General features: G+C 36.0%; 6 protein-coding genes, 2 long non-coding RNA genes and 1 pseudogene across 15 annotated transcripts; 4 read left to right on the top strand and 5 right to left on the bottom strand.

The window, feature by feature from the left end:
• Positions 1-7,246: 7,246 nt before the first annotated feature.
• On the top strand, positions 7,247-28,850 carry LOC110024489 (pentatricopeptide repeat-containing protein At5g02860; the record flags this gene model as incomplete). 5 transcript variants are annotated; one of them, XM_020724487.1, is given in 4 exon segments in its annotated part: positions 7,247-9,771; positions 10,233-10,367; positions 20,012-20,173; positions 27,206-28,850. In XM_020724487.1, a coding segment is annotated over 1 exon segment (2,430 nt), but the record flags the coding sequence as incomplete, so codon positions are not given.
• A 1,309-nt stretch (positions 28,851-30,159) lies between these two features.
• LOC110024548 lies at positions 30,160-30,767 on the bottom strand. Its single transcript, XR_002294015.1, has 2 exons — positions 30,727-30,767; positions 30,160-30,428 (listed from the first exon to the last, which is right to left on the bottom strand). It is a non-coding gene; the product is annotated as an uncharacterized LOC110024548 (long non-coding RNA).
• Positions 30,768-31,069: 302 nt separating this feature from the next.
• On the top strand, positions 31,070-31,726 carry LOC110024568 (protein SPT2 homolog). The gene has a single exon (XM_020724614.1). The coding sequence runs from the start codon at positions 31,070-31,072 to the stop codon at positions 31,724-31,726; it is 657 nt and encodes a 218-aa protein (XP_020580273.1).
• Positions 31,727-35,148: 3,422 nt separating this feature from the next.
• On the top strand, positions 35,149-49,163 carry LOC110024567 (upstream activation factor subunit UAF30-like). Its single transcript, XM_020724613.1, has 3 exons — positions 35,149-35,193; positions 35,782-36,087; positions 48,879-49,163. Exons 1-3 carry the CDS (start codon positions 35,149-35,151, stop codon positions 48,996-48,998), a joined length of 471 nt encoding a protein of 156 aa, XP_020580272.1. The 3' UTR covers positions 48,999-49,163.
• Positions 49,164-54,453: 5,290 nt separating this feature from the next.
• On the bottom strand, positions 54,454-74,748 carry LOC110024523 (aspartic proteinase nepenthesin-2-like). Its single transcript, XM_020724539.1, has 12 exons — positions 74,339-74,748; positions 74,122-74,242; positions 69,149-69,576; positions 68,887-69,043; positions 66,587-66,669; positions 66,402-66,489; positions 66,189-66,261; positions 65,407-65,622; positions 56,052-56,176; positions 55,877-55,978; positions 55,679-55,776; positions 54,454-54,897 (listed from the first exon to the last, which is right to left on the bottom strand). The coding sequence occupies exons 1-12, from the start codon at positions 74,596-74,598 to the stop codon at positions 54,723-54,725; spliced, it is 1,926 nt and encodes a 641-aa protein (XP_020580198.1). The 5' UTR covers positions 74,599-74,748; the 3' UTR covers positions 54,454-54,722.
• A 2,590-nt stretch (positions 74,749-77,338) lies between these two features.
• LOC110024495 (metal transporter Nramp3-like) lies at positions 77,339-97,192 on the bottom strand. 4 transcript variants are annotated; one of them, XR_002294008.1, is made up of 5 exons: positions 96,671-97,192; positions 91,009-91,145; positions 82,137-82,783; positions 77,718-78,239; positions 77,339-77,531 (listed from the first exon to the last, which is right to left on the bottom strand). XR_002294008.1 is itself a non-coding variant. In XM_020724498.1 (4 exons), exons 1-4 carry the CDS (start codon positions 97,144-97,146, stop codon positions 78,033-78,035), a joined length of 1,467 nt encoding a protein of 488 aa, XP_020580157.1. In that variant the 5' UTR covers positions 97,147-97,192; the 3' UTR covers positions 77,339-78,032. The 4 variants fall into 4 exon arrangements, 1 of the variants encoding a protein (XP_020580157.1); XR_002294009.1 differs by having other exon boundaries at positions 77,339-77,505; XR_002294010.1 differs by lacking the exon at positions 77,339-77,531 and adding an exon at positions 78,387-78,520 and having other exon boundaries at positions 78,158-78,239.
• Positions 97,193-101,352: 4,160 nt separating this feature from the next.
• Positions 101,353-103,258, bottom strand: LOC110024515 (AAA-ATPase At3g50940-like). The gene has a single exon (XM_020724532.1). The coding sequence runs from the start codon at positions 103,056-103,058 to the stop codon at positions 101,607-101,609; it is 1,452 nt and encodes a 483-aa protein (XP_020580191.1). The 5' UTR covers positions 103,059-103,258; the 3' UTR covers positions 101,353-101,606.
• Positions 103,259-117,203: 13,945 nt separating this feature from the next.
• LOC110024518 lies at positions 117,204-119,929 on the bottom strand (annotated as a pseudogene).
• A 247-nt stretch (positions 119,930-120,176) lies between these two features.
• On the top strand, positions 120,177-122,293 carry LOC110024480. Its single transcript, XR_002294003.1, has 3 exons — positions 120,177-120,293; positions 120,414-120,462; positions 121,927-122,293. It is a non-coding gene; the product is annotated as an uncharacterized LOC110024480 (long non-coding RNA).
• Positions 122,294-128,277: the final 5,984 nt, after the last annotated feature.

Genomic DNA, 128,277 nt, shown 5'->3' with positions numbered 1-128,277 from the left:
AGTAGAACTAAAACTGAATACATGGAATGTAATTTTAGTCGTAGCAGCTCTTGTGACAGAAATGTAACTATGGGTGATCGAATTATTCAAAGGTACGAATGCTTTGGATATCCCGGGTCTATTGTTCAAAGTAATGGTGATATTGATGGGGATGTTATTAGTAGAATTCAAGGTTGTTGGTTGAAGTGGAGGAATGCTTCGGTCCTTTTGTGTGATAGAAAATTACCGCTTAGACTGAAAGAAAAATTTTATAAGACGGTGGTGAGACTTGCAATGCTCTATGGAGTTGAATGTTGTCCTTTAAAAGAGAAGCATAATAATGAGCTAAGTGTTGCTGAGATAAGAATGATTAGGTGGATGAGTGACTTTACACTTAGAGACAAAATGCGAAATGAATATATCCGTGATAGGGTTGGTGTAGCTCCTGTGACGGACAAAATTAGAGAAAGTTGTCTTAGATGGTTTGAGCACCTTAAACATCGACCATCTTATGACCTGATCATGTCAGAAGATATTTTAGATTCAACTTGTGTTAAAAAAGGTAGAGGTAGACCTAGGAAGACTTGAGTTTTTTGTATAAAAAATGATCTTAGTTTAATAGAACTAAATGAAGATATGACACTAAATATGATGCAATGGAGAAAAAGGATTCATGTGCCCGACCCCACGTAGTGGGCTCAGGGCTTTGTTGTTGTTGTCGTTGTAAATAACACTTTAGCTTTTTATAGAATAAACTTATCTTAAAAATATAATTAAAATTTTAACTTGTGCACTTTCTCATTTGTTTATTAGACAAATATTCCGACATAAAATGAGTACTCTTAACTTTTCATTATTACATGTCACACATGATTCAGATCCAAAGAAGTTAAGCTTGAATTAAATACTACAAATATTTTTATGTGATGAGTGCTAGAAAATTTGTGACATTAAAGTAATGAATTGTCGTCTTAGGGTTACATGAGATTTCACCACATATTTTGGTAAAAGAAAATAACCAGTAATGACACATGAAAATTTTATGTGGAAAATCCGTAAAAAAAAAATCACAGGATTTGCCCAGTTGTAAGAATTTATTATAGGTTGATGATTATAAAAACCTCATGTCTCACGGACGGGAAAATATTATTAGGTTTTCTAAGTTATAATGTCAGTCGCGGCTTCCAGTCAGTGGTGGTCTACATTGATTGGCGGTGATTAACGGTGGTCAACGACAGTCAGTGGTGGTTGAAGACAATAGTAGTGCTCAATGGCGGTCAGATATTGTCGATAACTGTGGATAGTTGTCGATGTCGATCGACGGCGGTTGATAGTGATTGACGACGATCGTCAGTGGTCGGCGACGGTCGGTGGTAGTCGACGGCGATCGATGGCGATAGAGGTGGTGTTGGACTTCAACTACTCATCAAAGTTGTAAGTTCTCTCCAAGCCTCAAGCTCCCCTCTCATCAGAGGGGCGGGACTCTATTTATAATATTATGAATGCAATTAATGTAAGAATATGAATCATTTTGATTGGTCGGTCTAGAGAGCTTTCTTCAATTAGACAACGTTTAATGAACATTTGAATACCTTGACAATGTCATAATTAAGCAATCTTTGACTCGTTTGATTGGTTTTGTCGAGACACTCGATTCAAGCATAAGTTTGCTAGATTTGTCATTCGTTTAATTTTTTAAATATATATAGAAAACTTCTAAGAGTGGTTTAATGACTTTATCTAGGTTTTATTTGACTCTAATTGTACTAATTTTGGTAAAATTGAGTTCTTCTTGTTGAGCATGTCAATTTGACTGTAAGTTTGCTAAAATCAGAGTTTTGTACGAGTTTTTATCGATGTTGAATATTTTTGCTCAAAAAATCACCTCAAAGTCTATGTCATGCCTTGATATTTTTGCTGAGATGTATCACTATGTAATATTTTGGGCCATAAAATTGGTGAATTTATACGATTTAGTGATTAAATCAATGAGAATTTGATAAAAAAAAATATTCCAGTTATGCTTTTGTCATCAATTTTAACATTTGGATGAGAATTTAAAAAATAGAGTTATATAGAATAAAAATACATAGGAATTTTACGTTGTTCGGTCCATGGGACCTACATCCACGGGAGGGAAATCAACCATCAATCCACTAAGACAATAAAACGTGTTTCACCTGACTTCTCATTAAGAGATGAGCTCTTCTCTCATATTCTCTCTCTTGAACCAACTCGATACAAGATCCACAAATTGCTCTCCTCAATTTCTTGAAGCCCATCCCCTTCTTTCTCTAACCAACTTTTTTCTTTCTTCTCTTGAAACCCTCTCTACATATATCCTCATTATATAACTAATGGGTCATTCTCATGTGAAACGGTCCAACAATAAGAAACCTTCCTTCCTTTTTTAACAATAGGTGATAAAATTACAATTATGTCATCGCCTTAGTTTATAATTGTGAGTCATCGTGACAAGTGACAATTAAATTTAAAAATTATAGATTGAGTCATGAATGTGTTTCCAAATTGGGTCTCTAAGAAAGATTTACATGCATGCCACTTCCTATGCATTTACATATCTAACTTTGAAAGTTCAATCATTACTTAAAAATAATTTCACCCGTATACGAAAACATCTATCTTTTAGATTTGACTCGGATTGGAGCAATTTTGGTATCATTGAGTCTGTCTCGTTGAACTGGTCATTTTGACCATAAGTTTGATGAAATTATAGCTCTTGATGATTTTTAATCGTAGTTTTAATATTTCTTGCTCAAAAATATGCATCAAGATTCATGTCAATGCCTTAAGATTTGTCAAAGATGCTGGAAATTTATTGACTTATCACAAATCAACTACACTTTTTCATTTATTTTTCAAATTCTTGCACAAATATTAAAATTCATTATAAAACTCTAATCTATATTTATTTTTTTATTAAATTTTTAATGATTTGAAGCCAATATATTGGGTGGCTAAAAAAATCTATTTGGATGTTTAATTTGTAAATATCAATCTTTATGACGGGCTTTATGTAATTATTCTTTTTTTTTTCAGTTCTTTCAGCGCTTATTTTAAATTTAGAACCTAAAATGAAAAAAATGCAAAAATAAAAAAAAAAATAACAATGAAAAGCCGGCCAGCGTGCGCCATTGGAAAGAGGTGGTCAAATTGGGCGGTCGTGATTCGTTCATGACGTTAGCTTTTCTCTGTTAACGGGTACAGGTGGGCCCCATTTATTGTAATTTAATGATGGCTGTGCAGTCTTTGAGGTGGGAAAAGAAAAAATCTTTTTTAAATCTTTTATATGAAAATTGAATTAATTTGCGAATCTGCCCATCTTTTCAGGATTAGAGGTGTAAATGAGCTGAACATTAGTGAGCCCAGGCTTAGTTCTTATTCGACTCGTTTATATTTCGAGCTTAGAAAGAGAGTTCAAGAGTGTTCTTGTTCAGCTCATTTACTTAGCGAACCGAATACGAGTTGTTTATGAATAAAGTGTCATTTTGACAACTATGAACACGTAGTAATAAGATATTAAAGATTAATCCAAGATTTAAAATAACATGTGAATCTAATTTATTTTTTTTTCTTCATTAAAATTTTTAATTGATTATAAATCTCTGTAGTCTTGTAATCAATTAATTTTTTTTAAAATATCGAGCCGAACACGAATTAACAAATATTTGTTCGTGTTTTTCGTGTTCGGCTCGTTAACTTAGCGAACGAGCCGAACACGAGTTTCTTAACTAGTCGAACACGAGCTGTTCACGAACAACGAACCGTTTTGACAGCCCTATTCAGGATAGGATAAAAATAGCTTCATTAGAGGGAAGGAAAATGGGTTTTCATGAAAATTGAATTATTTTATGGATTTGTCCTTCGTTAGGATAAGTTTAAAATAGTTTCATTGAATTTTATAAAGATTTACATGCTTACCAATTAATTCTCCTACAAACCTTATACTTTAATTTTAATTTTCTTATATATACCATTTTATTTATGCATAAATATATATATATATATATATATATATATATATATATTTTTTTATATAATATTTTGATATAATAATAATATTATTTTTGATGGGATATAAAAAATTATGTGAGAGAGATATAAAAAGTAATTTTGAATTTAAAATATTAGTTAAGAAGCCATATAAATTTGAATAATAACAAATTAAAATTTGAGATGATCTAATTTGACAAAATGTGTCCAATGCAATCAAAATGATATGATTTTTCAAACACATGGGATGTTTGGCACGTGAGTTTGACTAGTCCAAAGCTCAAACCTTTTGGCCTGAGAGCCATTCAAGATCACTAATGAACTTGTTTATTCAAAAAATATTGAAATTTCCTTCAAAATAATGTTGAGACATATCAAATTTTGTGTGATTCAAAGAAAAACTTGATGAATTAAATCCATCAAAATTTCTATAATACTCGACTCTTTATGACTTTAGGCAAATATAAAGAAGAATAGTTAACTTGAATGAATCGAGGTATTGTTGAATTTTGATTTGTCTGTGGGCTCATACAATTAAATAAGACTTATACATGGAGTGGTATGAGGGAATGGAATACATGGTTGCTTTGTAAATATGGGGTAGAGAGCTTGAGAAAGTTTATGGTCTAGCTCCTTTTAAAGGCAAGAGATCATTTCCATTTATTGGGCTTGATATGATTTCTTTTTCTTGATATGTTACAAGAAAGGAATATTGAATGATTTTAGTATAGTATGATGTTTGTCTTCGTAGTAAGTTGGTTACAGGTTGATATGACATTAAGATGGACAGTTTATTTTCAGGCACAGTTGAATATGCACATCCTCTCTAGTCGTTGATAGTATTTGGGAGCGGACACACGATAGAAGCCATTTGACTAATCAACTCGACATATCAATATGACAAACCTACCCGACATTTGGTCATTGACTTTGCTAATCTGACAAGTCAATTTGGTAAGTGATGCTTGATGGATGTATTCTCAAAAGAAAGGGTGCATGATCGATGTCTAGTAGGGAGAGAACAAATGTCCCATACCCATTAGGCTTGCTAATGTCCTTTCTGGCCCATGATGATTATTTATTGAGATAAATTTAGTCTTCTTATTCTCGTATCTTTTAATACTATACATAAAAATAACAATAGAATGAGAATCTTAATCTCGTATTTAAGCGAAAAGACACATGTATAGACAAAAAAAATATATTAAGTCTCCTCTTTTTTCCCGAGGGACTCCAACCTTATTGGAGGAGGAACCTGTGTGACACTTTAGGCCTTTACGAAGATTTTATTATGATGAATGACAAGTTTTATGCTTGTACAGTGGTATTTTAAAATTTTATTTTTGATGGCCAAAGGGTTTATACTTGCTATACTTACAACTTATCCCAATATGAATAGGCTTACAACCATTTTCATGGGGTTTGGATTATCCTTCACGTTTGGCTTGTATCTATCATGTTGATAGTAGTCAACTGAACTTTGTATAGAGTTCAAACTATCATTTGCCTGAGGTTGTTGCTCTCCTACAAGAAGTAGTCACTTAAACTTCTTAGGTAGAGACCATATGATTTTCAATCCCTAAGTTAGTAGCTCCATTCTTCATTATGGGCAAGTTGTATGTCACAAGGGTGTTGTTCATCCCAAGCCTTCGACTATTTGGTTGGTTGAAGGAAAGACCTCAACAATTTTTTTTTTATTGTGCGAGTATGATGTGTATGTTATGAGGTATTCTAATGATGTGAATTGTTTCTAGAAAATTGCTATACTTATAGTAGATAAGTAATATATTGAAAGAATAAGGTTTAGACTTCCTTGCACTGATAGCCTTGATTAGCACCATTATTGTAATTTTTTTTTGGCATGAAATATCCACCATGTGATTTGAAATGAGACCCATGTGTGAGTATTAAGTGCATATCAAGGATGTCAATATTTTCTTAAGAGAAAGTTATATGAATTTTAAAAATAGTAATAACATGGTCGTTAATGACACATTAACTTCTTATCCTTATAAAAGGTGCTTCGTGAGTATAATAGGATTTGCTGGCATGATTGTTACCTTTAGAATACACATATTGTTGTTTATTCCTTGCTTGACCTACCTCTTCTCTACCTTCCATTTTTTTCCAATGGATAGTATCCCGTTCAAGAAGTTAAGAATCTTAGCAGAAGAACTAACTCTCTATCAAAAATGGAGAGAAGATTACTCAAAGGAGCCCAAGATCCAAAAAATAAAATACACTAAACAAAGATATTGAAAAAATACTAAACAAAATTATTATAAAATTACAATGCTATCATATAAAAAACTTATTTTTAGATTATTTATTTATGTTTTTTAATTGTGAGAGCCAAAGCTCCTCAAACAACCACCTCATGAGAGACAAATTTGTACTTCAATTATTGGGACTAGAATGAAGGAGCAACATATTATTATGTTAAGATTAGATATTCATGAAATAACTTAACTATAAAAAATAAATTAGTTAATTGCTTAACACATCGGTAGAAATCAAAAATGGAGATCACAATATGTTATTTCAAATGTTCATCCTGTTAATATTTATCCATCCATCTATCTATCTATTTATCTATCTGTCTATCTCTCTATCTTTATATATATATATTATATATATGTATTAATAATATAAAATAATATATACATATATTCTATCTCCTTTAAATATTTGACTCAATACAATAATGAATAAAAAAATTAAGCTATCATAAAAAATGGTTACATACATACCTCCCAATTCCTATTTATTTACATGTCTATCACCAACTTTGTTTTCTATATTTATAACACTAAACTTATGCATAAAAATGTGTACTTCATCTTTTAAATGTTAAAAAAAGAAATTTACATATCTAGCACACAAATTTAATGTATTTACATCTCACACCTAAACATTCATATTTACATAAATGACATTTTGATATTTTAAATCTATGTATAAAAATGTGTATGTCACTTTAAAAAAGTAATAATAATATTATTTTTTATATGATATTAATAATTTAACTACTTTGTATAAACTATATATATGCACAATGTCGTTTATGTATATGCCTCTCATGTATCTCATGCTTTTTGGGACTAGTCCGTTTTCTGAGCAAATCCATGGAGCTCATTTCGACAGTTGGAGGGAGATGCCCCGATTAGGTGTCCTCCCTCCCACCCACTTTCTACCCCATCCTTAAACCCCGGAGGCCAAGCCGAAACCCTTCACTTCGAGCTTCTGCCATGCCAAGCTCATCTCTTGCCTTCCACTGCCCCTCCGCCCCCCTTCCCCTCCTGCCCCCCGGCCATTCTCCCTCGATTCTCTAAAGCTCAACCCCATCTCTACCCTCTCCCCCTCCCCTGTTCTCGAAGACCTCCTCCGCCATTCATCCTCCTCTTCCCCGTCCGCTACTCAATCCCGCCGCTCTCCCCGCACTTCCCGCAAACCCCTCCTTGGCCGTCACCACGACCCCAACCGCGGCAAACCCTGGTCCGTCGACCCCCGCGTCTCCCTCCGCGGCCACCATATCCTCCGGTCACTCCTAAATCTCCCCTCCCCCGACCTCGACGCCATCCTTAGCCCGCTCCTCAACCCCGCTTGTAACGATCCAGACTCCCTTCTCACCGATCTTCTCGGCATCATTGAGGCCCTCGACTTCCACAAGCGCCCCACCACTGCACTCGCCGTTTTCGACAGCGCTCGGCGCGCCCACGGAGACGCATTATTCTCATCTTCCGCTATCATCCCTGTAGTGATCGGCATCATGGGCCGCCATGGAGAGCTCTCTGTCGCTGCTACCCTCCTCGATGATTTCCGCAGTCAGCATTGCCCGGTCGACGTTTACGCCTACACTTCCCTAATCACCGCCTACGCCCGAAACGAGCGTTATCTCGACGCTGTTTCCGTGTTCCGGCGAATGGTGGAGGAGGGTATTAAGCCAACGCTGGTAACCTATAACATTGTGCTGAACATCTATGGCAAGCTCTTCATGCCCTGGCACAAAATCGTCTCCCTTGTTCAAGTCATGAAGAGGGATGGGATAGCTCCTGATCGGTACACTTACAATACCCTCATCAGCTGCTGCCGCCGAGGATCTCTGCATGAAGAAGCCGTTGAGTTATTTAAGGAGATGAAATCATTGGGATTAGGACCTGATAAAGTCACTTACAATGTGCTTCTGGATGTGTATGGAAAGTCTAGGAAGCATGAAGAGGCTATGGAGGTGCTTGCAGAGATGGATGCGAATGGTTTTCCTCCTACAATAGTTACATACAACTCTTTGATCTCAGCCTATGCAAAAGATGGGATTTTGGAGAAAGCAATGGAGCTCAAGGTACAAATGGAAGCTAAGGGGATAGAGCCTGATGTCATTACTTACACTACTTTGATATCTGGTTTTGAGAAGGCTGGCAAGGACGAGCTTACCATGAAACTTTTTGAGGAGATGGAGAGTAAAGGATGCAGACCAAATCTTTGTACCTACAATGCTCTGATCAAGATGCATGGAAATCGGGGTAAGTTTGCAGACATGATGAGTGTTTTTGGAATGCTCAGATCAAACGGCTTTACACCAGATGTTGTCACTTGGAATTCTCTGTTAGCAATTTTTGGTCAGAATGGGATGGACACGGAAGTTTCTGGTGTTTTCAAAGAGATGAGGAAAGCTGGGTTTTTGCCGGGAAGGGAGACCTATAATACCTTGATTAGTGCTTATAGTCGATGTGGATTATTTAAACAGGCTATGGAGATCTACGAGAACATGCTTACTTCTGGAATTGGGCCAGATCTATCCACTTATAATGCTGTAATGGCTGCATTGGCTCGTGGAAAACTATGGCAACAAGCGGAGAAGATACTTGCTGAGATGAAAGCTCTCAACTGTAAGCCAAATGAACTGACTTTTTGCTCTTTGTTGCATGCATATTCCAACGCAAAGGAGCTTGATAGGATGAAATCCGTTGAAGGAGATATATATGGTAGGGTTATTGAACCACGAAACATTCTTTTCAAAACTCTTGTTTTGGTAAATAGCAAGAACAATCTTTTTCCAGAGACAGAGCGGGCTTTCTTGGAGTTGAGGAAGAGAGGGTGCTCACTTGATATAAATATTTTGAATGCAATGGTATCCATCTATGGTAGGAGGCAGATGGTTTCAAAGGTTAATGAGATCCTTAAATTTATGAAAGAGAGTGGTTTTACTCGCACTCTGACCACATACAATAGCTTGATTAATATGTATAGCAGGTTGGGAGATTTGGAGAGGGCTGATGGTACTCTTAGGGAGATCAAGGAAAAATGCGGGCGGCCTGATCTATATTCCTACAACACTGTCATTTATGCTTATGGAAAGCATGGCCGGATGAACGAAGCCTCCAGGATATTCTCTGATCTTCAGGCTTCAGGACTTAAGCCCGATATTGTTACTTATAATATTTTTGTTGCTTGTTATGTGGCCAATTCAATGTTTGTGGAAGCAATTGATGTGGTTGTCTACATGATAAAGCATGGATGCAGGCCGAATGAGAACACATATAACTCAATAGTAGATGGTTACTATAAGCAAGGGAGGAGAGATGAGGCTAGTGCTTTTGTTCAGAACCTTCAACAGATCAATCCAAGGATTTCAAAAGAGCAACTGAAGAGATTATCTGAACGGTTAGCTAGATCTTCCGTTTGATCCTCGTAAAGCTTTGGATGAGAATTTTGCAACAAGAAAGGGCAAAATATGAACTTGTGCATCTAAGGTCCCATTGTTTGTTGATCTTCATCCTGGTAATTCCTCTTGTATTCTATTGTTTAACATCCTTTAAAAAACAACATTTTTTTTAATTTTTCTTTGAATTCTTTAATTTAAAAACAATCCGACGCTTTAGATCTCTTTAGGATGGTGGGCTTAGTACATTTTAGGCAGCAGTTATAAAGGTTATTGTCAACCTATTTGGAGTATAAATCATTTTTGTTTTCTTAGATTTAAAATATTAGGTTATCTTCTTATTATTATTTTTACCTTATACATGCCATTCAAGCTGTCATACTGATTACAAATTACCATCTTTTTATTTTCTTATTTTTGTTGGAAATACTTCTCGGGTCTTATTTCTTACATTTTTGTGGTAAAGATATTTAATTCAATGCATCTAATGAGAATGATTTTCATATCTTTTGTAAAAAAAGATGACTTGCATTAATTCTGCTGATTCTATTTACATAATTCTTTTTTTCTTTGAGTGCAGCAGACATTCTATTTAGGTTGTATTGTGAAATCTGTGAAGTTTGGTTTCCAAGACTGGGTTTGGTGTTTGTATTTTTAGAACAAGATCCTGGCTGGGTTTATGGAAACGCTAGATGCATTTCCGGCAAAACAACAGGTAAGTGTCAAAATTCTAATTCTTCAATTTATTGAATAGCATCCATCTACAACTGACTAAAATATCCACATTGTATGAACCGTGATACAAATATTGATAATAAACCTGATACCCGCAGTCAAATTACTGTACTAGCAAAGGATATAGAAAGGAGAAAGAAGAGGTAAGCTGCTGTAGGATTTAGTAGTTCAATAATTGGTATATGAAAAGCAGCAACAATGTAATACATTAGACTCACTGAGAGTGATGAACGACAGAGATATAGGAAGGTTGTTAATGCCATAACAACTGTATACAAAGGATAGCAGGTTGTTGAGATTCATATGTATGGTGAGAATGGGGAGATATTCAGTTGTACATAAAACTGAGGATTCCTTGAGTTGAATCATGAGTTTGGTCCATAAATTTTAAAACCTGGAAGTTGATAAACAGTCAGTGAGAATATTTGCTGTTTCGTCCTAAATGGCAAGTTTGGAAATCATAAGATTTTTGAAGGCTATGTATTGCCCCGATAGAGTGAAAATTGATTTGAATGTGTTTAGTTTGAGCTCCGAAATATTGGATTGTTGGCAATAGCGATAACAGATGCATTGTCACAGACTAGTGGTGTTGGTCTATCCATGCTGATCTCAAAATCCAGAAGGAGACGTATCAGCCAAAGCAGTTCAATTGTAGTTGCAGCAATTGCTTGGTTTCACGTCTGTTGGCAATCTTGCCACCATTTTCTGTTTGTGAACTTTCCATAGAACTGGTGTGGGGCCAAGAAAAATACAGAATCCAATGGTAGATCTGCAGTTGGTGTGGTCAACAATTCAATCCAAGTTATAGTATGCCATGAGAGAGATCACCTTTACTGATAGGAAAACTATTGTGCAATGTTCCTTTATAATATCACAACGCCGTTTGATGAGCTTGATGTTCTGGTTGAGTGGTGTTTGCATATGTCGGTAGACTTGGTTGGCAACAAATGTAATGTCGTGCCTTGTGAACGTCAGGTATTGTAGGGGCCAACCAAGGGACGATAGAGGATAGGATCTGAAAATATTTGTTGAGAAGAAGTCTATGGGCTGCTTGGAAGAGATTGGTGTGTAAATAGGCTTGCATTTTAGCATGCCTGCTGTATTGAGCAGTTCAGTATCGTATTAGATTTGATGGTGGAAGTATCTCTTCTTGGTATCTTGAAAGGTAATGCTAAGGAAGGTGGAGATCGGCGAGGTTCTTCATGTTGAACCTGATATGAAGTTTTTAAATAAGGGAAGCAATGAAGCTGGATCATCTCCTTCCCGAGCATTACATACACTCAATATTCCAATGAACACTTTGGCATTAAATGCTGGGTCATCTACACTCCATATTCTCCACCATCTCCAAGCAAAAAAGTCCCTTAAAATTTCAGAATCCCGCATCTTTTGTAACTCATGTAGGGCTTCCAAAAGCCATAAACTATTTTTCTTTTTCTGTGTCCAGAGCTAAACAGAAGTTTTCCTTAGTTAATTTGGATATATGGGCTTCAAATTCTTCTCTTCATGGATTTAAATACTATGTTGTCTTCATAGTTTATTTTAGATTCGGTTGGCTTTTTCCAATGATTATTAAAGCTTAAGCGATTCATAAATTCATTTAGTTTCACAAAATGGTTCAAACCCAATTTCACACCATCATTGAAATCCTGTGCCTAGATGAAGTAGAATATATCTCCAACAATTTGAAAACTTATTTGCAATCTTATGGCATTCTACATCAACTCAGCTGCCCCTATACCCTAGAACAGAACGGACACTGGTGGCAAGTAGGACAGGTTGGTGCAATGCCATCAGACTATTGCCAAGTGACCTGTTCTTCAAAAATTTGACGAACAATTCATGGCTTCAAAAGGTTGGTAGTGTTGTTGTTGCTATTGGAAGACTGCCTGGGATGTGCAGACGGTTTGTTGCGGCCTGGGATGTGCAGACAGTTTATTGCGGCCACTGTAGGTAGAGGAGTGTTCTTTTTCTTCGTTGGAAACAATTGCTAATGGTGGGAAGAATTGCAATTAGCGGTTTAGCTTGAATATTGATCTCCTCACTGCATAGAAGAGAGTATAAATCATCAAGATGAATTGGCTCAAGTCTGGTTTGAGCTGCAGTCTTGAAAGACTGATAAGCGGGTGGAAGTCCATTTACATGTATAGAACTATATATTCCATATAAATTTTGCAGCCTGCAGTAGCTAATTGATCCACAATGACTATGATTTCATTAAGTTATTGGTTCATGGTATTATTTTTCATGGTAATGTGATGTAATTCTAGATTTCAGCATGAAATTCTAATGGGAGGACATGAGATAAAATGGATTGAGATATGGTGGAGTAGATGGCTATTGATAGGTTTTGATCTATAACTTTCCAAAGAGTGTAATTGGGATTAATAGATGTTTTATTGTTAGTGTCATGAATGTATTGCTTAGTACAAGGAAAGGTGTCATCTAGAAAGTTATCAAATCCATTAACTGTAAAGAGCTTATGGATTTGTGACCTCCAAATGTAATAGTTAACAGCTGTAAGGGCTTTATTTGCCAATGATTTGATGTTGACCATTAGAATTGAGAGGGAGGGATAGCTATTGCAACCATCCTGTGTAGAGTTTTGATGTTTTTAGGTTTTGATCTATAAGTTTCCATAGAGTGCAATTGCGATTAATAGATGTTTGATTGTTTACTGTCATTAATGTATTGCTGAGCACAGGAAAATGTGTCATCTAGAAGTTATCAAATCATTTGGATTTAAAGAGTTCATGGATTTGTTAACTCCAAATAGGATAGTTATCAGCTGTAAGGGCTGTATTTGCCAATGATTTGATGTTGGCAGTCAGAATTTCGAGCATCATTGACGTTGAGAAGAAAAGGATGGGGTAAGATTGCTGTTAAGCTGGTGCTCTGATACCATGATAACATGCTGTCTAATTACTGTACCAGCATATAATATAGAGAGGAAAAAGAAGAGGCAAGCTGCTGTAGGATTTAGTAGTGCATTAATTGGTATATGAAAAGCCGTAGCAATGTAATGAAGCAAGCCATAGAAGCTGATTAGGTACAATGAGTGTGATGAACGGCAAAGATTTAGGAAGTTTCTTTTGCCAAAACAGCAGTATAGTACGAAGGTTTCAGTAAGAATTTGTTGGTTGGATAGAACTAATTAGTTTTGGTACGATAAGCAAAGACAAAATAAAAAAGTTAGTCCTTATTATGTCATGCTAGCCTATTTGAATCATTCAAATTGAATCGCATCCCATAATATAACAATTACGGCCTCTTCTTCTATATTCCATTTGTTTGTTGGCCATTAATTTGATAATTTCTTCATTATTTGGGGTCCTCTTGCTATAGTTGTAGCTGTTTGTAAAATCAGTTGTGAATTTACTACTATTTTTCTTTTTTGGTTCTTTTTAGATCTCGGAGTCGCCAGCTTGCCTTTTTGTATGTTGCTGTATAATTTCCTTATTTGAGTAAGTCTCCCTCTCGAACCAAATGAATGACTCGAAGAGGAGAGGAATCGAATAGTGAACAACCGTACTAACAAATAGACACACAAATCAAAAAAAAAAGAAGAAAAGAGACGAAAGACTTATATAAGGATAATCCTCATGTGATGGGTCGAGAGTATACATCCAAATAGAATGGATTGAAGTACCTCGAAAAAAACAACATCCATGAGTGAAATCTTTATATAAACTACCCGTAACCAGAAAATCAAAAAGAACATTTTTGTTCTGGGGTCAAAAGTCTCCCAGAGGAACGTATTCTTACTGGTTAATTACATCTCGGGGGATACCCAAGAAGACTCCGATGGAAAGAGTTTCGCTTTATCATTATGAACATGGGGTATAGGTTATCAAAAGGTGATTATTTCATATGGAATAGTCTCGATGCTTTGAAGCTCACGCTGCACCATCGGGCGGAAAGTGAATCTCCCACGCCAAATGGGTAGCGGCTTCTCAACTCACGAAACCTACGAAATAACCATAAATCACTTCAACAGGGGTATCCCAATACGTCATAGCACATTCGGACCGTAAGGGCAGAAGACAAATCGTCGTATCCCAAACAAGCGACAGCTTATCGGCATCGGGCCGTTAAAGTGACACCAACGAAGTCAAAGGAGCAGAAATGGCTCAACAGGGGTAGTCAAAAGGCAAGGAAAAGTAATCCTAGGAGGTAGAGGTAGTCAGGTCGGGGTACCACGACCCGTAATCCCAAACCATTAGGACCCAATTCTACCTGGTCGTGAAGGTAGTCGACCCAACACAACCTGAGATCCCCGATCAGCAATCCGTGAATTGCATCATCCACGAGAACCTCGGTAGCCCTAAGGTCAAAGGAAGGAAACTCTATTTTATGACTATAAATTGGAGCTCCAAGAGGTGGGACTTATACTTGCCGAAATGACAAGGATGCCTCCGGAAAGAAGAGAAAGTGGAGGCTCAGCTACAAAGCTGTGAAAACTCCAACAAAAGAACTTACACCCCGTCTGGGTCGGGGAGCCTTCTAACACCCTAGGCGCACTAGACAACCACATATATGAAGGTATGCTGGGTCAGTCAGGTTGGAAAATTACGGGGACTTCTCCTCGGGACATGCAAACATGAATGCCTTTATCTAGAAAGTATTGTGGAGGTCCTATTAATATATGCAAGAAAGTAAATGTTGCAATTTTTAAATCCTGAATATTTTAATCCTAAATTTTAATTATCTTGAAGATTTTATTTAAGATTTTGTAGAAAATTAAAATTTTAGGGTCCTTAATGAGCCTGTGTTATATCACGAAATCTCAGATAAAACACAGAAAGAAAATAAGAAAAACACATGCAAGTGTAAACATGCAATATTAAAATGCAACATGATGCAAAAATAAAATAAAGCAAGTCAAACCAAAATAATAACAGGCCGGTGCCGCTGGGTCGGAAACATATCCCAGAAAAGAAAAAGGGCGGCCGGACTCCGCATATACATGTCCGGTCCTAATTCTATACATCAATATAAAATGCAGAATTGAGATACGGGGCACGAGCTTCTGCTCCTGGTCCCCTCCACGTGGTTCCTGTGCTAACGTCTCATAACCCGTGCCCGTATCTTATTTCTGCTACAGGACTCTCCTAGACTAAAAAAAATACATCAAGAAAAGAAAAAGACCCAATCCGGCATAAAAACAAATGTCAGCGAGAAAGCTCACATGCACATAACGTATCGTGAGTCATGTCTTAAAAGTGGGGGGAGCTAATAGCACTTGCAAGCAAAAGAGTCAGAAATCATTATTTGCTCCCCCCCATAACGGTGCCTGTGTGTGTGTATGAAAATAGACATGGCTCCCTGCAGAAGAACGCCCTAACACACTACCATACATATGCAACATGCTGTCACATCACAAACATAATGCAAAAGAAATATATCTGGTTAGGGCAACCAATCCAACAGTAAACAATAGCCAAACATCAAAAAGACTACCTAACACCCTAAATCCTAGCCTAGCACACCATCTAGCGAAAAGTGCATCAACCTAGTATCTAAATGTGGGGTCACTTTACTGGTCCCATCCTAAGGATCCAAAAAAATCTAAAGAGTGTCACAAAAGGGAATGACACTAGTTAGATTCATTGGATTCTTAGCACAATCATACTCATGTTAGTCCCGATGACTCAACTCGCATTGCTCATTGGGATTGACCCAGCGAGCAATGCTCGTTAAGGCATCGCGACCAACACAAGAGTCACTCTCCTAACGGGTCTGACTCGCTATCCATACAAACATGCAAATGCAAATGCTAATGCAGGCGAATCAAAACATATAAATAGTGATAAGGAGTATGTTATGAAGGCAGTGACTCGTAGAAGTGGACATACCGTAGCGGTAGTAGCCCCAAAAGAATGGGCATGCCGTGGTGGCAGCGGCCCTAGAAGGTATGCCAATAAGGCAATAAAACAAAGGTGGACATACCATGATGGTAGTAGCCCTAAGAAGATGGGCATGCCGTAGCGGCAGGGGCCCGAAAAGAGGGTATGGCGGTAAGGTAGTGACCCGAAGGTAGGCATGCCGTAGCGGCAAGGGCCCGAAAAGATGGTATAACGGCAAGGCAGTGACCCAGAAGAAGCTACAACATACAAAAATGCAAACACACATGCAAGACAATATGGTGGTGCAAATAATTGGTCGACTGGGTTGAGTAATCCAATCAAACCAAAGTGTTGTATCAACCGAATCAAGGGAGCCGATTGAAATGAAATGAAATGTTCACCGGGTCAGGGCGGCCGGACGAAGTGAAGTAGAATGCTCGTCGGGCCAGGGTGACAGGATGAGGTAAAGTGTAATGCTTGTCGGGCCGGGACGGCTGGATGAAGTGAAGTGAGATGCTCATCAGGCCGGGGCGGCTAGACAGAACGACGTGAAATGCTCGTCGGGCCAGGGCGGCTAAACGGAGCAAAGTGAGGCGCTCGCCGGGTCGGGGCGGCCGATCAGAGCGAAGTGAGGTGCTCGTCGAGCTGGGGCGACCGAACGAAGCAAAGTGAGGTGCTCGTCGGGCCAGGACGACCAAACGAAGCGAAGTGATCGGGACGACCGAACGAAGCGAAGTGAGGTGCTCGTTGGGCCAGGGCGACCGATCGGAGCAAAGTAAAATGCTCATTGGGTCGGGACGACCAAACGAAGCGAAGTGAGGTGCTCGTCGGGCCGGGGCGGCCGAACGAAGCGAAGTGAGGTGCTCGTCTGGCCAGGGCGGCAGATCGGAGCAAAGTAAAATGCTCGTCGGGTCGGGACGACCAAACGAAGCTAAGTGAGGTGCTCGTCGGGCCGGGGCGGCCAATCGGAGCGAAGTGAGGTGCTCGTCGGGCCGGGGCGGCCAATCGGAGCGAAGTGAAGTGACGTGACATGCAAAATGCAACATACAAACATAAACATGTGATAGGGAGTCATTCTCGTGCTAACGACCTTACCGAGGAACCTAGGGTCAATATATAAAAAAATGGTAATTGCTGCCTCTGCTTTGGTGAGACAAGTAGGGGAACTTCTCCCTGGATCTTCAAAGGGGAAAGTTTTCATTCTCATCATGAAACGGGCTAGTGATAATACTCTTCCCGATTTCACGACGCCTCCGAGCTTTGCAAAATGAGCTAATGACTCGCATTTTCTCATTTTGCAAAAATCTACTTTTCGATCTTTCTAAAAGATGGGGACTACCAAAGCAAAGGGGAGCGAAGGGGGCTCCAACTTCTAGGATTTTTGTGCTACGGTTAACAGTTAAATATGATTCGCTCGGCTATCGTAGGAAAATTAGTTGCACGAGGGGATCCTATCCTATAAGTCACCTCTAGGAACACAATTGATCCATCACATAGGCGTGCCGCCGAGCCGGCTTACACCAACGCACACACCCCGTGTGGGCGATCGAACCCACACCCCTATCACACCTACAACCTAAGGCCGGCTAGAAAATAAAATGTGAAGGGGAAGAAATGTTATACCTTCGCGTAGTTTGCACGAAGCTTTTATAAGTTCGGCGTGAACTTGCAGGTACAATGGGAGTCCTTCGTACCCTCCCGAAAGATGTTGAGGTTCGTTGTCCGGCGAGGTGATGGATGCTAATTTATCGACGGTGAGTGCGTTTTGATCCGGCGAAAAATACGACATCGGCAAGGCAGAAGCCGGCGAGATGAAGGAAGACCGTCGAGGTTGGCGGGGTTGGCCGAGAAAAAGAAAAAGAAGAAGAAGAAGAAGAAATAGAAGAAGAAGAAGAAATATGATAAGAAGAAATAGAAGAAGAAGATGATGAAATAAGATAAGAAGAAATAGAAGAAGAAGATGATGAAATAAGATAAGAAGAAATAGAAGAAGAAGATGATGAAATAAGATAAGAAGAAATAGAAGAAGAAGAAGAAGAAATAGGAGAAGAAGAAATGGAAGAAGAAGAAGAAGAAGAAATGGAAGAAGAAGAAGAAGAAAGAGGATCGATGACCGGCACTGGAGGAGAGGAGCGAGACCTTCTCTGCTGTGATTCGCAGCCGGGAGAGGGAGATCGGCGGCGAACGGCAAGGGATCAGAAGAGAGAGGGCCGAGCGGTCCTCTCTGTCGCGAATGGGGAGGGGCGAAAGAGGGAGTTCGCGAGGGAGGAGAAGGATCGGACCACTGTCGCGCGAATCCGGAGGAGTTAGCCGTTTTCGAACAAAAAAATCCCTTAGCCAAATGATGTCGCGAATGAGAGCTTTTGGAGAGGGAGAAAGACGCGATCCTTGGGGAAGACGCGTTGTTATCCTAAAAATATAAAAATATAGGATAAATATCTCATTTTTTTATAATTTTATATGTTTAAATATAAATATATATATATATATATATATTATTTCATTTTTTTAAAAAATAAAAAATAATAAAATAAAAAATATTATAATATATCTCTCCCGCATTTTAACCCGAATATGTCCTCACAGCAAAATGGGCATCGTTCTTGACTAAATTTGACGTTCCGGACGCATCGGCGCGGTCTATTTTTTCATCCGGGGTCATATTTTGTCATCCGGGGTCATTTGAACGAGCTCGCTGGTGATCGGGTCAATTTCAGCCAATTTCATGCACGGTGCGACGTATAAAATTTGTCGACACCCGTGAATTGATGCCAACAACTATAGGAATTTTCTTTTCTAAATTATGTCTGTAGTAGTTTTTGATGTTTGGAAAATCAAACTGGAAAGCTTTTTTGCTGCTGCCATTTGTGATCAAATGAACCAGATACCCTCATTTATATTGGAGCAAATGTAAATTAGCTTTTGTTTATCAATTAGAAGCTTGTGAATTTGTTAAATCAGATATATTTTTGCAAATTTTCATAATACAACCTCCCATGATGATGATGTCCAATATTTTTTTTGAACAAGCTGTTGAGAATATTGTTTGTCGAGAACATTATACATAAGCGATGTGATCTGACTAATTCAAGCCTTATTTTAGAGAGTTATAATCATATGCGGTCAACCGGAAAGGATACCACTCAAGTTTATCACTTATAATAAATAATTTTGATGCTTTGAATTTGTATTAAATGGTAGTAATTATCTTGCTTTTTGTTTAAGCAATATAACATAATTTTTCTTATCTCTTGAACCCATATAGTTTATCATTAGGCCTGGTATTTTTGTCATTATAAAATTGCAAATGGTTGTATGCACATGCATATTTTAGTTTAACCCAGTTTTATTTACAAAATTTGAGCTTGTTTGCATTTGATGATATTAACTTAGCGCTAGGCAATTTTAACAGTCCGCTTGGACTAAGTTGGACCAACATGTGCTTGGGTTAATGTTGTTGGACCCATTAGGTTGATGTTGCTTCTCCCTGTGCTACTGTCTTTTGTGAGCTGTAGTTTGAACCAGCTTTAACAGGATAAAAGCCTAAAATATTGTGTCAATGGATTAATTTCACTTGATATACTAGTCTTTAATTGATGTTTGTCAGTTCACTTAACAAGTCAGATGGGTTAAGTAGTCTATGAAAAGTTCTACTTATGTGACTGTTTTCGTTTTTAGCATGCTTCTATTGGTTGATGTGTCTATGCATATTGCTTGTACTTTTAAGTTTTATCACATTAAACTTATTTTATCTTACAATTTTTTTATTTTAATTCAGGGGCTGCCTCAATGACTTGAGGTTTGTGAATTAAAGGGTCTGATTTTTGCTCTTCATGACACCAGAAGGAGCAGGCAATGTCAAGGGATTTGTTTGTGGATGATACAACGAGAAGATCTATGGGACACATTATGGGGCGTGTGCTCATCAAAATTTTTCCAGGTGAAAGAAACATAGTAATGAGTCAGATTTGATTAGATAAGCAAGTGGAATCCACCTTTCATTTTTTAATAAAATCGTCTGATAAAATTAAGAAATATGGAAAACAAATATGACGCTCATTGAAACTTTAATTAAGTTTTGCTAACGTCCAACGTCCATTAGGCATCTGATTTTGATCTTCTCAATCAGTCAGCTTCCCCTATTTATTTGAAAATGATCAAGCCAATAACCTACTTTCATTTGATTTCCGACATTGTCAATTGGCCATATCCTATCACTCGCCAGTAATTAACATCTACATTTGTGAACCATTTGCCGTCGGACACTAGTTTTATCAATCATTTCGTTTTATTTATTTTTAAAAATTTGACTAAATTAAATGTCTTTTGTTGTTTAAGTTTCAATCACCATCAACTGTTGGTTGGCAGAAATTACTTAATGATAAGTTTGGCACCATAAGACTTTTACTGCCAACATAGGAGATATCTCCTATAAATTTATTAATTATGTGGAAGACACCCTTTTTTATCTTGAATTCATATTATTCAAGTCCTCATAATTTTTTCCTTGATGATCGTTCACATGTCCTTGCGATTTGCTAATCTCTACCATTGGTAATCTCTATCATGCCCTACACTATTTAAGTCTTCGGTTGGAGATTTGTTATTTGTCGCTTGCTCCCTGCGATATATGGTTTGATTTTCTGTTGTTCCTGGTTTTCGTGTCATATCCCTTGCGAGTTGCGACAATCTTGTGATTTCTTGCCCCGTGCGTCATGCTTGTGGTTTTTGGTTTTTATGTCGTAGCTTGGTTCGGCTCTCCCCTCTATTTATTTTTTGGCGCAATTACATACAGAGCAGAAGAAACATTGTTGTTTACAAATCATTTGCATATATTGATTTCATTTTTTTGGGGAGGGGGAGGAGGAACTCTCCCCTCTATTTCATGGTTTTGGCGCAATTACATAGATAGCACAAGAAACATTGTTGTTTACAAATTGATTCCCATTAGTGATTTTTTGAACTATGAAGTTGATGCATTTGATAAAAGATGGTGCTTTTTTTATAATTGCCGTGTTTTGGGGTTTTATCATGACCTCTAATATTTGATTGAGAATTTGAACGATAGATGAAAGAGGGTGCTTAATTTGTAATATCAATGTTTTGGGTGTCCTGAATGTAATCGTTCCTTAATTTTGTTGGTTCAATTGGAACAGCCTCGATACTCTACTCATTCGTTGGCCTTGTTGGTGATTTATCCTCTTTGTTGGAGGAAGAATGTTGGGGTTGATGTTGTTGGCGGAGTGTGTTGATAATGGGGTTGATGCTGTTGGTGGTGATGTTGGTGTTTGTGGTACTTCTGATGGTGTGTGTTGGTGTTGGGGTTGGTGTTGTTGGCGGTGTGTGTTGATGTTGTGGTTCCTCTAGAATGACTTTTAGAGAGGTGTTGGCAACAACTCTCTACGTTTTATCACATAATGAATCTATGAGACGAGTCATGGAGTAATTTCAACACTATCTAAAATAATCAGTATAGATTTTTCAATTCGGTTGAATGCTCGAGTTAGTTTCTCATCAGAAATTTTTAAACCAGATGACCCAATAGTCAAAAGGACTCTCATTGTATCAATGTTTTATGCAAATGATCTATATTTCAATCTCAATTTTATTTTTAGATCTCATGCATGTATTCTTTCCCACTTGGATGACTGATGAGGTAACTGTGGTTATAATATATAATCTAAATATTACATGTTTTATTTTTTTGATTTTGGAGGTCTATGATGAGATATTCGACTTTAAGGGTTCTTCCGGATGACTTATATGTTGCTATTGATTTTTATCTCATGTGAATTCTCAATGAATGCAACCAAATTCTTCTACTTTTTCCAGTACTATGGCTTCTTAGGCTCTTATGGATGACTATTTTTGGTGATATGGATACGTGATAGCTCAATATTACGTGGTTTCAAGGCAACAAATAACCTTTTTTTTATAACATCTGCTGTCTTCTTGTAGTGAAAAATTTGTTGGTTTATGGCTCCGTTTGGAGGCGCGATTGGAGGACTTCGCGGCACCCCGCCCTCAAAGTGTGTAGTTTGGGTGCGCAGCAGAGAAGCGTCGCGGCCACCGTAGGGGATTTTTTCGCAAAAAACGGGTTGCTGGATAGATTCTACGGCTCGCGTTCGAAGATTATGTTTTTACCCATTGCCCTTTCGATCGAAGGTCCGACCGTTCTGGTTGTTAAGCCAAAGAAAGCTCTTCTCCTTCCCCCTTCCTTCTTTCGTTCGTTTGACGCCTCTCCCCTGCCTTATGCTCAGTTTCTCCCTCCCGAACTATAACCTCAGTCGATTCCCTCCGTGCAAAAGCTGATCTCTTGTGTTTCATATCGAGCGAGGAGAGAGGTCTACAGACGCAAACAAACCCTCGAAGAGAGAAGAAATGATCTGTGCCATCGATGAGCTCGCTGTGCTCGGTGATGGCACTGTGACGACCGACTTATCTCTCTCCCGTACATGGAGCATGCTTTGGACGACGAAGAAGCAACTATTTATTATCAAGAATGATGCCTTTTGGTCAAGGATGGTAAGTTTCCTGAACTCTTGATTTCTCTTTGAATTTATCACCGTTTTGTTAATTGAGTGGATTTTATGAGTACTAATTACTCAAAATGAAGTTTTTTTTCACTTTTTGAATAAATTACAATTTTTATTACCTTATTTAATTTTGCTATAGGCATGTTAAGAACCTGAGATTCTGAAGAAACCTAATTAACTCTTGATTTCATTGTCTATTTGATGGAAACAAAAGCACAATATACGAATTAGCTGAAGAAAAGGGAGGGTTTGTGGTGGTATAATATAATGCATAAATGAAAAGATCAATGACTAGTAAATTATGAATTGTGAAATCATTTTTCTTGTTGTTGTTGTTGTTATTGTTGTATGCCACATTATGGTTTCAATTAATTGGAGGAAGAGGAGACTTAAAATTGGATTTATGTCAAAAATGAGGATCAATTTGAATTTTTTATAACCAACCAAATCTTTCATATCAGAGCACGAATAATTTTAGTTTTTGCTTTAAAAGTATTAAATTTATGACTATCACAGTTCTGTTACACACAACATCATAAAATATGGGCAGAATGGTTATTTTTACAGAAACAACTTTCTCACAGTTTTCACACAGCTGCCCTAAACATGCAGCTAGCTTCCTCGCAGCAGCTTCCTGGGGAGCTCTGCTTTCTGGTGCACCGCAGCTGCAGCTACGCCAAACATAGCTTATATTATGTTCTCTGAGATTTCGTTGTTTCTTAAAACTTGAATTGATTACTTTTATTATTCATTTTCACTAATGTTGCATCTAAGCTTTTGTGTTGTGTTGTTTTAAACATTAAAAAAAATATGAGCTTGAGGATTTTCGGTACCTTCAACACCTCTAGAGCATTGTACTGTTATTGTGGACTACAATGTTCCCTGCTTTGTGACAATCATATTGCTGCGAGAGACAGTTTTACAGGTGTCGTAGTAGAAGACAGAAAGCTGCGACTTCTTTATGTGATCGGGCGTGGCGAGTTTCCTTGGAGGACGGCTTATCTGGTCACAAAAAATCAAATCAATTTTAAAACAATACTATCATATTATTAATTGTTATTTTAATAAATTTTTTAAAATTTTGATTGTCGTGTTACTATTTTGTGATGTGTCTGTTTTTATTTTATAACATTCAAACTAGATATTTTATTTCGAGTATGGAATGTGCTGACATCAATAGTTTTGTTATAAACAACACTATAGTACAAGAGCATAAATGTCATTTGTTCAGAAACAGTTGTGTTGTGCTTCAGAACTGTAAAAAAACAAAAAATTAGTCAACTTCTGCGTGACAGCTGCTTGCCACAGCTACTGCGCAACAACATTTATTAAGCTGCAGCTGCCCCAAACAGACCCTAAATATGAAACCAAAATCAAATTGTCATTATGATAAAGCAAATTGTTATTTAATTTTCAGTGTATGAATTTAAACATACTCGTAATTTTTAAAATTCAATTATATTTATTTTATTCTTTTGTTTTAAATAAGGGATAATTATATACATAGCACCTGAAACATTGTTATTTGCCAAATCTGGCAACAATGTGATATTTTTTAACTATTAAATAGATGTATTTACGAATGTGACTATTAAACCATTATGAATTTGATAAAAGTGGAAAATATCGGTTGGGGTTTTATCACGAATTTTGATATTTGATTGATAATTTGAAAGATGGATAAAAGTGGGTGCTAGAATTGTAAATAGCAATGTTTGGGATGCTATGTGCATAATTGCCCCTTTAAATATTTATTGATGGATTTATATAGTTTAACTTTATTGTTGATTTAAATTAAGTGTAAAGTGTTACAATAGTCTCCAACTATTCAAGATAGTCTCCAACTATTCATGGGATTGTTTTAGTCCCTTATAAAAAGTATCAAAATAGTCCTGGACTCTGTAAATTGGGGTTAAAATAATCCCCTTGGAGGACTAGGAGAGCTCAATTTTAAAACTGTCAGAGACTATTTTGGTGCTCCTATAAACTATGGGATTAAAACAGCTCCATCAATAGTAGGGGACTATTTTGGCACTTTACTCTTTAAATTAATGATCGCTAAAATGTCTATATGGTTTAAATATACATCAACATGGTCTAAATATACATCAAAGAAAAGTTATGAACGCATCTATATGGTTTAAATATACATCAAAGAAGAGTTATGATTCATCTAAATTAATAGAATGGCTTATGCAATAGAATATAAGTTATAGAACTTGTCATTAATTATATTATATCGATGGTTCCCAGATTATTTCCCCTGCATCAGGCCTTGAGAGGGACAACCTCAGATTCCATCTCAAAGTTAGGATCATAAACTCAGATCACACCATTGAATTTCTTCATTGCCATTAAAAAGCATCTGTAAATGAGGTTATACCAGTTTTAATAATTTTTAATCATTCATTAATTTTGCAAAAATAATAATCACTACAAGACATTATTTGCTTAAAAATTTAAAATTATTCTTTTTATTTACCGCTAAAACGCCATCATCACCAACAACCAAAATACTACATATGTTGAAGAAAAAATATGATCGCTCGGCACCTCAAGAAAATCAATAACTGGACTGTCGAACATTTGAAGAAAATCAAGAACTGGACTGCCGAATAGGAAGAAACAACAAATGCCGAACACCTCCTTGATAGCCGAAGGAGAGTGAAACCGCAGCAGGCAAGAAAGCAAGAAAAAGAAACGAAAAAATACAGTAAAGATAATATGCAAACAAAAAACAAGAATACCCAAGAATTATGTGGTTTGGTCCATAGGACCTATATCCACGGGAGGGAAATCCACTAAGCAAATAAAGAAGAATTACAAAGCTTTTACATTGAGGAATGAACTTTCATCTTGTCATGATCTCTCTCTCGAATCTCTTCGATGCAAAATTTCTAAGAGCAAGCTCTCAGCTTGTCATGATCTCTCTCTCAAATCACCTCGATAAAAGATCTCCAAGATCCTCCCCCTCAATTCTTGAAGCCTCATATTCTTTCTCTAACCAATTGATTTGCTTTCCCTTTGTTCACCCTTCTCTACAAGCCTCCCTCATTTATTTATAACAAAATGAGGCCTCTCAAGTAGACTCGGTTCATCAATTTGAAGCTTCTATGAAATTATAAGCTTTTCATTGCCTTAGTTATCAAATTGCGAGTCATTGTAACAATTCTTCATCTTGACTCTCATTTACAAAATTTTGAATAGGGATTTCCTCCACCTAGCCCCGAGGGGCCCTGTCCCGGATGCCGTTTTTCTCTTTCTTGCCCATCTCAGTCGACAATGTTGCTGGCCCTTGCAAAGCTTCTGCGACACCTTCTGCACCAATAGAACTCTCATCTTGACTCTCTACAGGCTGAAATCATTCTTTCCGGTGAATTTTTTGAAGTCAAATTTGGCGGTTCCCATTATCGTGGCTAGGATTCCCACATACGACGCCAATTGTTGAAAAAAAAATAGGACCGCTACCTGAAGAAAATCAAGAACTAGACTACCGAACAACTGAAGTAAACCACGAAGTGGACTACCGAATTGGAAAAAAACAATAAATGTCGAACATCTCCTTGACAATTGAAGAAGAGTGAAACAACAGCAGGCAAGGAAATAGGGAAAAGAAACGAAAAACTGCAGCAAAGATAATATGCAAACAAGAAACAAGAACACCCAAGAATTAAATGGTTCGGTCCATAAGCCTACATCCACGGGAGGGAAATCAACCATCAAATCTTCTAAGGCAATAAAGAAGAATAATAAGGCTTTTATATTGAGGAATGAGCTTTCATCTTGCCATGATCTCTCTCTCGAATCTCCTCGATACAAGATCTCCAAGATCGATGAGCTCTCATCTTGTTATGATCTCTCTCTTGAATCGCCTCGACAGAAGATCTCCAAGATCCTCCCCCTCAATTCTTGAAGCTTCTCCTCTTCTTTCTCTAACCAATTGATTTGTTTTCCCTTTATCCACCCTTCTCTACAAGCCTCCCTCATTTATTTATAACAAAATGAGGCCTCCCAAGTAGACCCGGTTCACCAATTTGAAATTTCTATGAATCTTTAATAACTTGTATGAAATTACGAGTTTGTCATTGCCTTAGCCAATTGTGAGTCATTGTAACAATTTACTAATATTTATCTTGACTAACCATCTATTAAGAAAATTTTGATAGATATAGTTGTTGATACAATGACATAAAAAGTTACTTTAATCATATAATTTTAAGCTCATTAATTTAAACAATGAAGGGACTGAATTTCATTGAACTCTAATTTTTTTTTCTTTTAAGATGATTAGCCATGCTTACTATTGAAGGACTTACAGATTTGTTACATGATTTACCATTCTCAGCAAAGTATTACTTAATTCAAATAAAATATGTAAGATTTTAAATGATCCATTGTCTCAAGGGGTATATGAGTTGTACGTGTCTATGATATAGGTGTTAAAAATGGTTGCTTGTTTCACACCATGATGTCATATGAGGAGGACCACCTTGAAATTTGAAATAGAGGTTGCCACAAAGTCTTAACTGGAGCCTACAAAAATCCTCAATTATAGTTGATCATCAATGTTTCAAGATGAACTCTTCCCTATATTAACTCGACGTTCTCACCTAATTTCATAAATAATTCATTGAATTCTTACTTGCTGAAGCATGTGTGAGGGTCTCGAGAGAAGTTCTGATTGTTATTTCTCCTCTTTAAGTTTATAATGAGTTTGTTGCCACTTGTGGATGGAGGGAAATTGTCGAGCTGTATTAAACTCTTGTATTTTGTGTGTTTGCTATTTTATTTCTTGAATTTTGGAGGTTCACTCGCTTAGATTTTGTCATTGATGAAGACTTTGAATGAAATAACATATATCCATATTGGCATTACCTCAGGGATTAGCACATTAAAGTCTGAGAAAAACTATTAGTCTAGGAGCAATTCTAAAATGTGCAACGCCTCTTTTTTGTAAGGAAATTTACATACCACACAATTTTTATGAATGTTTATGTGTTAGTTATGTAAATACATATGAATTGTGTGGTATGTTAGTAAATGTCCCTTTATTTTTGGCACTTCATTCGAATTGTACATGTGGCTAGCTAGACCTGGCAGCTTAGCGCTAAAATCCATACGAAGTGGCTTCACGCCTGCAAGTCCGCATTGACATTTCCTGCTCTGCAGCTTTCTTTTTGCCCGTTCCTGTATTTTCTTTCCAACTGTTCCTTTTTTATTCTCTTCTCTTGAACTCCATATTGGCTTTCTTTCAATCGATTCACATAACACATAACACTAAATTGTTTATTATCGTGTTCTCCCTTGAGACTAATCAATTTATCAGACATTACTCGGTGCCTTTGAACTGTCAATATTTTGTTTACTTGTCATTCCGAGTTGCTTTGACATCTTATAGCCTAAAGGTTGCCATTACTACGTGCGACTTAAAAGACATTATGATCTGGCAACTGGCAGGTTTTGTCTACTTATTTGTCTGAGTTAACATAACCAGAGAATTGTCACTAGTGCCCATAGATATAAGTAGTTCCCATGTCTCATTTGTGCCATTTTAACGACTATCTCCAGTAGTCAATAAGAGAGTGTTCAATTTTGCATGTTAATATGTGTAGATATGGGCTTAGAAAGGGATCATGCCAATATTGATATTGAACTCATTAAAATTTCTATTTTCTTTCTTTGTACAGCATCACTTTTCGCTAGAGAAGAGGTAGACTTATCTTGTTTGATGTTTTTCTTTTTTTTTTTTTTTAGCTAAACCAATTAAAAATACAAATGTTTTTGTATGCTTGTCTAGGCTTCTATTTCCTCCTCCTCTTTCCTATACTTTCCATACTTAAAATTCAAGTTTTGGTTTGGAATTTCATTATATGCAATTTTTCACCCTACATCTACTATGGAGTAGATTCTACTATGAAAATAAAAGGACAATTACTTACATAGCACCCCGAAATATTGTTATTTATAAAATCTTAGCGCCCTACTAAATTGATGTATTTATGCGTGTCATGATCAAATTACGATCAAATCATTGAGAATTTGATAAAAATGAAAATTTAGGGTTGGTGTTTTATTGTGTATTTTGATATTTGAGTGAGAATTTGAAAAATGGATGAAAGCGGGTGTTAGATTTGTAAATAGCAATGGTTCAGGTGCTATGTTTGTAAACAACTCAAAAAGTCATATGATGTTCTCGAATCGCTGTCTCCCTCCTTTTCTTTATTGTTTCCTTTCTTATACTCCAAGCATTCAAGATGTATCTCAACCCTCCCTCCCTCCCTCCCTAGTGGCTTCTCCAATATTTAAGCACCTGATGCCTCTTTATTGGAGGACAAATGTTGTCTACTTACATCTTTGGTGCTCTTGTGAAGATGTTGGGCAACATATATGATGTCTTGCCTTGGTCAAATTTGTTTATATAATGTTCTTGAATCGTTGTCTCTTTCCTTTTGCTCATTGTTTCCTTTCTTTTAGTCCCAACATTCAAGATATATCTCTCACTATCTCTCAACCTCTCGTGCCTTCAATATTTAAGCACATATCGCCTCTTTATTGGAGCAGCAATGTTGTCTGTTTACATCTTTGATGCCCTTGTGAAGGTGTTGGGCTATTATTAGACTTTGGAGTGTCTTGTCTTAGTCAAATTTGTTCATATCCTCAAGTATCTCTCACTACCTCTCTTGCTACGTCTCTCTCAATAAGCCAACATCTATTGCCTCTTTTACTTGAACTTTGGGGAATGTTTTTATTCATCAACTTTGTCCATTAACTATTCAGATATCTCCATTATCTCTCCTCTGGCTATGTCTCAATAAGCTAAGGTATATATTGCCCAAAATAGAGCGAATTAGTGAACATTTTTGACAATACAATTTGCTACCCCCATACTGTAGAAGCCAAGGCTGCCATTTTCTTAGTCCCAAGGGAATAATATTATGAAAAATACCTACTTTCATGCAGCACTTAAAGCACAAACTAAAGTTGTCAAAAGCATTTCTTTCACATTATACCCCTCCCAAAGATTTGCATCAAACTTTACTTCTATCTCAAGGCTGCACTTTGATCGCACATTATTGATAAAGCACGTATCTTTGTAAAAATTTGTAAGGAAAATTTACATGCATACCACTCAATTTTTATGTATTTACATATCTAACGCCTAAATTTTAATTTATACATGTAACATCTTATTCAAGCTTGAACAATGTGTATTTCTTTTTTTTAGAACTTTGGTTTTTTTTTTTTTATGTGATGTGAAAGATCTTGGTGGTATAAATATAAAAAACTAAAATTTAAGTGTTAGATATGTAAATACATGAGAATTAATTGCTATGCATGTAAAGGCCCCAACTTTTTAATAAGAAAACAAAATAAATAAGAACAAATGATATTAAACAGAGGCCTGTGCGGGGCAAAGAATCCAAAGTGAAATAATGTGAGTTTACATCTAACAATCCGTACAAGAAATGAGCAGCACAATATTAAAATAATAATAGAAAAAAATTACAGCCGGGGAGAGGACTGAAATACAAAATAGTCGAATTTATATTTAATTTAATGGCATCTTCCGATCTAGCAGAACAAGGCAAAAAGGAGGGCCCATGTTGAGATAAATCCACCAACCATCTTCTTCACGGACATCACCCTCTCTGCACCGTTCTGCGTTTTCACAGATGAAAAAAATATAAGCAAAAAACTAAGGATGAAATAGGTTGATAGATTTGTAAATAGCAATATTTCATGTGTTATGCATATAATTTGCCCCCCAACTATACGCCATATCAACTAAACTTATTAATATTAAATACTAATCATCTAACGGCTCTATGAGGAGACGTGACCGTTGTCCCTACGGTCCGTCTGTTTGAATTGCAACGTTCGGATCTGAACGCATCTAGAGCACAGAGAAGTAGAAATCACAACTGAAGAAAAATAAAGAAGAAGACAGTGGATATACCGCTTCGTCGGAGGCGGCGGCGGCGGCGGCGCTGGGCCCAGTCTCCGGACCAATCGGCTGAGAAACAGGTGAATGCGCCAACGGAATTGAATTTTTACGACAATGATGTTTGTTAGCATATTAATATTTAATCATAGATTTAACTTACATTCAACTAAACATAAAAATAAATAAATAATAAATCCAAGGTTCTCTTAAATCAAAATTTGAATTTAGGTTTCTTTTGATAAGGTAATAAATTTTCTACTTTATTCGAGCCAACATCGACGATGCCTGAAAAAAATCTTCTATTTATATTTGATGAAACAGTGAGAACAGAATGTCTGGGGAGAGGGAAGGCGCAATGGTCTTCTTTGCTGAAGGAGTTGGAGCGGGTGAAGAGAAGGATTTGGATACTGCCGGAGGAAGAGCTGGGGTGTCGGCGGCCGGCGAGGGGGTCTGGACTGGCTTTGTTGGAGAGGCGGGTGCGGCGGCGGGTATTGGGGATGGTTTAGTCGGGGCGGCGGCCACTTTCTTCTTCTTATCCTTCTTTCCCTTCTTGCTCGGAGCAGGGGCCGGCACTTCAGCCGGCTGCGGCGGGGGTAGTGTCGGCTCCGGGCTTGGGCGGCGGCGGGAGGGGAGGATGAGGGGGCTTGGGCGGCGGCGGGAGGGGAGGATGAGGGGGCTTGGGCGGCGGCGGGAGGGGAGGATGAGGGGGCTTGGGCGGCGGCGGGAGGGGAGGATGAGGGGGCTTGGGCGGCGGCGGGAGGGGAGGATGAGGGGGCTTGGGCGGCGGCGGGAGGGGAGGATGAGGGGGCTTGGGCGGCGGCGGGAGGGGAGGATGAGGGGGCTTGGGCGGCGGCGGGAGGGGAGGATGAGGGGGCTTGGGCGGCGGCGGGAGGGGAGGATGAGGGGGCTTGGGCGGCGGCGGGAGGGGAGGATGAGGGGGCTTGGGCGGCGGCGATGGAGAGGAGTGAGAGGAAGAAGAGAGCCCGGAGATCCATTTGTGAGAGAAGAGTGATGGGGAGTGAGACTGTGAGAGGTTTAAAGTAAGAGATAAATAGAAAGGGAGAGTTGTGAGCGTGCGAGCGGACAAGAGCGTGCGGTGCTGGAGTAGAGCTGGCGGTGGGGCCCGGTTTCACATGGGCACATCTGGCTCGGGCTGGCGGTGAGAGCTGGGCTCGGGTCTGGCCCGCAAAGTGAGTGGATTGTGGGGCCACCCACCATTTTTTGGGGGAAATTTTTTAGTCCGAATATTTATCATAGTTTTCTTTTTTAAAACAATTAAAATAGGAATTGTAGATAAAACGATTATTTCCTTAGAGAAAAATCAGAGAATAAAAATAGAAACAAAAAGAAGCCTTACATCTTTCTATATATTATGCATGTTATGTTTGAGATTATTTAGGTGGGATTAAATTTAAAGCTACTTTAGTTCAATCATTGATTTAAAAGAGGGAAATTTGCATGCATGTAACATAATTCTTGTGTATTTACATGTCTTACACTTCTAAATTTGATATTTATGCTGATAAAATGTTGGTCTTATAAATTTATGATGAAAAAATATATATTTTACTTTTAAGAAATTAGTAATGACAATGTTTTTTATGTGGAGTTAAAGATTTGAGTGTTTCCTAAATAAATATGAAATTTTAGGTGTGGATTTGCAAAAACCTAAGATTTGTGTGGTCTTTATGTGATAACTTTAGATGTTTAGAAAGAAAATTCATTTTAATGTTAAACTGATGGTTTTTTTCAAGGCAGTTGCAATTTATTAAAAAATAGCTTCACAAATAATCTTATGTTTGAAAATTTGCATTAACTGTTATAATTTTTTTTTTTTTTTTTGAAAAATGCAAACCGCAACTATAAGACTGTCACCTCACCCTAAACTCTAAACCCTAAAACCCTAAAACTTGACTCCGTGTATGACTGAAATTTGTATGTTATCTTGTTGTTGTTCATTCTTCACAATGTAACTGAAGCTCTATGGCACGAATTCAGTTTATCCAAACAAACAAACAAACAAAACTGTGAAGCGGTGTCGCACCGCCTCCCCAAATGAGCTCTAAATGTATGATCTAGTTTTATGTAAAGAAATATTGAATAAAATTTAGAGTTTTAAATGAAAAGCTTTGAACATTATTTATAATATATAAAACAAAAGCAAAAATTCATATTTTATTGATTTTTACAAAGTTATTGGGGCTAAAATAAGTATCTTAAAAATAGCACCGGTGCTTAAAAAAAAGAACGTTTCACCAAAAGAAAAGAGAGGAATTAAGCAGTTTGGACCATTCTCTTATGAAATCGATCTTAACACTAACTACTATGAGAAATTAAAAAGAACCCACAATAAGACCAATTGTTCGACCAGCTTTAAATATGATTCCACGTCGTCCTTCAATGTCTTGCCGTTGATGGGGATAGGGTGGGGTGACAATCTAGGAGAAAGATGCGGGGCCCGCATATAAGCTGTAGGATTGTACGTCGCCTCTATGCGGAAAGCGAGAGGAAGGATGACAGAGATGCGTTGGTGTATCTTTCTCTGGACGGTGTGACCGTTCGTGTAGCGACAACTCCGTGTCGGCGATGGATCGCCGCAATCACGCCGGTGGGCGCGTTTGGTGCACAGAAGGCTACAGTGTTTTTGTGCCTGAAGGAAGTGGGGACCGCTGAGGATGAACGGCGGCGATTGTAGCTGCTGAAGTAACGGTCATAATTTGTGGTTTATTCGCGCGTCTCATGACCGTTGGAGCATTTTTCTTTTTTCTACTTTTGTTGACATTTATATATAGTTTTAAAAAATATATTATTTAAGAGCATTTATATTCATAAGACCCAATTTTTATATGTTTAGATATATGACACCTTAATTTTAAATTTATATTTATAAAACCAAAACTTTAATATTTAAAAAAAAATACTTAATCAATAATTTTTTATCATCCAAGATGGATCTTGAGAAGTGACATGAAATTGAGGATAATTCTTTTGAGCAATAAAATATACTGACTTCAATTAATAACCATATGAAATTTTAATTTCAGTAAACTTATAAGACTCAATAAGATAAATTGAATGAAATCAATATTTACTTAAGTCAAGCCAAATCAAGCATAGATTTAGTCGTTAGCCCATTTTTAGAAAATTTAATATCTAATTGGAATGTCAAACAGATTTTAAATTTGACAAGTTTATGCTCAAATTGAGCGTATCAATAAGATGAATACAACGAGCTCAAGATCATTCAAGAACATTATCAAATATGTATATATTAAGTGAAATACATTTCTTTTTGTATGGGTAAAATGTGTGCAAGTCTTCCTATTATTTATTATCATTCTATTTAATATGTATATAAAATATAAATAGGAAGCTAGTTTTAAGAGTTAATTCAAACTTGTTTATTTACTTATCTTATGAGGCTCTAACTTGAAACATATTAATAACATGAAGTAAAGTTTTTAATTTTTTAATTAAATTTCTTAATGTTATATGAAAGTTTTGTGGGCCTTCAAATGCCAATAATAATATAAACAAATTTATAAGTTTACTTGCTATATTTTAAATAAAAATTGTCACTATTCATTTTAAAGGTCTTAAGAATTAGTGATGAAAGTTTGAATAATTGAGCATTTAATTAAGCTTCTCGATCCTTCTCTTGGGCACAAATTATTTAAATTGTTTATCGATTGATATCAAAGAAACTATAATAATTTCTAATGGTTTTTCAATTTCCAATTTGCTACCGTTAAAAAAATCTATATGTTGGATTCTAATTCCTCTTTTGTGAATCACGCCCTGAGAGTTAGAGTCGAGTGAAAGAGAGAAAAAAATGATAATAGTATAAGTCTGAAATTTTTGTGGGTAGAATCGATGGGAGGTCCCTTCATTTGTATTGTTGCTTAGTATTTATAAAAGCATGTTTTGTACAATTACAGAAAAAAGAGAGCAGTTATGAAAATCATTTTTAATATCATTAAGACTCAAATTGATTGCATAGATTTTACATAGTATTTACGTTAAAATTTGAATTTAAACATTTGCGGTAATTGACTAGTCTGTTAGCTTGAAGTCAACCGACTGAGGCAACCGATCAAGTGACGTATGTGCCCTCTGAAGTACGGGTTGATCGGTCGAGCTATTTGTCTGCATGGAGATTTTGCTCGGTGTCTTTTGACATGGTCGACCAAAGTAGTTGGTTGTGAGGTGGTCGTTCGGTCCGGACGAAGGGCTGGTCGGTCAAACGTGATCAGTTTGTTTGTTTTTTTTTGTTGAGTGAATCGTGGCTCATTTTCTGTTTGACTTGAGTCTTACAGGACTTGTATCTCACATGCCTAGTTGGTTTGTCGTCTCGACCGAATCTCCTAATCTTGCAAGGTCTTAGACGGATCTTATCGCATCCAATGAGGGGTATCCGACGAGACTCATAACGAGATGATTTACGCCTTATTTTTGGTAGGTCTTACAGCTACCAAGCAGGTAATCAGCTCTAGAGCTTGAACCTATCCAACATTTAGAAACACAGCTCTATGCTCGGCATTGAATCATCGATTCATTATTTACCTTGAAAGAAGGTTCTTTCATCTTGATCGTTCATTCTCTTTTGAGTTTCATGCTTGTCTTTTTGTTGTATAGACTTGCTTTCATTTTAGCAAATAACTCGAATAATATCATTAACAATTCTACTCTCTCATACTCAGTACTCATTCTAAGATTACAAATGAGTGTATGTAAGTATGAAGTATAAACTATTAACTCATTTTGGGATACCAATAAAATTTGTAACCGAAAATAATAATTTAAAAAATTTCACCCAAAAAAAATTTGTTGGTCAGCCAGACCGCATTAGCTTCCTGAGCTCCTCGAAATCATGACCGCTCATCCGAGCCTCTCTCATCGGGACCGTAGATAGATCAAATCCCAGTTTTCTGAAAAGAAGCGGATATTGTAAAGTTCCACACATTTCACTTCTCACTTACGAAGATATCATAACCCTCATCCTCCCGCTGTCGTCGTCGGCGGCGAACCTCTGATCATGTCCGCGCTTATCTCTCTCGGAAGCTCTAGTTCCTTCATATATGGGGAGGCGGCGGTGGGTTCCCGTGCGGCTCGATTCGCCTCCGCGAGCCAGTTGCCGAGGTGGGAGCTGAATCAAACTATGGAACAAAGAAAGATACGCTTTCCTATCGCGCGTCGGCATCAACGAAGACCATTGTTATCTCCGAGGATACGGGGCCGAGGAGGCCGGCGAGGGGAATCACGAAGCCCAAGCCTGTGTCGCCGGCAATGCAGGCTTTCCTTGGAGTCAAGGAGATCCCGAGGACACAAGCCTTGAAGCAGATTTGGGCCTACATCAAGGAGAATAATCTTCAGGTTTTTAATCTGGTTATGGTTTTTGATGAGAGGCTCTGGGAGTTTTGATATGGTTTTGATGATGGGTTTTAGGGGATTTTATTGGTCGAGAGAACTTTAAACGTCTGCTTTAGGGTTTTCTTTGCATGTAGATGGCGTTGAATTTAGAACTTAAACGAACTATATTTGATAAAACAACATCATCGAACAAGCAATATTTATGTAAGTAGTATTTAGAAAGACAGTCCTTAAGGCGGTGGTTTTTGGAGAAACCAGACTTGAAATTAATAGTTGTTGATGTTTGGAGAAGGGGAAAGGGGAGGGAAGCGGAGGGAAACTACACATTGCAAGTACAAGGAAGGATTTTCATTGGATAACCAGAGGGAGACCTCCGCTTTAACAGAAAATTTTGGGTCAGTTTAGTTGAATCCTTGTGGAATACATTCAGCTCCCTCTTCAGAGTAGATTTTGAAGTGATAAATCTGCGTAACCACATGTTCTTTTTTTGCCCCCTACTGAACCTCATGTACTGTAAATCTTTCCTTCTTTTTTGTAAGACCTCTCGTTGCTTCAACGTTGATGAATGCATTGCTCGTGCATCGTCTTGTAACTTGAACGTGCACCATTATCTTCTATTTGTTTCATGCTAAGCCAAGCTACGAGGAGATTTTTAACCTTTTCTTGAACTTTATTGGCTCCATTTTCCTTTTTTACATTGCTCGTGATCAGGTTTGTACTAAGCCAAGGCATGAGTAGTTTTTCAACCTCTTCGTGAATTTGAATGGGTACCATTTTCCTCTACATGTTCTCTACTTCACTGGACTAGGCAGAGTGGGGTGGGATGGAGAGAGACAGAAGTTATTATTGACAAATATTGAATTATCTTTATAAATTATTAGGAAAATTAAATAATTGTTGCACAAATCATTATGAAAAGAAGAAAAATGCTAGAGTTAACAAAAACTAAGGCTTATCAGAGATGAGAATAGCTTATGTTCTTAGAGTAGAGAATGTTTCATTCGTGCAAGATTCATTGTCATTGTCACTCCTAAGGTAACGTATGGTGTATTTTCCTCTATTACACCATGGCATAGTTGGTTGAAATCTAAATGTAAACTAGCCTAGATCAATGAACACGGTAGTACAAAAAATACCAATGTTTTGGTATGAATGGGATGAATAAACTGAGGTTTAGGTAACCAAGAAGAATAATTTACTTAGTTCTCTTCAGTCGGCTTAGGCATAAAAGAAATTTTAACTTTTTCCTGTCTTCCATAATAGTGCTGTAATAGATGGATAAAGGAATATGCTAACCTTAAATCCCAAATATTCTTTTGACCATTTATTTTCCTTGCTCCTTTTTTATTACTTTATAAGATGTGCATCTGCTAACCATAAATTCCTTGTTATAAGGTTTGAAAAAACATTTTCATGTCTTCCATAATAGTGTTGTAATAGTTGGATAAAGGAATATGCTAACCATAAATCCCAAATAGGCTTTTGTCCATTTATTTTCCTTGTTCCTTTTTTATTGCTTCATAAGATGTGTGTTTGCTAACCATAAATCCCTAGTTATAAGATTTAAAAAACTAAAAAATGGTATTTAACTTTATTGGCTCCATTTTCCTTTTTTACATTGCTCGTGATTAGGTTTGTACTAAGCCAATGCATGAGTAGTTTTTCCACCCCTTCGTGAATCTGAATGGGTAAATATTCTCCTCTACATGTTCTCTACTTCACTGGACTAGGCAAAGTGGGGTGGGGTGGAGAGAGACAGAAGTCATTATTGACAAATATTGAATTATTTTTATAAATTATTAGAAAAATTAAATAAATTTTGCACAAATCATTGTGAAACGAAGAAAAATGCTATAGTTAACAAAAACTAAGGCTGATCAGAGATGAGAATAGCTTTTGTTCTTAGAGTAGAGAATGTTTCATTCGTGCAAGATTCATTGTCATTGTTACTCCTAAGGTAACTTATGATGTATTTTCCTCTATTACACCATGGAATAGTTGGTTGAAATCTAAATGTAAACTAACATAGATCAATGAACACAGTAGTACAAAAAATACCAATGTTTTGGTACGAAGGAGATGAATAAGCTGAGGCTTACGTAACCAAGAAGAATAATTTACTAAGTTCTCTCCAGTCGGCTTATGCATAAAAGAAACTTTGACATTTTCTTGTCTTCCACAATACTGCTGTATTAGTTGGATAAAGGAATATGCTAACCATAAATCCCAAGTAGACTTTGGACCATTTATTTTCTGGTTCCTTTTTTATTACTTTATAAGATGTGTGTTTGCTCACCATAAATCCCAAATAGGCTTTTCTACATCTATTTTCCTTGTTCCTTTTTATTACTTTATAAGATGTGCGTTTGCTAACCATAAATCCCTTTTTATAAGATTTTAAAAACTAAAAAAACGGTATTTAACTTTTAAAAAATAAAAAATTTAAATTAAGAAAAAATTCTATCAACAATATATATATATATATATATATATATTGATAATATGTGTGTGTGTGAGAATTAAATTCTTTTATTGATAATGGGAGTGCTTTTGGCTTAATTTTCTTAGATATCGCTTCTATAATCTTGATAGTTATGAAAGCTACTAAGTATAGCCCAAAGCCCTGTAACCTTTATCCTCGGTTACCCTGACTTGAATGAATTCCCAAAGTGTTCAAATGATGATGCTCAATGGTTAACCCTACAAAAATTAATATCTTGGACACATTAACATCTATGCTCAACCTAATTGCCACATCATATTGAATTTAGCTATTAGGTTGAGCTCAAAGGGTATTGTGCTATATGTTGTGTTCAAATGATTCAAAGGTGCTACTTCCATATGGTTTATGCTGTAACTTGAACCCTTCTAGTATTAACCTAACTACCTAACTGAGAGTAACATTGTTATTGTGGTTATGGGATTCTGGGCTAATTTAAGTTTAAGTGTTGGCATAGTTTGCATGTGTGTTTACAAATGTTTGATAAAATATTTGGTTCAAAAAATTTTATTCCATTATTAATCTTCAATTTTGTGAATCATTACTAAGCATATGCTCATGATATCCATCTACATATTTTGATGGCCACACATGCACAAACACACAAACTATTATTATTGTTTAAATTTTAATCACTAGTGAGAGATGCTATTTTCATTATTGTAATTTCAATTTTTAAAAAATAATAATAAAAAACGTCACAAGGTATTAACTTTGTTTTACATCTAATAACTCTTTCAATTACTTGACGTGCATGTACTAGGTTTGTAAGTTAATGTCAAAAGAAAAAAGGAAAAGGAAATTGAATGAGTCCAATTCCATTTGGAATTTATAGTTAGCATATTCCTTTTATGCGCAAATATTACTGGAGAAAGGTGATTGACAAGATTTTTGTATGTGGGGTGAGGAAAATTGAGCAAAATTTTCTTCTATGTTTTTCTGCTCCAGCCTTCTTCTTCCTATCCATTCCAAAATCCAGTTTTTTCCTCACCGTTACTTTTTCCTATGAGCGTGGGTTACACATCTATTCCAACTGACTGCTATGGTTCTAGAGAGAAGAGTTTTTGAGCCGAGACCTTGGGAGCAATAATGCCCATAAATGCTGTATCAAGGGAACATTCCCTACTCTAAACGTATAAATTATTTTTGCCTTTAGACCATGCTTTTTTTTTTTTCGTTATGATGTGGAGTATTGACTTTATTGATCAGTTGGTCACTGAAATCTCTCAGCTTCGTCAGTCAAGCTTGACGTGAATTTGCTCAGGGGGTATAGGGCAAAAAATAGAGTGCTTGATACCTCAACACTCGGAGGTCAACGCCAGGAGCGGCTGTTACAACACCCATCACCAGTAACTGCATTGGGGCAGTTTGAGGCTTAAAATTAAGTCTTCGTTGTAAGATCTGTGTGAGAAGAGGTGTTGGATTTCAAAGTTCTTCTGTGTGAGGAAGAAGAAAATGAGTGTTCTTGTGTTCCAAAGTGTAGAGAGGCTTAAGTTTGGTGTCATTTATATAATTCCCCTCATTTTTCATAATGGATTTTCCTGGTGTAATGTGGCTTCATGATTTTTTCTTTTTCTCGTGTTTTTCCACGTTAAATATTAATATTTTTTGTGTTTACTGTAATTTCTTATTTTGTACGCTTTTGTTCTAAGCTTTGCTTCGGATCTCTCTAATCGGTTATCTCTTCCCCCAACATTTTCTGTCTAAAATAAAATTTTGCCCAAATAATTTTTTTTTCTGTTTTTTTTTTTAATTTTTGGTCTATTACAGGTATTTCGCTTTTGAACAGCTAGAACTTCCTGTAGTAATATATTTTAGTGCTTTAGGCTATAATTCTTAGATGATTTGTTAAATTCAATGTCTTCAATACCTATCTTGTGGTAGGATTTGAAGTAATCTGGAACTGGCATAAACCCCTTTCCTCAATTTTTTTTTTTTTACGTGCACTTGTGTACGTGCACTTGTGTCATATGCAATAGATCTTAGAAGTAATTGTATGTTGATTTCATAGTGACGTTTTAGACATTCAGCGATCTATCTGTGTGAAGCAATGAGAACAAACAAGTGTACATTAATCTGATATTTTGTGACTAGATCATTTTAGTAGCTGGAATGGCTATTGGTAAAACTGATAAGACAGGAGACGTATTGACGTTTAAGTTCTTTGAGCATCTTTGACAATTGGATTAATGAAATAAGAAGCCATGGGCTGGCCTTGTCCTGTGAATAAAAAAATATGAGGGAGTTACCTTTATTCATGTTGCTAAACAATGTATAGTGTCGGTTTTCTGGGTAAAAAAAATGTCTCCCTCACTATGCTAAGGATGGAATCTGTATGCCTGTACGGTTATAAGAATGCAGGAAAGTGCAAATCATTTGATTCACAAGATGTTTGCTCTTAATATTTATTGAAGGAAAATTTATAATGAAATTTAATATTTGGGGAGAAAATGTGCAGTGTTTCTGGATTTATTTGTTCTTGTGGAGCCACACCTGCTGATTTGCTTTTTTTTTTATATTCTTTTTTTGGAGGTTTTCAGCATCTTCGGCGTGAAATTTTATTTAGGAAAAAGTGATCATAAAGTTATTATTTTTAAATTGATTCAACTTGAAGTTACAGAATGCCCCAGATCCAAAGTTGAAGGCATTCCAGTGTTGAAGTAGGAAGCCTTTTGGTTTCTAATGCAAATCTAAAATGATATGTAAGAAATTATGCAACAAGCAAACAAAACTCATAATCTCGTTCATCTATTTGTCACCTTCTCCGTAAAGTGAAAACAAACAAATTCATGAGAAAATCAAATTGTCTTCTGTTGAGATTTCGATTTAATGTAGGGCTCTATTTATAAATAGAAGTCTAGGGATTTTTTTGTAAATGTTGTAAAGCTCTATATATAAGCCCAAGTGTTGATAAAACGACTAAGTTTTCTACCTCAAAACAATTCTTTATGGTATTAGTGACGCCATAGTTTTGAGAATCTTTGTGATGCGGTGTGAGCGGACGAAGATAAAGAAGAAGCTCTGCGGTCCTTCTACATTGTGATTCCATCGCTGCTTCTCTCAGTAGTTGTGCTTCGTTGGTTGAAGTGAGCAGGGGGCGTCGACTCTGGTCATGCGAAGGAGCAGAAGGTTTCAATACGTGGAGTTTCAGAGGTCTCAAAATGGCACGTTCCCCTTGTTTCCTTCTTGATTGGATCTAATCACAACTTTACTTCGAGTGAGAAATGAAAGTGTGGGCTTCTGCGAATGGAGAAAGGATCGTAACTTGTAGGAGTCGAAGGCGTTGTGGTTTCTGGGGCACAAGGAGTTCGAAGAGACAATGCTGTAGGTTTTGTTCGGTTGGAAGAAGACTTCGGTGGAGGAGAAAGTACTCATGTCGTCGTGTTTGAATCACGCGAACATAGGGAAACAAAGGCCTGTGCGACAGAACGGGGGAATTCTGTAGTGCTTGCAACTAGACTGGACGGAATGGAGGCGGGCTTGGGGATTCATGTATTGGAGGCAGAACGAAGGAATCATTGTGTACAAAAATTTGAATCCTTGTGATTGAGGATATCTGTTGACAGAGATATTATGAGAGGTAAATGATTGAAACTTTTGGGGGAAATTAAATCCTAAATTTCTGAAGGTCTTGGTTGAGCTCATGCAGGGAGCTAGTGTCTCGATAGGAGCTACTACCTCAACACGTGTTCCAACGCAGGTGAAACTAGATCTCCCTCATGTGGATCTAATGCTTGATGAACCGACCACATTTGAGTTGGTCGCGTCGGATCAATGTTGCTTTAGTAGGGAAGAGACTAGAAAGATACTTGATAGGGGTCGAGCAAAAGAGTGACAGTGGTGTTTAGGTGAATAAGTGGAGGACCACACATGCGTTGATTTACACCTGACTACTCAATTCGATGGTTTCATTGATTGTGACTTCAGTGGATGACATTCGAAAAGTGAATGACATCTGCGTAAAGTTGAGTATAACCTATGCTGGGACTGAGAACCACATGAGGTCGATTCAGGAGTACTTCATAGAGCCGGAGCAGCTGTTGCAAGATCTTAATCACTTCTCACCTATATCAAGGTTGTAAGAAGGGGGAGACCTTTGCACAAATGAGGACTATTAAGTTTTTGGCGCATCTGAACCCGGTCTTTGATCAGAGGAGTTCGATCCTCCTAGCCCAGAGAACAATTATTCCTTCACTGGATGAGGCCATTGCCGATGTTGTTGGAAGAGAGTCGCATGAAGCTACACTCTTAGTCGAGGGGACTTCCAGGTACACGATTAGCTTTGACTGCATCGAGCTTAGGTATTACAGGTGCTTGGGAGGAGACCTGCAGGTGCTATAACTATGAAGTGGGACACACTTAAACAAGGCTTGTGTAAAGCCACTCAAGGAGAGAGAAATGGTTTGACTCGAACAGTCTAGAGGCTGTGGTCGTAATCGTTGGGGCCAAAAAGATGGAAGAGGGGGCCACCGAGCGAATCTGATAGTAGCAGAGAATGAGGGAGAAATATGGGTGGTCTTTAACGATGAGGATCACAAGCTCTTAGAGATGTTGAAGAGGAAGCTAAGAGCGTCATCCAATGGGAATACTTCTAATTATGCTCACTCAACCAAAGGTAATCGTGATACACATGTTCTTGCCTCCATTTCCACCACAAGATCACCAAAATGAATAGTAGATTCTGGTGCATCTCAACATGTGACAGGTGTTGCTTGTGAGTTCTCGTCATATATTAAATTAGCAATTTCAGAGAACATTCAGATTTTTGATGGTACAACATAACCTATGGTTGGTAATTGTACAGTGAAGTGTATAAATTATATGATCAGGCTCAATGTTTTGCAGTATGTGATGTGACTTAGGATGCATCCACCCAATCTTCATCCAATGGGAATACTTCTACTTATGCTCACTCAACTAAAAGTAATCTTGATACACGTTCTTGTCTCCATTTCCACCACAAGATCGCCAAAATAAATAGCAGATTCTGGTGCATCTCAACATGTGACAGGTGCTGCTAGTGAGTTTTCGTCATATATTAAATTAGCAATTTCAGAGAACATTCAGACTGTTGATGGTACAACACTAACTGTGGTTGGTAAGTGTACTGTGAAGTGTATAAATTATATGATCATGCTCAATGTTTTGCATGCTCATTTCTTTTCAGTGAACCTTTTATCTATTAGTGTCATTATAGTCCAACTAAAATTTGTTGTTTTATTTGATATTCCTGAGGTGATCTTTCAAGAAAAGAAGACTGACCAAAGACTTGGGTCTGACACATGACATAGTGAACTTCGATACTTGGATATAGAGGAGATGAACTCGGCCTTGACATCCATGGTGGAGAGTGTTGGAGTAGGAGGATCCGGGAGGAGTGTGGAGGATTTGTTACTGCTACATCACAAGTACATGAGACACTCTTCATTTAGTTTGTTGAATCATTTGTATCCGTTTTTGTATGAAAAGATAAATTAACAAAACTTGTTTGGAACATATGTGGAGGCAAGCTGTTTTGACAGCCGCTCAATTGATCAACAGAATGCTCTTAAGAGTGTTGAAGTGACGATCTCATTGTGAATTGTTAAAAGGAGATAATGTGGTATCCTCCCATTGAAGGTTATTCAGTTGTGCATGTTTCGTGAAGGATAATAAACCATCAATATGGAAGCTGGATCCCAGAGTTGTGAAGTGTATTTTTGTAAGTTATTCTGCCACTCAGAAGGGTTATGTTTGTTGGAGCTTAATAGAGAAGAGACTGTTTGTAAGTATGAATGTGACTTTTAGAGAGTTCGAACCATATTACACATTAGAGATGATCTCACCCTTTGGTGACTCATCTGATGTGGAGGTATGAGACGAGATGGGGAGAGTAGTGATGGTGAGAGATTGATACAAGTGGGAACGATGTCTCATCCTGTTTTTTGGGAAGGATCAACCGCGGAAGAACTGAAAAATGAGAAAAATGAGCTCGAAGGTGGTTGGACTCAAGCTCAAGGGGGAGTTGAGGGTGTATGCAAAGAGAAAAAAGACAAAATAAGAGAACAGTGTCTGTCGAACCACTCGTGCCAACAAGTCTATCCCAACTCCTGAGACACCTACACCATCCACCTCAAAATCTGATTACACTAGTGATACAATTCCTCTCTTTTCTCCTCCCACTCTTATAACTTCAAGGAGGATCTCTCACAACAATGCGGTTTGATCCTTCCAAGTTCCTCCTGATCTCTATTCTCCTAATTGTTTTGGTTTCTCACATGATATTATTCAGTTTGTCTCATACTTTAACGGATCACCTTTATGGAGCATTCATTGCATCTTTGGACACTGTCTCTATACACAAGTGTTGACAGGTTGCTAAGGAGGATTCAATGTTGGAGGAACTTGGTGTTCTCGATGAGAATAGAACATGGGAGCTCGCGTTGCTACCAATTGAGAAAAAAACAATCGGGTGCAAATGGGTTTTTACGGTGAATAAGACCTCAGAAGGAAAAAATTAATCGCTATAAAGCACGGTTAGTAGCGAAAGACTACGATGAGACATTTGCACTAGTGACAAAGATGAGCATAATCACGATACTTTTCTCTCTAGCTATGAATAGTGGATGGAGTTTATATCAACTGGATGTGAAGAATGCATTTATTCATGGGGACTACTAGAGGAGGTGTACATGGAGATACCCTAGGCTCGACATGAACCAAACAGTGGCCAAGCTATGTTGATTGGCCACTGAATGGAGTTTATATCAACTCAATGTGAAGAATGCATTTATTCATGGGGACTACTAGAGGAGTTGTACATGGAGATACCCTAGGCTTGCATGAACCAAACTGTGGCCAAGCTATGTTGATTGAGAAAATCATTATATGGTTTGAAACAGTCTCCTCGAGCTTGGTTTGACAGGTTCAAGAAAACAATGGTAGGGATTGGTTATCAACAATCAATGTTGACCACACAATATTCTTTCAATGATATGATGGTCACATTACTATTCTTGTTGTGTATGCAGACGATATGATTGTCACTGGGATGATGAGGGAGAGATTGTTCTGTTGAAATCAAATTTGGGCAAAGAGTTTGAGGCGAAGAGTTATCAACAAAGCAATATTGACCACACAATATTCTTTGGATGATCTGATGGTCACATTACTATTGTTGCTGTGTATGTGGACGTATGATTGTCACTGGGGATGATGAGGGTGAGATTGTTTTGTTGATGACAAGTTTGGGCATAGAGTTTAAGGTGAAGGACCTAGGACAACTTAGATACTTACTTAGAATTGAGGTGTCTCGCGGAGCAGAGGGGTTGTTCTGTCTCAGAGAAAATATGTGATAGCCCTGCTAAAAAAGACAGACATGTTGGGATGCAAGCCTGGAGAGTCAATTGATCACGAGAGGTAGTAGAGGTGGGTAGGCGTCTCATCTATTTGAGTCGCACTCGTCCCAACATATCATTTTCAATAAGTGTGGTGAGTTACTACATGCATGATTTGAGGAAGGGTCACGTGGATGCAGTATAGATGTACTTAAGGAAGGGGTTGATCTTCACGAACAATGGACATGTAAGCATTGAGGGCTATTGTGACTCTGACTGGGCAAGTTGTAAGGTTGATAGAAAGTTCACAGTTGGATACTACATGTTTCAAGGGGGCAACTTGGTCTCTTGGAAGAACATGAAACAATCAGTAATAGCGAGGTCAACAACAGAGGCAGATTATAGGGTCATAATCTTAGTAGTTGTTGAGATGATGTGATTGAGAGCCTTGTTGGTAGAGCTCAAGGTGGACCAAGGAGCTAAAATAAAGTTGTGGTGTGACAACAATCCAACGATCAACATCGCCAACCACCCGGTGCAATATGATAGAACTGTTTGGTTCTTCATCAAGGAAAAGCTGAATAACGGTCTACTGGTGCTAAGTCATGTAGCCACTAAAGAGCAAGTGATTGACTGTCTTACTAAAGTACTTAACTATGCAATGGTTTTAGAATGTTCATGCACATGTTAAAATTCAGATTGCATCGAATTTGATTAAAGTCAATCACTCTCAATCCAATAACAAAATATTGAAAATAAAAAACAAAAAATCTAGAAGGGAAAAAAATCACTAGAAGCAAACCTCTTACTTGTTCATGGAGATTGGGCTTTGCACGTTAATATCTAACTCTCTCACCTATTCGCACAAGTGAAAGTAATGATGTATGCAACTAGAAATTTTATTTAAATAACATATGCTCTATTCTCACTTTTATTCTTTATTCACTTTCATTCTCTGTTCCATCGGATCGGTATAACAACAAAACAATATATGATTAAGGAAAGATATTGAAAATTCATATTTGAAAGATAATTTTCTTTTCTATGTAGCAGAATGGAAAAGAATATCGATTTAGTTCTATGGAGTATCCGGTAACCAGAAGATGAAATGAAAAATAATATTTGGACTTGTGTGATCCAGTGGTATAAAAAATCAATTGAATCTATATCAAATTTAAATAGTGTAGCTTATATTGTAATGATTCCACGGGTTAGGTCAATTTACTTTTTTATTGATTTCCAACTTTTTAGTGGGTTTGACAGGAACGAAGAATGGCGAAGTGGAAATATTTTGGCCTAGTGATTCTTATAGAGGTTGGATTTGTATATTTTGTTCATGGAGATAGGGCTTTGCATGGTAATCTTTAAATCTCTCACTTGATTCACAAATAAAATAATGATGTATGCAGCCAGAAATCTTTATCTAAATAGCCCTGGACCATATTTATGATCACAGAGCTTTTTGGGAATTCCCCTTCCCATTGCTTACAACTGGTAAAAAAGAAGCGCATATGCTTGTTGCTTTTAAAAATAGAACTTTCTGAAAGATTGATCCCCAGATTTGTAAGTTTGATAGCAGAAAAAAAAATTATTGCCAGTCTGGTAACAAGGGAAAGATCATGATTGCCAAATAAAATAATTAGAAGATCGTTTAGTTAATAGTCGGGTGGCCACGGAACACTGTTGGAAAAGGATAACTTCTAAGAACCATAGAAATAGATAAACAAGTCAGAACTACAAGACTAGAAGCTGCAGATGTTTGTAGAACCTACTTAATAGAGAAAAGATTGCTAAAATCACTGAATATAGCAATGATTCCATCCATTAAATAGACTGATAGAAGAATTGCATAGAGCTGTAGGGATTAAGAATGTCAATACAAATTAAGCTATATCGTAGGCATGTGTTTAGAGATTCTTATTAAAATTAGAAGGACATTGTAAAATAAGTTATAAAAACAACTAACAGATCAAATTAAGACGTCAACTTTTAAATTGTTGTTTGTTTTAACTCATATTAAACTGTAATTAAAAGTTTTCTCAAGTAGCAACTCAGTGCTTGAATGCTGTATGCTTAGCTTGCCGCTTACTAGATAAATTTATTGCTCACTCTTATATTTTAACCATCCATAAATATCTGCTCAACTTGCATGTGTTTTAGGCTCTTTTATTAATTTGATTATGTTGGGTAGCATATGGCTAAACTTATTCAAATTTCTTTGGTCAGCTTGAACTTCCATACAATTGCTTAGGTAACTCTAGCTTTATGTAAGGGCCATTTACATGTATTTCACTCAATTCTTATATATATACATATCTAACAACTAAATTCTGATTTTTATATTTATACCTCCAAATCTTTCATATTTTATAAAAAATATCAAAATTTTAACTTAATAAAAAGCTGAATACATTTTTTCATGCACAGTTATGGTGGCATATATGCGCAAATATTAAAGTTTAGGTGTTAGATATGTAAACACATAAGAATTGGGTGGCATGCATGTAAATTTCTTTATGTTGATGTCAGCTAATATAGCTCACCAGTTAACATAAAATCCAGATATCTCCTGACTTCGATCAGATTGAGTTCCTTATGAGGTCCCGTTTAAACAATAAAAGATGTTCCAAGTTCCAACTTTCAAAAAAATTTTCTGCTTGTAATTGGTTTGGGAATTTATTTCTGAACTGCAGAGTAATGAACCATTGAACTGGTTTCCTGTTGACAGTTTGAAATATGTCATAACCTATGTTTTTAATTATTTCAGTAGCTGCATGCTTATTTTGTGCTTCTGTTTGGTTTTGCAATCCTTGTTAAACTTATTTTATTATAAAACATATTTTCATTGCCTCATGGAAAAATTATTTTGATTTCATTGAACGATATTCATCTCATAGTGAAACTCCCAACATGATTTTATATAACATCAAAATGGCACGCTGTTGACTTTGGCTTTTTTTTTTTCTAATAAATAATAGGATCCAGAGAACAAGAAAATCGTAGTATGTGATGAGAAGCTGAAAAGCATACTTGGAGGCAGAGATCGTGTTGGGTTTCTGGAAATCTCAGGGTTGCTTAATCCTCACTTTTTTAAGTAAATTTCTTCCATAGCTGTTGGGATTTTGTAAATGGATGTTCTAGGCTCTTTCAGTATACTTGTTGGCATAACCGTACTAAGATTGCTATCTATCTAGAGCTTGGCATTGCATGTCTCTGCAAAAGAATGCTTCAAGTTTTCTACCTAGAAATGGTAGCCTTGATCAGATCTTGTGTCTTTTGTTTTGGAAGATTTAAACACGGACCACTCCATTCCAATGTTTTTATCACCTATAGTTCAATTTCTTACATACATATCCCCCCTAGCTAAGGTGTGTTTCACTTTTTAAAAGTTAAAATGGTCGTATTTTTGGTATTTTTGATATTATATGAAAGATTTGGGTGGTAGAAATATAAAAAGCAAATTTTAGGTGTGTGTTGGATATGTAAATTCATGGGAATTGGGTGGTATGTATGCAAATGCCTCTTTTGTTTTTTATGTATAATGCAGAATCTGTTCATGTGCTCACAATTTATGTGGCTAAAACCTATGTTGATGGCAATGAGGTGTCAAACCCCCATTGGTGTGCATGCAGTGTGAAATGGAGCTCACCACATAGAGCATGAGGGTGCCACTGCTGGTATGAATATCATCTTCTTTATATCATTTGACAGCTTCCTATAGTAACTGTAAAGCTGCATGATTAGTTAACTTATTCTGATAGATTTGTTAGTGTTTTTACTTTTTAGAGTTCATGTTCTTTTGTTTTCCTTTCACTGGAGGTTGAACCAAGTTATCTAGCTTTTAATGCAAGTGTGTTTATTCTGTCAGCCTATCAACTAAACTTTGATTTTAACTTTGATTTTTACATTTCTAACATTTAAATCATTTTTATCACATAAAAAATACCTCTATACCTAACCTTTTAAAAGTTTAATACGCCTTTTCATGCATAAGTAAAGTTAATGTAAAAATCAAATTTTAGGTGTTGGATATGTAAATACATGGGAATTATGTGACATGTATGTAAATCATCCACTTTTCTATTGATTGAATCACTTGGATGAAAGAAAAGAGCCAAAGCCCTTCTATCAGATCATCTTTAAGTTTCCTTAAGAGTTGATTTAGGTTTCTTGAACTTGAAAGATCTGCTTCCATTTTTTTGTGACCTTATTAACGATTTTAACGGCACTATTTAATAATAGAATGAAATATCTTATGTGAATTTGATGATTTGTTTGGTAGCCATTACTCAAGATGAGGTACTTGGTTATAAACTATTTGAAAATAATGTGTTTCTTCTGAATCTAGTATTTATTATAAGCTTTTGCACTTGGTTTTATTAGATTTTATTGGTTGCTAATTTAATAATTGGGGCATTTACATACATCCTACAAAATTTTTTAGTATTTACATATCTAGCATCTGAACATTCATATTTACATGCACCACTCAAATCTTTAATATCGCATAAAACATACCATCTTCACTATTTTTTTAAAAGTGAAATACACTTTTTCATGCATAGGTTTATGACACCAAGGTATGATTATTGTAAATATTAAACTAGAGGTGTTAGATATCAAAATACACACAAATTGTGTGCTATGTATGTTAATTTTCCTTAATAAATTTGCTGTTGAATGCTGAAAGATCAAGCGATAGATTCTTTCATTTTTTTTTTTCAAGTATTATGAATTATTACAAAAAAATAGGGATTTAGAAGACTAGCTGATGATAAGACTTGTATTAATTTTCAGGAGGGTAAATTGAAGAAAGACTAGTACGTATGATATTATTTATGATATTATGAAACATTATATAGTAAATGCATAAAATTATAATAGATCGATCATATCTGTAGTGCTGGTTATGATTGATTGGCTATATATCTTAAAATAAATTTGATGATTATAAAACGACCTATAACTAAATTTGAATCATAATGTTCTGAGGATTTAGTGTAAATTTCTTGAAGTAGGACTGTAGGAATGCAACATGACATGTGGTTCCATTAGTTATCAATCTTGGTATTTGATAGATTTTGTTATATTGCATCTCTGTAAATTTGACTGCGAGTAAAGTGTCAAAATAGTTCTCCGGGTCCCAAAATCTATATTAGTGTCAAATTGCTTTATAAACTCTTTTAATATGAGCTAAAACAAACTCTAGGGAGACTATTTTATCCATATTAAAAAGGTCTGGTGACTAAATTGATATTTTTATAGATTCTAGGACTAAAATGACCAGGACTACAAAGAGTTAGGGGATCATTTTGATAGTTTTCTCTCTAACTACTGTGGTTGGAAACGTTTGTCTGAAACTAAAAATTGAACATGGCATTATTGGATATCAGCCAATAATGTTGCTTGCATTTTTTTATGTTGCTTGCATTTTTTTTTTCTTTTTAAAATAAGCTATATTCAATAGGTTTAAATTTCTGGCCATCTCTATCATTGCATTGTTTTAGCGAATAATTCTGTGATTGTTATTTGGCAGAATCTGACAATTTCCTTAGGAAAGAACTGCAACGATATTGTCAATTCAGGTTATAGGTGTATTATATAAAAAGATTGTCTGAAGCATTAAAAACAAGAAGACAAGATTTTTTTTTTTTTTAATAGCGTTGGGGCTTGCTATTGTTTTTTACTAACTGACAAAAGCAATTGCATTATATCAAAAGATGGTAGTTTAATTATTGCACTTCTATTTAATCCAAGCTGTTTTTTGTTTTTTTTTTTTTATTTTTTGGGAAATTTGCATACATGCCATATAATTCTCATGTATTTACATGTCTAATATCCAAAGTTTGATATTTACACTTATAATATTGTGGTTTCATAAATCTATGTATGAAGGTTGTGTTTTACTTTTAAAAAGATAATGATAGTGATATTTTTGATGTGATGTAAAAAGGTTGAGTGGTTTGCATGTAAATGTGAATGTTCAGGTGTTAGATATGTAAATACATAAGAATCGCGGGGTATATATGTAAATTGTCCTTTTTTTTGGGTTAGGTGACGGTTTTTGACAATTATATGTGTTTTTTGTTTCTTTTGTAGCCGCAATTAATTTTTTTTTAATATTCTTATGCATTTATATGTCTAGCATCTAAAGTTTGATATTTGTATTTATAACACGTGGTATTAGAAATTTATGCATGGAAATATACATTTTACTTTTAGAAAATAGTGATGGTGATATGAATGTTTAGGCTTAGATATATAAGAGAATTGTGGTATGTAAATACCCTTTTTTTTTTTTTTAACATTTTTGTGCTTTTATAATAATAATAAAAATAATTATTGCCTTAACTGGTTCCAGTGGGAAACTTCTGGTTTAGATATACTACCTGCGGCTCATCAAAAAGGTTAAGGGGCCGTTTGATATTATAAAAATAAAACTTAATATAAAAAGATTTGTAAAATATTATGATTATATTGTTTTTAAAAGAAACACAGGATTTTTTTTTTTTTTTTTTTTTTTTTTTTTTTTTTTGATTTGGTTTGAAGTAGGTTGAAAATAATATATTTATTTGTGCAAAGAGTGCCGCGTGGCAGTTGAGAATGAATTGCCGTGGACAACGAGGGTTGGCAGGGGGGAAGTGCAGTTGAGAATGAAAGGCGGGAGGTGATAGGTGCGGCGAGTGATGGGGGCAGCAGTAATGAGTGATAGAGGCAGGCGGAATTCTAAATGAATGAACTTAAGGTATCAACTTCAAATTCATTAAAATTTTACATTGTATTTGTAACTTTTCAGATTACACATAATTTTCTCGAATCTTGTAGAAGAATTAAAGTAGCTAATTCACTACGATCTTTGAACTTGATACTAAATTTACAGTACATGCTGAAAACCTAGAAACTGGACCACAATGGTTTAGTAGTTATTAGATCTACAATCTTTATGCATTGGATCAACTTTGTTCGTCGGTACTAAGTGAGAGAATGTAGATCTGATTAGTTAAACTAGAAATTGGAATTGTGTGTCTGAAAATAATGAGTGGGGGCCTCGCTCTAATTTTGCATCCAATCACTGCTTCAATTGTACTAACGAATAAAAGCATTGTTGACAACATCATATTAAAGTTGATAGATGCGATTTAAACGGCTATGAGTTTAATCTTTATGCTTCATGTCTTGCTCTGATTGTACGTTCTTACATTTTTATCTCAAAGAAATATAATTTACCTTGCTTTAAGAAAAAAACAAGTATAGCCATCGCATTTGCATGCATATTGAAATTTTACCATTGAAAAAAATTTATTTTGACAGTTATTGCTCCTAACCATATCAGATTGTAAAATACAACTTTACCAAGCCCTTAAAAATACAATGCAGCAGTCTCAAACACAATCTTCGTCAACACCGTCGGCTGACTTGGTGGTTCATTAATAAGTTTAAAAAGGTTGAGACTTTCTTAATGAGAAAATTGAAAAACATGTCTAATAAACTAAATTATTATCGTCATTTATTAGGTGGATGATAACTGTCTAGAGCTGTCAATTTTTTATTTATTATATTTTACTTTAAAATACCATTTTCCATCTTACATTAAGTAGAAAAAGACGTTCTTTTTCCATCACTTAAAACTACTACAATCTTTGTCCCATGTTAAAACTTCGTTTAGAACCACGAAAAAATGCTTCCTTCCTTTTTCCAAATCATAAACAACTCAATTTTTTGTGCAGACAATAACAATTTAAAAAAATGTCGTGAATGTGTAGCTTGGATTATAATAACAATCGCAAATAAAAATCTCATTGAAATGTACGGTGAAAATCGTCCTGTCGGTGAACGTAGGCATTCATTTGATCACTGAAAACGTGGGCTGTCCAGAGAGCCCATGTTCTGGGCTCGCTGCAGCACAGTGCACTTTATTAATTTAGCATAAAATAAATTAGCAATGAAAGGGTGAAATTTACAATATATATATATATATATATATATAACAATTATAATTTGATATTCACATTTCTAACACTTGGGGTTATAAATCTATGCATGAAAAAGATGTATTTCACTTTTAAAATATTCATATTTTCAATGTGATGTTAAATAAATTTAGTAATATGCTATGTATGGAAAAGATGCATTTCACTTCTAAATATTAGTGATATTTTCAAAGTGATGCTAAAGGATTTGTGGCATGCATGTAAAATTTCGAAGTTTAGCTGCTAAAAATGTAAATATAAGAATTGGTTGGTATACATGTAAATGACCCTCACAAAAAAAAAAAATTACACCAAATCATCACAAAATTACAACCAGCTGTACTTCTATTATTTGTTATTTTTCAATATTTTCATAGCCAAACACCAGTATGTAAAAGACCTTCATTTAATGTGATTGAAATACATCAGCCTGTCACAATTCTTTCTATAAACATCAGCTAATCATATGTAAATACTTTTTTTATTTTTTTTCATATTGGTATTTACGTAAAAGCATGCCTAGTGAGCCCTCGCTGACTTGCGATGATCTTTGCAGTCATAAATGTGGATTTTCGGATGAATATAATGACAAATTATCAAAATGGTAAACTTTAAAGGGGTTTACTTTAGTCTCAAAATTTATAAAAGCTATTAATTTAGTCCCCATATTTTCTTAATGAAAGTTAAAATAGTCTTCCCTGAGACTATTTTAACTCATATTAAAAAATCTAGAGACAAACCTGACACTTCTATAGACCGACTAAAATGACCCATCGGTTAAGTATTTCAGCAGATTATTTTGGCACTTTACTAATGATTATACCTGACAAGACAAAGCAAAGCGGCTTCAATTTACAATGGCTGCATTTCCTGTTCAGGAACAGCAGCATCCACAGGCCTGTATGCAGCTTGCAACGCAGCAGATTTATGCCTCCACAAATACCAAATTAAGAAGGTTGTGAAACTGAGCATCACAACAACTGAAATACCCAAACCCACCGCCCATAAATGTCGTTGCCGCCATGACCTGTTATTGATATGCCAAACTTCAATAGCTCTCACTTCATTCATTATGGTTCTCGCAATCAAATAAATAACTATAAAGAAAATGATGTATTATGCTCATCCACCAAAATTTGGGGCAGCTTATCCATTGCGGCGGCTTTTCAAAACGACGCCTCACTGTTTGGAAACTGCGTTTGAGCAGTTCATCTGAAAACGCAGTTGATTTTTTACACTAAACGCGAAATGAAAGCCAAACCTCGCGGTCCCCGTTTCCAGATAAGCGACTTATCTGGATAAGCACAAGCTGCCCCAAACATACCCATAGTCCACTTTGTTTGGTGGATAAGTGTTGAAATAAAGCTTAAACTCGCTAATGGAGATGATTGAGAGGAAGAGAAATATAAAGAAAAACATAGCCACCGTTAAGAAAAGACAAAAATGTTGCTTTCTATGACGGATGGGGCAACCGGATCCAAGGGGTAAAGTGCCTAAATAGTCCCTCACTATTTACATGTCATCATTTTAGTCTTAATCTATAGTGTCAAATTAGTCCCCATACTCTTTTAATATGAGTTGAAATAGACCTAAGGAAGGACTATTTTAGCCCTTATTAAAAGAGTTTGGAGACTAAATTGATATTTTTGTGAACTCTGAGACTAAAATGACCCCCTGCAAAAAAAACAGGCGACCATTTTGACACTTCTCTCCAAATCTAAGAACAGAGTTTCAAGATTCTTTCGGAAACTACTTTTTATCAAAGCCATAGATATGACTCAAACAATAATATTAAAAAGCTAAAATACCTTCTTGATGGAGGCTCAAAATTCCAATGAACTACTTCATAGCTTCCAAAAGTTTCAGGAAGACGAAACCGGTGTTCCGTTAAGCGAGCAATTATACCCTGGATACCATAAATTTGCTTTCAAGTTCTGAAAAAAAAAACTAGAAGGCAGAGAGATACAGATCCACAATGCACTTGAGTTGCTTGGGGATGAATGTACCATAGCAGTTGTATTAGAAATAAAATCTGAAGTGTCAGCCGGAAATATAGCCAATTTTATGAGAGTGCCATTCCCTTTGATTGTGAGCTTCATTAAATGAACCTGTAAGAATAAACATTGTAGCAGTACAAAAACATACAAGGAATTTAACATAATAACTCAGATAGGATTTTACCTGATATGACATAACATCTAGGTCATGAGCAATGAGCTCTTCAAGTTCCTTCCAATGAGGTTGTAGGGCCGAGTATGTCAGATTTAAGTACATATCGAAGGTTATGATTCCAATTTGGATTTGACCTGAGAGGGAACTATGAGAAGAGACACAAACACATAAAAGCAGAAAATAAAAAAATGTACTTCATTGGAACAAATTATTGGATCATAAATATATACTCTCAGAGCTTTGATTAAGTCTTTTCAAGCATTAGAGAACAATTCTATTTGCTTCCGGAATTAATTTCTTTCATAATACAATCTAGTAACGGAAAATCAACCAAGATGTTCATTGGGTCCATAGATTTACACCCCATTATATTCTCCTATAGTTTTCCAACATGTTTGTTTTATTCAAAATGAGCCAGACAACCCGTATGATGTGCATGTAGTTTATATTTGTCTTATAATACCGGGCAAACTTTCATACTCTTCAGCATCTAAAGGAAACTTTTACAGTTTCATAGTTATAAATAAATAATTCATAATTAAAATATGATTACATCAAAGATTGTATTAATTTCATATATATTTAATTAATTATTTATAAGTTTGCAAAATATATTAAAAATCAGATGCCTTTCTTTATGAAGATGCCAATTTTGAATGGTTCTAGATGTACTTTTCTAAGAATATTTTAACATTTGCTATTCTCACATTTCTTTCCTTTAACTTCCTATATCTACATCTCCCTAGTTAAGGTCTCTTTCTTTCTCTCTCTCAACTAATATCAGAGCAAACTGAAAAGTGTAAGAACCATTTTCTTTAAAGACAACATCAGAAAGCACCACGCGTGATTGTGTGGAGCAAGAAACTATTCTCAAGGTATAAAGTGCAATGCATAGTTGTCTTATGTTTTTGGTAAGCTACGCCACCGACACTTCTTTCTGCTAAATGGGACCATTTCTACATTTCAAATAATTGAACAACCCTTACCATCCACGTGCTTGTTGGTTTATTAGGCTGAATTGAAATAAGAAAACAGAATTGCGAGCCATCGTCAACCTCAACGATAATGTGAGAGAGAGACCACATGAATTTGTTCTCCGATTCTTGCTAAGATAAGGAGGATTTGTCTAATATCAGCTACTATAAAAAAGCACTTGTTTATGCAAAAAAATAAAACATTAGGATCGTATTTGATTAACTCAGTAAGTAAATAACAAGGAAAGTACACCAAATAATTAATATTTGTGTAGTTCAGTATACCAATAGAAAGAGGAATTCATCCACTATTAAGAATTCAAGCTATAAATAAATAAGAAATAAGAAAACTCTCTTTTCAAACTCAAGTATTCCCAATCTCACCGGGTACAATTTTACGGTGTTTTCAAACACATTTTTTAGGATACTTTCGGTTATATTTTGAGGATACCTTCAAGTATGACAACACCCTGTTATGACTTTTAAAAAGATTAAAAATGATAATTACTTAAAGTGAAATGGGAATAGATAAATTTAAAGTTTTAAGAAAAAGGAATGCTTTTTTTTTTGTCATTCATGCATAGCATAACAAAAGAATTTAATGTATATTTGATTATAATTACTCAATAAATCATACTTACGGTTGCAATTAATGTTTTCCTTCAGAAGAAAAAAAAATTTAGGTTGATATATCTGGTAGGAAATACTTGATTTACAGGAGAAGAATTACAGCTGATAGGTACTAGTTATGATATGTTAATAGTTTTTTGTTTATTATTTTCTTCATTTACTGTTTAGTATTGGTTTGAGGTGTGGTCTTCAAATTATGTTGATATTTCTGGATGTTTAAGACTTCATTTGGAGCAGTGTCCTAGTTCCATCGTGTTGGAGGAAAATCCGGTAAGCGACGATATGATGTTCGGTGAAATAATATTTCGTGAGTGTTGGCTGACACTAGTCCGCTAAAACAGTATTTTTTCGTCGTTGTAAGAAGAATTCCCTCCCTCCAGTCCGCAACACCATGTTTAAATGAGCTTCGCCGAACATCAAAGCTCTCTCAAACGTAGCTTAAATTTTATTGCATTTTGTTGATTAGTGGTTCTTTTATATATTGAAAGATTCTTAAATATTTTGTGGAAAATAAAATAAAATGTTAATACCGTTCAACTGCAGTTTTCACCTTAATTAATTCTAAGCACCAGGTCGTGTCATGACAATAGTGGTATCAGAGCAATTAGGTTAGATCATGATTTAGAAGAGCCATTAAGATGATTACTTTAATTCATAAGTAATATTGATAAAAAATTGGATTGTACCTAATTATAATATTTTAATGTTATTTCAAAAATATGGAAAATAAAAAGGACGAAGCTAGAGATGATATTGTAAAAATTGATCCACCCCTATAGATTATTGTGAATACAGATGCATTTACCGAGATGATGATTGCAATAATGCAGTTAATTAAGAACTCTCAAACTCATACCAGTTCCAATAGAGGAGGTCAGTGGATAACTACCTGAAATTATTTCAAGATATGAGACCACCTCTCTTTTCTTGAAGAGATCTAGTAGATGTTGAAAACTGACTGCTGAGAATGGAGATCCTAGATAGATTGTCTTGTCCTCTAAAAAGAATAGTTACACCGGCCACATTTGCATTAAAGAAAGAAGCAAAGAGATGGTGACATGAACAACTGCAGAATAAATTTGGGGGTAGAGCCGATCTCATGATTCAATGGGGCGAGTTTGTTAATACCTTTAGAGAATAGTTCGTATCACTATCCGCTAGAGGCAAATGCAGGACAAGTTTATCAGGTTGATACAGGGTAATAGCTCGATTATGTGGTATGAAGCTAGATTCACAATGCTCTCTAGGTATGCATCTCAGTTGATTCCTAATGCAAATGAAAAATGTCACCGATTATTGTCTGGGCTCAGAGATGTGATTAGACAATTATTGATTCCTGAATCGATGATTACTCTGTTCTGGTGGAGAGAGCTAGGAGGATTGAGCTGGACCTGGAGGCTACTCAGAGGAGGAGGGACATTCGAAAGAGTAGAAATTCAAAAGGATCTAAGTTTCCTTAGAGCTCTCACAACAGACATTCCTTTCGCAAACGGGAGAAAGCGGGGCTCGATCGCTGCCCTAGCTGAACTCTTCTCCCTCGCAAAGGTTCGCCTGAGGTTCCCCCATCCTCGTACGCCTGTCACTCTGCCTAAAGCTTCTTCCCCGTGCCCTGCGAAAAGCCTTACCTCTGTCGTCACCTACTCCCACGCCTCTGCGACTCTGTCGCTACATGCTTTTGCAACTTTGTCGCCACTCCCGCCCGTTGCCTTCAAGCTTCGGTTCACCTCCAAGTTGGTATATGTAACATCTCTCCCTCTTTGCCTATGAAAAACCCATTTGGGGAGGGTTTTCTGGTTGGCTGAAATTTTAAGGAGAGGGGAAGTGCTGCTAAAATTTTTCTTAGTATTCTTCTTGAGTTTGCTTTGGATCTACATCAAGAGGTGAGCCCTCTCCTTCTTCTTCATTGCTCGTTTTTCTTGCCCCACTTCACCTTGAGCTATTCAAAGTTTGTTGTTGTTCTTGCAAGTAATCAACTCCATAGAGATTATTGGCTGATTTGTTTTGTCTATGTCATGTTTTGTATCAAATCTGACTTATCACCTTCATGCAAAAGTCAAATTAGTAGGTTACATGCTAAGTGTTTGTTGGAATGTCGTAAGGGAATTTAGTTCATCGTCACATTTGCATAGAAGTTTGGTGGTGAAATATTTGAGCTTCTTCTCTTATGTATTTTGATGTAAATCCTGTTTGAGACATTGCATAAATTTCGTTCAAATGTCGCTGGAAAGCATCCCTTAATCTTTATATGAAACTTGCTGAAATCATATAGTTGCAACAAAAAAGTGAAAACAATCATTAATTGTTACGTACTTCACTAGTTCGATGTTTCGATTGTACAGTTCGGGAACTACAATTGGTTTTGGTACTTCTCGATTGGTGGATAGTTTTTATGTGTGAAGTGAAATCAACTTTCATGCAGAGTTTCCATGAGTGAAAGAATTTCTCATTGTCGCATATACGAATGTTTATTTTCATATTTTTATGTGGCAAGTGCAAGGTAAAGGTAACTTTCATATGTAGTTGGCGTAAGTGAATGACTCCTTATGAATGGTTTGCTTTAGCTTTCTCATTTTTATTGAAAAACACCCTTGAATCGTATGAAAGACCTGAAACTTGAGCATATGATTTCGGGTTTCCCCAAGTCCAAGCTTCCAGATTTTCTTTCACAGAGTTGAACTCTTGACTCTTGTATGTTTATCTACACGAAACTTGAAATTTATATGGGATTAGCTTTAGGAAAATCTGAAATTATACATTCTAATTCTATGCAAATCTTAAATTCATATGAGGGCTTTTAAACATCATTTGTGCCGGTTTGTTTGAAGTATACAAAGGATTCATCCATCTTCTCTTACGCTGTAGCCTAAAATTTGGACTATGAGTTGGAGGTGATTTGATCGATGTTCATTCAATGGCACTTACATCCATACCACTTAATTCTTACATATCAAATAATTTAATTGCATGGACTGATTTTGGCAACTTATTTGGAATAATTTAAAAAACATGTTTTGCGGGCTGAATTGATTTCAATTTAGAGCTTTTAAAAATGTGTTTTGTGGGTTGAATTGGCTTCAGTTTAGAACTTTTAAAAATGTGTTTTGGTGGGCCGAGTTGGCTTCAGTTTAGAGCTTTTAAAAATGCCGTTTTTATGGGCTGAAATGTATGGGCTGAAATGACTGTAGTTGAACGATTTTGTTTCCGGGAATGTTTGAAATCACAGTGGTTTTGATTTAAACACGGTTTTGGGCTGCATTTTGGCCCTGTTTTGGCAAAGTTTCGGGTTGCGGTTTGGCCCTGTTTTGGCAAAGTTTCGGGTTGTGGTTTGGCCTTGTTTTGGCGAGATTTTGGGCTGCGGTTTGGCCCTGTTTTGGGGGAGAGTGGTGTACTCGTTTTAGTACAGTTTTAGGTCTTTTATACATCGATTTGGGCACTTTAAGTACTGATTTTTGGAGGTTTTTTTTTATGCGCCTTTTGTGACTGGTTTGATCATTATTTTAAAAGAATTTAAACGCTTTTAGACCGATTTACTTGTTGTTTTGCCCCTTTGCTTTGTTAATTTCTTTTTAGAAGTGGGTCGGCCTCCTTCTCCGTTGATTTGTTTTTGTTATTAAGGTTAAGTAAAAAATGAGAATTTCTGATTTAATTATTTGAAAAACACTTATAGATATTTGAGGATTAATTAGAAAATACTTAATTGAAAGCAAAACACATTAAATCACTACAAGCTCAAGTTAGAAGCATAGGCTTCCTAGACTTTAAGAGCACACCCTAGGTGAGAGTTCATCTACTTAATTTTCAAATGAATGACGAAACTAGACACTTGACATTAATTCACAAGTCGATTAAAACATTAAAAATAAGGATACACCAAGATGTGGTACATAACTTCCTTTTAATTAAATCAAATAGTGAAATTCCCGTCATGACTTAACCTACAGTGAAATCCAATGCTCCAGGATTTAAGCTTAAACCTTACACTGTAATCTTCCTGACAATTGGAAACATTGTCAATGTCACATATAAGTCACATACTCCTGGTTCTTTATACGTGGCATCGTGTTTTGTTTTACTCGTTCCTGTTTTTTTATACCGGACTTTCTAGCAATTTGTTTAAGTTTCCCGCAATTTGTTGTTCTTTTTATTGCATTATTTACTTTAATGCACTTCTTAAACTCCTTGGATAGAGAACAGTAGAAGATATGTTAGAAGGTACACCGGTCCCTTAAGACCCAACAATAATTATACTTGTAAATATAAAACATAAACCAAACTTGGATTCGCTACAGTCTGGAGCTTGGAACAAGTCTTCGTGGGTAGCAAGACGGAGAAGCAACAAGTGGAGGATGACGATCTACAACAACAAACTTTTCCTTAGAATTAAATAATAAATCGTAGGACTTCGAGGTAGTCTGCCTAGCGCGACATAAATCTTCACTTTATCGTTTATGTCTTTGCACAACAATATTGTGTAATTTAAGCCTTAACTCGCTTTATAAGTCCTAAATAATAAAACTGACAGGATGAAACTTTAAATACATCTTCTCAAAATTGAAGTCAAACGAAATGATAGTTTGGGAAGTCACCGATGTTTCATTACAGATCTGTGACATCCACTATTTTTCTTTCCTTTGATTCCAGAAATAAATAATCTCATTTGGTCCCTTTCCCCACTTGACTTTTATATGTCCAAACTTGAAAACCCTAAAATTTGAATTTATAAAGATAGATACCTCTGACCATCATCGAGAGTTCTCTTAAGTGACTTCAGTTATTTGAGAGGTAATTAACTGTAAGGTCTTGCCTCTATAGAGAGCTTTAAGAACTCAGGTAATATAAACAATATCTAATTCTTAATATTAGGTAGGGGAACTTGTCAATCAACATAAATGTTCGCAGACTAAAATGGACGTTATAAATTCTCTAGTTTATTTGATCGAGTCTCACGGATAAGTGATATGTATATTTCTCGGGATAGGTATGTCACTTATAGTGTTGTGCTCGTTTATTTAAATTATCATCTATATGAGATCGGTTCAGTTTCGTATTTTCAAAATTAAACAATTACATTTCAAAACTATATATATATACATGTTATATTATATCAAATATTCTTTTCCAATTTGACGGCTAACAACATGTAATCTATAAGTCGCCAATTTTCTTCATAAAAAGGCATATCACACATAATATTAGTTGCATTATGAAACCCTAAGCCTAGCAATATTAATAAAAGTACACTTTAAGAGAAAAGAAAAATATTGGCCTTGCACATCATTTGCCTCGCAAGCTCAAAACAGAGTGTGTCTGTTCTGCCACTTTGCTATCTCAAGTCTTATATTAAGCTCTTGGCTCTGGCTAAGAGAAAAATCTTGGTTCAAATTGCTTGCTTCAGTTCAGCAGCTGTAATAATAACTAGAAACAAATATTTACTTCTCCTCACTATTTCTTCTAATTATTGAGTTGCTGCTCATTAATTTTTTATTCCCTGATTGAAGTTGGTCGCTTCATGATGGTTTTTCATTTCACGTCTGCTTGTCCACTAATTTTCTCATATGAATCTTGTTGGTTCTTCCTACCGAGAATGGCTACTTCTATCTCAAAAAGTTTTTCGTAAGAATACTTCTCGATGCCTCATCTTCGCAATCTCCCTCACTTCATGCTGTCTGCGCCACTTGTTCTCTAGTAAGCCATTCAACCTCATGAGCATTCTTAATTTCTAAATATTTTTCATTAATTTATTGCTTATATCTTTGATTCTTTTTCTCTGACTTCAGAATAGTTGAAAATTACTCCTATTAAACCTATGATTATATTTACTGAAATTTCATATTTAATGTAATTTAAGTTTCATTAATTAGGAACACTATATACATATATTATATATGTGTCTATGATAAACAAGCCATGAACACTCTAATTATTGAAAGCACCACTTTATTTTAAGCTTTGTGCATTGCAAAAAAAAAAAAAGAATCATTGAGAATCATTGCATCATAAAGCATTAGAATCATTGCATCATAAAGCATTTACTTTTTAAGTATTTTCTAGACTATTTTCTAGAGCTAACATTAACTCAATCTATAATCATTGCTTCATTATATTATTTGTTATATTCTTTTGAAAAATTCTTCTTTATAGTTTATTAATTTCTCCAAAAAAAAAATACTAGCACATTGTTTATCGTTGCCATCTTTAACTAAGATCATATTATCTTTACTTCGAATGCAAATAACGGATCACTTATTTCATTCCATAGTGCCGAACATATTACATAAAATATAAAAAATAATAGTTATTGTTTTACTATCATCTTTGCAAGACTTAGAACTTCCCTATGATAACTTCCCTATGATTATCAAGTTCAATAGATCTTCTATTTTTCCTTTAATAAGCCTTCATAATTTCACTCTATTACCAAGTATCCATATTGACATATGATTTAATTCTAGACTCTCCTAAAAATTCTACACTACACTAAAAAAATGGGCCATCATTTCCCACATTAGGTTTGGCTCAACTAAATAATTTCAATTTGACTCTCTTAGCAACTTATTCTGAAAGATCAATAATTTCACACATTTCAAACTCCAACACCTTACCTCACGACCACAATGACTTTGCTTGTATTCTTTATATTCTTAAGATATATATCCATAATTATTATTATATTTTGTACAGTTAAACTTTCTCCTAAGCTCACCTTTCAATTTTCGCGAGAAGAATTTCTAAATAAGAGTCGAAGAAATCTACTTGTGATTTGGTCACTCAAAATTTGTGAGAAATCAAACATTCTTCTCATTTATTACAAGTAGATGTACATCATGTAAGATTATATGCTACTACAAAATCAATTATAGCTTTCGTTGCATGTCTATCTCTTTAAGCATAACCACCATGTATCCTCTCATCGCCCATCTCACTTGAACCTTTATGCAAATTTAAATCGCCTTTAATAATACTCATTACGCAGTAATTAATCTATCTCTTCCCAAAATTGATCTTATAAACTATCTTCTAATTCAGCTTGTGGTGCATAATTACGAAACTAATTCATAATTTCTTTGTTGATAATTATCTTGTCAACTTTATTATCAACCTCAACAATTTAATATTTTAACTCTTTATATATTATTAGCCTAACTTTATTCCTATTTTTAACATTTCTAGCATATAATAACCTACAATCTCTCCCAATATTCTTTTAGTTCTCTCCTTTTCATTTAGTTTCTAATAAATAAGCAATATGCATAATTCTTTTATCATAGGTCAACCAATTCTATTGTCTTTTTGTTCTAAGGTCTCAAATTCCAGCTGACAGGTTTAAACTTAGATTTAGACCTAGTCAATTGGTCTATTTTCACACAATCAAGTTAACTTGAAACACGGTACTTATGTGCAACATCACAACCCGCCTTTGCTTACTTTTCATCACGATCGGACTTAAATTGCAGTGCATCAATTACAGCTGATGTCGGAACCCAATCTTGTCTACTTTTCACTATTATCAAGTTCTGTCTCACAAATAATTTCAGAGAAACGATGTAAAAACATCGTGAACATCGTAGCACTAATAAAATTCACTTCATAATATAATAGAGTGATCACAGTAAAAGTTAGATGAACAAAAACAGGGAACAAAAATATAACCATACACATGCAACTAAAAGAGATAGAAACCATGAATCTTCTTGATGAATAACAAAAAAAATATATATATATATATCAGATGCCGCTTGGCTTATCTAGGAGTCATTTACCTGGCAGAAAATTGTCTTTTGATTCACTAGGAGATAAAGCAGGTGCAAGTTCTATTGTTAAGTTTTTAGACGTAGGTGCTGGTGGTGGTTTCTGTTTTTCTGTTTCTTTTTTGTCAATATTCAATCTATCCCACAGATCAGAACAGTTGGTCTTCCAAAATCCAATCCTTCGGTTATGGCGATCATATGTTACAAGAGTATTGCGGACAATAATTCCTGCCAGTACAAACATGACAAATTAAAGTATGCAACATTAGCTGGGGCAGCTCTGAAGAACAACGGAGCCACAGGCTTCATGGCATTGGCAATACATAAATCAAAGGGAAATTTACATACGTAGCACACAATTCTTATGAATTTACATACCACACACCTAAACTTTTATATTTACATACATAACACTTTGGTGTCTTAAACCTATGCATGAAAAGGTGGATTTCACTTTTAAAAAGGGATGATAGAGTTATTTTTTATGTGGTATTAAAAATTTGAATACTATGTGCGTAAATATGAAAGTTTGAGTGCGAGATATGCAAATACATAAAAATTGTGTGCTATGCATTTAAATGCCCCATTAATGATGTTTGCCCTTAGAAACTCCTCAAAACAAAGAAAACACAAGCAGTAGCAATATGAAAGCAGCAAACATAATTCTGTTCTGAAAGGGCTGCTTAACAACAAAACTCAAACAAAACAGTGCAATGGAAAGAGAAAAATGATATAAGCACAAAAAGCCATGTTGGGAACAAATTGAATAAAGAGTCAAGACCAGGTAACCGTACCCCCTAATAGTGTTGTTGGATCGTTTCCATTCTGAAATATTCCCAAGCAATATGCCCCATCAATCTTGGAATGCTTTGCAGCGCAAAATAAAAAAGACAAAAAAAAAAGAGCATCAGAGCAAGAAAAATAGCTGATCAAACAGCAACGGAAGCAAATAGCATGACAAACAATTCCGTGTGATATTGATTACGAATCAAGTAAATTCACATTACCCGGAAAAGGTAGTTTTCAGGAGCAAGTTTCAGCATTTTCCCATTTCCAAATACCATATCAACCTCTGGGAAAGACTTCGATGGATCTCTGAAACATAGTAACGATCATAAAAATCTGACATTCTTGAAGGGGTGGGGTAGGGAAGGATATGTGAAATATTTAAAGGTTTGGATTATAGCAAAACCTTCCAGCACCAGCAAAACAAATATCTTTGTAGGTTGGATCTGGACCATCTACTTTTTTTAGCGAACCAAGCTTGCTCCCCAGCTGCAAAAATGAAATCAAAGTAGATGAAATTTAAACAAATATCAGAACAAAAATTAAGTCCATTGAAAAAAACTAAAATTGCTAGTTGCACAGAGAAGTATAATAAGTTTTTTAATTATCGTGTAAATAACTTTCTTCACACATCTTATCAGTGTATACTATGCATACTTTACATTTTTTTCTGCAACCAAGATAGAAGATCCATCTACAATGTATGCCATGGCCGAGAAACTGAAAATCTTTACAAAAAGCTTAAGATTCTAAAGAATATCTACTGATGAAACTAAACAAGTAAATCATCAAAATGAACCTTAGATATTTTAGGCGTGTCCATTTAATCCCAAACTTCAAGCATTCAATTGAATCCTTCAACCAATTAAATCTAGATCAATTGATCCTACCAAAAAACTTTTCCATTTCTTTAGACACGAAGTGGTGAAGAAAAAAATTTCATGAAACATTTTTAAAATTTTTAGCATTAATTTCACTAATTCATATCAACTTTAACAAATAAATTGACAATTCAAAATATAATATCCTCAGATAGTCTTCGTTGATAAATTTCTAACCAAAAAATTATGATGTCGACTATAGGAAAAAATCTGTTCAATTTTGTAAATTGAATGGAAAAATGGACCAATCTAAAAATTTAAGGACTGTTTTGATAGTTTTCTTGTAAACATATTGTATGGAAATTCATTGAATTGACAGAATATGCATAATGTATGCAGAGAAAATTCTGAACAAGGCTAGAATGTAAATATTATCGAAGAGCAAATTATTGAACACCATAGACCGATCCACAACAAAAATATTTTGCTCTTGGATCATTTTTTATTACTTTTTTATTACTTTATAAAAAATATTATGTTTTAGAAGTTTTCCCCACCCTCAATTATGACATTGCCCAATCCTTCAACAAAAAATACCCAACTTAACCACTTATATATATATATATATATATATTAAAAAACTCACAATTCACATTCTTACGTATTCAAATTTCCCTTTCAAAATTTTGATAATAATATCTTACTAGTTATTTGTGTTTTTTTCTAGAATCACTAAGTATATAAATATTTTTATTCATTATTATTATTTCTTATTAATATTTAGTTAATATATTATTTAATGCTTAAAATTTTGCCCACTCTAAAAAAATTGACTGATTAGTTTAATCTAAAAAAAGTATAATTAAAATCTATTTCAAAATTTTTTAAATTTTTTATATTATTAGCTAAAAACTATCAATTAACAGCACCAAATTTAAAAAATAAAAATAAATTCCAGTGGAGAGAGCTTGAGCGGAACCTCCAACAACTAACCAAAAACTAATAACAAATTATTTCAGATTTTCTATTATGTGTGTGTTGTCCCACATCACTGAGAGAATTGTTATTGCTAGTGTTTAAATGTAAGGAGGTAGCTCTGCTGAATGAGCTCATTGCCCACATAGGAAAGCAGATTGTTCGGTTTGCGTGTTGGGGCTGTATTTCAAGTTATGTTTAAGAGATTTTTAAATAAAAAAATCTTAAAAAATGAAAATATTAGGACTCTCCTGTTATATTTAATAAAATTCTATATTATCTTGATTTGTTAAGAAAGTTTCTAAATTGAAGTCATTGTTAATTGATTTGTTTAACAAAGTCGGCTCATTAGTGTTAAACATGAAACTCAATTTAAAGCTCGGTAAAATCAAGCTCAAGATGAACTGAGCTTGAATATCATATTTTTAAATAAGCTCGAGTTCAAACAACAACTTTAAAGCTCCAATTAAATTCAAGCCGAATTAAGTACGTGCAGACAGATGCTCATCATTTGCAGTTCTACATATTAGGCATCATTTGGGGGGCTCTAAAATCTGGGATTGCTATCGCTTACTAATGTTCCACATGCATCCCGCTCACATTACTCGCCTAAATAGCAATAGCATGCATTGTAGCAGAGGATGCAAGCATCACTAGCAAATCCTTCTTCGCCAAGGAAAAAAGTGTCAAACAGCTGCTTATTCCAAGAAAAAATTCTCAATAATCTGTTAAAATCTGAGAAAAAAATTTCTATCTCTGCACAATTGTATCGAAACCGGAGAAATATGATTGCTAAATAGCCCATGTCCAAAACTACTTAAATTCAAAAAGAATGTACCGTTAGTATTTAAAGTTTAAATCTATGGACAATATCACGTGGAGATATGTTCATGTAAAACACAGAACTTACCACATCCTTGAAGGCTCTGAAGGCTTCCTGTGGTAGGTATGCATATGTTGTCCCGCTGTCCAAGACAGTACCATGCTTGCTATCAAAGACCCTAGGATTTAAGCGCAAAGACTCCCCACCCACATGTATTTCCTTGAGCTCAATATTGTAATAGGGGCTGTTGCCATCCCGAAACTAGAGTAAATGTGGGAGACGTATCAATTGTATCTACAAAGTAAGTATTTATACTGTTTTCTTCTTAGAAATAACTGACTTTACGTACCTGCGAGCAGGATCTGAATGGGAGAATACCATGCCGGGAGGAGGAGGTATTCCACCAAGAACCATTGCGCCACCCCCAACATCCATACCACCATAACATAACGAAAATGAGTCACTAATTGCACCCTTTTTAACAAGTTGATCAATGATACTTAACTGACCACGCCCTAATCCCATAATACCATCAGCATTCTGATTGAACAAATCACCAGATTCAGAATTTTCACATCCAAAAATGGCTCGTTGTGGCAAAAGCTCACTTTCTTTGCCAAATGATATGATTTCTTGAGCAAGCAGCCCACTGCTGGAACTCATTTCAGCATACTGTCTTTCATAAGTACACTGCATTTTCTTTTTATCACAAGTGCAATCAATATTGCATTTGACTGGCTCATATGTGCTTGAATGCTCTGGCCGAAACCTCGGGTCCTGGATAAAAATCAAAACAAGGTATTGAATAAATCCATTTAAAAATTTTTAAATGCCTAAATATAGTGAAATTGACCAAAACCAACATATACAAAAAAAAAAATAAAATAAAACAGGCCACAGTGAATAAAAGAAACAGTGAAATCAGAAGGCAACATCTTTTAAAAACAGAGCGCTATCATCAAGGACTCCAAATCAGAAGCCAAAAAAAATCTATTTGACAATAAAAGAAGCAGTAAATACTATACATTGTGTATTACTCGATCGCAACCCAGAAAGAAAAATTCTGATCTTTTAAAGATGATAAAATCAGAAGACCCCAAAAAGGGGGAAATTTCTACAGCTAATATTTTAAGAAGTCCTACCATAAAACATTTTCAGGTTTAGACAGGCCATTATCTTATCACATAGTTTGAATTCTATATATCCCCTATTTATATATTAAACATATTCAAATTTGTTATTTTGAATTATAAGTTGCCTGCCAATACTTTCACGTGAGTTGAACTCATGACTAATGGATTATGCAATATGGCATGATGCCAAATTCCTTAAATGCCTTTGTTGAAATGTAGGAAGGGAGAGGAGAAAAAAAATTAGTTAATTAAAATTAATCTTTTTCACACCCAAGAGGTTGAGGGATTTATACGAAAATTCAGCAATTACAAACAGAAAGTGTGCTGCTGTAATTAATATGCAAAGAGCAAAATAGTAGTTAGACTATTGGCGTAGTACAATTCGGTAATAGAAATACAATATACTGGGACAGCAATCCACTACTTCGCAAATAGTAACATATGGTAATTTCAAGAAACCTTCCCATCATATGTAGGAGAGAAATAAAAGCATTCTGACGTGAGGCCTTGTAAACTGTATGAATTCAAGTCCTTTCTGTACAAAATCTGGCCGAGGTGAATTATACCTCCTATGGAATACAAAAATATAATTCTTAATCTTATAATAGTAATGTAAAACTTGTCTAAAATCATAGTTAAAATAATATCAATTGCTACATTTTATCTTCAATAATTGTAAATATGTTTGATATAAAGCTTGTTAAGATATAATTGTATGACCATTATAAATATATATATATATATATATATACATATATATATACATATATATATATTATAATAATTATTAAAATAAGAATATAAACTTATTAATATTAAAAAAATTAAAAATAAAAAAGTTATTACTATATTCCCACAACCCATCAATCTTCTCAAAACTAATAGTCCAACTCCTCATTCCCGCAACTCGATTCTAATATCAGCATACTCCCTTTTTTTTTTAATCTCATGTCACAAGAAATAATTAGTATTGCACGGTTTATGTGAAAAAAAGAACAGCTTATCAGCATGAGCTCATAAGACATAGGGTTGGTGGGCATGGGCATGATATAAATTAGCCGGACTAGGCTTATGTTTGTGAGGTTTGAGGTTTTTTATTGATGGTTACACCTTAATATAACTTAATTATTTTTTAAAGGAATTTTTTTTTCCATTGGATTAAGATGGAAGTTAATTAAAAAGGTAATGCTTGGACCGACTAGTTCAATATAATTGTGATTGATTTTCCAATTCTTTGGTCGAATTGGTAGTTCAGATTAGTTTTTGCTAGTTTGTTGTGAAAATATGTTTTAAGACAAATCAAACCGACCTTATGACCGATTCACAGTCAAATCAATACATCTGGTTGTTTTGTTTCAATTTTTAAAACCCTGGTTTCATATGTAAGATTGATAGAGACTGAGTAATTTCCCAACAAATTAAATATTTGTTGACATCTAGCATCTATTATTATGCCGAGCTAACCATATATCTCTTTCATCAAGCCGCTCAATTCATCAAGTCAAACATCTAATTATGTCGTTATAATCTTATTACAACAACAAAAATCACTTTGGCTTAGAAGGTGATTTTTCAAACCCTTGAATTTAATTATCTTAGGACTGCCCTTCAACCTATGAATTCAAGACCACATGCTATCTTTTGAATTGGCGCAAACCATTAAAGAAGTTGATTGGGTGTATGGTCAAACATGCACACAATGTTGATCATCATGTGATTAATGTCTTATTTATCATTAGCATTTTCATAGCAATCATCATTATGGGAAGAATTTTCTTCCCCCTAGAATATTTCATTATGTAACCAATCCACAACCTTCTTCATAATTGGACTACCATTCCCATGAATTATGGAGTTAGCAGATTCCTTAAAAGCATTAGCCTTTTCTTGGCTATTGTTGTCCAGTAACACATGGGGACCTTCTGCTACAAAATGATCATCACATGATAGTTAATTGTCATGCTCGACCTCATGAAAGTATTTAGATGACCTTGAAAATCTGGGATCCTTTGAAGCCTAAATTTGTCGAGATCTTCAACCAATAGATCTAAAAATATATGAACCAAATGACAAACCCCAATGTTAGCCATGTAAACAAAAACGTGTTTCATGAGACCTTGGCGTTTGGTAAGATTGTCAGAAAATTCTATAGTCATATCTCCGGTATATTTTAATGCATTTTACCAATAAATGTTGCTCTAATGTTTACCTAGAAACTTCTTCTTATGATTCAAATGTTTTACGAGGTAAAGTTTTTTTGAGTCATGATAATGAAAACTACGATCCTCACTAAGCATTTTTGTTGAAGTCTTGTTCCCCTAGGAATGAATCATGGTCAGGTTAGTGGCTTCAACCACTAGTTTCTTCGGTCTACTTCATTCAAGACCCATATTTTTTACAACCTTTAATACTTTATACATATGGGAGGAGATTAATTTTCTTTCCTTCAGAGAGCTCCTTGAGTCGATTGTAAAGGAGCATCCTAGAAAGACTTTTTTATCTCCCCGCCTTGAACCATTTCTCTTCACCAAATGCAACGACTCAAAAAAATTTGTTGGAGGAATATTGTCCCATCTAAGACAACTCCTCTATTGTTAATAGGCCAAATTTAAATTTTTCGCCCGAAAGCAAATATTAGCTTTTCTTCTAGCCCTATTTGACATTTTAATAGTAGACGAACAAGCTTCAACATTATGCCTCAAAGGAGAAATAAATAGTCACATGAGTCTGGTCGTATCAATCATGGGATTGATAGTTATGGTTAATAATAGTGGATTGAACATAAGTCCCATAAAGCCTTTCTTTTAGCAATCAGGGCTTTTGGAAGTCCGGAAAAAATAAACCTACTTGGGAAACACAATAGTAGAAACAATCTTGAGAGTCTAAACGAATTGATGCCTCCTGATTAGGGATAACCACATTAGCTCTCTCTCCCCTTAGTAAGGAGATGAGCCCGTGCCATTAGCACAATGGATCATTTAGTAGTGGCCCTCATGACCAATACAAGTTCAATTGTTTGATTGACATTGATGAACCTCACGATATTTGAAATTTTCCCAAATTGGAGAGTAGATCTAGCAGGACCAAGATTGATGGTGGCTTAGAGGAACTATACCATTGATCATTCCCCAAACTTGACGATCATAAAGTTATTTGTCGATGCCATGTCTAAAGAAATGTTCATAGTACCTATTATGAAACTAACAAAAGTTAGGGTTAACAGAAGGTATTAGACCATAGACTATTGTGACAATAGGTAAGCTCAATATCAATATGAATGCACATTGAGCAAATGGAATCATATGACGATCATCAATATTAAGAATTTAACCAGAACTAAATTTGAAATTTTATTGAGTGTAGGCACTTAGAGCCTCAAGTTAATTATCCATAGATGGAGAGAGAAGTATTCACTAGTGAAGTTGCTAGAAATTTGTTCTTGAATAAAATAATAAATCCTAATTTTTATATTAGGAGTACGCTCTTCATGAGATAAATTAAATTTGATTTAATCAAACTTTATTTGATAGTTTTATCAGAGTATATTTAAATCTAGGGTCTAAACTTCTTATGAGGGCAAGACCTCATAATTAATTACTAATCATGTTCACAGGAGAGCACTCTCGCTTAAGGTTGGCTACATCGGCATTAGTTTTTTTTTTTTTTTTTTTTTTTAACATTCATTGATTTTGCCACAAGCCAAAATAACCTGAGTTCAAATTGGTCAAAGTAATTCCTTATTAATTTCTTATTATTTATTTATTTATTTTTTTGTAACTCCAGCTTACGAAATTATCAAAAGCATGAATATTTTTTTATAAGAAATAAAATTATTTGATAGCAAACATCCATTATTTCTCTCCCCAAGCTAATTCACGTTCTGCAAACGCCAGGACGGTACACAAAACTAAACTAGGAAATAAAAACAGATATGAAAGAACCTCAGTATTCAGTGTTAGTTTCAAAAAGGAACTCATTAATGGCAATACAACAACTGTAGAACACAAAAAACTATTCTATAATAAATTTAAAGTTCTGAGGGCTCTGAGATATAAACTATAGGATCTTGGGCAAAGATATAAGGAATACGTTTGCTTAGTAAAATAAGGCCGCCCTTGTCTAATCATAAAAAATAAAAATAAAAAACCACAAATGAAGTGAATTTAAAACAAAAAAAATTGAGCATTACCTGGTGATTTCCGCACTGCACGCATGTAGAGCACGGAACGTAAGTGACCGTACTCCCTGAATCCACAATCAGCGCGAACTCCTGTGGTGGTGTCCCAATGTAGAGCCGAGTGGTATAATACCTAAATACAAATCAGCAAAACATTAGAACAAACCACAAACGCAGAAGCAAAAGCCTCTTCGCCGGATCCAGATAAAGAAACCAGGAAAATATATACCCGTTGGTGAGTAGATCATCGAAGAGCGGCATACGGGCATTGTGGGTCGAGCGGTCTCCGTCTCGAAGCCCCCGCCTTCGTAGGTGGCTCTCCTCGGCAGATCGGAGCGTGTGATTGGAGGAGGAGAGAGCGAGTGGCAGCACAATAGGCGCCGAGGAGCTCCCTCCTCTGAAAGCCCACGGTGGTATTTCGGAGCACTTAACCATCTCACAAGCTCCGAATAGAAGGATGGAGAAGATGAAGAGAGAGAAGCCATCCATGTTCGCCGCCGGAGGAGAAAGAAAGCGAGAGGACCCGTAATCTCCGCTCCGGTGTCGCTGTGCCTTGGAGAGCACAGACCTCCTTCGGTTAAGAAGCTTCGATCTTGCCGCTGCAGGAAGGAGCCGGCCCGGCAGACCACCAAGTCAGAAAAATGTAAGCTAGACTCGCGAGGAAACGACGCAACACTCTATTTATAGCCAAATCTTATTCGATAATTAAAATATAAATTTAATTTAAAGATAAATTTAAGGGACATATGCATATATAGAACCAAATTATATGTATTTACATTTCTAACACCCAAATCATTCCTTTTATATTTATGACACCCAAGCCTTTCATATCAAATAAAATATTTTATTATTTTGGCTTTTAAAATGTGAAATATATTTTTTCATGTTTGAAGTTTATGTGTTAGATATCTAAATATATAGGAATTGAGTGGTATGTACCTAAATCTTCCTAAATATAATTTCATAACTTAATAAATTTTGCAAATTTATCCAGGACTTATTAGTCCAAAATACTGACTATTTTTTTCTTACGAAATAAAAAATTTTAAAAAAAATTATATCTATTATTATTATAGGTTTAAGCTTACTAACTGATTAGATTAATTTATTTGCCTGGTTGATATGTCCATGGTATATATCATTTGAAATAGTTCACAGTTTTAATATTAACTAATTATCTCCAAATTCAATGCCCTCAATAAGGGCGGCTTAAGAGAGCCCAAGTCAAGGTTTGTTGATTTTTGGCTTTTTTTCTTTTTGTTCGTGGCTCGTGTTTAAAATAACTCGTGAATAGTCTATTTATGTTCATCTAAATTCAAGCTTGAATGTTCGAATTAAGCTCATGTTCAACTCGAATTAGAGCTCGATAACTAGAACTTTCAAAGAGGCCACACCATTATAGTGCTCTAATGAAAGATTTTCCTGCTTATAAACACCTTTCAAGTTGTAAGAAAACCTCTCATAAAGATGTGGGACCAAGCAGTAAATGAAAAATGGATAGGAATTCACTAGTATTTGTGTAAATGCCCCACCAAAATGAGTATTTTTTTAAATGTTTATACCATCCCGATCTCTTATGTGTATTTTTTTTTAATACAACATAAAAATTTAATATAAAAAATATATAAACAAAAATTATCATTTTATTATTTCGGGTCAAAATGACCCGATCAAGAATGAACAAGCAAATCATAGTTCGTGTTCAGCATTTATAAATCGAGCACAAAAAATCATTCGAGTTCAACACCCTTACTTAACAAAACAATCGAATATAAGCTACCTAAAGATCCAAATACGTAAATGTTCACGAACAACGAACTTCTTTTGATAGTCCTAACCCTAAAAATTTTTTTACCGCTTTGATATTCTATAGCTACTGAATATTATGCGATCTAATTAATTTAATCTAGTGACAAAGTTTTAAAATCTCTTATTTATTTATTTATTTTTATCAAGGGCAATCTTTTAATCAATGAAGTGTTATCTTAGGCTTGAAGAAGGGAATGAGAAGAAATCAAAGTATATTAAATGGATATTATATGGGGAGAAAGTACCATGTGCCCTTGGCTTACCATACGAATAACACATCAAATGTAAAATTCAACCGTTGGCTACCATTATCAACATTAGGACATCCCAAACATTGAGTTTAACATTGAAAATCCTCATTTTTATGTATTCTTATAGTGTTATTTAGGAAATTGAGTGTAACATTCATAATTTATTTTGAATGATTTCTATCAATATTATCCTTTATCAATGCTTTGTTCTAACTAACTCTTGAGGCTTATTTATTTACAATTTATTAAAATGCATTTCAATCCTTTCCTTGAATAAGAAAAATGCTCCACTAATTATTCTAATATAACTATTTATCAATTTCACATTCATAATTTTGTCAAGTACCAAGAGGAAAACTTGAAATTATCAAGGTAGTAAAATACAATAGGATGATAATTTTATAAAATATATATCAGCACTAACTAATCTTGAAGAAATCTAATGGTCCAAAATGAAAGAGTACAATAAAGGTGGGCCCGCCAATAAAAAATCTTGAGGCCTACTTATCAAACCAAGTGAAACTGTCCAAGCCAAGTCAACAATGTCAAACCTGATTAAAACATAAGACAGACCAGAGACAACCAAAGCATACAAGAACATGTCACTCAGTTAAAGACGAGACGAAAGGATATCTGAGTCAACCACCACAGAAATGCCAACATGAGATATTATCTTTCTAGTATCTCCAATATTCCAAGGACACCAAAAGGCTCATCTAGAGGTAAAGGACTAATAGTCGGGCGATATCGACAGGCTGACCCATATCGACCAAACTCATCCGATCGAGCGGATATTGCAGTCTTGAAGTCAATTAAGCCAAGCCAAACAACCGGCTTACTCATGTAAAATATCAAAAAACTCACTACATACCCATTTAAAACAGTGGCAAAAATATAACATCATAATATTGTATCATCTTCTCAAAAAAGTAGGCAAATCATTTTATGAATAAGACATGAGTAAAACAGAGGCAAAAATATAACATCATAATATTGTATCATTTTCTCAAAAAAGTTGGCAGATCATTTTATGAATAAGACATGATTGTTATGACGGGTTACTATTTATTATTATTCACTCTTTTTATCTCTTCTTTTAACGTTTTATTCATTGAGTGTGATTCATAAAAAAATCAATATTCAAAAATATTATTATTATTATTATTTTCAGTAATTACAAATTTTGCCACATTTGTATGACTCAGATATAATTTCACTACACTAATTTCAAATTCCCATTATATCAAAATAAATAAATAAATAAATAATCCAAGCATAAGCTCCTTCATCAAAGCAAGCTGATTATTATTCTCCTCCTTCATTAACCTCATCCCTACATCAAGAGAAGATGAGTATAATCTGCAAAAATTGCATGCAACTTTTTAATCGAACCACAAAAATAAAAAATCATTAGACATAAAAATGCAATTGTGCATGTAAATTGCCTAAACTTGTATGTGGTGCAAATCCATAAAAATCATTAAGCATAAAACTACAATTGCACTTTAAAATTTTAAATTGCTTAAGCTTGAATGTGGTGCAAACCTGATACATATATGCATGCATGTAATCATCCATCCATGTCTGCGTATGTGCGCACACAAGCGCACGAGCACGTGTGTGTGCGTGTATGTGAAGCATAAGAAATACCTCAACATTGCTGTTAAGTTCTTTGTTCTCTTCAAATAACCGTCTCTTGTCTGAATTTCATCAACCAGATACAGGGCCAATTAGAGAAATTAAAAGCTGCTGCTTGGACAAGGCCTTGATAATATATGCTTGAGAGAATATTATTATTAGGCTTCTTTGGCTAACAATACACGTAAATGAAATCACAATCTCAATGGTTGGATGCAGCTTTCAGCGGTTACGATTTGTTGATTTATTTCGGAAAACTGATAGAGAACCATCACGCACGAGGAGATATAAAACAAAAGCCAAATACAGCGCTAAGAATGCACAAATAATGGAGCTGAGAAGAAGTCCTTGCATTTCACTAGAGCAATAATCAGCCAAAAGGTAGCCATTAATGGCTATCAATAACGCAGCAACAATCCAGGCAACAGTCTGCACAAGAAATCATAATTTGTATGAGAGTTGATCCGCACTAAGTTAAAAGCAGTGAATTTTCATAATCTAAAATTAAAATTGTTGCTACTATACTCTAAGCATTTAGTACATAACAATTAGCTTTAATCAAAAGTTATCTCTCACCCTCGGGCGATATAATGAATCATAACAGCTTGCGCTTATGATAAATTTGAAACCATATCATAAAATCTTCACAAAATAAGAGCGACATCTTTGGGTGGTGTCTCATCTAAAATCTACTCTTATCTTCTGTAAACCTGGGGTGACAAACTCTCTCAGAAAAGTAGGATGTAAAATTTCAGAAACTGCAAATAGATGAGAAAAATAATGTGCGTAAAAATTGTGCCAAAAAACTGCCAAAATAGAGTTAAAATCCAATATGGCACATCTATTTTGCAAGTCTTCTCAATTTTTACTCGTTCACATATTTCATTGTAGATTCATATATGACACCATGCCTGAACAACGTAAATCATGTTATTGTCTTCGTATATAGTGGTATTGTTATTTTTTAATCATATTTTTGTATGTGGGCTGATATTTATTCTCCTGGATTAGTTTGATTGCTCACTTTATCATGCCCCAAGAGAAGTTTTAGAAAATTTTGATACAAGACATCGATATCAAAGCTGGTAGGTTGTACCTGGGAGATGTTCTTCAATGGCACTATCAAAGCCTTAACAAAAATGTATTTGAGAAATTCAATATCTGAAAGGTGAGAGCGCATTAGCTAAATAATGGTTTCCAAAACTTTGGAGGGCTGGGGAGGTTAAATATGTAACAACTTCGAAGAAAAAAATTATATCTTCAGATCATTTAGATTCCAATGGGTAAATATTCATCGTAGAAGAAGTAGCTTAACATATTTATAGGTTATAATTTTGATGAGAGCAAATAAAATATGGTAATTTTTACTTTCACTAGGGCAGCGCATTAATTGGTGATTCAGAAACTTTTTTCCTCAAATGAATTTGACTATAATATGACATAAAAGGTTTCGATATATGTTAGACGGCAGCTTATTAAAGCTGAGCGAAAGAGTCTCTTTTGTGGTAAGAAGAGCTTTGGAGCTTTGGATTTCAACGAGTGCTAATTAAGAATAAGCACAAAGATGTATTTGAGTTAACAGGAAAAAAGGGGGATTACATTCAGTTTAATTTGTCGCGTATTGCTAGTTCTTAGATCGGAGCGCGAATTGAGATACATACCTTTATAGATGCTTCTTAAATGGTTTGAGTCTTAATGCTCAAGAAAAAACGTGATTTTCGATACATTCAACTATTGAATGATAGCTTGTCATAGCAGTTTTTGAGCCTAAACCTTGAAAGGAGGTAAGACCACTATAACCAAAAGAAACTATCACTAATCATTAAATCACCTTAGAGATTTGGTTGAAACTTTATCTTGTTCTCATATGATTTTTGTATATTCTTTGATTTTTGTATATTCTAAGATTTGGTTGAATACTTTGATTTTTGTATATTCTTTTAGTGAGTAGGAGTCCTCCACATTCGAGAAAGCTATTAGTGGAGATGAGTCAAAGTTGAGGATCACATACATGATAGTGGAATTGAACCATTTGCAAAAGAATAAAACTTAGAATCAAACTCAAAAATTTAAAGGAAAACAACTATTGGATGCAAAGGATCTTCAAACATAAAGAGGAAACGTAAGATGGAGATAAAATCAAATACAAAACATGGCTGATTGTAAAGGGTTAACTAGAGGATTGGTGTAGAATTCAAAGAGTTTTTTCACTTTTGTTAAGTATCATGTACCTATGATGTGCCCGCAATTGAATATTTCATATACAGTTAGTGTTTTGAGTACATACATGGATTTACCTAATCAGGCTAATTAAGTAGTGAAATAAGCTATGTGAAATATCTCAAAGACTCTAGTAGATGATCTGATTTAGGTCGCGGTGTAATCCCAGGACAAACAGAGAAAAGGGAAAAACAACAAGAACAAATAGAATAACGCTCTGTTAAAATCTTCTGAGAAAACAACAAAAAAGGTGCCTATCCGGTACACCCATCACACTATATAGTCACTACCTAAACACTCATATTTGCAAAGAAGTACCAAGAACAACCTGCACCAAGGTAAAAATAACTAATTTCTAACCAATGAAAAGTTAAAGAAAATAAGAGCTTATCACAGTGTAACTTAGCCTGTTTTAAATTAATCGACTCCATAAGCATGAGGGATTCAATGAAAGGTAGAAGGGCTTCCAAATTAGATTTATTTTAATTTCGGGGGTCAAGGTTTCCAAAAAGAGCAAGCTCCAAAGATTAATTAATTCCAGGGCATATCTGGAAACACTCAGATTAAGAAATCAATGTGTGTTCATAGGCTGATTAAGATATAGATATAGATGGGGCTCGATTAGGTGAAGTGAAGGTCAGAAAAGGTACTACGGGGATCCATAATCATTGGCCAATTACTCAACTTGATGTATCAAATGCCTTCCTACAAGGACCTCTCACCAAGGCAGCCTTTATGTGTCAACCTCAAGGATTTCAGGACCCTTCAAATCACATCATATATGTCTCCCTAAAGAAAGCCTTATACGGCCTTATGCAATTCCCCAAGAAATGATATTTCACACTATCAAACACCCTGCAATCCTTTGATCTCTAACCCAGCTCAGCCGACCTTTCCCTAATGATGCAATCCTGAAATCTATATTCTAATTTATGTCGACAAAATCCTAATCATTGGCAATGAACCAATTGTTTTGTATCACCTAATCAGGAAACTGCAGCAACTCTTCCAAGTAAAAAACCTTGGCAAACCCAACAACTTCCTCGGCATACACATAACTCATACACCTAGTGGCCTACACCTTAATCAGTCCTAATATGCAACTGATATTCTCACCAAAGCTGGCATGATTTCATATAAACCCATCCACACACTAGTCTCCACCAAACCATCTCTCTCATCCACAAATCATATGCCCTACAACCACCCCCAATTCAATCGGCACCAAGTGGCCAACATCTTCATAACCCTCTCATCATTCGCTTCATACAACCCAAACAAATCCTTCGATATCTCAACAGCACCCGAGCGAAAGGCTTACTAATTCATCGAGCTGACCTAACTCTCCAAGCATATTCCAGCTCATATTAGGTTGGTGACCCCACCAATTGCAAATAAAAAACGGGCAACTACATATTCCTGGGCCGCACGCTTTTCTCATGGTGCACCAAGAACCGAACAATAGGTAACCTCCACCAAAACAAAGTAACGGGCACCATCCACAGCAGTAACCAAATCATCTGGACAATACGACTGCTGCAGGATTACCTATTTCTCTTCCAGCTCCCACTCCATTCTACTATGACAACATTCTGCTATTGTATTAGCAAACATGTCTTCACTACAGATCAACTAGCAGACATTTTTACCAAGACAACTATCTCAAATAGATTCAAAATGCACTTTAACAAGTTGACACTCCATGACTGGACGGACTATCAACCTGAAGGGTGGAGATAACGAAAATACCGATTCCTGCAACCTATGGCTCCGCATTCCACACCTTACCGATTGTAACAAACATCTGTACTTACATTAGCTATATTTATAGCTCACAGCAATTACTAATATGATGTCTACTGTAATTCAATACGGAATATAGCTAAATACAGTTTTCCTACCAGACATTTGTTCCTGCTCTTCTCTATTATGCCCTACAGCTACTTAGTGGTTCTCTCTACTTCTCTTTACTTGCTACCTGTTACATAAAGCACACAAAAGCAAAGGATAATTTGATGATTGGTGACAATAGTTATTAACAAAGATAAACCATCTTGCCAGAAAGGAGTTATGGACTTGTGATGCTGACAATTTAAATTTACTTACTTTGAGAATGAAGCCAATTCTAAACAAACCCATAACTTGTTCCTTCGACACCAATTTGATAAGGGGAATAAGCGCAAATGGAACCTGGATTGACTGAAGACTATTAAGTGACTCATTCAAACCATCCATTGCGGTATCAGAAGAGCAAAACATAACTATCATTGCTGGCACGAGTGCGCAGCTTCGAGTAATAAGTGCACGAACCCATTTCTTCACGTGAATATTACAAAATCCTCCCATGATAAATTGTCCGGCGTAGGTGCTCGTAATAGTGCTACTCTGTCCAGAAGCTAACAAGCCAAGGCCCCAAATATAAAGTATGGGAAACAAAGTAGCCCCATATTTCTCTTGTAGAACTTGCCCTGCATTCTCAAGACCCATATCTTGAGCAAATTTAGTTCCGTAGAATGATTTCGCAAAAACTGTGGTTGCAAAAAAATTGATAACGAAGGAAATAGCAAGAGCTGCAGCTGATTCTATGTAGTAATATCCTATTGCTTCACTGACACAGCCTGTATGTTTAGTATTGATCTTTCTAGACTGAACCAGAGCAGAATGCAGGAAAACATTGTGGGGGGTTATGATAGAACCTACTAACCCCACAGCTTGTGTTATGGTACCAGGACTTAGCTTTGGAACAATCATGCCTGTGAAGAAAAATTCAGCGTAAGCTCAAAATGCAACGGGATGTTATACATACATACCACCCAATTCCTAAGTATTTTCATATCTAACATCTAAACTTTACTATTTACATTTTAAGGCATTTACATACATCGCGCAATTCTTATGTATTTACATATCTAACACCTAAATATTTATATTTACATGCATACCACTCAAATCTTTAACACTCAAATCACTCAAATCTTTAACATCATAGCAGAAATACCACCATCACTAATAGTTGCATGTCGGAAGATTCACGACGGTAGAGTAATAAATTAGTGGTTGTACGAAAATCTAGCCCATACACACATAATGGAGAAGTAACAGATGAAAACATCGTGATTTTTACGTGAAAAACTCTGAAGAGGATAAAAACCAACGGGCTAGGGGTGTTGACTTACATGTATTGTATCACCTAACTGACAGTTTTAACAATTTTACTAACATGATATGATATGATACTCTACATGTTTTACCATGATTGATACAGGAAAAACACTATATGATTAGTCGGATAACTTAACTTATATAGTATATGTGTGATGATAATTATGCTTAATTATATGCATTTTATATATTACTACTATTGTGATTTGATATCATATTGCGGATACATATTTTACAGTATACATATACAAGTACAGTAACCTATGGACTTACTTATTTAGCATATATGATATGATTATGATGCAATCATGAATGTTGTTCAACTTATGTGCATTGATTTCAGTTGTAGGTCTTGTGTAACCTACTGAGTTGTTCACTTAGTTTAATTGTTTTTACATATTTTCAAAAAAGGATAAGAATCCAATTGAGTGAGTTGCTAGTACTTGTTCATAGAGGTATAATTTAATATATATTTTGTGGTCATTATAAATACGTATGTTTTTGTTAGGATTATTAGAAAATCATAAACAATATATATAAATGTTTTGTTTGTAAATAATTTTCATGTTTATAAAGAAAATGAATTGATAATGATCTTGAGCTTTATTTTTACACTAATATTGATAACCTAGTGGTGCGTAATGAAAATTAAAAGATAAAATAAATTTCTTCTAAATAGATTTTGGACTAAAAATCTATTACGTACTCGACATTGCATAATCTATTACCAATTATTGGTTATATCAAGTCAGGACATAACAGATTAAATTTGTATCAGAGCAATAGTGTTTAGAGGAATTGATTAAACAATGAGCGATATGATTGATTATGAAATGAGTAGTACAATTTGGTAGTTTAATAATTTTATTTTATTGTGTTCATGCTTGCATGTGCATCAATTGAGTTATTATATATTATTATTTATGGTTGAGAGTGTTATGTTTGAGATCATATGTATTCCAAAAAACATGAGATGGCTAATGGACAGCCTACAAAAAAAGCAATTTAGGATAAAAAGTTTTATAAGATATATTTATACACAGATTTATTCACTGGTTAAATTTTAAGCATTGAAATATCGATGACGATATTTTTTTAAGGAGTGAAGATTATGATACTCAAAACTTTTACATATGCAAATGAACCACAATACTCAAGCTATATTTTATTAATAAATGTTTAAATACGTCCATTAAGATGATTTTTATGCTATTTTGGCCTTTGAAACAATTTTTAAGAAATTGATTAATAAATAATAAACAAATAGTGGAAAATATAAAAAAGAAAGATTTGATGTGAAAACTTTGAATAATTTTTTTTACACTTGTATAAGCCTGATTTACAAACCACCTTCATAAAAATATAAAAAAAATGAACTTTTATTAATTTAATTTTTTCATATTTTTATGATAAATATAGATATGAAATTATATGATTAATGCTATAGTTGCAATTTCTTAAGATGAGTACACGTGCAAGCATAAATTTATTTTTGGAGTCATTTGACATATGTTTTGCAAACCATTTTCACCTGAGTGATTTAGACATCATAATCTATCTTATGACTATTTTTTTCGTAATTTTTGGAGTTTTGGATTTCAAAATATAAGATGATTTATATGAACTTTGCAATTTACATCAAACAAATTAGATAATTATGTATATATCCTTTGCACATTTTTTATATAAAAAACACATTTCGTGCTTTTTGGAATTCCAAACTGTGAGGAAGAAGGGGAAAATAAGGAGAAAGAGATGGTGAGAGGAAAGAAAAGAGAGTTTTTGGAGGCTACAGTTCTATTTTCTCGCGACAAACCAGTTTGGAAAATTGATTGACTAAAAGTAAACTACCATTACCGTACCTCTGATTTCAATCATTGTCTTTTTTTTTTCAAACTTAGATGCCCAAAACTTACAAAATTAATGATATCTCTGTATTTTTGAAACTTTTATCGTGTAGCTTTTAATATATTATTGTTATAGCTATTCTGCACATTTTGACATGCATATTAAATTTTCAACTATGTATTTTTTTTATTCGACACAAAAGTTCTAATTTGAGCTATATAAAATTTTATAAAATTAAATTAAAATCATGTATATTATAAAATACTGACACAAAGATGACAACATACATGCTTAATATATATTGATTTGTGCATATAAATTGATCATATTATTACATACTGTGGATCTCCTTATTTTGTTGTACATGAATGATTTACGTATATATTGTAATGTTGAGTATATTATAATAGCTTAAAAATGCTACGCTATTATGAAACATGTGTTTTTAAGAAATGTTGGCTACTATGATTCAGGTTGACGAAAATATGTTACCATGCGCAAGAGTGGGCCGAAGGATTTCCATTAAATAGGTTAGTGGTGTAAACCCGATAAATGTTGGGAGTCATAAAGGGTGAATATGATATGTTATGAGTGTCGCGGGCTATGGGTGACGACCCGTGTACTGTGCTAGCTAACTGACTGTTTTGACAGTTTTACTAACATGATATGATATGATTAATATTGTACATATTTTACTATGATTGGTACAGGAAAAACACCATATGATTAGTCGAATCACCTAACTTGTATAATATATGAGTAATGAAAGTTATGTTTGATTATATACATTTTATATATTGCTACTATTATGATTTGATATCAGGTATATGTTTTACAATATGCATATACATGTTTAATGACCTAGAGACTTACTTGTTTAGCATATATGATATGATTATGATGCAACCATTCATATTTTTATATTTTTGTACATTGATTTCAGTTGTAGGTTTCGTGCAACATACCGAGTTGTTCATTTACTCTGGTTGTTTTTACATATTTTAAGGAAAGGGTAAGGATCCAGTGAAGAGAGCTGTTAGTACTTGATAATAGAGGTATATTTTAATATATATATTTTGTGAACATGATAAATATGTATGTCTGTTGGAATTATTAGAAAAACATGATCAATGTATTTAACTGTTTTGGAAGTAAATAGTTTTAATGTAAAAAAAGAAAATTAAATTATAATGATTTTTAGCTTTATTTTTACACTATTATTGATGACTTAAGGACTCACAATTATAAGATAAAATAAATTCATTCCAAATAGAACTTGGGCTAAATAATCTGTCGCATAATCGACATTGTATAATCTATTACAATATGTGGGTTATATCAGGTCAGATCGTCACACATAGGCTATAGTGGCCGGAGTTGGGAACTGTGTGAGTTGTGAGTCACATAGGCTTTAACTCATCGCATAGGTGATAGTAGTGAACTGCAATAACGTTCGTAAGCCACAGGGGCTAGAGTTGTGAGTCGCGTAGGTAGTAGTTGGTCATATAAATCGTAGTGATGAGCTATAATAATGTCTGTAAGTCATAAGAGCTGAGTTGGGAGCTACGTGAATTATGAGTCATGTAGGTTGCAATCGGTCCTTCAAAGGGAGCTGCCAAAAGTTTTGTTGAAGATCCTATGCAAGAATTGTCAGCTCGTTTGGCAACCACGAATTCAGAGGCGGTGGCACTGCGAGTGGAGGTTGTCACTTTGCAAAGCAGGCTGGCGCGTTCAATGTGTGAACTAGATACTCTCCATGAGTCGACCGTTCTGAATAGGTTCCACTGCGACACCAACCGAATGGAGCAAATTAGATTAGTCGAAGAGTTTGTTCTCCAAAGGTTACTTTAGAAGAGATATGCCTCAGCTGAAACCTCAGAAGACCCATTTATAAAAAACTTCATTCGAGGTGGTGGCATTGCTAGCGGAGGTTGCCACTTTGCAAAGCAGGCTGGCGGGTGCAATGTGTGAATTAGACACCCTCCGTGAGTCGACTATTCTGAATAGGTTCCACTGCGACGCCGACCGAATGGAGCAAACTAGATTAAGCAGAGAGTTTGTGCTCCGAAGGTTACTTTAGAAGGGTATGGCTTGATCAAGGTTCTTGTAATTGACAAAAGCTCCTGTTCTACCAATCGAGCGAATTAGCTAATATTAAGTCGATGGCATGTGACATTGATCGGAACTCCGGTCATCTCTGCGGCTTCCTAAGTGAAGGCGTCTCGATGCTTGCAAAGGGTTTAGATCAACAAATCCTTGTGTCCTACATCAAAACTCTCACCAATCAGAAAAATCTTAATAGGCTCATTGTCGATGACGGGCACCCGGAGGACGATCTCACTGGTCTCGAGAACCCCTTCCCTCTGGATCTGAATGTTGAGAGGCTCGTGATCGAAACTGGTGACCGCTCGAGGTAGCAGCTTCTTGACTGCTCCAGGTTCCCTCGGACCCTGATTATCTCCCCATCTCCAAAAAATTCACAGCCACGTGGAAATTTGAAGTCACTGTTTGGTAACTATTCAGCAACAGTCGGTCGAAGATTGCATTGTAAGTTAGTGGGGATTCCACCACCAGAATCTTCTGTGTTGATGAACGGCTTTTCTCGCTCACCCCACAAGATGGCCCAAGCAATCACGTCTAAGGCTTCTTTTCTTTCGTCGGAGAAGCCAAATAGTAGACCTGCCAACGTTGTTAACCGGTTGGTTTTGAGTCCCATCTTGTTGAACGCTGGTTTGAATAGGATGTTCACCGAATTTCCAGTGTCGACCAAGATACTATCCACATGATAGTTGTTTATAAGCATCGTAACGAAGATTACATCTCTGTACGAGTTCCCCTTTGGTGGGAGATCTGCAAATGTAAAAATGATTAGAGAATGAGTACGAGCATAAAAGGCGATGTAACATACCTCCCCCGATCGGCGTCTCTTCAGGCTGGACTACCGAGATGACTCCCGCTTCCCTCAAAGATAGCTGGAATGACCCCAGCCAAATGGATCTCATTTGCTCGGACATGTCCATTTGTGGGCTCCTCCGCTAGGACCATCACCTATTGCCTTGTGTGTCCTCCGACAGCAACGAACTCCTTCAATTTTCAGGCCTTGATGAGCTCCTCCACCAAATTCCTAAGATGGCGGTGCTCCTCCGTGTCCTACCGTGGTCCCGATGGTAGGCGCAATACTTATTTGAATTTCAAAGGGAGGGTGTGGTTTTCAGTGAAGGGGCCTTCTTGAATTAATCCTTGTTTTAAATGGCTTGGACTAGCTCGGCCATCGGCACATTCAGGGTGTTGAATCCTGCATCCCCCAGTAAACATGCGGTCGCTCATAGTACTGAGCCGACTGCTGGTCGGAATGGTACATTTGACCCTTTGTTGCCCTGATTACTTCCTCTATTATCCCGGGACCGAGGGTTATCGTTCTGCCGACCGTCAAGGGCTCGATCGCCCTTCGGCTTTTTCTCGTCGTCATGATCCTTTCGCTTCAGCTACCGACGGTTGAATGAATCCAATTTGGTCTCCGAGGAGTCCATAAAGGCTTCCCCGACAGCAATATGATCATTAGCTGGTTTCAATACCTCGACAAAGGATCTTGACTTGAGCAAGTTCAGGTCGTTCCTGAGTCACCTGTTGCGGATTCCCTGCTTTACCACAGTCCAGGTGATGAGAGGCTGTAGGTCTTTTACTTCCAGCATTTTCTTCTGGAAATGAGTGATGTAAGTCCGCAGACTTTTATTCTCTCCTTGCCTAATCTGGAGCACAGCCTCGGTATCTCTCCTCAGCTTCTACACGTTGGCGAAGTTCGTCAAAAAGAGTCCCCTAAATTCATAGAAGGATGGAATGATCCCATCTGGTAAAATGTTGAACCACCAAAGAGCCGAATCCTTTAGCGTGGTCAGCAAAAGCCGACACTTCATTGCGTCATTGATCTGCAAGACTCTGACCGACGATTCGAAAGAAGTCACATAGTTAATCGGGTCACACTTCCAATTGTAAGGATCTAAATGACGAATCTTTAGCTTCGTCGAGGTATAGTCTCCAGGATCCGCCGAGAGAAAGCACTCTCTGCAGTTAGTCTGGAGGGGTGCTCCCCATTGATCTACCCGAAGCCTGACCATCAGCGTAGATCCCGCACTATCAGCGTGTTGGGAGTCCCTTTGCCCTTCGGTCAGTTGATTGCTAGCTTGACCGTTAGTCCCTCTGAGTTATCGCCGCCAGGAGGACCACAAACTGGTTCATCATCTGCGCTTGCAATGCCTGGACTTCTTCCTGGATATCTTGACGCACTGTCTCTCTACTCAACTCCATCAATGCTACATTTCTCTGTAAGGTTTCTCCTTCAAAACTTTGCTTCTCGTATGTGGCATGCCCACGCTCGCCGCACTATCTTTTAAGATGTTGGTTTATAAATTGTCTTTTGAAATGCACGCCTCCAGAGTTAGAGCCGAGAGAAGAACAAAGAGAAAGGGTAGAGTAGATACAAAATTCGGGAGGAAAGTTATTTATTCATCTTTTGAACTTCTATTTATAGAGATCTAATTGTACAATTATGAAAATGAGGGAACGGTTATGGTAACCGCCCAAAATGCAATTAATGCGCTAATTTAATATCAGATTTGCGTACAATTTGAGTGAAATACAACAGTTATCAATCTGTAGACGAATTGGGTTCGGTAAATCGAAGCGGTCGGTAGCATGTAGGTCGCTTCCATCGAGGAAAAACGGCATGTCAACTAGTTTTAACCGGTTAGCCCTATGAGAAGCTCAGGTAGCTGCAACCATAAAGCAACATCCACTGACTGGATCCATCGACATCGTATGTCGGTCGACTCAACCGAGCAATTGGACGCTAGATGGGCTGGTTCAGTTTATGTTCTTTGGTTTGAGACTTCAATTGTTCAGTCACCATCCTCAGCCGCTCATTCCCTTTGAGATTCGTGCTTGTAGTTTTGGGGTATACATCCGCAGAGTGTTTTGTTGTGACGTGTTTCATTACTCCTCAATGTTCATTGATGACGACGAGCAGGGGACGGTCAACATTAGTCAGCAGCAGTGGAAGCAGGAAGTGTTCGACGGGTCTTTGATCTAGAATAACACTGAAACTCGACTCTTTGTCCTAGTCTAGCTCTAGGTCTAGGTATTCCCTTCATGAAGAGAGTGAGGTTTTGTTTGCAGATTTTGGGAGTGGCATTCCCTGTAAATAAGACAGAAATTCAAACCACTTCATCGGATGGCCTAAAGCAATTCCTTTGATCGAATAATATTTTGTGAACATTTGAGTATCTTAATGATGTAAGAAATAAGTGATCATGGACTCATTGTATTTATCTCATTGAGACGCAAAATTTGACTATAAATTTGTCGGATTTGGAATCCATTTGTCCAATGGACAACCCAAAGCTTCTGAAAGTCGCTTAACGATTTGATATGGGTTTGATTTTACTCGAATTTGAACAATTTTGGTGTCATTGGGTACGTCTCTTCGAGTCAATCAGTTTGACAATATGTTTGTTGAAATCAGAGTTTCGTATGAATTTTAATTGTTTGAACGCTCTTTGCTAAAAAAAAATCTTAAGATTCGTGTCAAATGTCTTTAGATTCGTGCTAAATGATAACATTTGTTGATTGCGCATAAACTATCTTTTCAAAAGTGAAATTAATCTTTGCATGTATAGGTTTATGACACCAAAGTATTATAAATGTAAATTTCTCTTACATTTACACAACCCAAACCTTTCACATCACATAAAAAAACCCCATCATTTTAACTTATAAAAATTGGAGTACACATTTTCATGTATATGTAAGGTGGTATGTATGTAAAAATTGAAGTCTAGGAGTTAGATCTGTAAATACATAAGAATTGAGCGCTAGGTATGTAAAGCTTCCAAAATCCAAAGGAGTTAAAAGGTGCCGGGGAGAAGATAACAGGAAAATTTAATGTCTTTTGATAATCAATAAAGGCAACTACCAATAAGGAGATCCTTCCTACTGGGCTTGGTTTCACCAAACATTATAGCAAAGGAAATAGCCATGGTTGCAATTAGAACCGCAAAAAAAGCTTCCAGTTTCCTCACACCAAAACTCTCAAGGAAGAGGAAAACGAAGCTGCCAACAAAATAGTAGGCAGAAATATTTAATTAGCCGGTACAGGCAAAAACTTAACCATGAATAAACAGATCAAAATTAACAGTATATTTTTACAAGCTCGATAATATATAATTAGATATAACAAACAGCTGAAGCATATAAAAATGGTAGAATTCAAAGAAAATATTAAATCAGTAAAGGTTCTTCAAATTGAGAGGTTTTGAGGAACTTGTTCCAGTGACCAATTCATGAACACAGAAACAGGGAGTTATTAGCCGCCATAATACGCATAGTGGTCTCCAACTAACGCCACTATCATAACCGAATGGCAGCAGACGCACTCATTACAGCTCACAAACCTCACTCTAAAATATTCCATATTAGCAATATATACTCTGTACTGCTGTAGAAGAAAGGCGAAATGAAATCTGTAGTTTCCCACGGGTAAAACTATTGTATTAACTTCTTCCAACGGGTAACAACTTCTTCTTCTCCCTGTTCTTAGTTTTGCGTCATTGTTCTATTTGGAAATGATTTTTCTAGAATTTATTTTTCAAATATAGAGGTTTTGAGGAACTTGTATATTTTAGAGTTAATATACAAGTAGGTTTATATTAACCAAATAATATAATAGAGGTAAACTGAACAACTATATTTCCCACTGACCAACTCATCAACACAGAAACTGAGGTAAACTGAACAAAACTATTGTTATAAATGACACCCAATTATGCGAATTAAGACAAAGCCGCGTTTATATGGAGGTTTAAATAGCTAATGGGTACAATGATCATTTGGCTATTTAAAGGCGTTTAACCGGTCATAGTGTATAGGTCATTGGTCTATATTTATCTAATAATGTATATGAGTTGAGAGGGTTAAGGGAGATAGAAATTCTGAGAGTAAGTTGAGGAACCAAGAAAGCCTCTATCGAGATCAAGATTGATAGGGGGCTCGGAATCAAGAAAGCTTGTATCGATCGATAGAAAGCTAGAGGAGATTGGTTCGTCCTTGAGGAACCAAGAAAGCTTGTATCCAGATCAAGATCGATAGAGAACTAGAGGAGATTGGTTTGTCCTTGAGGAACCAATAAAACTTGTATCAAGATCAAGATCGATAGAGAACTAGAGAAGAATGGTTCGTTCTTGAGGAACCAAGAAAGCTTCTATCGATATCAAAATAGATAGAGAGCTAAAGAAGATCAGTCCGTCCTTGAAATTGTGTAGTGTAATCTTCAAGATTGTCTTAGTGAATTGTTCATTAATTCTCTCCAGTGGATGTAGATCTTATGAACCAAACCACGCAAGTTCTCGGTGTTCTTGTTTGGATTTCTTCTTTGCGGTTTTTTCTTTCTTTTTCGGTTTTCCCTTGCTGTCTTGCGACTTTCTAGGCAGTAGATTTCATCAGCAATTGGCGTCGTCTGTGGGAATTCTAGTCACGACAATGGGAACTGCCAAATTTGACATAGAAAAATTCACCAGAAAGAATGATTTCGACTTGTGGAGAGTCAAGATAAGAGCTCTATTGGTGCAGCAAGAGGTCACCGAAACACTGCTAGGTCCTACGTCATTATCGGTCGAGATGTCCGAGAAAGAGAAGAATGACATCCTGGACAGAGCTCATAATTTGATAATCTTGAGCTTGTGTGACAAAATTCTGAGAGAAGTGTCGAGTGAGACGACGACTCTGTTGTGAACTATATACACCAGTTGATGTGATATATATATAAATCAAACAGAAGAACGATCGACGAAGCGAAAAAATAGTACGAGAAAATTCACACCAGAAAATAGTAACACAGCGGAACAAACAGATTTACATGGTTCGGCAAATTGCCTACGTCCACGGATATGCAGAGGATCTTACTACTTGAGGAATTTACATCAGTCGATCGTCTCGACTTACAAGAGAAATCTCTCACTTCGTTGTTATCTGTTCCTCTCTCTACACCAAGCTACACCGAAATAATTCTACACCGAGATAAACGAAAGAAGATTAACTTACAAGAGAAATAAACTACTAATAAAACTTAATTTCTCATCTGCCACAAGCCACCAAGAAAAAGTCAAGGGAGAACAATCTTTTTCGTCTTCTTATTCTTCCTTCTTTCTTCCTCCGCAAAGCACGCACATTGTTTGTAGTTCTCTTCCTCTATCCCGAGGAAGCACTTCCATTGTCCCGTGAAAGTCCGAAGAACTCAAATGGACTGCACTGTGACTTAGCGCTAAAGGAGAGCCGCACAAACCTTTTATCGTGAAACAACAGAAACGAAGCAATGCTTCGTTTCGCGACTGTGGAGGCGGGAGGAGCTAGAACAGGTATCACGACTGAGGGAAAACGGGATCGTGACTTTTCGCAATCGGGCGCAGGAGGGATGGCGCTGATTGCAAAACGGGAGGAGGGGTAAGCGGGAGCGGTCAGAGGCAGAATCGGGATCGGGCTCCCGCACAACAAATCTCCCACTTGGAGACTGATACACATGCTACAATGTCTTCTTCCTCAAACTGATATCCTCTACTGCGATGTCGACTTTTTTTCTTCAAACATGAATCATTCACATCTGCAACTCAAAGCTTTTGTCTTCACTCCAAAAGACCCACTAAAGTTGCGCACAACTTCAGTTTCTCAAGAGTAACACCCTCAGTCAACATATCAGCAGGGTCCACCTGGTCTTGCACCTCCAAGCTATTTCCTGAGTTACTTTTGTCTCTGATTACAGCTCCTACTGCATGGGCAATATATTGTCTCTGCTGAAAGTTTTTTTCAGCAAGTCTAGCTTTGTACCTCTTACTGTCATCAAGCTCAGATTTCACATGGTACACTCACTTGTTGTGTAATGTCTTCTTCCCTGGTAGAAGTTATGTCAGCTTCCACTTGCTCGAACTTTCATCTTGCAAGATTTCTTCATAGCTCTGTGGTTCTCCACCATCTGTCTGTGGAATAATAGGAATTAGTGTCTCAGACACACTCTCTTCTTCACTTCCATAATCAACAGAACTATGAACTGTCAATAATAGTGCATCTTGTACTTCTTCAAATACCACATTTGTGCTATTATTCTCCACCTTCTTGAGATCATCTTCTTAGGATTTATGCAGTTCTTAGGATTTATGCAGTTCATCTTTATGTGGTCAGTCTTGCCATAATTCCAACAGATTGCATGCTGACCAAACTTTGATTTTGATCTTTCTTTATTTGAGTTTTTGTCTTGTCATTTTTCTCTGAAATCAATATTCAGTGTCGAACTCGTACCTGAGATCTTGCTAAAATCTTTCCTGCGCACCTCATCAGCCAAAATCAAATCACGAATATCATCATACTTCAATTTAGATTTACCTACAGAGCCGCTAACTGTCATCCTCATGGCTTTCCAACTATTTTGCAACAATGCCAACAATATCATCGCACGTATCTCATCATCAAAATCAATTTCAACTGATGACAATTGATTTGTGATGGTATTGAAATCATTCAGGTGTTGAGCAACAAAAACACTTTCAACCATCTTTAAATTGAATAACTTTTTCATCAAATACATTTTGTTATTCGCTGATGATTTTTCATACATACCTGACAATGTTGCCATGAGATCTGCAGTCGTCATTTCCTTGACGACGTGTGGGCAACAGCCCTCGATAGGGCCGTCAATCAAATAACCCCCAGAACTTGTCGATCCAAAAAATTTCATTCAGTCTCATCCATCCTTTCAGGTTTTTTCTTCAATAATGGAAGATGAAGTTTATTCCCATAGAGGTAGTCCTCTATTTGCATCCTCCAATAACCAAAATTTGTGTCATCAAATTTTTTGGTCCCTGAAACCTTCACTTCATTTGCAGTCATCATTCTCCCTCAGATCCGAACAAAGCTCTGATACCAGTTGTCGTAAACTATATACACCAATTGATGTGGTATATATAAATCAAACAAAAGAACGATCGACGAAGCGAAAAATAGTACAAGAAAATTCACACCATAAAGCAATAACACAGCGGAATACATAGATTTACGTGGTTGGGCAAATTGTCTACGTCAACGGAGTTGTAGAGGATTTTACTAGAGGATTTTACTACTTGAGGAAGGAATTTACATCAGTCGATCGTCTCGACTTACAAGAGGAATATCTCACTTCGTTGTTCTCTCTTCTTCTTTATCTGTTCTTCTCTCTCTACACTGAAATACAACGATGAAACTCTACACCGAGATACACCGAAGAAGATAAACTTACAGGAGAAATAAAACTCAATTTCTCTTCTATCACAAGCCACCAAAAAGAAGACAAGGGAGAACAAGCTTCATCTTCTTCCTTCTTTCTTCCTTTGCAAAGCATGTACACTGCTTGCACTTCTCTTCCTCTATCCTGAGTAAGCCCTTCCACTATCCCGTGGAAGTTCGAAGAAGAATTCAAATGGGTTGCACTATGACTTAGCGCTAAAGGAGAGCTGCGCGAACCTTTTATCGCGAAACAACAGAAACGAAGTATCGCTTTGTTCGCGACTATGGAGGCGGAAGGAGTGGGAATAGGTATCGCGACAGAGGGAAAACGGGATAGTGAGTTTTCGCGATCGGACGCGGGAGCGATGGCGCCGATTCGCGAAACGTGAGGAGGGGTAAGTGGGAGTGGTCGGAGGCGGGATCGGGATCGGGCTCCAGCACAACAGGATCAAGCGCTTTGTGTCAAAATCGAATTGTTTTACATGACGAAATCTCTGACCAATAGACTCTTCTTAAAGCAACGCCTGTATTCTTTCAAAATTCACGAAGACAAATCAATTTCAAAGCAAATTGAAGAGTTCAACAAAATCATAGACGAACTTAAAAATATCGACGTCAAGATGGATGATGAGGACAAGACACTGCTGTTACTAAACTCTATTCCTGAGAGTTACGCCCACTTCAAAGATGCAATGCTCTGTGGAAGGGAGCAAACAATTTCACTAGAAGAGATTCAATCGCTGATTAGAACCAAAAAACTTCAAAGGAAACATGACATGAAAGAGCAAATCAGTCGAGGTGGTCTTACTGTTAGAGAAAGGTCAGACAATAAGGATTCAAGAAACAGTCAGAACAGGTCAAGATTAAGAAAAGAAAGAAAATCAGTTTGTTAGAGAAAGACTTGTTTTCTTGTTCTGTGTTCTTTAAGCTAGCACTGGTTCTTTGTGTTGCTAGTGCTTAGTTTCTATTGAAGGGTAATTGGAAGTTCCATCAACATCTATAAAGTTACTCTAAATCATCATCGCAGGGCATTCTTCATACTTCTCAAAAATTCAGAGACCGATTATATCGGAAAACAATCTAATTCAAGCACTCGCAGATAGCAAGCAAGACAATTTCATAAGACTATACCCTGACATAGCAAAATAAAACATAGTAAAATAACAAAAAGAACAATTCCCTTCCAAAAAATATTCCCCCGAAAAAAAAAAAAAAAAACCGATAAGCTGCAAGATTTTTAGGTGGCAGCCAATTTTTGGTAAAAAAGATAAATCTAAATAAAATTTGATTATAGGAACCATTCAAAGGCTTAAGACTAGACAGAGAAGAACCAATCGAGGGCAGTGATGACGACACCGCCCCACAGGGGAATAACGCTGCCGCTAAGTATTCTGATTGCGATGGCACTTCCCACAACCTCCTGTATGTCTGAGCTGATAAGCGCCACCTCGGCCATGATCCACAGCACAATCCCCGCCCACCGGGGATACTCTTCACGGCAGAGCTCGGCGAGGTGTCGCCCGGTCGCCACGCCGAGCCTCGCGGAGAGTAGTTGTATGAGAAGCCCCATCACCGTCGCCCAGAAAAGAAGCCAGAGGAGACTATAGCCGGCGATGGCTCCGGCTTGGAGGTCGCCCTCGAGGCTTCCGGGATCGAGGAATGCAATGGACATGAGAAATCCTGGGCCGGTAAAGCGCCATAGCTTCCGCCACGAGAACGGCGGCGAAGCTCCATCGTCCTCTTCTACCTTGGCCGACTCTTCATCGGAGTTGTGGGCTGAGAGAAGCGGCTCCTCCTGGGGCCTCATCGCTACAACAGTGAGAGCAGTTTATGGCTGAGAACAGGAGTGTACTAAGAATTATCAAGTGAAGAGCGTAAAATAATATTATATATTGTTATAATTATGTGCTACAATAATAAATAATAACATTATATATGAAGTTCTGCTTAATATTTGTTAGCCCTTGAGCCCGATTTCGCCAACTCTCGCTCGCACCTCCTCATGTTTCGCGTATCGGCGCCAATTCCCGCCTCACGCTTGATCGTGACAGGTCGCGAATCGTCGCGACATCTCCCGATGCAAACCGTTCCCGCCTCCATTTCGCAAAATGCCGCCTCCTTTCATACTCTCCTCCTATTCGCGATGAAAGGCTTTGGATGACTCTCCTTCGGGTTCTAGGTCACGGTTGTTATTCTTCTTCAGTTTCTTCGAGATAGAAGGAAAGAAAGTGCAAGTAGTAGTTCATTGCGGTGAATGAAGAAGAAAGAAGAAGAAGAAGATCGTTTTTCTTTGGCTTCTTCTTGGTGGCTTGTGGCAGAGGAGAAAATGGGGTTATTTCTCTTGTAAGTTTATCTTCTTTGGTGTATCTCGGTGTAGAGTTTCTTCGGCGTATCTCAGTGTAAAGAGAGAAGAAAAGATAGAGAAGAAGATAGCGCAGTGAAGTGAGAGATTCCTCTTGTAAGTGAGGTGATCGATTGATGTAAATTCCTCAAGTAGTACAATCCTCTGCAACTCCGTGGACGTACGTAATTTGTCAGACCACTTAAATCTATGTGTTATTTTCTGGTGTGATTTTTCTTGTTTTATTTTTTCGATTCGTCGATTGTTCTCTTGTTTGATTTATATATATACAACATCAACTAGTATATCTATAGATCTCGTCGCAACAACTGATATCAGAGATTTTTTCGGATCTGAGGAAGAATGATGGTTGCAGATGAAGTGAAGGTTTCAGAGATCAAGAAATTTGATGGCATAGATCTTAGTTATTGGATGATGCAGATAGAAGACTACATCTATGGGAAAGAAACTTCATCCTCCTTTAATGAAGAAAAGACCTGAAATGATGGATCAGGCTGAATAGAATTTGTTGGATAGACAAGTTCTGGGGGTTATTAGATTGACCTTATTGAGATCCGTTGCACACAACGTTGTCAAGGAAAGGACGAGTGTAGATCTCATGGCAGCCCTGTCAGGTATATATGAAAAATCATTGGCGAATAACAACGTGTACTTGATGAAGAAGTTATACAATTTGAAGATGATGGAAGGTGTTTTTATTGCTCAACATCTGAATGATTTCAATACTATCACACATCAATTATCGTATGTTGAAATTAATTTTGATGATGAGATACGTGCGCTGATATTGTTGGCATCGTTTTCAAATAGTTGAGAAGTCATGAGGATGACATTTAGCAGCTCTGCAGTGAAATTTAAACTAAAATGTGATTATATTCGTGATTTAATTTTGGCTGAGTAGATTCGCAAAAAAGATTCTGGAGAAATCTCAGGTACGAGTTTGGCACTGAATGTTGATTTCAAAGGGAGATGACATGACAAGAACTCAAATAAAATGATATCAAAATCAAAGTATGGTCAACAGACAACGTGTTGGAATTGTGGCAAGGCTGGTCACATAAAGAGGAACTGCATGAAACCTAATAAGAATCCTAATAAGATGGAGAATGACAGCGCAAATATGATATATAAAGAAGTACATGATGCACTATTGCTGGCAGTTCATAGTTCTGTTGATGATGAAAGTGAAGAGAAGAATGGGTCTGGGGCATCCATTTCTATTGTTCCACAGACAGATGGTGGAGAACCACAGAGCTATGAAGAAATCTTGCAAGATGAAAGTTCGAGCAAGTGGGAGCTGACAAAACTTCCATCAGGGAAGAGTGCATTACACAACAAGTTGATGTACTAGGTGAAGACTGAGCTTGATGACAGTAAGAGGTACAAGGTTAGACTTGTTGAAAGAGACATTTGGTAGAGGCAGGATATTGCCCATGCAGTGAGAGTTGTAAATAGAGACAAAAGTAATTCAGGAAATAGCTTGGAGGTGCTAAGCTATGTTGAACCTTTTGATATGATGACTGAGGGTGCTCGAACTTTCATTTGTTCTTGAAAGTTATACAATTTGAAGACTTGTTGAAAGTACACAATCTTTCTTTAGTTGATCTCATTTGTTCTTGAATTTCAATCTCGTAAGCTCGTCTTGTCAATTCATTAAACTTATTGGAAATATTTTGTCACCCTTCTTTGTTAAAGTAGGTTGTCGGTCTATTTTCAAGTTCAATCTCCTTAATACAGATATTGCAGAAAATGTTGGTAACTTCTTTGTCCCACATTGCTGATGTAACTTCCTCCAATTTTGACCCAGTATTTTCCTTCCATACCTCATAATGATCATAGAATATCACTGCAGGAAGTCCAAAACACCTCCAAATAATAGTATCAACGCAAAGAAGCACAGGTAGTACACAATACAAGTACCAAATATTAGATCTATAACCAAAAATAACATCAGATCTATAACCAAAAATATCGGATCCATCAACAATAGTCTGCTTGATAACAAAAAAATTTCTAAACCATCCCGCTACTTCGGCGAGAAAGATGAAACAGCGGACAAAGAAATAACATTAGATCCTTTCGCAAAGAAGTGCATAATGACGTAATATAAAAATCAAGAAGATGAAACCGTGAACATGAGAAATGGGACATAAATTCTTCAGGGACTCAATTAACATTCTTAGGAAGATGAAACCGTAGGCATCCAAAGAAACGAAACAGAAATAGCATTCTCACAAACATACCTTCAGGGACTCGATTAGGGTTCTACGAAGGACCTATGAAGGAGATGGGAGAATCCCGCAGTGCGCGAGAGCTGCTTGCAAAATTAGGGCAGAGGAGCGACGAGGGGTATCGAGAGTCTTTCCATACAATGAAACGTGGATAGCCGGTAGGACACCGCAATCCGCATGTAATAGTAAAATGGAAACTCCATTTTATAAAACGTATCTGGCACGTGTTTTCCAAATGCGAGGTAGCAATTTCAAAACGCCACCGCAGCAAAAACGCCCTCCCAAACGCACCCTAAGTGATTTTGGGCTCATTAGAATCCTATAGTTGTACCTCAAATTTAAATATTACTCAACCTTCCAATTAACACATCAAAATTTTTAATTATTTGAACTTATTTGGAATTGAATTGAATCACATTTAGCTTCATTTAGTTTGTACGGTTGAAATGACAAGTCTAATCATAAATCTGCTAAAATCTAACTTAGGTTACTTTTGAGAGGACCTTTTCTCTCCGAAATATGGCAAAAGCCGAGAAAGTAGGATCCTCTCGTTTGGATGCGAGAAGCATCGGTAAAATTTAGAAGCGAGAACCGCCCATTGTTCCGTGCACTGTTTGGCTTTAAAGTGGTTGCCACTGAAAAAAATCGTGTTCTTACCGACCTTTTAAGAAAGACACCAGATGATTTTTTTTTTTTCAAGCAGGACTATTCGGTGCAGTAGACGGGCAATTTTTATGACACCTTAGATAATTTTAAATTATAATATGTAAGAAGATATGATTTACAAATTATAATGTTGATCTACCTACCTGAGCTATTATAATGTTGATCTACAAATCATCATTTAGGAAGATGTTATGGTATGACTCATATACCATATAGGGACAGACGTCGGAGCGAAGCGGAAGAATCTCTCCAAATCAGAAAGTTACGTTATGTGAGTTGGGGGTGCTGGGTCAACGCTCCACTATACGGTACAAAGGTAATTTAGGAATTAAATTTTATACTGTAGGGTTTACTCTAAAATTATACATAGACCTATTTGTAATCGTAGGTTTTTGAGAGAGCTGAATCTTGTATTATGTATTCTTTTCTGAATATTGAAAAAGAAGTCGCCGCTCTACTCCCGATGACGTAGGCATCTTTGCCGAACCTCGTTAAATCTCTTTGTGTTCTTCTGGATTTGTGTCGATTTCTATTTTTCTTTGCCCTAATTTCTCAACAGAAGATATGATTTACATATTTTGGCGTGCTATATTTTATTTAGCTGTTTAATTTTTACTAGTGAAAAGGGACAAAAAGAAATCTAATTTATAATTTACTTCAAGTGGAAAGTGATACGACCATTAAGACCTGTGGCCTGTAGAGCTAACCTCAGTACAATATATTCAATGCATTTCAAATATAATCAATACAGAAAACACAAATCATTGAAATATATTCAATGCAGAAGTTATCATCTTACAATAATTTCAAATTTATTCAGTACAGGAGATACAAATGCTTCTTAGAATCAACTCTTCAAGACCTGTGGTCGAGAGCTTAAAATTTTTGGACTATGATGAGAGAATAGTAATTTTGGCTGACCACTGCTCTGGGTGAGCTTAGCATGACTTGGTCTGTAGAGCAATGCTTATAAAATGTACATTAGATTGGACATCCCGTCCCGAAACCTCATCCAATAATTACTGCATCAGAATCATGGTCAGTTAGCTGCTTCCCTTCAACTATTTGTTTTTTGCTTCCATTTTCCTGTTTGTTGTCCTCAGAATTTTCTGCTCTGCCTTTCTCCTCTTTCATTTCCATTCTTTTATTGTGGAGAAGTTGGATAAGACCACCTAAAGCGATATCAACATCATCACTTCTCAAAAACTCCTCTGAAACTTCTGCTGGAGTTACTTCCACTTCCTTCAACAACTCTTCAATCTCCTCAAACAGAGGGTGCTCATCAATGGCATGGTAATTAGAAGCCAGCATTCTGAAGCTATCTTGACCACAATAACCCATATGGATGTGCATATCCATTCTACCTGGTCGCAGCAATGCTGGGTTAAGCCGATCCTTATAGTTTGTCATCAACACGATGATTCTCTCCTCACCACTGGCCGACCATAAGCCATCAAGGAAGTTTAACAGCCCCGAAAGTGTTACGAGTGTCATATCATCATCTCTGTCCGACGTCTCGCTCTCATCCTCATCATATCTGTTTTTCAGACTAATGGAGCAGTCAATGTCCTCAATCACAAGCACTGATTTGTTTGTCATGGCTACTAGCAGCTTTTTCAGATGAACATTCGAGTTAACCTCCTTAAGATCCAGGTCGTAGATGTCAAACCTGAGATAGTTAGCAATGGCGGCCACCAAGCTTGATTTGCCAGTTCCTGGAGGACCAAAGAGCAGATATCCTCGCTTCCAGGCCTTCCCAATCTTCTTACAGTATTCCTTTCTCTTGACAAATCTCGCCAAGTCCTCAATGATCCTTTGTTTGAGCTCTACTTCCATTGCTAGCGTCTCCAACGTTGCAGGGTGCTTTAAGTCTATGGAACTCCATCTGTCATACTGGTTCATATAAAGCTTCAACCGTCTGTCGGCGGTCTTAATGTCATTGGATCTCTCCAGGATGTGGGGGAAATAGGTGGCCAATGTCATGTCCTTGTACTTGCTGTGGAAGCTGAGCTCATACCATTTGACTCTGACGGTTATCTCTATACCGCCGCGGGAGGTGGACTGATTATCTTCGATGACGAGCTTCCACCTGTATTTCACTCCTTGGAATTCATCTACGAGCTCTTCACCATCATCGAGGCTGATGACGATGTTGTTGTTGTCCTCGCTCTTACTAGCCCGCAGCCGCTTCATAGTCAGGGAGATCTTCGTCCTCAGATAGGTGCTGGCGGCGTCATAGAGCTGATTGGAATGGAGTCCTTCGGTTTGTTGGATGATGATGGTGTCCGTGGTGGAGAATCGGCTCAAGAGTTTTTGTATGCTGGAGGTAGCTAAGCTGTGGAACTCATTGGGAAGGCATTGATTGATGATGGTTCGAGCGAGCATCGCCGAGGCAGTGATGGAGGCAACTGTTGTGAAATACTCCTTGGTGAATTCTACAGCTCTGCTCGGTGAAGCCATGGAGTAATTCTGGCTTTAGATCTCTATGATGTGGATGGAAATGGATATGGGAGGAGACCTCGGCCTTCTGCTAGTTTTTCTTTCCGTGTAGAAAGCTCTTGTCCCTGGTTACTCAATGGATCACATCTGTGTGTTTTATAGAAGACAATTCAAGCTGGAGACCACTTACAGCCATATTATTTGTCTCTTTCAATCTTTGTAATCTTAGGAAGCAAGAAGGAATTATATTATTAAATAAACATATAATTATATAATTAAATATATCTTTTTATTTAAAGCACAAAACTGTTACTTATGTAAAAATGAAAGTGAGATATGTAAATATATAAAAATTGTGTACCGTATATGTAAATTTCCCTAAATAATAATAAAGTATAGGTTTCCTTTCTCTCCAAGTCTTATGAGAGGTGTGCTCTCCAAGTTTTCATTCGAGACAAGAACTGCTACTATGGAAAAGAGTTGCAACGAAGGTCGCAATCTGCTCTGCTGCCTAGGCTTCATAAACGTGTAAGTTCTCACCACATCACAGCCCTTCTTTTTGTTTTGGATGTTCAGGATTACGCCATTCAGTCGTATAAATTTATTTCTTAATGAATATAATACTCTTCGTTCGTTTGTTTGTTTCTGAACAGTTCAAGTTAGGCAAAAGCATTTCGTACGTTATATTTGAGCGAGATGTCACAGATAAATAATCCCACGTGGGCTAGATGTAAGGCCGAAAATCAGTATTCAAGTCCTGGGCTACCCACTTCTCTTAAGGGTTATTTTGGGAGGTGAAAAGTGGTGTCAGAGCAGATTACTGTCTGTCAGGTGTGTAGACTCTCCATGGTCCAGTGGCACCCTCGATGGAGGAGAATATCACAGACAAATAGTCCCACATCGGCTAGGTGTAAAACCGAAAAGTAGTATTTAAGTTCTGGGCGGGAGGTGACAGAGGGCTAGAATAATTTATTTATGCCACACAATTCTTATGTTTGCATACCAAATAGTTGTAGTTCGATATTTATATTTATAATATTTTGGTGCTGTAAATCTATACATGAAGATCTATATTATATCCTTAAAAAATTAGTAATTGTGATATTTTTTATTTGATGTTAAGGAGTTAAATGGTATGTATGTAAATCATAAAGTTTATGGGTTAGACATGTCAATATCTAAGAATTGTGTGGTATGCATGATTGGCCCTTTTTTTTGGTCAATATTTCAAGTGATAAATAGTACATTAAAGCATGCTTACTTGATCAAACCTATGTGTTTGATTTGGCTTGTTCGGATTATTTCGCCTAGACTGTGTTTGTCATTTTATGCCGTTTTATTCAATATACAGACAATAGTACATAAAAATAAAGTATCTGGCAATTAGTATTGAACAAACTTTGGGAAATGTGGATGTGTTAATGGGAGGGGACGCGCTTCCGCTGCCATTTGTTTTGAGGGGAAATTTCCTTAGCTTGATTAAAAATTAGAAAAAAAATTACATTGATGCCACACAACTTTTGTTTATTTGCACATCAAACATCTATAGTTTGATATTTACACTTACGATATTTTGGTGTCATAAACATAAATGAATAGGTAATATTTTTTATGTGATTTTCACACTTTGAGTGTTATGTATATAAATATGAAAGTTTAGGTATTAGATATGAAATACATAATAATTGTGTGATATATACGTAAATGTCCATAAAAATTAGATAATGAAAAATGAATTAGGGTGGCAAAATTTTCTTGAGAAGTACTTGAGATTATAGATGTTTTAGCTAGTACAAAGTGTTCCTAAATTTGGATCACTAAGCTAGAAATATTAGTTTTGATATCATGCGGTTTGAAACGGAGTAATTTTAGTTGATATTATTTGGGACTTTGTTTGGAGTTTATATGTAACAAGATTATTCTTGATATGTCATCAACAAATCCATCAACCGACATAAAGCTCGAGGAATCACACAAATCTCGAGATGATCTTTCGAACAAGAAATATTAAAATTTCGATTAAAAGTCATCTAGAATTTTGATTTGAAGAAATTTATAGTCAAATTGATCAGCTCAACGAGACGGGCCCGACGATACCAAAATTAATCCAATCTAAATCAAATCAAGCTTTGATCAAGCCATTAAATTATTTTTGGATGCTTTCAGGGTATATTAGGAAGGTCAAATAGATCCTGAACCTAGTAAGCTTATTGTCAAATAGAGCGTCTCGAGAAGACAAATCTAATGAGCCCAATATAGCTTAATTTTGACATCATTAAGACACTCAGATGTTTATCGAACTTCGTTTGATCAAAGGGGTTTCTCTGGGTCATTCGATCAAGAATGGTAAGGATTCATTTCTTATTTACAATTTAGACTTTATAAATAGAGTCTCGCCCTCCTCATGAGAGTGGACCTGTAGTTTGAAGCTTGGAGGAGTTGAAGTTCTGCATAAATTTTCCTACGACGCCTCCTGTTCCTACAACTAGCGACCACCACCAGCCATCGATGATCACCAGTTGTCGGCCACTATCTACTCCTTACAAAAAAAAAAAAAAAAACATTCGATGAAACAACTTACGAAGCAAAGCATCTCCCCGGACGTCATGCTGACCCTGAAGACGGTGCATTGAATCCCTAAATATTGCTTCTCTTTGCAACCGCTACCTATCGTGGGGCCACAAATCCCTCCGCACACCAACATTGTAACTTGAGAGATTGTAACCATTGCTCGCATGTGAAACAAGTGCCTAAATCGTTAATCACCAACTCATTGTTGAATATTCCAATTGGGCAAGTCTCTGTGATTACGAGTTTTTCACGTAAAATCTTTTAGTGTTTTCTATCTGTCATTTATACTATCTGTGTGTGGTGGGTTCTCGTGATACAACAAACCCCTTGATCGTAGTTTAAATGGATCAAAACCAAATACTGTGAAGCATATTTATAAACTTCACAATATTATTTGTGGTACCAAGCAACTTTACCAAGCAACTTTCAAACGTCACATGTTTAAAATCATAACAAGCATTTCAATAGCATAAATTTAATTAGCTAATTGTAAATTCATCAAGGCACTAAGGTGTTTATAGTATCAAATGATCACGAGAGTCAATTAAGTTCATTTGATCTAATTTATTAATTACCAATTAAAATGATAAAAATGGCCCATTTCAAAATCTTTCAACATGCTTTGATTTCAAACGTTCAAAGGGATTCCAAGAGAATATTTTAGAGAGAATTCTTAGACTTAAAATTTTGAACTATTCATCAATACTCAGTGCTAATGTAAACCTTCACCAATACCTATCATTGGCCAACATCAACACACGACATTAACCAGCACCATAGCTCACAATTGACTAACAGCGATGCCTGTCATAGCATTGTGTGAAGTTGGTTGACTACTGATGTCCTATTCCTACCTTTATGACTATCGATCTCTCCTCTTAAAAAGAGAGTGATCAAGTAGAATATTGCCCAATACCTTTCGTTTGATTTCCTTAGGCTAGCTTCATTTAATGCCCGCCAATATTTGCCTTTAATCAATTTTTGATATTTGACACTCATTTTCCTTATCACTAGTTTCATTTTATTCAAAATTAACCATCTTTTAATGTCTACGAAAAATGATTCCTAATATCCTCAAATACTTCAATGGCTGACTAATAGTATGTCAATCAAGAAAACATTCCAATCAAGAGAAATGTATTTGTAAAATGTAGGAGCATTAGATATAAATCCTTCAACTTTAGAGAAGGCAAGGCCGCCGGTGGCTCGAATCGCCGACTGCAAGTGAAGGGCGAACCACAACCACAGAGGCAAGGTGCGGCGTGCCCCAAGTCTCACGTGAAGGAGGAGGGGGCTTCTCTGCTGCGGAGTTTCGACGGGGTGTAGGCGGCATAAGAAGAGCTCGCCGGCGGGAGAGATGGAGCGTCGGCATAAGAGGAGGGAGGACATGCTGGATGTTTCGCGAAGAAGAAAGGAGGCTGACGTCGAGCTGCAACGTTGTCCGGTGTTGAGGGAGGGTCGACGACGAGGCCGAAGACGAGGTTCGCACGGTGTCTGCTAGGGCATCGCGAAAATGGGGGCTTGTGGGACTCGGGCTTTTTTTTTTTTGGGCTGGGAGGAGGGCGTGTGAGGTGTTTTACTCCTCAAGTATGTGAATGAGCTTTTATGTTTCAATTTAGACGGGAAGTATTTTCACGAGATTGGGATACTGCATCGGTTGTAAGTTATTAACTTCAAATTCTCCTTCTATTTAGGATGAGACGAGCTAAGAATCAGTGTAGATAATCATATTTTATACTTCACAGTCGACGAAGAGTTTTAATCTGGCGACAAGTGCTTCATACTCGATAATATTATTAGTTGCTAGAAATTTTAAGTGAAGCCCGTACTCCAAGGTGTCTTGCTTTGAGGAGAACTTTAAGGAGATGAGTAGTATTCCAGTCTAGCTCTAGAGTTCTGAATGCTCCGTCCATGTATAGTTTCTATTGAGATGACGGTAGAGGAGAAAAAGTTGGCTCATCAGAAACAGACACTGTACATTCTATCACAAAATAAACCAACACTAGTGATTTGATGTTTTGTTGTGGTAGATAACAAATGTCTAATTCTCTCAAATCTACTGACCATTTAACTAATAGTCTTGATGTTTCTGGTTTTTCCAGGATAGCCTTCAAAGGGAGTTATGTGCAGATGTCGATTGTGTGAGCCTGAAAGTACGGACGAAGTCTCCTTGCTCGAAATACTAAGGCAAGTGCACTCTTTGCAGTCAACAGACAACGATTTTGTTGGAGAGAATCTTGCTGACACTATATATTGGCATTTTGACAGAGTTGTCGACCTTGGCTAGGGCAGAGCTTTATTACTTAAGGTGAAAAAACCAGATAAATATAGAACATCTCTCCCTAGATAGGCTCTAAGAGGAGGGACAACAAAGCCAAATCTGCCTTAAGTTGCTCGAAAGCAGTTTGATAGTCATTCGTCCACTGAAAACTAGCATTCTTAGCACCTCTCAATATCTTGAAGAATTGTAGAGAACTATCCCCAGAAGCGAGATGGGGCGGCTATATGTCTGTTCAGGCGTTGCACCTCCTTGATGTTTATTGGAGGCACTATGACTTTCACTGCCTTGATTTTTTTCTAGGCTTCTTCAATTTCACGGGGAGGAACCATGAATCCCAAGAACTTCCATGATGCTGACTTTGAAGGTGCATTTAATCGCATTGAGAAGCATGTCATACTAACGAAGAATTCGGAAACACTCTTCCAAATGAAAGATGTGTTGGGATGCTTCCAGACTTTTTATCAACATATAATCAACGTACAACTTCATTGTATGCTTGAGAAGATCATTGAAGACCTTATTCATGAGAAGTTGATAGGTTTCACCTGCGTTCTTCAACCCGAATGACATAACTTTGGAGCAATATAACCCTTATTTGTTTGAAAGTAGGTGGCTTTATCGTTTTTAAGATTAATCTTTATCTAGTTGTACTCTGAGTATTCATCCATGAAACCGAGCATCTGATATCTGGATGTGACATCAATGAGTTGATCTATGCGTGGGATGGAGAAACTGCCTTTCAGATAAGACTTGTTGAGGTTGGTGTAGTCGACACACATTCTTCATGCACCGCTGACATTTTTTGCCATGATGACATTGGTCAGCCATGCAGGGTAGTGTACTTCTCGTAGAAGCATTGCCTTCGGAAACTTGTTGACTTATGCTCGATGATTTGTAAGCGCTCTAGGGTGAAGTTGCGCTTCTTCTGGATAATCGAATTAAAGATCGGATCTATCTTTAAAGAGTGCATGATTATTTTTTGGCTGACTCCAGGCATGTCAGCTGGAGTTCGTGCAAAAATGTCTTGATTTCCTCAGAGGAGATCTATATATTCCAACCTCTGCTCATTGGAGAGTAGGGAACCAAGTTGCACCTTTTATGATGGGTGTTCATTAGGGAGCAGGACATGGATCAAGTCTTCCACGGGAGAAGCCTGTTGAGATACACCTTCATCGCAAAGATCAAAGTTCTCGATGCTACGTGTCACTGATGGGCGTGGCTGGGATTGCTTGAGGTAATATGATTGGGTTATCTGTTGATCCCCTCGTACGACACTGATCCGTACTTGGGTTGGGAACTTGAGCTTCAGGTGTGACACAAAAGTGACGATGCTAAAGATGGATTGCAGGGGTCTCCCGAAGATGACATTGTATGTTTATTCCGACTTGACGATGATGAACTAGATTCAATGAGTTGTTTGTCGTAGAAAATCTCTCATGACAACAGGGAGATTTATTGTTCCCTCAACCCTTACCGGTCGATTATTAAAATCGAATAATGACCCTGATGCAGGTTGAAGTTTTTTTCCCTGTCAATGCCAAACTGAGGAAAATAGAGTAGAATATAACTGTTAATTTTTGTTAAATCCTGATAAAATGCTTGCCAATTATGCAAGATTTAAGATTTGTGAGATGAAGATATCTTTAGATCAGTTAAATTTTCGTTTATTTGTTAAACTCAACTAATCCTGTTTCAAATATTAACAGGTATGGAACGAGATTTATCCAAATAATAAGTTTTAAAGTCCCCAATGTAGATTTATCTTATGTTTCCACAATTTTTTTTTGTAAGCCAGTAATTGGCATGTTGAATACTTGCTCATCGGGCTTTTAGCCAACTGTTTCTCTCTTGCACTTGGGAAAGCATGTGATTTTCTGTTTCTTTCTTGAACGCCCGAACAAGAAAACTTGAACATTTGTTTGTCATCATTGTTATTTCTATAGGTTTAGAGTGGATTTCTTAATAACTTGACAAGCATTATCCTTTTAATACCAACTTAGAGAATTTGGTTTTGAATAACAAATAATCGAAGTGAAGAAATTTCTTCCCTTATTGGATCCAAAACAGCTTCTATGATGTTATATTTCAATTCGAGCTTAAGGTGGAAATGCATGCAACATCAAGGCCTCATAATCTGCTTTTAGTGCTGGTGGTAGAGTATTAGATGATTACAGAAGTAGCTTATCCACTAAAACCGTTAATGCATTGATTTGTGCCTCTAGTTGGCTTCGATTTGCTCAAAAAAATGCAAACACTTATGATAACCTTGATTTTTTATCTCAAGTTTGTCGCGGTAATGACAATTGTCTAGTGTCTTGCTTATTTATAGTTGACCTTTAACATTCTCTTTGCTTGTAGCTGTAAGCAAGTTATTTTTTTGTCTTATGGAAGATATCTAATTCTTTGCTCAAGTGCTATATCTTTTGCACTAGCTTTGAGAGCCTTAACAACTGGAATAATATTCAATTCTATTTGACATTTTTTCTAAAGCCTTGCAACATAAATCATCAATAGAGATACAATTAAATTAGGGCTGCTCGGATACTTTTTCTTTAACAATTTTGAGGCTTGCAGTTATTTTTTTTCATGGCAGCTAGGCTTATTATTGCCATGGCTGCTGCAATACTGCATGGGGCAATTAACTTTTTTTTTTATTCTGAAGTTGGAGCCTGAATTGGGCAAGTAATTTTAGAACATAAAGAATGTTTTGTAGGCACTGGGCAGAACTTGCTATTTGTCTATGATGTTTTTGTAGGCACTGGGCAGCACTTGCCATATGTAGGAACTTATTTTGAGGTATGATTCTTGCTAAATGCATAAGATTCTTGTTTTTGTAGGAACTGATTCTATGAAGAATGGAAGATTGGTATATATGAGCAATGCTCTTGTATCTAAACTATCAACGCAATGCTCTTGTATCTCCTAGTTTAATATGCAATGCTCTTGTATCTAAACTATCAACACAATGCTCTTGTATCTCCTAGTTTAATATGCAATGATCATTTATAAATTACCTGAAAAGTGGCATTTGGAGAGTACGATTAATATGCAATGCTCTTTTATTAATATGCAATGCTCTTGAAGCAACCATCTAGTTTCCTGCCTTCATATTTCTATTTTTGAGAGTACGATTGCTTACCTGAAAAGTGCCATTTGGAGGAAAATATTTTGGAAGCATTTGGAGGAATATCAACACAATGCTCTTGTATTTCCTGCTTTCAAATCTTTTTTGGAAGCATTTGGAGGAATATTAATGTCTGAATGGAAGTAATTCAGGATTCTTTTTAGTCTTAAGGTTTATTGTTTCATAATAACAAGTTTGTTTGAGATAAACATTGGGTTGATAGTTTAGCTGGAATTAATATTTCAGTTCAATTATTGTTTTTTGGAAGAAACAATGCTCTTTTATAAATGCATAAGAATTCAGTGGTACATAAAGAATTTTGTGGTATATATGTAAGTTATAAAATGTTTGATTTCTGAGTCGGTTGTTGGGGAAAAGTAGCTGGCTGAAGATCCTCCTGGATCACTAGTGTATATAATAATAAAGCTGAAGCAGTTAATGAAGGTTTAGGCATGTTTATTCTATTGCAAATCTTTTACATTTACTGGGTTTCTGGTTGACACTTCTCTGGTATATACTCTCTTTTATTAACATACCATGAAATGTTAAATCCTAGACCCCAAAGACCTGGATAGCTATTTGGGTGTCATGCATGCTGCCTCATAAGGACATCAAACTTTAAAAACCTGATTTATATACATGATGCTTAAGCTTTTATGCACCCTAGGATTTGGGTAATAAAGCTGATGTTTTTAGATTAAATGTTTAAATACATATGTTCCTTATTTTACCTTCAGGTGTTGGCGTGTTGCAAGTTATCACTGAAGAATCAACAACTGATGCTGAGCTAATTACGACTGTTAAGCAATTGTATGAAACAAGAATGAATGTTATTTCTGTTGAATTCAATTGACTCGTACTTCTCATAACATACTTGTATATGTATTAGAAAATTACATTTGCCTGAAACTGAAGTTGATTTGTTCATTTTTTTACAGATAGAGCTTTTGGGCAAGCATGGATTCATGGTTGAGCTCTATGAATTAATCCAGAGGATGTCATTTGAGCCTTCCATCCCAATGTGGAGTAGAATTTATTATAGCTGTAATAATTACTAAACATGATGTGTATAGGAGATTGAGAGAAGTGAATGCATGCTGAATTTACAATTTGAAATTTGATTTCAAATTCACAAAGCTCTGAGAATTGAATTGAATTTACAATTTGAATTTTGAACATTATCTTTTTATGTAAGATATTATTTGTTTGACTAATGATGAATAGATGTTTTTGTTGAAGTTTTTTATTTATTGTTTTTGGTAATTTGAGAATTAATTAATAATTCTTATATATTTTATTTAGAGTTATTTCAATTTATAAAAGTTAAAATTGTGGCATTTTTTATGTGGTATGAGAATTAATATTTAAATTTGTGTCTATTTAAATTCAAAAAATATAAAAAATTTAAAAATTTTCGAACGTTTCGAACAATTCGAACATTTCGAACATTTCAAACATATTCGAACGATTCAAACAAATTCGAACAAATCGAACCGAATACGAACAGATCTTTCACGAACAATTTCGAACACGAGCCTATTTCAAACTAACCGAACACAAACACGAGCACTGTTCGTTCGTGTTCGGTTCTTTTACACCCCTAGACATAGCTCCCATTGTCCATCAAGATCTCCTTTATATTGTAGCAAGGTTCGCCAATTCTTGTGCTGATGACGAGAGGGCCTTGGTGGGGGATTTGAACCCCTTTCTAATCAAAATCATCAAAAGTGATAGACTCAAGATGTAATTTTTTCAGCGTTGGTTCACTAGGTGCAGTGAAAAGGACTTGATTGGTCAGCAATGAGCCTCCAACAATTGTTTGAATTTTGCCCATGATTAGGTGACCCCCATGTTGTTTGAATTTTGTCTAGTGGGAGCATTATCGTATCGGTTGGTTAGTTTTGCACAATTCGACCAAGAAATCTCTATCGAATCAACCTTTCAATCATTTTCTTGAGCTGTTAAATGCCTCAGTGTCGTGGTCATGATTTCAATGAAAATGATAATATTGTTCATGATTACATGAGTTATGTTTTAGGGAGTGAGGCCACTTAATAGTTTTCTCTTCTTTGATGACCATCAGGACGTTAAACACAAGACGTGTTGAGTGGTGTATACTCTTTCTTGGCTTGATGCTCACTTCACTAGCTAATAGATTGGGGAGGGAGGATACGAGCCCTCTGTTGTTCGGACTTTCTTCGTTGCAAAGTTTGATTGTTGTCTCTGGCTTTAGTCTTGCGCTTTCCCCCAAATTGCTCGAACTGCTCCTTGTGTGCATTGAGGGCCTCGTCTACAGTGATTTGGATCTCAACATAATGGACAAGATCAACATAAGAATGAACTGTCTCCTGCATCAGCTATGAGTAGAAGGGTCTTGTGCGGAGCCCCCCAAGGAAGATTCCTCTCAGTAACTTCGAATCCAATCCCAGAATTTTGCGGGCTACAACGGAAAACTTACGGAAGTAATTCTTGAGCGACTCTCCTTCACTTTGGCAAATTCGTGAGAGTTGGGATAAATCCTTGATGATCCGTCAGTTCGCTATGAACTGCTCCATGAATTGTTTGACAAGCTCGTGAAAGGTGTTTATAGTGCCCCCTGACAAACCGTGGAACCAGCTGCGAGCATGTTCTTTAAGAGTGGTCGGAAATACTTGACATAGAAGCACATCAGAGGTACGTTGAATGTGCATGATGTTTCGATAGTGATCAATATGCTCATAGGGGTTAGTTATCCCTTCGTAGGTGTCGATGTTCGAAAGCTTAAAGCCTATTGAGATGGATTGTTGGAGGATCGCATCTGCTAAGGGAGAAGATTCATGGATTTTATAGTGAACGGGGAAGAGATCATTTTTCTCTATGGGGGAACTCTTCTCGGACTAGGCGTCGTAGCTCGTTATGAATGACATCATCTAGAATGACAGCAAGGCGTGGCGGTGCTATGTGAACTGCGCGAGATGGAAAAGTGGAACTTGCGGTATTTATGAGTATAGCATCATGACATGGCAAGGGAAGTGTTCTTCTTGGGGAGCGGGGTCGAAACAAATTCCTCCGAGTGATGTGCTTCCTGTAGGTCGCTAAGTTAGTGGTAAATGAAATTCATCCAATGATGTGGGCAATGGTTGTTGAGCCTCGCGTAGGCGATGTAAGATCTATAGTTGAGACTCCTCTATTATGCAAATTCAATCTTTCAGAGGACCTGAAAGGCCTTCGTTGGAAGGATAACGTCTCTCACGACCGAAAGATGAAGAGGTATGACGCTTTTGGCTTCGTGACAGCTCCCTGAAACAATGGGTGTTGGAGCGTGCTTCGTTGTCACGAATATTGTGTCTAGTGACCATGTTGTAAACTCTTAAGTACATCAGTGGTGAGATTGAAGTTTCCCACATACTGTGTCAAACTAATGCGCGCCAGAAAATTCGCGACAGTAAAGTAGCAGATCATCTTCTTAGCATGAAATGAAGATTCAATGCACATTCAAAAGAGAAAAGAAAACTATTAATGACACAAGAAGTTTTTACATAAAAAATCATAAAGGGAAAAATCACGGGATCTGGTCCAGCTGAAGAATTCCACTATAAAAAGATAATTACAGTTGCAACCACTTGTCCTACAGGCGAGAAAATGTTATTAGACTTCCCAAGTTACAACGTCGATGTTCGGATGATTTTGTTGTAGGAATGGGCGACGACTGATAGAGAATGGTTGTGGCCGACAGATGCCAGTCGATAGCGTTCAGCGATCGTTGGTGGCGGTCGGCAGTGGTCGATATCGGTTGGCGGTAGTCGACGGCGACTGACAGCAATCGACGGCAGCAGGGCGGTGCTGGACTTTAGCTCCTTCTCAAAGCTTCAATTTCTTTCTCAAGGCTCAAACTCTCCTACCCTCTCTTATGAAAGGAAGGAAAACTCCAACCTCTCTTTCTTGCGCGCAATGCTGAGGATGCTAAGAATGGAAAAGCTTTTGTCCAAAAAACTATGCCAGTGCTACCTTCAGTCACACATGAGGAGAACGCTCGTGCATCTAGCTATGCAAGGCAAACCCTCTAGCAAAGCAAGACGATCACTTTCTTCTATGCTTGCTAGGATTATTCAAAGTAGGTCCAGAATTGGCAGCGTCCAAAATATCCAAAGATAATTCAAGGGAGTAAGTAGAGGAGGAGAACGCTCGTCCATCTAGCTATGCAAGGCAAACCCTCTAGCAAAGCAAGACGATCACTTTCTTCTATGCTTGCTAGGATTATTCAAAGTAGGTCCAGAATTGGCAGCGTCCAAAATATCCAAAGTGACATTATATTGATGATCCCAACTACTACCCATATCATTGGGTAATTAACCATCCAATTGAAGTTATTTTTGCTTTTGAATTATTTAGAAATTTAAGTTTGAGTGCTTACAAATTTCATATTTGGACTTCAGATCAATAAATCAAAAAATAGGATGATGGAGGATTACCTCTCATGGGAAGGGGTCGAGTCATTTTGGTGGCATCAAATATTTTTTTGACGAACTTCATTTTTGAACCAATGACAGAGCAAAGAGAACTAAACCTAGCAAATGCAATGTGTAAAAATCAACAAAAGAAGGTTATTCTTATAAATAGTATTTGACTTTTGTTTAATGGTGTTTTTATAGAAAACACTTTTGAGGATGATCTATGATTTCCGAATGGAAGGGAGTTAAAGCTCACGATGACATCTTAGATGGAGCATATGAAATTGAGTAATGACTTTGAGCCTTCCAACCAATTCTTCAAAATTATGACCGGTTGATTACAAAAGAATTGCTTTAATAGAATAGAAATAGTTGGATGAAGTGGTCCAAGTTCAACCAAAGAACAATATGGTATTATTGTCGCCACCACAATAAAGGCCATCTAATAAGGATAAAGAGAAAAATATTATGATCAACAAAGAAATGACATCCAAAGATTAAAAGAAAAAATCTAACTTCAATAAGGAGACAAATTATAATATATTATCATATTTAGAAAAGATTATTGCATAGTTGAGTATCTATGAAGCTCTTTTAATATCAATAGACATCTGAAAAACTTAAATTCGGTCTCTTAAGGATTTGAAGAAGTATGATATATGAAGACTTACATCACTATGAAACAAGATTGAGAAGCCCAAGCGGTTAGAACTAATGCATAATGAAATGAAATGAAGCATCAAATAGTAACTCCAAATTAATTGTGATGATACATACGGGGCTTATAGATTTCAAATCCACAAGGAATGAAACAAGCCTATTTCTACTGGGCTTATAATATTTCCTGGAAAGGAGTGCCAACTAATTCATCCAAGCTTGTTAAAATCACGAGGTCTGGTTACATGTTAATGCAGGATGTGTATGTAATTCAATTAGGAAGATTGATAAGACATACAACTCAGTTTTATAACTCAAGCTGCTCAATTGCAAGAGGCATGCAATACCTCTAACTAATCTATTAATTTATTTTAATGTTCCTTTTTTCTTGTACGCAACTCTAACATAAGATGCATATGATGAAATTTTGAAGGCGTGATTTAGGCCAAAAAATTGGTATAACATCACACGAGAAGTGATTCTCATCTTCAAAGTTTCGAAGAATCCTACACATATGTAGGAAAATTATATGAAGAGGAGTGGAAGCTATATAAAAGCATATTGTAATTTTCCCTAATTCTTTTTTACTTTATTTTACTCTCTATGATCTTTTTTATTATTTAGTTTGAGTAGAATAAAATTATTTCCTAGAAACCTACCTCATCGCAATCAAGGCTAAGCACCAACAATATACAAAATTTTTGTAAGAAAATAAGCATGTCAAACTAACATGCGAACATCATAAATATTAGGTGGAGAGACCAGTTTGGTTGGATATCACTTTTGACCCTAGAAGAAAAAAAAAAGGGAGTAATGCGGCCTAGCATAGTCTACCAAAAAAGGGTATCAATATTGACCCTACAAGAAAAGAAAACATATCAGTCTAATGTAGATATTCTGGCCATTTTAACTCAAATTTGGTCAGGATGAATTTAAAGCGTCAAAGTTGTTTTAAGATTTATGCAATATATGAATAAATCAATCAAATCTTGTATTACACTAGTATAAAAATAAACCTGAAAGTTTTAAAATCCTTTCCCACCAAATTTTAGTCGGGATATTCTCAATTTTGCTCTTCACCTGAGAGTTATAGCCATTGTTTGTTGGAAACCATAAAAGGGGATCTCTTTGTTTATTATCTAGTTTATTTGATTCTTATAATTTCATGGTACAGTGTATTCCCGTTTGTTGGCCAACTGACTTGTTGGTATTCCTTGTGAAGAGAATGGAAGTGCTTCTGCATGGGGAAGAGCCTTTTTATCGCCTTACTTGATTGCATATGCGTTGGGGCTTTTCTTTGTGGTGAGAAAGGAAAGTAATTAGGCCTAAGGAAGAGCATTTTGTTGTGCCTTATCTGGTTACATATGTGTTGGCCTATTCTTTGTGGCGAGAATGAGTGTTCTAGAGTCTTAAAAAGAGTATTTTCTTTGGGTCTATTAAATTTTTACACCTGTGCGAGACTTCTCATGAGTGCTCTGAGCTAGTATCAGTTTGGTTCAACCTGTTGTGACTGACCTGAACTATTATAATGTTGCTCTACAAATCATCATTTAAGAAGATATGATTTACATATTTTTGGCGTGCTATATTTTATTTAGCTGATTCATGTTTACTTGTGAAAAGGGACAAAAAGAAATCTAGCTTGTATATTCTTTCATGTGGAAAGTGATACGATCATTAAGACCTGTGGTCTGTAGAGCTAACCTCAGTACAATATATTCAATTCATTTCAAATATATTCAATCCAGGAAACACAATTCATTCAAATATATTCAATGCAGAAGTTATAATCTTACAATAATTTCAAATATATTCAATACAGGAGATACAAATGCTTCTTAGTTGATTTACTAGCATGGTACAAATCATTCAAATATATTCAATGCAGAAGTTATCATCTTACAATAATTTCAAATATATTCAGTACAGGAGATACAAATGCTTCTTTAGTTGATTTACTAGCATGATACTACAACAACAGTAATTTTGGCTGACCACCGCTCTTGGCGAGCTTAGCATGAGTTGGTCTGTAGAGCACTGCTTATAAAATGTATGTTAGATTAGACATCCCGCGCTGGAACCTCATCCAATAATTACTGCATCAGAATCATGGTCAGTTAACTGCTTCTCTTCTTCTATTTGTTTTTTGTTCTTTCTTCCTGTTTGCTGTCCTCAGAAGCTTCTGCTCTGCCTTTCTTCTCTTTCACCTCCATTCTTTTCTTGTGTAGATGTTGGATAAGACCACCTAAAGCGAAATCGACATCATCACTTCTCAAAAACTCCTCTGAAACTTCCGCTGGAGTTACCTCCACCTCCATCAACAACTTATCAATCTCTTCAAACAGAGAGTGCTCATCAATGGCATGGTAACAGCACTCTGAAGCTATCAAGACCACAGTAACCCATATGGATGTGCATATCCATTCTACCTGGTCGCAGCAATGCTGGGTTAAGCCGATCCTTATAGTTTGTCATCAACACGATGATTCTCTCCTCACCACTGGCCGACCATAAGCCATCAAGGAAGTTTAACAGCCCCGAAAGTGTTACATAATTGCTGTTCCACGTTGTCTCGTTCTCTTCCTCTTCATCTCTGTTTTTCAGATCAATGGAGCAGTCAATGTCCTCAATCACAAGCACTGATTTGTTTGTCATGGCTACTAGCAGCTTTTTCAGATGAACATTCGTTCTTTATTCGAGTTAACCTCCTTAAGATTCAGGTCGTAGATGTCAAACCAGAGATAGTTAGCAATGGCGGCGACCAAGCTTGATTTGCCAGTTCCTGGAGGACCAAAGAGCAGATATTCACGCTTCCAGGCCTTCCCAATCTTCTTACAGTATTCCTTTCTCTTGACAAATCTCGCCAAGTCCTCATTGATCCTTTGTTTGAGCTGTACCTCCATTGCTAGCGTCTCCAACTTTGAAGGATGGTTTAGTTTTATGGAACTCCAATTGTCATACCGATTCATATAAAGCTTCAACCGTCTGTCGGCTGACTTAATGGCATTGGATCTTGCCCGAATGTGTGGGAAATAGGTGGCCAATGTTATTTCCTTGTACTTGCTGTGGAAGCTGAGCTCATACCATTTGACTTTGATGGTTTTCTCTACGCCGCCGCTGGAGGTAGACTGATTATCTTCGCTGATGAGCTTCCACCTGTATTTCACTCCTTGGAATTCATCTATGAGCTCTTCACCATCATCGAGGCTGATGACGATGATGTCGTTGTCCTCTGTCTCACTTGCTCGCAGCCGCTTCATAGTCGGGGAGATCTTTGTCGTTAGATAGGTGTTGGCGGCGTCATAGAGCTTATTGGAATGGAGTCCTTCCTTTTGTTGGATGATGATGGTGTCCACGGTGGAGAATTGGCTGAAGAGTTTTTGGATGCCGGAGGTAGCTATGCTGCGGAACTCATTGGGAAGGCATTCATTGATGATGGTTCGAGCGAGCATCGCCGAGGCAGTTATGGAGACAATTGCTGTGAAATACTCCTTGGTGAATTCTACAGCTTTGCTCCGTGAATCCATGGAGTAATTCTGGCTTTAGATCTTTATGATGTGGATGGAAATGGATTTGGGAGGAGACCTCGACCTTCTGCTAGTTTCTCTTTCAGTATAGAAAGGTCTTGTCCCTGCTTATTGAATGGATTAGATTTCTTGGTTTTATAGAAGACAATTCAAGCTGGAGACCAAATTATTGTATGGGAGTACAGTTTTGCATTAGAGTTCCAATCAAGGTCTTTCACGTGTACACGCAAGCCCCCCATGTATTAAATTAGTTTTTTTTTTAAAGGGGCTTGCCTATACACGTGGCAGGCCCTGATTGGAGTCCTAGCACATTATTGGTCTTTCAATCTATATAATCTTTGGAAGCATGAAGGATCTATAATTATATACATATAAACTTTCATATTTACACACAAAACATTTAAATTTTTAATATCATAATGCATAGGTTTAAAGCACAAAACTGTTAGGTATGTAAATATGAAAGCTTGGGTATGAGATATGTAAATACATAAAAATTGTGTGCTGTATATGTAAATGTCCCTAAATAATAATAAAGTCTAGGTTTCCTTTCTATCCAAGTCTTTGAGAGGTGTGCTCTTCAAGTTTTCATTCAACCCAAGTACTTGTATTATGCAAAGCGTTACAACGAAGGTCGCAATCTGCTAGCTAGGCTTCATCAAAGATGTAAGTTCCCACCACATCGCAGCCCTTCTTTTTGTTTTGGATGTTCAGGATTACGCCTTTCAGTCATATGAATTTATTTCTTAATGAATATAATACTCTTCGTTCGTTTGTTTGTTTCAGAACCGTTCAAGCTAGACAAAAGCATTTCCTACGTTGTATTTGAGCGAGGGTAAGACTAACTTATTTTATGTGATCTTTCCAGTTGTTACGACTGCATTTTTCGAACTGTTTCACAGTGATTTTATTTATGGAAACTTGCCTACATACCACACATTTCTTATGTATTTACATATCAAACACCCGAAGTTCAATGTTTATAATTATAATATTTTGGTGTTGCAAATTTATGCATGAAAATGTATATTTCACTTTTTAAAAGGTTAGTAGTTGTGATATTTTTTATTTGAAGTTAAAGATTTGAGTGGTATGTATGTAAATCTTAAAGTTTATGGGTTAGATATGTCAATATATAAGAATTGTGCTTTATGTATAATTAGACGCTTCTTTCTTAATATTTTGACTGATAAATAGTACATTAAAGCATGCTTACTTGTTCTAACACGTGCTTGATTTGTTCGGATTATCTAATCTAGGCTGTGTTCGTCATTTTTATTCAATATAGAGTCAATAGTACATGAAAATAAAATATCTGACAATTAGTATTGAACAAACTTGGGGAAATATTGGATATGTTTATGGGAAGGACGCTTCTGCTGCCATTTGTTTCGTTTTCATGGTTCTGTACTTCTGTGAAGCTTGATTAAAAATTTAAAAAAAAGTTACATTTATGCCGCACAATTCTTATTTATTTGCACATCTAACACCTTAAGTTTGATAGTTACATTTACGATACTTTAGTGTCATAAACATAAATGAAAAGGTAATATTTATTTATGTGATCTTCATTTTTTGAGTGTTATGTATATAAATATGAAAGTTTTGATGTTAGATATGAAATACATGAGAATTGTGTGGGATTTAGATGTTTTAGCCAAAACAAAGTGTTTCTAAATTTGGATCAATAAGCTAGAAATATTAGTTTGATATCATGCAGGTTGAAATGGACTAGTCTAGTTGATATTATTTTGGGCTTTATTTGGAGTTAATGTGTAATAAGAAATTTGTTTTTGATACGTCATCAATAAATCCATCATTCGACATAAATCTCGAGGCATAGCACAGATCTAAGAGTGATCTTTTGAGCAAGAAATAGTCAAACTTCGATTAAAAGTCATCTAGAATTTTGATTTCAACAAATTTATGGTCAAACTGATCAGCTCAACGAGATGGACGCAACGTTACCAAAATCAATCCAACCCAAACACAAACAAGCTCTGATCAGGCCATTAAATCATTTTTGGAAGCTTTCAGGGTATGTTTGGAAGGCAAATAGATCCCAAATCTAGCAAAATCATAGTCAAATTGAGCGTATCGACAAGACAAACCTACCGAGCCCAAGATTGCTCAATTTTGTCATCATTAAGACACTTAGATGTTTATCGAATTTCTTCTGATCAAGGGGATCCTTCCGGGTCGTCTGATCAAGAATGGTAAGGATTTCTTACTTATTTACAATCTAGACTTTATAAATAGAGTCCCGCCCTACTCATGAACGAGGACCTGGAGTTTGCAGCTTGAAGAAGATTGAAGTTTGGAGAATGAGTTGAAGCCCAACGTTACTCCTGCACCAATGATCCAACGACGTTTCCTACTCCTGCAACTGCCGATGATCACCACTCATCGGCGACTGCTGATTACCATTAGTCGTTGCCCAATGCTTGCGAAAAAGCACTCGACGAAGCAAGTTATGAAGCAAAGCATCTCCCCGAACGTCAAGCTGACTCTGAAGATGGTGCATTGAAGCCCCGACTATTGCTCCACTTTGCGACCGCTCTCTATCGTGGGGCCACAAATCCTTCCACGCACCGACGTTGTAACTTGAGAGACTATAAAACAAGTGGCTGTATATTTAATTACTAACTCATTGTGGAATATTTCAATTGGGCAAGACATTGGTTTTCTTTTTTCTTTACAGGTTTTTCACGTAAAGTTTTTTTGTGTTTTCTACCCATCATTTCTAGTTTCTCGTGCATCACTAAGATGTTAATTTATCACTATAATCGTGAATTCTCTTGAACGCACTGGATCTGATTAAATACAAATAATTTTGGGCCACATATATTTGGATATTCAAAAAAAAAATAAAACCTTCTTGAATTAATCATGAGATTATGTGAACTTTATTTTTAATTTAAATTTGTAACTCGATAATTGAACCTAATGATCCCAGAACTTGATCTTAGTTTAAATGTATCTAAATCAAATACTGTGAAGTATTTGTATAAACTTCACAAAATTATTTGTGGTACCTAGCAACTTTTGAATGCCACATGTTTAAAATCATAACAAGCATTTCAATAGCATAGATCAAATTAGCTCATGATTAGTCCATTATAAATTCATCAAGGCACTAAGGTGTTTATAGTGTCAAATAATCAAGAGGTCAATTCAGATCATCTCAGCAAATTTATTAATTACCAACAAGATTGATCAAAATGCCCCATCTAAAAATCTATCAACATGCTTGGGTTCCAAACATTCAAAGGTATTCCAAGAGAATATTTTGGAGAGAATTCTTAGACTTAAATTTTTTAAACTATGCTCATCAATACTCAATGCTATTGTAAACCTTCACCAGTACTTATCATTGGACATCAACACATGCCATTAACCAGCACCACAGCCCACAATTGACCAACAATGATGTTTGTCATACCATTGTCTGAAGTAGGTTGTCTACTGATGTCCTATTCCTACCTTCTGACTTTTGATCTCGCTTCTTATAAAGAGAATGATCATGTAGAATATTGCCCAATACTTTTTGTTTGATTTAGCTTCATTTAATGCGATCAATATTTGTTGTATATCAACTTTTGAAATTTGTCACTTACTTTCCTTATCACTAGTTTCATTTTTTTTTCAAAATCAACTATCTTTTAATGTCTCTAAGAAATTATTCCTAATATCCTCAAATACTTCAATGGTTGACTATCGGTCTCTCAATCAAGAAGACAATCCAATCCCAACTTTAGAGAAATGTATTTGTAAGGTTGGAGGAGCATTAGACATGAATCTATTCTTGAGCAGAGCTGAGAGAAACTACTACTAGAGATGGTGGTCAATCACGACTAGTGGCTATTATAGCTTAGTTATTATTCTAAACCACTTTATTGTTTGATATTTGTAATTGATTAGAAAGTTTGAAACCCCGTCTTATTTTCTCTGAGAGAAAAATGAAATTATGTACTTTGTATTATATTAGGAATTACTTTGGCTGAATCAAACCTCGTGATTTGTCCGTTTTCGAGGTTTTCATATAAATCTATAGTATTTTCTCTTTGAACACTTCTTTTGTTTGTATGTTCGCTTGATCATCATATAATGCTAAAATATTGACCTATCATTCCATTGTCATGAATTTTCTAGGCCTTATCTTTTAAACTTCGTGTGAGGGCGAGGCAATCTGTTTAAACTCTGCACAGAAAAGCTCTAAAACGTGTAGCAAACTTGACATGTGAAAACTATTTATGCATGTGATAGGCACTTTAATGTATGATCTTATTAATTTGCATATTATTATCATAATTTCTATTATAGCAGAAGCCAACTCAAATAAGGATTTTTTAAGGGTATACATCTTGAATTATTTAGAAAATTGTGAATGATTTGAATTTCATGGAGTTGTTTAAAGTGCTTTATTGGTTAGACTATCTAGCACCATTAATTTCCAAAAATTTTGATCAGTATTTTGCTTTATGTACTTATAAAAACAATAATCTTGACTTCATTTATGAAAAAATGATTTTAATAAACAAATTGTTTGAATTTTATCAAGCAGAAGAAGAAATATTATAACTCAAAATGGTAGTAGTAACTTTAATCTGTCTCAAATCACAATCTAATTTGCAGCTTATGTCTTCCGGGAAGCCTCAAACATACCCAAAAGTTATCATACAATCTTTTCAAAGATCCTTTTTACAGACGCAGAACCTCTGAACTTCTGAAACCTCTGATTCATCAAAATTGAACTTAAATTTTTTGGCTGATCAACAAATTTGATTGATTGAGACTGTAAATTAGTCTCACGAGCCATTGTTTCTGTTCAATTTTAGCCAACCGATCATCCGTGTACCACGAATCATGGCAGACTTCACATCTCCAGAAAAGAAAATAAATAAATAAATAAATCATTTTTAATTTTCAACAGATTTTTCTTCCTCTGCTTCGGGGAAAATATTTGTTTACGTAAGACGTATGCAGCGCTGCATACGTCGGAGGTTATTCAGAAGGTATGGGGGGGTTACATCCGCGTTATACCCCATGTAACCTCCCTGTAACTTACTTGTACCTAACGGAACTATAGAAGCCCGGAACTTATTTATAGGTTACAAGGAGGTATAATGTGAATATAACTCCCCTATACCCTCTGAATAACTTCCCGACGTACGCAGCTTTGCGTACGTAAGACGTACGCAAATATTTTCCCTACTTTGGTGTGAGCTGTCAACAACTAAACCTTCTCCTTTATGCAAGTTAGAAGATATTAATATGCTTGCATAAATTAGAATATCATTTTTAAATAATCATTAATTTTAAATGATCAATATGCATCTCGAGGATCCAATATGAAACTGAGAATTTTAACACGCGTATGTTGTTCAAATATAAATATTATTTTGGTGTTGTAAAGATGATGTTATAAGTGAGGACATATAACTTTACATTCACTGCATTAATTATTAATCACAATTAGGTAAATAACTAATAAAATCTTGGGAATTAAACTAAATTATCGATGAAAAGAGATAAATCCCGCCAAACAATAAAAATGACATCTTTAAATCTTATAGGTTCTTTAGTCCCTTTTTTTCCTTTGTTTCGCCTTAAATCTGGAAGACGATTATGGGTTAATAACTGAAGCATGTGAAGCCTAGTAGGAAGAAAGGGGGAGAATGAGGTGTTTTCCTTCCTTAATGATACAGGTGCGTCCGTAAGAGTGGAGGCAGAGCAGTAAGAGAAAGATGGGACTATGGGAGTTTCGAAGGTATTTAAATGTGTAATTTCGCCATTGCTTTCCTAGCTAGGAGCCAGCTCTAATGGCAACTATCACTTCAACGATGGTTTTGAGAGAAATAGCAGAGGGTATCGCGACCCAACTCGATACAACACTTTATATTGAAGTAGATCGTCTCATGTCGAGGTTGCAATTGTTAAATTATTACGCAATATTTATTTGAAAAAAAATTCTTATTTATTTATTTATTTTTTATTTTTTTATAAACACAAAGTCATTAATATCATCACAATATGAGACGAAAAACTCAAAATTCATTCATATTAAATATAACAATCATTATTTAATATCTCTAACATCAACATACAAACATCACCCTGACTATAAAAAATATAGATCTAAGGTAATAACAAACGTAATATCATACTCTCAACAATAACCCAAAAGTCTCTACTCAACCTGGGTCTTACATTTCCCTGAAATGACATATGCAATTAAAACAAGTGTGAGCCAATACAACTCAGTAAACTACTCCAAATCTACTACATTTTTCAATATATATAAAATAATAAACATGCATTCAATGGAAATAAATCCAACATGCTAAAATATTATGTGTAGTATTTATTGCAGTACAATACCTGAAATCATAACTACAATAGATAACTACTGAATAGCAGTATAAGCAATATTATATCATAAATACTGTAGAATAGTATGAAAATTAACTTTGTATTTCAATATTTCAATTATTTTAAAATTTTTCCTTCACTCTTATACCCCCACTTCCACTCATAACTCAACATATTCATATTTCCCTTATGTCTCTTATAACTTCACTTCCACTTATACATTCACTTGTTCACATCTCTGTCCAAGCATATCAAATGCATAGATGGAAAAAATATATGGGTGGAAGTCTTTATAACTTCATTTGATTATGCATTACATACAACAACCTAGCCACAACCACATGCACTTTTCTCTTTTTTATTGGCTTTGACACATATTTTTGATACATAGGTATATAAATGCTAGCAATTTCGCATGTTAAATATCATAAACATGGTGCAAAAATCAGTACAAAGAAGTAGACAATTAATAATATAATTTGCAGGGAAAATAGATCTGCACATATCGATGACAACAATTAACAAAACTATTTATATGTATTATATAGAATTTTTCAAGTATTTCTTGCTCTACAATAACTTTATTAGGCTTAATATACATGCTAAAATATACTAAATTTTATAAAATACAAAATATCATGCAAAAATAATTATTTTTTTCTTGTTGATTAATCTTGCACAGTCTAATATACAACATATCAAAAGTTACACTGTGAAAAATTTGTAAATCACCATAAATGAAATATTGTCAAATAAAATACCAAAATTTTGTGAAAAAAGATGAAATTAAAATTTGAATTAGGGTAATAATAGCTTAGCTAGGGCCAAATAATTTCACCAAGTGGCCCGATTGACAAAATTGGCTCTAATGCCTTCAAATCTCACTTTCTCTCTCTATGCATCTGTTCAGATGATAAAATGAAAAAAAACACGTAATGGATTTCTTGTAAGCGTCACATAATATTTATGCTTAACTATTCATATAATGGCTATTTTTATTAATTAAATGATATAATAGTCATTATTTAGTTTTTAATATTTATTAAGTATAACATTTATATAAAACTTTTAATATGTTAAAAAAATATGACTCCACAAATTATATAAAAATAGTAAATAAAGAGAAAATCTTTTCTAGAACACAATCATAAAGATGGTTTATAAAACATAATGAGATGGTTCCAAAAAACCCATTTGTACAAGGAAGTAACAAATCCTTTAAAAAGATAAATCTAGCAAAAAACTTTTTATTTTCCTACTTAATGAGATCCATATCAAATCCTGCATTTTTCCAAATCAATCTAAAAAATATTAAAAAAATAAAAAAAATATAAAATAAACATACAAAGTTTACATTATCCCAAAATAAGATCAAAATAGGTGCATTGGTGTACTACAATACCAATTGTCACTACAATGCTAATAGCCATGTCAAAAAACAATGTGGTATCTATCAAAATGCTAGTTTCGAAAGTTGTGATAGTAGACATGTGCTTAGTAACATGATAGATGATATTATAAATGCAGTGAAATAATATGAAAAATCAAATTTTATTCCTTTATTTGAGTTATTTAAAATTTTTTACCTCTCCCCTTATACATCCACTTCCACTTACACATCAAATTGTTCATTTTTTCTCTATGCCCCCTATAACTCTATTTTCATTTGTGCATCCACTTGTTCACATTTATTCAAACATATCAAATCTATAGATGAATAAATACATAGGTGCCAAAAGTCCTTATAGCTTAATTTGATTGCAAGCAACATATGAATGTCTAAATCAAAATTACCAAAAATCAACAAATAAATTGAGCATGAAATCAACTCCAAAATCTTCAAGAACCATTAAGCATAAAATAAACATGGAAATAGGAGATCCCAAAATTAGGTCACAATAGGTGCAGTGGTATACTACGCAAAATAAAACAAAAGGTACAGGTGATAACCCAAAATGTATACCAGCAAAAAGAGTATACCCAAAACGTACATGTATAACAAACCCCAAAACTAAAAAGGAATTAAGCAAATTTAAAATGTAGAAAGCTAATTTCCAGTTGACTCTGCCGATTATGTGTAACCAGCATCCAAGATACCCAAGTCCAACAACCATGTGAAAATCAAAGGGCATTCAACCAGAAAACCAAGATAGGGGGCAGCATCTTAATAGCGAACATATGGGGACTCCAGATCATTTTTAATATATATATATATATATATATTAAGATATCTAAAAAAGTGAATAAAAATAATTTTAATTGCTATTTGAAAATAAAC

The sequence above is a fragment of the Phalaenopsis equestris genome, unplaced genomic scaffold, assembly GCF_001263595.1.
Source record: "Phalaenopsis equestris unplaced genomic scaffold, ASM126359v1 Scaffold000258, whole genome shotgun sequence".
Taxonomy (NCBI): domain Eukaryota; kingdom Viridiplantae; phylum Streptophyta; class Magnoliopsida; order Asparagales; family Orchidaceae; genus Phalaenopsis; species Phalaenopsis equestris.
The sequence above is the reverse complement of the archived record's forward strand: the minus strand, read 5'-3'. Positions and strand labels throughout refer to the sequence as shown.

What these genes read in the sequence shown, in the direction of transcription:
- LOC110024567 (XM_020724613.1), top strand. Translation starts at nt 35,149, where the DNA reads ATGATTTACGCCTTATTTTTGGTAGGTCTTACAGCTACCAAGCAG. An exon ending in GTCTTACAGCTACCAAGCAG is followed by an intron (nt 35,194 to 35,781) that starts GTAATCAGCTCT and finishes CGGAAGCTCTAG; the next exon opens with TTCCTTCATATATGGGGAGG. An exon ending in TCAAGGAGAATAATCTTCAG is followed by an intron (nt 36,088 to 48,878) that starts GTTTTTAATCTG and finishes AATAAATAATAG; the next exon opens with GATCCAGAGAACAAGAAAAT.
- LOC110024523 (XM_020724539.1), bottom strand. Translation starts at nt 74,598, where the DNA reads ATGGATGGCTTCTCTCTCTTCATCTTCTCCATCCTTCTATTCGGAGCT. An exon ending in AAAAGACAATTTTCTGCCAG is followed by an intron (nt 56,177 to 65,406) that starts GTAAATGACTCC and finishes GTTCCCTCTCAG; the next exon opens with GTCAAATCCAAATTGGAATC. An exon ending in TTTGAGCCTCCATCAAGAAG is followed by an intron (nt 54,898 to 55,678) that starts GTATTTTAGCTT and finishes TATCAATAACAG; the next exon opens with GTCATGGCGGCAACGACATT.
- LOC110024495 (XM_020724498.1), bottom strand. Translation starts at nt 97,146, where the DNA reads ATGAGGCCCCAGGAGGAGCCGCTTCTCTCAGCCCACAACTCCGATGAA. An exon ending in GTCATCACTGCCCTCGATTG is followed by an intron (nt 91,146 to 96,670) that starts GTTCTTCTCTGT and finishes TTTTGTTGGCAG; the next exon opens with CTTCGTTTTCCTCTTCCTTG. An exon ending in TAGGAAGGATCTCCTTATTG is followed by an intron (nt 82,784 to 91,008) that starts GTAGTTGCCTTT and finishes TTTTCTTCACAG; the next exon opens with GCATGATTGTTCCAAAGCTA.
- LOC110024568 (XM_020724614.1), top strand. Translation starts at nt 31,070, where the DNA reads ATGGTCTTCTTTGCTGAAGGAGTTGGAGCGGGTGAAGAGAAGGATTTG.
- LOC110024515 (XM_020724532.1), bottom strand. Translation starts at nt 103,058, where the DNA reads ATGGCTTCACCGAGCAGAGCTGTAGAATTCACCAAGGAGTATTTCACA.